Genomic DNA, 122,063 nt, shown 5'->3' with positions numbered 1-122,063 from the left:
GGGATATTTCCTAGATCTCCAGTGTACCAGCCCTTGCCTGTCCATGACCACGAGCCTGCCCACCGTTTATCTGTCCTACAATCTCCGCTGTGTACCGAACCCCTGTCTGTCCATGACCACGAGCCTGCCCACCGTTTATCTGTCCTAAAATCTCCGCTGTGTACCGAACCCCTGTCTGACCATGACCACGAGCCTGCCCACCGTTTATCTGTCCTACAATCTCCGCTGTGTACCGAACCCCTGTCTGACCATGACCACGAGCCTGCCAACCGTCTGTCTGTCCTACAGTCTACACCGCTGTGTACCGAACCCCTGTCTGACCATGACCACGAGCCTGCCCACTGTCTGCCTGTCCTGCAGTCTACAGCGCTGTGTACCGAACCCCTGCCTGCTCTGAGTCTACCCCTTCTTTTTCCCTACACAAGAACCTGTTAATATATTGCCATCCGAGTCTGAATCTGCATTTGCGCCCTGGTAATCTGTGGCATTGCATTGTGTAACATTTTACTGTACAGTAGTAGCCTTTTATTTAAGGTGCACCTGTGTAATGATGATGCTGTTCAATAAATTGGTTGACATGCCACACTCTCAGGTAGATGGATTACCTTGGCCATGGGGAAATGCTCACCAACAGGGATGTAAACACATCTAGGAACAAAATTAGAGAAATAAACCTTTTGCCTGTACAGAAAATGTCTAGGATCTTTTAACTTTATGATCATATTTTTGTACAGTTTAATACCAGAGCCAGCAAGGTGTAGGGGAGAATGGGATGGCTTTCCTGAAAATAAATGTTTTTCACCTGGACCCTTTGAATGTAGCAATATCTTGTTTCTGAACGTCTGATGTAAACCAAAAATGTAAAACCATATTATACATTGTTGAGAATATTAAATGCACATTAGCTCAGCTAAACTGAATAAGTAAAACCTGTTATTCATAGGGAGCAGAGCAGTCTAGTGGTCAAGAGTGTTGGGCCACTAAACAAAAAGATGCTGGTTCTAATCCTGAAGTTGACAAGTTAAAAATCATGTCTTGGCCACTGAGCATGGCTGTTATCCCAAAATGACTCCCATGTTGTTGCTTTAATGTGTTCTTAGCATACATAAAGGGTAAAACAATTGCCACAGATAAATTGTAAGTGACAGACTTTAGAGAATATACCATGGGGCAAAATAAGCCATTGGCCTTGTGAACAGGGCATACTTAAGTTTCAAGGTTTCAAGGTTTATTTGTCAAATGCACTGAACAACACAGTGTCATCCTGCACAATTAAATTATTGTGACATGGCCCCCAACAACTATGTATTGAAAGTTAAGGAGAAAAATATATAAGCAAAAAATAATAATTAAATAAAGCAAAAATATACAGAACACTGTACACTAGCAGCAGTTAAAAGAAAAGAGTACTGTAAACTAGCAGCAATCTGGGTAGTATTGTTGAACATTTAGATATGGCAGGTATAGCAGTAATATACATAACAGTGGCATCAACACTGTACTTGCCTTGAGGTGTATGTGCTTACGCCAGACTAGCAGTGCAGGGATTTCTAGGTTCTAAGAAAAGGGCAAGGCAGGAAGTAAACAGTTTGAGCGATTAACATTTAGGGTAGAAATTGTGGATTAGCTGTGTTTTTGTATTGACAAGCCCATTTAATGAATGAGATTGGTTTGTATTTGAAATCTCCAAAATGGAACTTAGATAAAAACAACTGTCTGGATAATGCTCAAAATTTTAAGTAAGAAAATGCCTTTAAGGCCCAAATCCTCTGCTTTGTACTGCTAGTCTACTTAGTTTTTGACTGAATTAAGTTTTCTATTTCCTTGTGATTATACTTGTAGGTATAGTATTATATAATCTTGAAGTATTTCAAATAAATAATAATAATTTATAATTAATTAATTAATACTTATAATCAAATAATACATAAAATCAAATAATTAATTAAGGGTAATTTTCCTGTAGTAGTATATGGGTTTAATTAAGTTTGTCCATTTTGATTTCAGACTGGCAACTGCCTTAGGCCTCCAAATCACAAAGTCTTCTTCCGGTGACCGATAATACATGCCTATGTGGTGCTGTCTTAACAAGGATAGACAAGCTTTTTATCATCACTGCAAAATGCTTTTAAGGGAGACAAGTGCCTAATAGCTTTTTCTCTACAGTCTCCATTACTAGGGATGCAACCTGAGGCAGGTTGGAGGGCTCCTTATGCCCAGCAGCAGTGTGAGCCGGTTGGTGGAGAGAGAGAGAGAGAGAGACAGAGATCAGGTTAGGAAGAGAGAGGATGGTGGGGAGCAGAGAGGGTTTGGGAGAGTGACAGGTTGATATAAGGCTGAGGAAAGCCAATGAATTTTATCTCTGTTATGAATATGTTCACTGTGCCCTGTGCTTTGCTTGACAGCTAGAGGACCAGATGCAGAGCTTGGGGCAGCAAATCTATACACACACACACACACACACTCGCTCACTGACATACACACAATCACATTCATGTGACACATTTAAAGTCACAAGGACAGAGACATGCATGAATAGACACACACGCACGCATGCACGCACTATGGCAGGTGAAAAGGGACTTTAATCAATGAGGGGTGGAGTCTTCCATAAAGATCTAGATAAGTGTCCGACCACCAACTTGCTCTCATTTCATGTCTCCGTGAGCAAATTTCTTTGGCTTTACGTTGCCGTGAGTGAATCTCTTTGGCTTTACGTCGCCGTGAGGGAATCTCTTTGGCTTTACGCCGCCGTGAGGGAATCTCTTTGGCTTTACGTCGCCGTGAGTGAATCTCTTTGGCTTTACGTCACTGTGAGTGAATCTCTTTGGCTTTACATCGCTGTGAGTGAATCTCTTTGGCTTTACGTCGCTGTGAGTGAATCTCTTTGGCTTTAGTAGATTACATATTTTGGTTGTTCATTGCATACTGCACTTGTTATCTACACAGATTAAAGGTTGGGCTACATAAACATTCACATTCTGTAATTCCTCTAAGAATAACATACCGTTTTCAATTGCTCCTATATTGAGCACTGTAAATTAGAACTTTTGAAATTGTATATTGGAAGAATATCAAGATCTCTTGGAGCCTAGACACTATTCATAGTCAGTAAGGGGAGAGTTTGCATGGCCATGAAGGCCTGGGGGCACCAGTCAAGCCATGTTTGACAGTATATCACTGGATAATCCCCCTCCCCATATGTGGAAACAACCTCCTACAGTTCCTGTTTGTCCTTGGTGCCTTTTGCCTTCAGGTTTGTCTCCAGCAAAAAAAGTCCATGCAGGTGATTGATGGGTGCTTTTTTCAACAGTCAGATCATTGGCAGCCATACATGCCTGTGCCACAACACTTCCTCCACCATGCTTCACAGAAGAAGTGCCATAACACTTCCTCCACCATGCTTCATAGAAGAGGTGCCATAACAATTCCTCCATCATGCTTCATAGAAGAGGTCCATAACACTTCCTCCACCATGCTTCACAGAACAGGTGCCATAACACTTCCTCCACCATGCTTCACAGAAGAGGTGGTATGCTTTGGATCATAAGAAGTTGCTCACATTCTCATTACTCCTACCTTCCCATCTTTCTTTTAAATCACTGAGGGTTTATTGATCTAGCCAAGAAGGGGTTTTTAGTGACCTGGGAAATAATTATTCTGTCATCCACCACACATATCTTTTGTAGTCTGTAAGATTGTGCTCAACTTGAAAATCTGTTTAGGAGATTCAATGAATCCTTGCACATTTTCAATACAGCATTCCAAAATGCACCTTTGCTCAAATATTAACAAAATGCTTTCTCAACACTGCGCTCAAATTACTTTGTAAATAGTAAGGAATCATTGCACTCCAATCCAATTTTCTGATGAGAAGTTACACTGAAAAACACAGAAATGCATATGCAAAACAGGTCATTTAAAAACATGCAAAATGGAAAAAAACACAAAATCAACTCCCAAGGACCAGAACAAGTGCAGCAATATCAGCCAAATCTGGAGTAGGCATGATGTAGAGGTTTATTAAGGCAACCAGATCTACTAACATATACTGCCAAAGTCAGCCACACATGCGCAGAGCCATCCAGGTCTAACTAGATTGGGAACTGGTTTACAAGAGTGAAAAGGAATCTCTGGGGTTTGTGATAATTGCTTATATCCACGGCTAAGTCTTGTGTCAAGGCACTGTACGATGCATCACGCTTAAGTTCTTGGTACAATGAGCATATACCAAACCCACTTGTGCCTTATTCCTTACATATACCGATTTACTATAATGCCACTTAAAGGAGAGAAAGACCAAAGAGAAATTGGGTTATGGTTTGGGTTGGCATTCATGCGTCAGGGCCGGTCCAACCTTGATCTAACGTAATTCATGTTAATGTATGATCTGTTCATATCTGTACACATCTGAGCAAAAAACTACTTTTCTGGGTGTATACATACTTACAGTGAGGAGAACAAGTATTTGATACACTGCCTGATTTTGCAGGTTTTCCCAATTACAAAGCATGTAGAAGTCTGTAATTTTTATCATAGGTACTCTTCAAAGAGTAAAAAAATACGGCCGATAGTAGAACCTTGGATTCAGGAGGAACAGTGTGGTTTTCGTCCGGGCCGTGGAACACTGGACCAGCTCTATACCCTCTATAGGGCGATGGAGGGTTCATGGGAGTTTGCTAAGGGCTGTCAGGTCCCTGTACGACCAAAGCAGGAGCTTGGTCCGCATTGCCGGCAGTAAGTCAGACTTGTTCCCAGTGCATGTTGGACTCCGGCAGGGCTGCCCTTTGTCGCGGGTTCTGTTCGTAATTTTTATGGACCGAATTTCTAGGCGCAGCCAAGGGCAGGAGGGTGTCAGGTTTGGGGACCACACAATTTCGTCTCTGCTCTTTGCGGATGATGTTGTCGTGTTGGCCCCTTCAAGCCAGGACCTTCAGCATGCACTGGGACGGTTTGCAGCTGAGTGTGAAGTGGTGGGGATGAGAATCAGTACCTCCAAATCCAAGGCCATGGTCCTCAGTCGGAAAAGGGTGGCTTGCCCACTTCAGGTTGGTGGAGAGTGCCTGCCTCAAGTGGAGGAGTATCAAAAGTATCTAGGGGTCTTGTTCACGAGTGAGGGAAGGATGGAATGGGAGATTGACAGACGGATCGGTGCAGCTTCTTCAGTAATGCGGTCGGTCTGTCGTGGTGAAGAAAGAGCTGAGCCGCAAGGCGAAGCTCTCGATTTATTGGTCAATCTACGTTCCTACTCTCACCTATGGTCATGAGCTTTGGGTCATGACCGAAAGGACAAGATCCCGGATACAGGAGGCCAAAATGAGCTTTCTCCGCAGGGTGGCTGGGCGATCCCTTAGAGATAGGGTGAGAAGCTCGGTCACCCGGGAGGAGCTCAGAGTAGAGCCGCTGCTCCTCCACAAATCGAGAGGGGTCAGCTGAGGTGGCTTGGGCATCTGTTTCGGATGCCTCCGGAACGCCTTCCTGGGAAGGTGTTCCGGTCCCGTCCCACCGGGAGGAGACCCCGGGGAAGACCTAGGACACGCTGGAGGGACTATGTCTCCCGGCTGGCCTGGGAACACCTCGGTGTCCCCCTGGAAGAACTGGAGGAAGTGTCTGGGGAGAGGGAAGTCTGGGCATCCCTGCTTAGACTGCTGCCCCCTCAACCCGGCCCCGGATAAGCGGAAGATGATGGATGGATGGAGGTACTCTTCAACTGTGAGTGACAGAATCTAAAACAAAAATCCAGAAAATAACATTGTATGATTTTTAAGTAATTAATTTGCATTTTATTGCATGACATAAGTATTTGATACATCAGAAAAGCAGAACTTAATATTTGGTACAGAAACCTTTGTTTGCAATTACAGAGATCATACGTTTCCTGTAGTTCTTGACCAGGTTTGCACACATTGTAGCAGGGACTTTGGCCCACTCCTCCATACAGACCTTCTTCAGATCCTTGAGGTTTCGGGGCTGTCGTTGGGCAATACAGACTTTCAGCTCCCTCCAAAGATTTTCTATCTGGCTAGACCACTCCAGGACCTTGAGATGCTTCTTACGGAGCCACTCCTTAGTTGCCCTGGCTGTGTGTTTCGGGTCGTTGTCATGCTGGAAGACCCAGCCACGACCCATCTTCAAAGATCTTGCGATACATGGCCCCATCCATCCTCCACTCAATACGATGCAGTCGTCCTGTCCCCTTTGCAGAAAAGCATCCCCTAAGAATGATGTTTCCACCTCCATGCTTCACGGTTTGGATGTTGTTCTTGGGGTTGTACTCATCCTTCTTCTTCCTCCAAACACAGTGAGTAAAGATTAGACCAAAAAAGCTCTATTTCTGTCTCATCAGACCACATGACCTTCTCCCATTCCTCCTCTGGATCATCCAGATGGTCATTGGCAAACTTCAGACGGAACATGCGCTGGCTTGAGCAGGGGGACCTTGCGTGCACTGCAGGATTTTAATCCATGGCGGCGTAGTGTGTTACTAATGGTTTTCTTTGAGACTGTGGTCCCAGCTCTCTTCAGGTCATTGACCAGGTCCTGCCGTGTAATTCTGGACTGATCCCTCACCTTCCTCATGAACATTGATGCCCCATGAGGTGAGATCTTGCATGGAGCTCCAGGCTGAGGGAGATTGACCGTCATCTTGAACTTCTTCCATTTTCTAATAATTGCGCCAACAGTTGTTGCCTTCTCACCAAGCTGCTTGCCTATTGTCCTGTAGCCCATCCCAGCCTTGTACAGGTTTACAATTTTATCCCTGATGTCCTTACACAGCTCTCTGGTCTTGGCCATTGTGGAGAGGTTGGAGTCTGTTTGATTGTGTGGACAGGTGTCTTTTATACAGGTAACGAGTTCAAACAGGTGCAGTTAATACAGGTAATGAGTGGAGAACAGGAGGGCTTCTTAAAGAAAAACGAACAGGTCTGCGAGAGATGGAATTCTTACATGTTGGTAGGTGATCAAATACTTATGTCATGCAATAAAATGCAAATACATTTTTAAAAAATCATACAATGTGATTTTCTGGATTTCTGTTTTAAATTCCATCTCTCACAGTTGAAGTGTACCTATGATAAAAAATTACAGACATCTACATGCTTTGTAAGTGGGAAAACCTGCAAAATCAGGCAGTGTATCAAATACTTGTTCTCCCCACTGTATATACAAATGCACCTTTAGCAGCATATATTCTGAATAACCATGAGTAAGAATGTATCTTTAATAAACAGCAATGCAGGTTAGATATTAGCAACTGTGTATTTTGATCCATAGTAATCCCACGTCATTTGTGGTGTATTATTTTATATTTTTTATTATTTATTTCTATTTCATGTTGTGTTTGTTAATGTTTGATAATTTCTCACTACTTGCGCCATAGGGAGTTTGCCTGATACCACCATGTGGCTTAACAAGTGAACTACACACTGACTGGTTACTGCTGTACATTTAGATTTTGGATTTAGCTGTAAATATGCGCTGATCACTGTACATTTCATTGTATTCTGTAACATTAACACTTTAGTATTTTCATTAATAGATAGTGTATGTTCCGGCTCAGTGATATTTTGACCTAGGCTTGTGTTGTCATTCTATATTACTAGCTAATCAGAAAGTTAACCAAGCAAAAATATGAATACCTGTTAATATGATTAGAATTCCTTATGTCGTAATATCATGTTGTTATAAACTATTTGTGGGACAATTGTTTTCACTGACTACACTAGTATTTTACAAAAGTGTTGTTAAACCCATGATAGAAATGTTAAATCTTTATTTTGCTACATCCTTTTACTCTTGGCGACACTGTTGGCGACGTTCAGACATTGCACATGTTAATCACTCACGGCAACGTAAAAGAAATGTTGACAACGTCTAGAACGCCGTCGCTACACTGCAGTGACACCGCCGCGAGCAAGTCTTCACGTGTACACGTCGTCACTATGCCGCCTACATGACATCTCAAAACCCATGTAAAATTGCATAGAGAAACAGACTTTAGGTAGGCGTTCACCAGCTTGGTCATCCATATCAGTAGCTAGCATCACCGTGTATTTGGCAGACTCCACCCCCCATAGTCTATGACAGTTGACTGAACGTGTATACTGACGCGTCGCGTATACGGGTATAGGAACGCTTATACATGGGTGCATACACGTATACAAGTACACACGGTTGCATACGCGGTGGTATGCACGTTAGGTCATTTAAATAGCTTATTAAAGTCCCTTTTCACCTGCCATACACACACACCCACACATTGCCTTAGATACTGAAAATGTGGGTAAAAAAAAATCTAGGAACCTTTTGCATACACACACAAACACGTTTCAGTTTCAGGCAGTTCCTTGCTGCGTCTACTGCCTCCACTCTGGCTGTGAGGTAATTTCAGGCATGGTGATGCTTATAAATCAAATTTTCATAATCTTCTGTATTTTCTATGAATAATTCACAGTTGAAAGAAAACTCCAGTGATGAATCCATACCATTCAGGGACTGAGTATCAGACATGAGATGAGGTCTCTGTATCCATTAATGCATCTCAGAACAAGAATTTCCATACTTCGCTATAACCTTACAGTGGGGAGAACAAGTATTTGATACAATGCCGATTTTACAGGTTTTCCCAATTACAAAGCATGTAAAAGTCTATAATTTTTTATCATAGGTACTCTACAACTGTGAGTGACGGAATCTAAAACAAAAATCCAGAAAATCACATTGTATGATTTTTAAGTAATTAATTTGCATTTCATTGCATGACATAAGTATTTGATACATCAGAAAAGCAGAACTTAATTTTTGGTACAGAAACCTTTGTTTGCAATTACAGAGATCATACGTTTCCTGTAGTTCTTGACCAGGTTTGCACACATTGCAGCAGGGACTTTGGCCCACTCCTCCATACAGACCTTCTTCAGATCCTTCAGGTTTGGAGGAAGAAGGATGAGTACAACCCCAAGAACAACATCCCAACCATGAAACATGGAGGTGTAAATATCAATCTTTGGGGAGGCTTTTCTGCAAAGGGGACAGGACGACTGCACTGTATTGAGGGGAGGATGTATGGGGCCATGTATCGCAAGATCTTGGCCAACAACCTGTTCCCTCAGTAAGAGCATTGAAGATGGGTCGTGGCTGGGTCTTCCAGCATGACAACGACCCGAAACACACAGCCAGGGCAACTAAGGAGTGGCACCATAAGAAGCATCCCAAGGTCCTGGAGTGGCCTAGCCAGTCTCCAGACCTGAACCCAATAGAAAATCTTTGGAGGGAGCTGAAAGTCCATATTGACCAGCGACAGCCCTGAAACCTGAAGGATCTGAGGAAGGTCTGTATGGAGGAGTGGGCCAAAATCCCTGCTGTAGTGTGTGCAAACCTGGTCAAGAACTACAGGAAACGTATGATCTCTGTAATTGCAAACAAAGGTTTCTGTACCAAATATTAAGTTCTGCATTTCTGATGTATCAAATACTTATGACATGCAATAAAATGCCAATGAATTACTTAAAAATCATACAATGTGATTTTCTGGATTTTTGTTTTAGATTCCGTCACTCACAGTTGTAGAGTACCTATGATAAAAAATACAGACTTCTACATGCTTTGTAAGTGGGAAAACCTGCAAAATATGCAGTGTATCAAATACTTTTTCTTCCCACTGTACATGACAGAGAAGCATCAAGCTGAACATGTCTAAGTTCCTCAGAATCCTTTGAATGTAAATGAGATGGATGTTGATATTTGTTTAACATTGAAATTATTATGCTGAGGCTGAACGCCTTCACCTACATAGTTAAGAAGCTAATTGAAACCGATATTTGCGGTCAGTGGTCACAAAAAGCTAACAACTGCAGGGGCCCACACATCAGATTTGAGGTGGAGGGCAAGGCCTGGTCTACATGGGATTCACACAGGAGCAGAGGCGGGCAAGTCAGGTGTTCAACTCTGATAAGAGCCAGGATGAAAATGTAATTAAAAGTACCACCAATGGAGGCTGATAAGACCACGTTTATTTTTTTTATTGTTGCATTGAATCACTTAAAACTTTAGATTTGTTCATGGCTTTACATAATTTAGCAAACACCCTTATCCAGATTGATTTACAAAAGCAATTTCTCACCTTGAAAGTTCTGAAATTCAACCTTTCAGATACTCGTTCCACATTCTGCTTGGCTACCAACCTCCTGACATTATTTATAACATACTTCGTTTTTGGTTAAATTAAACACAGCTAGAAATGTTCACATCCTGCTCTCTATGACTAACTCAACCCAAGTTAATCCCTGCACGGTGTCCTCTTTCTTTGTCATTCAAGCTGCATGCGACCTATTCTACGCCGAGAGCACAACCCTAGCAGCGTGAAATCAAATGTTGACAACTGTTGAGAATTGCAGACCCTGCAGAATGCTGAGGAGGTCAAGGCAACGGTGACCGGACGCAATGTGTCTTAGAAAAGTGCATGGCCTTTATGTAAATGAACCTGCTTTTCATTAGCTCTCCACACGTGTATGGAGGTGCAGAGAGCAGGTGGACAAATTAGGACAGAATGTATCTATTGAGGTACAATAAAACAGTTTACTTTTTTTTTTTTTTTACTGAAACTACATTCTACATCTAACTAAATCTGTACATAGGTTTTGTCTGACATTGGATGCATGTTCTAATATTGACAGTGATCTATCCTTTAAGAAACATGAACGGAACTAGTTAAGAAGCTTAAATGTGAAGTGGAATAATTTTTTCAAAATAAATCTTGTTTCTCCCTGACTAGCAGGAAGTTCATTGTTCAGTCAACATTTTCACCTGTTCTTGATTATGGAGATTCTACATACCAAAGTGGAAGTGACACGACCCTGAGATCCCATTACTCTGTTTTATCATAGTGCCCTTCATTTTTTATATCTGACAGTTCTAATACTCTTGACTGCTTCCTTTACCAGAAAGTTGGCTGGATGTCATTAAAGACACGTAGACTTCTGCACTACTCTCTGTTTACAAAGCCCTCTTCCACAGACGTCCAACTTACTCGTCATCTCTGTTGAAGCTCAGAGTCTCGGATTATAACATCAGGTAACAGGGTTGGTTAACATTACTGACCCCTTTGGTAAACACTGAGCTTGATAGTTCAGCTTTATCATGCTAAGTGCATGTCTATGTATTTTGCACATTTTTCTATGTATTTATATTTATGTGCCATTTGTTTGGTTGTGTTCCCAGGGCACACTTGTGAATGAGACCCAGGTCACAGTGTGTCTCCCTGGTTAAATGAAATGAAATGAAATTCTCTGTACACAAGGAGGGTAGCCAAGAAGATGAGATCCCGATCTATGGCAGCCGAAGCCCTTTCAAACAGACAGATCAGGCGTACAGTGGGGAGAAAAACTATTTGATACACTGACGATTTTGCAGGTCTTCCTACTTACAAACCACGCAGAAGTCTGTACTTTTTTATCATAGGTACTCTTCAACTGTGAGAGACGGAATCTAAAACAAAAATCCAGAAAATCACATTGTATGATTTTTTTATGATTCATTTGCATTTCATTGCATGACATAAGTATTTGATCACCTACCAAGCAGTAAGAATTCCGGCTCTCACAGACCTGTTAGTTTTTCTTTAAGAAGCCCTCCTGTTCTCCACTCATTACCTGTATTAACTGCACCTGTTTGAACTCGTTATAAAAGACACCTGTCCACACATTCAATCAAACAGACTCCAACCTCTCCACAATGGCCAAGACCAGAGTGCTGTGTAGGGACATCAGGGATATAATTGTAGACCTGCACAAGGCTGGGATGGGCTACAGGACAATAGGATTTTTGTTTTAGATTCCACCACTCACAGTTGAAGAGTACATATGATAAAAATGACAGACTTCTACATGCTTTGTAAGTGGTAAAACCTGCAAAATCTGCAGTTTATCAAATACTTGTTCTCCCCACTGTATGTATGTGACGTCGACCATCCATCAGGCATTAGTATGAGGGTTCCCATAACTTCCCATAACCCAGTGTTAAACTAAATTAGACAACATCAATTAGCAAATGTGTTAATTATATTACACAGTTTTTTTTCAGTTCTGACATGTATTTCTGACTTACCATTGAGGTTTCATTAAGAAACAATTTATTTTTTGTATGGGAATTGGAGTATTGCATTTGCTCTGTATAAACAAATGTTGACTGTATTTCCAAACTTTTGACATTCAAAATTCTGAAGTTTGTTTACTATCTGAAATGACTGAGTCATCGCCTTGCAATACTGATGAAGTGGGGAGTTTGGAAATTGGAAGGTTAATGAGATTCTCACAAAGTGTCCGTCTAGCGGTTTGAAGCCAGATTAAATTGACACACTGTGTTGAAAATTAATTGACCTGTGAAATGACTGTGTCCTTCAACAGTCAGGGATTGATGAATATGTGGAAAAATAAAGATGAGAGGAGGATAAAGCAGAAATCGGAAGGCTGGCTAAGAGACCCTTACCAAACAGGATGGTTGGATGTTTAGAGACCCTTACCAAACAGGATGGTTGGATGTTTAGAGACCCTTACCAAACAGGATGGTTGGATGTTTAGAGACCCTGACCAAACAGGATGGTTGGATGTTTAGAGACCCTTACCAAACAGGATGGTTGGATGTTTAGAGACCCTTACCAAACTGGATGGTTGGATGTTTAGAGACCCTTACCAAACAGGATGGTTGGCTGTTTAGAGACCCTTACCAAACAGGATGGTTGGATGTTTAGAGACCCTGACCAAACAGGATGGTTGGCTGTTTAGAGACCCTTACCAAACCAGAAGGTTGGCTGTTTAGAGACCCTGACCAAACAGGATGGTTGGATGTTTAGAGACCCTTACCAAACAGGATAGTTGACTGTTTAGAGACCCTGACCAAACAGGATGGTTGGATGTTTAGATACCCTTACCAAACAGGATAGTTGACTGTTTAGAGACCCTGACCAAACAGGATGGTTGGATGTTTAGAGACCCTTACTAAACAGGATGGTTTAGAGACCCTTACCAAACAGGATGGTTGGATGTTTAGATACCCTTACCAAACAGGATGGTTGGCTGTTTAGAGACCCTTACCAAACAGGATGGTTGGATGTTTAGAGACCCTTACTAAACAGGATGGTTGGATGTTTAGAGACCCTTACCAAACAGGATGGTTGGATGTTTAGAGACCCTTACTAAACAGGATGGTTGGATGTTTAGAGACCCTTACCAAACAGGATGGTTGGATGTTTAGATACCCTTACCAAACAGGATGGTTGGATGTTTAGAGACCCTTACCAAACAGGATGGTTGGATGTTTAGAGACCCTTACCAAACAGGATAGTTGACTGTTTAGAGACCCTTACCAAACAGGATAGTTGACTGTTTAGAGACCCTTACCAAACAGGATGGTTGGATGTTTAGATACCCTTCCCAAACAGGGTAGTTGACTGTTTAGAGACCCTTACTAAACAGGATGGTTGGATGTTTAGAGACCCTTACCAAACTGGATGGTTGGATGTTTAGAGACCCTTACCAAACAGGATGGTTGGATGTTTAGATACCCTTACCAAACAGGATGGTTGGCTGTTTAGAGACCCTTACCAAACCGGATGGTTGGATGTTTAGAGACCCTTACCAAACCGGATGGTTGGATGTTTAGAGACCCTTACCAAACAGGATGGTTGGATGTTTAGATACCCTTCCCAAACAGGATGGTTGGCTGTTTAGAGACCCTTACCAAACCGGATGGTTGGCTGTTTAGAGACCCTTACCAAACCGGATGGTTGGCTGTTTAGAGACCCTTACCAAACCGGATGGTTGGCTGTTTAGAGACCCTTACCAAACAGGATGGTTGGCTGTTTAGATACCCTTACCAAACAGGATGGTTGGATGTTTAGAGACCCTTACCAAACCGGATGGTTGGCTGTTTAGAGACCCTTACCAAACTGGATGGTTGGATGTTTAGAGACCCTTACCAAACCGGATGGTTGGCTGTTTAGAGACCCTTACCAAACCGGATGGTTGGCTGTTTAGAGACCCTTACCAAACCGGATGGTTGGCTGTTTAGATACCCTTACCAAACCGGATGGTTGGCTGTTTAGAGACCCTTACCAAACAGGATGGTTGGTTGTTTAGATACCCTTACCAAACCGGATGGTTGGATGTTTAGAGACCCTTACCAAACCGGATGGTTGGATGTTTAGAGACCCTTACCAAACAGGATGGTTGGATTTTTAGATACCCTTCCCAAACAGGATGGTTGGCTGTTTAGAGACCCTTACCAAACCGGATGGTTGGCTGTTTAGAGACCCTTACCAAACCGGATGGTTGGCTGTTTAGAGACCCTTACCAAACCGGATGGTTGGCTGTTTAGAGACCCTTACCAAACAGGATGGTTGGCTGTTTAGATACCCTTACCAAACAGGATGGTTGGCTGTTTAGAGACCCTTACCAAACCGGATGGTTGGCTGTTTAGAGACCCTTACCAAACTGGATGGTTGGATGTTTAGAGACCCTTACCAAACCGGATGGTTGGCTGTTTAGAGACCCTTACCAAACCGGATGGTTGGCTGTTTAGAGACCCTTACCAAACCGGATGGTTGGCTGTTTAGAGACCCTTACCAAACCGGATGGTTGGCTGTTTAGAGACCCTTACCAAACAGGATGGTTGGCTGTTTAGATACCCTTACCAAACAGGATGGTTGGCTGTTTAGAGACCCTTACCAAACCGGATGGTTGGCTGTTTAGAGACCCTTACCAAACCGGATGGTTGGCTGTTTAGAGACCCTTACCAAACAGGATGGTTGGCTGTTTAGAGACCCTTACCAAACAGGATGGTTGGCTGTTTAGAGACCCTTACCAAACAGGATGATTGGCTGTTTAGAGACCCTTACCAAACCGGATGGTTGGCTGTTTAGAGACCCTTACCAAACAGGATGGTTGGATGTTTAGAGACCCTTACCAAACTGGATGGTTGGATGTTTAGAGACCCTTACCAAACAGGATGTTTGGCTGTTTAGAGACCCTTACCAAACCGGATGGTTGGCTTTTTAGAGACCTTTACCAAACAGGATGGTTGGCTGTTTATAGACCCTTACCAACCAGCACACAGGAGAAAGGTTGCAAGAATACTGAGGGTATAAGAGTGATCTATAGATGGTCTTATGCAGATGGCACAACCCCAAACATTAGTTAATAGGATACTCCATGCTGTAGGCCACTGATATTGCTTAATTTGCACGGCAGAAAATTCAAGCAAATTAGTTAAAAAAGAAATATCCTTATAATCAGTTATTCTAGACTAGGGTCATGAGGACATATACAGTAAGTGAAAACTCCCATAATTGGACAACAAAATGTGAATGACATAGGCGGACATTCACATCTCTCAACCACTGAAACCCTCTAAACAAAAGTGGAGGTTTAGAATTAGACGTGCAGTGTCCTGGAGTTGTTTAATGATTGTCAAGCAATGCTCTTACACTAGGGCAAGATAATACTTACATAATACCAATGACGAGAAACACGTAACTATTGCTCATTGGAACATTATTTTCAATGTGGCCTAGTAGCTCCTTCTGAAAGGATTGCAATACAGCCTAAATGTTATGGTTGAAATGGTTTGCTGCATATGTAGTACTGTCATGGTAGAATGGTTGGTTAAGACTGACAAGAGGTCAATGCATGTTTGAACTTTACATCCCTCTCTCTGTCTCTCTCTCTCTGTGTGTGTCTTTTGCAGTCTTTCTCCACAGTACTCCTTTTTATTCATTTATTCAACCAGATATGCCAAAACATTATTTACCCTGTGGACAACAAGTTGTAGCGACAAGCTACGGGATATTATTCACAGTCAGACAATTGTTATTTGTGCGGTGGAATCCTTTGCCACCACAACTTATTATGCAGATCACCTTTTTCCTCAGTTGGTGGTGACATTGCATAAAGTGAAATGTAGCATGAAAATATAATTAATATGCAAATCAGTCATGACAATGTGTGACATTAGACTCATGCAGTATCGTCTCTGTCACATACCATTATGTGGTTTATTGCAATTCAAATTCCCAGTTGGGATACTACTGTGACTGTGTGCCTCAAATATTCAAAGGGAATAGTATAAACATCACCAGGCTACAAAAACCTGCAGAGTTTAAATTGTAAATAAATATGTTATAACCATTAAAATGGACACCATGCACTTTCCACCAGGCACTGATTAGTTTTGTCAACATTGTCCAAAATAATCCTTCCTCTGAATGATTTACAATAGGTTACAGTTTTCAGCTGATTTTAATATAATAATCATTAAGTACAGTGTTCTAGCTTCAGTGTCACTACAAGTTTAAACCAAAAGGCGCCAATATGAGTGAATAAAAATGAGTGAATAAATGTTATAGGACAGTTCCCTTATTAAAAAATATTCTCTACTTAAATAGATAGATTGGTCCACATTTTAAAGCACATTTTATTTTTTCATATATTCATATTATATTGTGAACAAGAGATTGACAATACAAGACCTGACCCTTCACTGAATCTGCCATTACTCTTCTGAAATTTCCTCACAGCTTTCATGAGTTTTCTTTGTTTGGACGGCGCTGCTCATTGCCAACTGGGTATGCCTGCTTTCTTGAGCAGTTATCAGATGAGGTCATCAAACTGGCTAGTACTAGAGATACCGGCTTATTCAGAGTTATTCAGATAAAACTGCTTTTGACTACTATGCCCCAAAATCCTGTAATGCCTTGTAGAGTAACCTTAATTTTCTTTCTTTGGTGCCTTTAAATGTTTAATGCAAACCTTTTTGTTGGTAACTGTCATTGCTTTTTGCTTTTATTTTAATATTCCAGTAATATAGGGCTCAACTGTAAAACAGATCTGTTTCCCAATTTGACTTCACTGTATATAGTTGAGAAAAGAAAATCAATAGCATTTTTTGTGTGAAGAACTGCCTCTGGAGGCCTTCAGGATTTGCTCTTGTCTCACAAACACAGCTCTAGCTCAGCCTCATCCTCACACTAATGGTTGGCATCAGCTGATGCAAATGACAAATCCAATGATACCAGCCCAAAGTGTGCAGCTTAAACTCAAGCTGTTCCGAAGCGCTGCATCTTCCCAGTATTAAATGCTCAAACTTAATTAGTTCAGAAGTTACAAAAAATTCTATCGTATTTTGATTTCTCTAAATCTCGAATTAATTTAGGGTAAAAAATAAAGGTGTTCCTGTTTAGGTTTTTAGGGGTTGAAAATATTGTTCTGTAAGTGCTTTGGGGATTCAAGAAACATGAAACAAACTGGAGTTTTATGAAGAAATCTTTACATAAAAGCTGAGACATAACCAGAACTAGAGGTAGATGGGCAGTTGTTGTGTATGTCTATATGTATTTCCCCATAACAGAAACCTCGCTCTGGTGAGTCACTGATCTCTCTTCATTTCAGTGGGGCTCTGGCTCTATGCAGCACTCCAGTTCAATAAAGCAAAAGGCTGTGTTGTTGCTATAGTAACATCTGCAAAGAATAAAAGTCAGATGGAGATACAGAGAATATCACGGCAAGTTTCTTTTTTACCCCATATGATTCTTAAATGCAAAATGTATTAATAGGAAATTATATCACCAGCAGTCTATAGCCGTGCAGAGGGCAGAAAAAGACAAGAGAGTGACAAAGAAATGTTGGGGTCAATCTTGCTTGACTAATTTTGTTGTCATAACAATAGGATAGTTTATGAATATAATCCATTGAAATAAACCCAATGCCCAGATCAAAGCACACAGATAGGACTTAAGGAGAGTAGGCAGGTCATTTGTTGTGACAAGAGTTGCAAAACAAATGTAAGCACAAACATGGTGAAAACATTGTTTACTTGAATTGATAGCGTGGGTCAACAAATGTCTGTGGCACTTCATGTACTTTAAGTCTCATGTTTCCAGTTTTCATTTTATGTTTAAACACAGGTTGGCAGAACAGTACAATAACGTTTAACAAAACAATGTACTGTGTGTGTTCATTTAATCTATCTTTTACTAATTCAAAATGCATGCAGAAGGGAAGGAGAGAAAAAAAAATCATGACCAAACACAAAAGCAACTGAAAATAAACCAGAACAGAAGGCACAAGAAGCTGGCCCTAACTAAATATTCACAACTGGTTCAGGTATTTTTTAAAGGCATGCCTGGTTAGAAGAGAAAAAAATAGAATGCATACGATGGCGCATTTGGTCATTGTGTTAGTTCTATCCAAGATCTTTATTATTGATCATGTCTCGACACCTCATGAGGATTCTGCACTGACTGAGCTCCTACATGGAGTGTACTTCGTGATGTGTGTGGTGTGCTGAGGAAAACCATGGCATGCCTTCCAGCTCAATGCTCCATCTTAACAGGGGCAATAATCTGCAGGTGATGGATTCTATGAACAACTCTGCCACTGACATCACAATACAATTATTTTCTACTTCAGCGCTTTTCAATTCACATCAAGAGAAATGTGGATAGTTTTAAAAACGCCAGCAGGTAAATCACACATTATTATAGTCCAAAGATTCTAATTTTCACAGTGAATATTGGAAGTATGACTAAATGTGTTCAGTTTTGTCCCTATTTTTTATTGACTTGTTTCTTGTTTTACTATACACTGCCATGTTGACATATCTTTTTTATTCAGTGTTTATAGTTTTGCGATGATATACCGTATGCCTACTTATATCATACAGCATATCATGATCAACCTAGGAAATGTTCTCTCAGCAAACTGTAAATCAGAGGAGAGAATCTATTCACAAGTAAGTATCTCTTCCATCCAGATGACCTTTAAATTGGGTCAGTTGTACACTGAAGATGAGGTTGCCATGGTCACTAAATCGAATTACGCTGCAAGTACCCATTTGCTTTGTCCTCTCCCATTGTTTTTACTGGTGATGTCCTTAGTTGTCACCTGCCTGCACAATACAAATTCCACCTCAAAACTCCAGCAGTGATGAAGTCACATGGCTCACCACAAGAAACTTTTTATTAAAAAAGCAAAATCAGAGATTCCAAGGTACAGCAGTCACACAGGTTGTGACAGTACGTTTTCTGTATCAGTTTAGCAGTCATAGAAGATGATTTGCAACACAGCAGAAGACAAAATTATCCCAGTTAGAATTGTTATAAGTGATAATATTTACCACCAAAGAATAAGAAATTGTGAGTGTAGTGTCTTCACCATGTCATAAACATAGCAGAGAACCTTGAACTGTGATGAAACTAAGAATAGATAACACTTACTGTAAAATCTAAAAATACAATCCTTACAAAATAAAACATAAAAACAGTGAGCTTCAAAAATCGGCTAAGTTGTAAGTCCTTTGTAAAACCAGTACCCCCCTCTGCGGCTTGATATCTGTTGAGTAGTGGTAGCCCCTGTGAGTGTATGGCAGCTCTGCAGGAAGACAGGGGACTGATGAGAACACAGGGTGTAATTACCCAAACTCTACTATGGGATATCTGTTACACTGATAAGCCCTCTGTTCATCTATCTCTCTTAAAAATCAGTTGGCCTTCAGAAAGTTGGCTTGAGGGCTTGGCATTGCCTGAACTGGTCCTGCCCAGCCCTTTGTGCCTGCACATGTGTGTGTGTGTGTGTGTGTGTGTGTGTTTGTGTCTGTGATAGATGTGGCAGTAATTCCACCCCCTGGACAGGCTTTGCAGGCATTTTACTGAGCTTTAAGAAAGCCCTCAATCACAGTGAGCAGAAACTGGCCACTCATTCCCATTTCATCTCCTCCTAGTCATTCGTCCATTCTTTCTGTCTCTATTTAATGTTTCCACAGCTGAGTAATCTGAAGGCTGATTTCAAGGTCATATCTGCAGGGACCTCAAGATTCATCATATTGCCTGTGAGAAAATAGCAAATATTGAGATTGAGAATCAATTTAGAATAAGAATCTCGAGAGCTCACCCTTATTATGATGTTTATTTGAAGTATTCAGACAATGCCATTAGGTTCAGTAGATTATCAACTCAGGCAATATATAAATGATTTGGAAACAATATAAGTACTCTAAAGCATTTTTCCAACAGCAAAATGTAGGAATAGAGTCAAGCAAAATGAAATAATGTTTCTGGGCCGTCTAAGCTCTAGCTACATTTCAATTACACTGCATACTTAAGTAAAAATCACTGGCAAGTAGTTCCAGTGACAAGGAATCCAAAAATGGTCACACCAGAACGGTGTTCCCTAAACTCGAACAAAATGACCTAAAATACACTTTTTCCTCACTCCTCTCACATGGAATATGTACTTGGAATTCATCATGCACATTTTGTGTGGACACGTCCAGTGATAAGCCTTGTCCGAGGTCTCCACCACCCGAAAACCTCTTCTGTTTGGATTTTAATTGACTGAAATAAAAAAAGACACACCTTGTTTTCTTGCTAGTATTCTTATATTGTTCATTCTACTTGAGCTTTGTGGTTGCCATGGCACTGTGAGATATCCTAGGCAGAGAGCACCTGTACATTTGTAAATAGTTGGTTGTTTTACATATTTATTACCACAATTTTGATTATATTTGTGTATAACTAATGTCTGAACTGAACTAAAGCATCTGTTTGTTTTTACACACGGAAAATTATTTTGGAAGGCTGGCAACATTTAGATTTTATGATGTGTCAGTAGGTCATACAGAACCAGTAGGTTTCTACCATTTCAGTTGTTTTTGATCCAGACAATTTCCAGACGAGGATATGGGTAAGGGATAAGGAGCTCCGAACATTTCTATCTATATTGTGATCCTGCCTACCTGTACCATGAAAACTGCTAATACTGCCTTTCTGAACTACATTTGACAAATGTGAAAGGCCATCAAGTCAAGACCTATCACTAACAGAACTCTACATTTGTTTTGAAAGTACTTATAGATTCACTTTGCAATAAAAAATAAATGTCATTATTATAGCTTGAAAGATTTGAACAAAAAATCTGTGCTATAATCAATTGGTAAAATGGAATACAAAACAGCTCTCAAAAGCACCTCATGGACAATGGATGGACAATCAATATGAAGAAAGTTCACCACTCCCCGAAAGATGCAGTCAGACCAGTTTCTTTCGAACAATCGTAACAATTACATTGATTCCACTTACTCTTGACACGTCTTTTTAAAAGTGATGAATTGCAATAGTGAGTGGAAAAAAACATCTCAAACGTTGCTTCAAACAAAATTTGTACATTTCACGTTGTTCCCTCGTAATTCCTATATTTTTTGAATGCTTTAAAATTATGAATAGGATATATTTATTTTTTGTACGGATTAAAATCCCATAATATTTTAAGGTGAGGGAACCGACCTACTCTGCTTGTCACTCTCACCCTTTACCTCTCATTCTTGCTCTTTTCTCGTCTCTTTCTCTCTCAGACACACCCATACACCCTCACAAACACACCCATACACCCTCACAAACACACACATTGCCTCAGACATGCATGCTCAAACACACTCATACGGACACAAAACCACACATCCTTGCTCACTCTCTTTCATCCAATAGATTCCATAACGATACTAACACCTGCAAGACAGTGTAACGGATTCAGACAGAGGCAATCTTTTTTTTTCCATTTAAAGCAGATTACTACAGGTTTCAGGACTACAGGCTTCAATACACGTTGTGCATAAGTATGACACGCAGGCTGAAGTGATTCTGGCACTGGTAAAGTGCACAGCGAAAGCATGAAAAGTGAAAGCAATGACACCTCATTGTTCATGCACAGTGGCACACATTGGTTCAGCTCATTCACATGCAGGGGCTTATCTGCCTTTGTTGAGACAGCAGCCCACGAGGATTCTCCTGAAATACATTTACCAAGCCTGTGTGAAGGCAGTGATCAACAATTTAGAGGCCATCGATTTTAGGGCTGCAGGGATTGGTTAACTCGTATGTTAGGATTCTTCCGTGGTGGGCAAGCCCAATACACTAAATAGAGGCGGCATAGATCATGAGCATCTCCAGCTACTGAGCCAGATGGGGAAAAAAGGAGCATCAATTATCTACTGGGTGGCATTTTAAGCAAGGTTCGTAAGCCAAAGCTCTATAAACTATTAAGTTGTGAATTTCTACCTTCTGCTTTTCAAACCAATCTGTGATATCCCTTTCTAAACCTTGAGCTAATTCAACCTGTATGTCTTTGGTTCTCTGTTATGATTCTCTTGCTCTCAGCAATGCCTGTGTGAAGGAGGGTTGCTATGCAACAGCCATATAAAAACAGAGATCATGCAGTAATGCTACCTGGCAATCTGATTTAATCAGCACACCCACTAAGCCATAAATCATCATCAGCCACGAATTACAACAATTTAAGACAGCCCTTCTCTAACCCACCTGAGAGACTATTTGAAGTAAGCTCGCTGGCTATGCACAAAGACCTTGGCCTTAGCTGCACACACTCAGGAAAAGTGTGAATTAAAAAAAAAAACACTGAAGGTTGGCTTTGAAGACAGGTTAATCCTAGTTTAGGACAAAATAATCAAGTTTAGTGGAGTTGACAGAGCTATACTAGGCTTAATCTGCGTCCGATAAAACAGCTCTATACGTTTGTTTTAACCAGATCTTAGATTCTGGATTGAATACACAATGTGCTTGGAGGTCGTGTAGAACACAACACTATAGCAACTACATTTATCCCTCTACCCTGACCTGCTAATTCACCAACCTGACTACCATCCCCTGTCTCCTCATTGTGTAACATTGATCATTCCTGATTTCTAGGGAAGGGACCGTACATCTTATCTGAATCCCACAGCTGTGTCCCCATCGCTGGGTGGATTATCTGTCGACGGGAATTTAGTTGGGGGTGTTTAAAATGAGATTTAACATTGATCATTTCCCTGGGCTGAAAGAGTTTGTGTCAGCGCTTGGCAAGGGCAATTCTTCACTGGGCATCTGTCTGTCCCGGCTCAATAGCCCATCAGTCAAGCCTGCCACAGCAGCTAGGTGACAGAGAGATGGCCTGCTGGGAGAGGAGAGACACAGATACAATCTAACTGAAGAGCAAACCACAAATACACTGAGAAATAAAACACAAGAGGAGCCTCTGGACAAGCGAGGAGAATGTCAGTGCTATGAAAACATTCCCTTTGGAACTTCCAGGCGAATCCACAGGAAGAATTCTGACAGGTGTCTATGGTCAATGGAAAAGTGAAAGGGAGAGAGGTTGGAGATTAAGGATGTAATGTATCTATTCTAGAAGGCCTCAGCCCTCAGCCAAGACATACATCCTAGTGTAGGTAAAGCTTGTCTTCAGTCTGATCCAGGTGATATTCTTAAATGTCATTCGGCCTCTCCAGACAGATCTCTTTGCTTTCTACAGTACTCTTAAGGTCATCATAATAATTTGTTTTAAATAGGATGCTTTTATTTAAGCCTGCGGATTGACTGTGTGATTGGGTTTGATTACAGACTAAAGACAGTGACTCTAAGAATACTGTCGATTCATAAGTGACCTTTGGAGTTCTTTAAAGAAACATTTGTACCTTTGGTTATGGTCTATTCACCATAGCACATCTATTTAAATTAAAGACCTTTTGCAAGATATTTGGCTGCAATAAAACATTTATGATTTAAACATTAATTGACATCACCTTTCAAGGTAACCTGTAATCCTTCTGCAGTTAATACCCCGCTCCGTGAAATGCCATTCCTGTTTACCCCACACCAATCCCACAATGGCATTTCACAGAGGGCTAAAAAATATATGAAAGACACACCTCCAAAAAGGCACATATCCAATCATATATTAATTTACAATAGAAATAGGTCATAATGTAACTCCTACCGTTATACAAAGGTTCTGGTATTGACCTTTTTGGTTCCTTGAAGAACAATTTCAGAGGTTTCTCAAAAAAATATGTAATTGAAATGAAAAGGTTCTTTCAGGCTCCTTTACATCTAAGGGTGTATAATAATAAAAGCAATGACCTTTGCCTGAAAGATATATTAATATTGATAAGTTCGGGACACCGGCAGAACAAAGCTTGAATTTTTCACTTCCTATCAAACATAATATGAAATAACGATAATGGGAACTTCTTCCAGGTTCCACATTATTACTGCTTTGTCTGTACTCCCCTCTCACTCGGCTGTAGGGAAGACCAGGGGAAATAATAACCGCTTTTTTCTTTTACTCTGTCGATATCACTCGAACTAGGCCAGTTATTTTTTAATACATGAGAAAGGTACACTTCACTTCTAATTCTTGAGATCATTTACTTTATCAGTTGAAACTGCTAAGAGCATGTAGCAGAATACAAATGCCTGAAAGAATGTCAAGTATGAGAAATGGATAGTATAAAAGATGTAAGAATTTAACTGCAGATCTCTCCAAAATCATATTAGAGAAATGGCTGCAGAGGTCTTTTTGTACATCACAGAGAAATGTTTTATGTTCATGTTTGATTACATTTTGTGTTATTTTGAGAATATATAACATATAACATCCATACATGCCTAATAATCGTATTGAAATGTATATGTTATATACATAACATAACATATACATTTCAATACATCCTTACATGCCTAATAATTTAAAACACTTGTCCATGTGACTAGTTTGTTTAATGCCGGCCAATATTTGTCAAGCTGAATCTATCATATGATGGAGTGACAGTATTACATTCTGCTAAGAATAGTCCACCCCAACCATTTGAGCAACAGATGGGTCAATAACATTTCTGGAAGTCTGGGGAACATGTAGGTCATCACAGTTTCTGAAGTAATTTGTATCTGTTTTGCAGGGTGTTTCTGTTCACAATACCAGTGAAGGTTAACATTTCTTATTATGACTTTCTGTAAGCAGTAACGGTTAACAACCATGTATTTCCTAATACTAAAATCAAATGGAAAAATGATCCAGATATTTTAATTTTAAAACAATTACATTAATAACAATTCACAAATCTAGGACAAAGGATTCCTTTTTAAAGTGAATAGGTAGGACACTTCTCCTTAATATTAATTATTACTTTGATTGTGGCATATTGTTGAAGTACAATTTGTGCATGTGTGTGCGTGTGTGTGTGTGTGAGTGTGTGTGTGTGCCTTTGGTTCTTACACACAACATCCGTGAGATTTTTCCATCCGTTGCTATGGAACAAGCATAATATCAGCTCTTTTAGCCTAAATCAGCTTATTGGCCTTGTCTTGAGAGATGTGTCTCCACCTGCCAGAGTGTTGACACAGATCTCAACCAGCAGAATGATTCCATGCCTTAGTTCTACTGAACCTAAGAGCTTTGTTCCAATCACTTGTGAGAATATATAGATTTTCTTAGCAAACAATTTGCAGGTGTTAGTGTTTGGAAAAGCCTTTTAGGTTAATGCATGATCATTTAATGGGTAATTGCAGCTAATTCATTTAGATTTTACTAATAAGGCTATATATTGCCAGAGTGTGTAATCATTAATCTCCAGGATCAATAGATTGACTAGAAAGCTAAATAACTAAAAAACATTTCACCAAGGTACAATGTCCATTGAAACAGCATGTGTTATTGAACTCAATCATGATTCCACTTTCACCTTTAATATGGAATACAATTTTTATATCTATTTCATACATTTTGACTCATTCAATGTAACTTGTCCAGATAATCACATCATAAGGCCACCTTTGTGATAGCATGATAACCTCATGTGAACACACTTGGACATTTCTGTTGTTCTGTCAGTACCAGTGTCCTGGTAGTTTCACACTCACAAACTCTCCACGTAGCTTTACTAAAAGTGACCATTTTACCACCACTATGGTAAAATGTACATGAAAGACAGATGGACAGCTGACATCCCAAGGTTGCATTTTGACAAAAGGTTGAGTTGACAAACATAAAAACCCAGAGACCCACACAGACTATCCATCTCCATACGTTCCCAACCGGTGGTGTACCTATGGGTCCATGTCAACAGCGTACACATAGAGGTGGCCAACCACCACGTGATATTCTACGGTGTCTGGGATGATTGATGACCTCAGCATGTGACCAAGACCTTCAAAATGCTGGGTAAAAGCCAACAAGCCATCAATCTACAGTTACACATTCCAAAAGCTTCCCACAGCCTACAGGAAGTTGCCAGATATGCTTAGCTTTGTGAGTAATTTCGTGTGGTTCTTCTAAATAACAATTGCAATCATTTGATGCAAATCATACATTTGTCTGTAACCTTTTAGGTCAGAGTGGACAATATGAAAATTATTTAGTGATTTTACACAACGTTTAATTGGATAATGATGCTGACTTAAACTGATTTGCCAAACGATATACAGAGACATATAAAGATGACAATACTTTGAGTTCCATCTCATGGAGGTACAAGCGAAGAGACAGTCCTTCTCTGCAAGCAAGCTTTCTACCACACATGGTTAAGAAGGTGCTTTTGGAGACATCCTGCCCCTGACTCATTATTCTTTCCATCTTCCTGCTTAAGAGCAACCAACATTAGACCGCTCACACAAGACAGCAGCGAAGAAGGTGTAAAAACAGGCATTATGTCCAAAAAAAAATGTAATAAGCAAAAGCTACTGACTACTAAGGAGATCTTAAAAATGACATATTGTATTAACAACAAACATTGCAATGAAGTTGTATATTTATACTGAACAATGTTTATAATGATCATGAATAGGATTTGAAATTCTATTAAAAAAAGATTTAAAGAGTAAATTAATATAGTATGTCAAAGATGATTCGGAAGAATATTTCTTGACCAAAAGTATGTTTGCGCTACTTGAGATGTTGTTGAAATAGAGATGTGATGTATAACGGCCATTTACACTATTTGGTTAAATATTAGAACATTCTGTAATGTGTTCCTCTTACAACAAACCATGTAAGGTGGTATAACAGCAATAACCTCATGGGTAAAACTCATGGTGTTTGTTGGATGAGTAGTAGGACTCAACAACAAAGGGCAAAACCAATTAATCATGGAAGAAAATCTGGAGCAAAATGGAAACCGGCAACATTGAGAGCTCAAAGGGGAATTTATATATAATCATTCATCTAGCCTCCAGGCAACTAACTGTAATGAAGAGAAACTCCATTCTCGGGGTAAATAAGTCATTAAGAGCATGGAATAATCAACCAGCCGGATAACACGTCGGAATATGAATATGACACACAAATGGCAAAATACTCAAATATTAGTTACTGCCCCTTTAAACCGAATAAAAAATACTCTCAGGTAAAGAATATAAGAACATCTAAGTGATGTAAATGAGTGCAAATAAAGTAGAGCGTTTTTCAGATTTAAATAACATCTGAGGTTTTTTTTTTCTTCTTCTTAATCTTTTGTGTGTGGCACTTTAATTTTCCTTGCTAGTAACAAATTTAACTTTATATTTTCTCTTTTGTTTGGTATCAGGGCATTCAGCGTGAAATTAAAGGGAATGCATTGTGAGTCCAAAATAAATGTGCTACACTGATGAGGTTGGAGTTTGTCCAAACCAATGAGACGAAATGCTTTTACTCTTATTTCCCTCATAGGAAAATTATCTGCTGCTTATTATTGTTCAGGATTCATGACTCATTCTCTGGTAAAAAAGGGAATAAGTGCCAAATGGAGCTTACTGGAGGAAATCAGACGTTTGCAGTTGAGTTTTACAATTGACTTTATACACAAATTCACTTTTTATTTTCATATTTGTTTCCCACTTTTATTATTGCAGTGAAACTAAGCCTAAATTCACCAAGTAACCTTGTATTATTATCTGAATTCAACCAAGTATTCTTTGTAAACGGTGAATTCACACATACATCTTCTCCCACCCATCTGAAGTATTACAGACATTTTCTCTTCTTGAAATCTTATAACATTGTACAGTAAAACTCATAAACAAATCTAATATTTTTGCAAACTGCCATAATGCACAATAAACTACAACAACTTTGGTGATGTTTTTATTCTGACATTGATATAGATTTCCCTATAAAAGAGATGTATAGTCTTGGCACATTGCTTGTTAATCACTAGATTTCCAGATGAGCTGTCGCTGTGTAAATGGATGTCATAACCCCCGGGGAAGAAGACTAATATACAACCCCATTAGGCTCTATTTGGCTCACCTGTAAAGTAACCTTGTGATTCATAATCTCTCTATATTAAAATAGGAAAGCCAGGGAATTAATTGAACCACATGGCATGCTACTCCGTTTGTACCGACACAGCTTATAAAGCTCCTCTGTATTCTACTGTTGTAAAGTGTATTATACTATACAGTGGGGAGAACAACGATTTTGCAGGATTTCCTACTTACAAAGCATGTACAGGTCTATAAATCTTATCATAGGTACACTTCAAATGTGAGAGACGGAATCTAATACAAAAATCCAGAAAATCACATTGTATGATTTTTTTTATTATTAATTTGCATTTTATTGCATGACATAAGTATTTGATCACCTACCAACCAGTAAGAATTCCGTCTCTCACAGACCTGTTAGTTTTTCTTTAAGAAGCCCTCCTGTTCTCCACTCATTACCTGTATTAACTGCACCTGTTTGAACTCTGTTACCTGTATACAAGACACCTGTCCACACACTCAATCAAACAGACTCCAATCTCTCCACAATGGCCAAGACCAGAGAGCTGTGTAAGGACATCAGGGATAAAATTGTAGACCTTCACAAGGCTGGGATGGCTACAGGACAATAGGCAAGCAGCTTGGTGAGAAGGCAACAACTGTTGGCGCAATTATTAGAAAATGGGTGAAGTTCAAGATGACGGTCAGTCTCCCTCGGTCTGGGGCTCCATACAAGATCTCACCTCGTGGGGCATTAATGATAATGAGGAAGGTGAGGGATCAGTCCAGAACTACACGGCAGGACCTGGTCAATGACCTGAAGAGAGCTGGGACCACAGTCTCAAAGAAAACCATTAGTAACACTACGCCGTCATGGATTAAAATCCTGCAGCGCACGCAACGTCCCCCTGCTCAAGCCAGTGCATGTCCAGGACCGTCTGAAGTTTGCCAATGACCATCTGGATGATCCAGAGGAGGAATGGGAGAAGGTCATGTGGTCCGATGAGACAAAAACTTAGCTTGTTTGCCGTGTTTGGAGGAAGAAGAAGAGTACCACCCCAAGAACACCATCCCAACCGTGAAGCATGGAGGTGGAAACATCATTCTTTGGGGATGCTTTTCTGCAAAGGGGACAGGATGACTGCACCGTATTGAGGGGAGGATGGATGGGGCCATGTATCGCGAGATCTTGGCCAACAACCTCCTTCCCTCAGTAAGAGCACGGAAGATGGGTCATCCAGCATGCCAACGACCTGAAACACACAGCCAGGGCAACTAAGGAGTGGCTCCGTAAGAAACATCTCAAGGTCCTGGAGTGGCCTAGCCAGTCTCCAGACCTGAACCCAATAGAAAATCTTTGGAGGGAGCTGAAAGTCCGTAATGCCCAGCGACAGCCCCGAAACCTGAAGGATCTAGAGAAGGTCTGTATGGAGGAGTGGGCCAAAATCCCTGCTGCAGTGTGTGCAAACCTGGTCAAGATCTACAGGAAACGTATGATCTCTGTAATTGCAAACAAAGGTTTCTGTACCAAATATTAAGTTCTGCTTTTCTGATACTTATGTCATGCAATAAAATGCAAATTAATTACTTAAAAATCATACAATGTTATTTTCTGGATTTTTGTTTTAGATTTTTTTCACTCACAGTTGAAGAGTACCTATGATAATGCTTTGATAATGCCAGACCTCTATAAAATACTTGATACATGTACTTGCCAGACATGTATCAAATACTTGTTCTCTCCACTGTACATACATCTGGATTATTATACTAAGGAAGTATAGTGAACTGCATACATAGAAATGTGTTTAAGAATTTTCTCTCAATGGTGGACAAACTATTACAATGAAATGTCCTTGCTGGAAAGAGTTAATGTAATAAAGATATTTATTTTTCTAACGCTTTTCTCACAGTTGCTTTACCTATTCCAGAAGCCTTAGGTGGGCAAGTGAATCATTAAGATTAGACTGGGCTAATCTTTTATTCCTTATCAAATGTGGTCAGATGACCAGTTAGTCCTAGAGATTTTGCGGTCTTATTCTGAGTTAGGTAAAACAGGGAGTTCAAATGTTGATAGTTAATGATAGTTTTTACAGTGAACTGTGATTGTGTGTGCATAATATCTCAGTGTTCTGTATATTTTTATTTATGCTGTACTACAGGAACCAGAATGTTTGCAAGCGCTGTTATTCTAAAGCACTACACATGACAGTGTGGCATCACATGAACCATGGCCTGTGCTTCTACAGAGACGTAATGCCTTTGACATGAGAAGATAAGATTTAACAAGATAGTGGTGTGAAGCTGCGGCCTAGTGGTGACCCCCCCAGCTCCATCTGCATATACGGCAAACCGCCAGGGACCCAGGTTCAATGAGCGTCTGAACCCTTCACGTTTGTCTCCACACTACCTCTCTCACTCAGATTCGTACGGTTAAAAAAAGTCTTGCAAAAAACAATTACAAAGAAAATAAATGAATCAATCCATAAAAATAGAATAAGCATTCCAAAAACAATCTAAAGAGGAGAGAAGGTTTGATAACTCAGAAACAGTTGGAAACAGTGTTGAACATTGATAGAGATTGGTGGCGGATGGGGGGAGTTTTCTGCCTTACTACGTAAAGTGATTTGGGCAACATAGCAAAACAAGCACAAGAAATAAGAAGAAGAGCAGTCTTTGCTTGGCGTGGCTACACCTCCATCAATCTACACCTATTAGAACAGCCACCAGCAATTCTTCTCCTATTACCTAGCTCGGCCAAGAGTAGAAACCCTTGTCTATGGGTAATTGCAATGACCAAAGTCGACACTCTCTTGGCTAATGAAACAATACAGGGTTAGTAGACCAGCAAGCAGTATTAGAAATACCCTCACTCAATTCTTCAAGCATGCAGAGACCCTAATGAGACCCAAAGAGATCAATGGCATAAGATGGAAGCAAGGCAGAGGCCATGATACCACTGCACAGCTAAATAAATGGACTGTTTGGCCAGTGTGTGACACCTCTGGCACAAAACCCAATGATATAAGTGAGCTATTGAAGCTGTGACCTCAGGGACAAACCCATTAACACATGACAATGGATGGGGTCATTACTATAGATTCATTATAACAGTCATCAAAGTGTAATTTCTCCCACATCTCTCACTGAGGGGGAGGGAACTACTAGCACCCGTTCAATAGCTGGAATTATCACTCACATATGTGCATAATTGCAATATGGACATCTCTTTTAAAATTGGGAAAAGCATGACAAATAACATGTTCCCATTCTATTTAACTGTTTTAAAATGAAAACCTGTGTATGTCTTTAATACAGCAAAAAGTAAAAGGAAAAATAAGAAGTGTATGTGCAAATACTGCTAGCAAATGTGTTTGTCCTTGCTCTCCAGAGTGGTGCAGCTGTCTGCTGTGGCACTGCCATCCTGTTTCATGGCTTGGTCACAGCATATTGACTGGCTTCCAGTAATGCAAAGGGTATTGTAAATTGCACTCAAACTTACTTGCACTCAAGCAACTCCTTGCAGGTCAGGTGCCTACTAACTTTTTGGGGTAATTATCCGAAGGAACACTTTCCTCAGAGCTTGTTGGTTCTGGGCGACTTCCTGGTGTTTGCGAGCAGTCTGGTAAAGAGGATTGGCTCTGTTCTGAAAGACACGTGTCCTAATCTTTAACTCTCCTGAAACCAATGGGACATTAAATACCACAAGATTTTAGAGACCAGTTCTCTTCCCTGTAGACATCAGCAAGACTACACCACCAAACTGTTAGTTGTTGAAAAGATGCTTTACACTGCTCCCAGATGTTTGTTCATCTACCTAAATCTGGAGGCAATAGATGCAAAAACTGGATCTGCAAATCTTTAAATGTGTACATCAACTGTAAGCATACATTCACCACTCATCCAATCATATCACCCATGGTATGTAAATATATGATAACTAAAGTTTTTAATGCATTCCGTCCCTATATGTTATCTACCATGATATAAAATTCTGAGGACGCATGAATAAATACAATTATTCTGATTCTTCAAGTCCTTTTTAAGTATTGTAACTATAATGTTAACAGGTAATGTTTAGATACAGTATGTACAGTCATAGACAAATACATTGGGATATAGTCATAGGAGTAAACCTGTTTCTTATTTATTAAGACCCAATTATGCAGTTGTATTACTGGAGGTTGAATAATTGGGTTGAAGCACAGTGTTGGACAAATAAATGGGTCTCGATGGATGTCTATTGTCCATGTAAATCCTTTCTGGCTGCACGATTGGCATAAGAAAACAATGAGTGGAGCTGGGGTACATGTGTTACAACTACGCACAATGAGTTAATCTGTTAAATGATTAGTCTACCCTGGTCAGAGATCATAGGAAGATACACCAGAATAACACGACTGGAAAGTGCAGCGAATTGCCGGATATAGGATACTTTTGGTGACTTGTGGAACACAGGCCTAAGGGTAATGCTTAACACAGCTGTACTACATCAGATTTGTACTCCTGAGAATCTTAGCTCTCAGGCATGGGGGAATAATGGCTTATAACTCCAACCATTCAAATGTTAAGAGGCACGTTCACAGGACAACAGTAGAATGCACTCACAACTGGTGTGTTGAGATAACTGGCGGCAGATGGATCAAGACATTAGGAGTGGTGGCCAAGAGCGGACCAACGGTCTAAGCTGCTGCCTCCAGTACACATCTTGCCACTGTCTCAACAGTTAAGCAGAACAATCCTCTGAAGTGTATTTATATATTTTATAAACTTCCTCTTACCCAAAGAGGCGGGTTCTGGTCACTGGTTCTGGTTACCTCTGGGGTGCTGTCACCTCGGTTAATCCCAATTGGCTAATTCTTAGGCCAGAATGGTTACAAAATCCTATGCAATTATAATGCAACTAATCCTTAGAATTGTTGACTGTAAGATTCAAAATATATTTAAGATGTACTGTAGATCTGACAGAGTGAATAAACAGCAGTTAAATTGTTTGCATTATGTCAACAATGTTTCCTCGTCGCACAAAGGTAAACACCAATAGAATTAACAATGTTTATTCAGGGTGATTCGTTGGTAGAAAAAGTTAAAACAAGTACGTAAATGAGACATATTTATCAGTCCAACAGCCTGGCCCTGCCACTTTGTCAACTCTGGAGTGAAAACATGGTTTGAACTGAGTGCAGCCCATAAGAAAATAATGAAAGATCTGGAGATTCAGTATGGAGGAAGATCTAAAGGTTTAAAAACCATTTCAATATGTTCTCCCAACTTACAGGTTGACAATATGTGAATTAATTATTGACAAAATATATTTTTGATTTATATATATGTTGGAAAATGACAATATAGATCATTACCAGTGTGGTCATTAATTTTATATATTATTTTTTGCTCATTTGTATCAATACTGCCAAACATTTTGGAGGTGGCTACAGATCTAATTCTGCATAGATTTTCAGTGGAATAGAGCAGAAATAGAATTTACCTCAACTGTGGTGACAGTAGTCCTAGGCATCTGAGCTATGAAGCAAACTGTGCACCTGCTCCCACACTTTCAAAACAAGGCTGCAAACCTATGTCCTGTAAACGTCCAGAAATGCTATACTTTTTTCAGTTTGAAAGGGATAGCACATCAAAATTGGGCTTGTGGCTAAAAGAGAATTTTTTGGGCTTAAAATGAATAATTTGCAGAACCTAAGTCTGAAAGAACTGAAGTTAACTAATAGGGAAGGGCTTTACAGCCAGCTCTTCAGAAGACTGCAGCTAGATGTTTTTATACTGAAACAATGCATTTTCGATATTCATCCTCCTGAACTGCTTTTCCCACCATTTGAAATACAACTGCCTTTAACATAGCATAAATCCTTCATATTCAACAGTACAACTGTTGTCAAGACATTGTCAGCACTAGAAACCATTTCTATCTTGTCTCGTTCACACAAAATGCTAAGGCAACCCACAAGTTAAAGGGGTGTCATGAAGTTTGAGTCACTCCAAGGCTGCCATCTAGTGGTAATGGAAGATCATAACAAGGTACGCATCCTAAACGATCCCAAATCTCATGTCGTCCGTCCTTCGTCCGTCCGTCGTCGCCGTCCCCGTCCGTCCGTTGTCACCGCCCCCCGTCCCCGTCCGTCCGTCGTCAAAAGGCTACCAAGTGTAAGAAATGTACACTGCAATTACCTGCAAACAACATTAGTGTATCATCATCCAATCAGGCTCCATCTAACTGTATTCACTGGAAAACATTATGGTTACTTTCGATAGCTCCTTAAACAATGTTTCAAATTTTAATTTTGACTGACTTACTGATCTATGAATAATAAAATAGTTACTGTATATTATCCAGCAATTTTTATGTTAGTCAGTATTGATTTACTTTTAAGTTGCCTGCAATATCCAATGCATCCAATAGCTCTAGAAGGAATACTGTCAAATTCACATGTAAATGATTTAAAGAAAATTGGATTGATCTTTACTAAATATTTACATATCTTACAGGAATAATTTGTAAAGAAAATAATGTAACCTAATCTAAAGAAAATAATGTAATAGCGCATTTTAATATTAACTTATCAAAAACACAGAAATACAAGAGAAGTTGATACAAACACTCGCATTCCTTGGGAAATTGACAGGAACCACGCATTATGCCTTTTGCAAAAATAGACTTGGTGAAAGCTTATGTTCACTGTTTGACTATCATTTGTATGGGTGGTCTGTCCTGACTGCGGCAGGTACTCCCTAGGAGGAGCAGGAATGTCAAGGAATGGTTAGATTCCATTAATGTAGCATCTAGGATCTAGAGATATAAACTCCTGAATTCCTTCAGCTAAAATCACATTTACTCCATTTGTTGTATTATATTGTTACATTTTACTAAGACCGGTATTATATAACCAGTGTGACCTTATCAGTGAGGGCGGAAGGACACACCTGGAGAAGTACCAAGACAAAATTGTTAAGATAATTATTCATACCAAGAACGTGTCCATTGTCATTCAAACAAATAACATTTAAAACAAGAAATTAGAAAGTATTTGGTCACAACCTACAAGTATGTTTTTGTGGGATCAGGTGATAAAATGTCAAATATACACAAATCACACAAGATTAGCACAACAATGATTAAAGGGGGGGGGGGATTATGGGAGCCTACTGGATCAGCCTTCTGTCTATCTTAAATATGTTTGCGAACTGAAAAGGAAGATTTTGTAAGTTGCGTATTCTCCATGAAAAGCTTTTGTGTCTTTGGTTTGAGCATTGACATAACCTTTCAGAACCATAGGGACTTGCAATGATATTTTAGCTCAGCCATGGTAATTTCTAAAGCATCTGCGAAGCCTCTCAACACTGAACTGTTGCCAGAGAGGAGAAATGGTACCCCTGTCTTACTTTCATTACACTTCTAAGCACAGTTGAGGCTCTGAAGTCCATCTGAGGTGAGATCCAACCCTCTTTGTGTCCACACTTGTTTCCTACAGAAACCCATCCTTCACTATCATCATTACAATGCCAGCGTTGACTCACTCATGAAAGGAGTGTGGTACAAGGTTTTATTGGACAGGTACCGTCGCAGAATATTCCTGTAGTGCGACAGATATTATAGAATTAGATATTCAATGAGCAAGTTTCAGAGTAATGTTTGAGCAGCTAAGTTATTTTATTTATTTTTTAAATATACGTTTTTTTTACCTCCACTTTTTCCCTTGGGTGTTGGAACCAAATCTGCCACTCATCTAACGCCGAGCCAAGGTCAGGCTGTGAAATCCAGCAATCAGCTCATACATATGTAGTTCCTTAAACATATTGCTGTGACTGGGGAGACCAGAGCACACAACTGCAATGCTGGGAAAGAGATGCCCAAGGCCTTCACTGTACAGCCCAAAGAAAAACCAAACCAGTTCAACTTCATTGGCTGTGATGTCCGTCTTCCCTCAGTGCTCTCCGTGGCAGGGGCCTGTGTCTCACCGTCGGGTGATTCTGTGTCATTATCTGTGACCAAGTCATAAAAGAGATCAGGATTATTCATCTCTCTCTTACCTCTCCCAGGGCTACTTCGATCCCAGCCCCATCAAGGCTTAATCGCTTCCAGCTGTGTCTCGTCGGGGTTGATGAGCCTGTCTGCCAGCCGTTCCCCACAGGCCTTGTCCATGGTCCTGAACCCCCGTCTGAGTTTTGTCTTCAGAGGTGGTCTCCCTGGCAGGCAAAGCCCCACCACAATACTTTCTTTTTTATTTTATTTAGGATGCACACATTACACACCACCAAATCATCAGAAGTGTAACGCCTGTATTTAGCTGTGTTGCAGCTCTCCTCTGGCTGACGAGCGGCGTCTGTTATTTATTCCCAACTCCCCCTGATCAAAAGGTGTTCATGCGGCTTTGCTCTTTTCAGACCACACTCAGGATGAAGATGGTGGGGATTTGGGGGCATGGGGTTACCAAGGAGACACAACAATTGTTTTTCATTAAAGCCACTTACCTAGCCAAAAGACCATGGTCTCGATGTTACTTTTAACGTGCACACCTTTCTGGTCTTCAAAAGGGATGTAGACTGTATCATGTGAAAAATACCAACTCTCTGTTCATAATAACAATAGATGTATTCAACCTGACCATATCATCATCATCTTGAGACCAACATAATCCCTAGAATCATCAAAACACTTCATGAAGTTATTATGAAGCCATGGGTTGTTCAGCAGGACAAATCCTCCTTTGGCTCTGATGTGTTGCCCATGAAGACACAATGTAGATTTGGAGGTCATCAAGTCCAACAGGAACCAACATGGACACTGACAAACTGAAAGTGCCTGCTCCCTGGGTGGAACAGGGCACCAGAGAGCAGGACCATCATCATTTGGGTGGAACAGGGCACCAGAGAGCAGGACCATCATCATTTGGGTGGAACAGGGCACCAGAGAGCAGGACCATCATCATTTGGGGGGAACAGGGCACCAGAGAGCAGGACCATCATCATTTGGGGGGAACAGGGCACCAGAGAGCAGGACCATCATCATTTGGGTGGAACAGGGCACCAGAGAGCAGGACCATCATCATTTGGGGGGAACAGGGCACCAGAGAGCAGGACCATCATCATTTGGGGGGAACAGGGCACCAGAGAGCAGGACCATCATCATTTGGGGGGAACAGGGCACCAGAGAGCAGGACCATCATCATTTGGGGGGAACAGGGCACCAGAGAGCAGGACCATCATCATTTGGGGGGAACAGGGCACCAGAGAGCAGGACCATCATCATTTGGGTGGAACAGGGCACCAGAGAGCAGGACCATCATCATTTGGGTGGAACAGGGCACCAGAGAGCAGGACCATCATCATTTGGGTGGAACAGGGCACCAGAGAGCAGGACCATCATCATTTGGGGGGAACAGGGCACCAGAGAGCAGGACCATCATCATTTGGGGGGAACAGGGCACCAGAGAGCAGGACCATCATCATTTGGGGGGAACAGGGCACCAGAGAGCAGGACCATCATCATTTGGGGGGAACAGGGCACCAGAGAGCAGGACCATCATCATTTGGGGGGAACAGGGCACCAGAGAGCAGGACCATCATCATTTGGGGGGAACAGGGCACCAGAGAGCAGGACCATCATCATTTGGGTGGAACAGGGCACCAGAGAGCAGGACCATCATCATTTGGGTGGAACAGGGCACCAGAGAGCAGGACCATCATCATTTGGGTGGAACAGGGCACCAGAGAGCAGGACCATCATCATTTGGGTGGAACAGGGCACCAGAGAGCAGGACCATCATCATTTGAAAAGGATCTTGACAGCCCACCTACACAGCCAAACACAGAAGAGTTGAGGAATATGACCAGTTGTTGTTGAAGTTCATTAACCGGTAACTATACTACAAACAGGTTAAACAGGTCAATAGAGAAAAAAATATATTAGCAAATAACTGCTGGGTAAACAGTGAAGAATTCACATTAATTGTTAAGACTATGGCCTACCTAGGGCAGTAAATATGAGGCAGTTTTTCTGTACTACCAGATGTCGGGAGCTCAGGCCCAGTGTCCTCTGTGGTTGACATGCTTCAGCCAAAGAGCTGCTCGCGGGAATAAACGATGATGGCATGATGAAGCACACAGTAGTCTCTATTAAAACATTGAATACACTTCCACCAAACCCATTTCCAAAGATGAGAACACACCATAAACGAGAAAACACGTCCATGTTTGAGCGGGAAAGACATGGTAACACTGCGGTGTACAGACCTGTTCCATAACATCTGGCGGCAAATATCACACTCACCTGTTGTCTGCTCATAAAGGCCTCTTAATTCATAACCACCCGGTCTGAACAGTTTCAGGTGCAGAATGAGGCAGTGGTGCACCCTCCACTAACAGCTGCTGATTAGCTCTGGTGATTCAAATATTCCAACCTAATAATATAGGTAATAGCTAAGAGGGCAGAGAACAATAGTTTGGCAGGCTCTGCGGACATGTAGGCATGCAAAGAACATACAGGCTGTTCATCCGTTATACAGATGGTTTATCGCACAGACCTTCAATGTCTCAACTTAACTATTCCTAGCATCATTTGTTGTTTTTAACATTTTTATGGTCTACTCAAAATGTTTTATTTTTTAATAAACTTGATACAAACGTCATGCTTAAAGCCACTTACTGCCTTGGTACAATTTATTACTCTCACTGTTTAAAGGTACCAAAAAAGTTCCTTTTGTAAAATCATTATAAAGCAAAGACCTGGAAAAACATGAAAATGACTGCAGTTAGTTTCCCGACTTCCCCTAAGCACAGTGGCTGAATTGTCAAGAGTAGCCTTACTGTCCCGAAACATTAATAATCAAGCTGCTGTTAGAAAAAAAGGCTAATTGAACATTTCATTAAAACACCTCAATTATACACAATTGAATCCATCCACCAGACATCCTTTTATCATGAACACTTTTTTTTAAAGGCACTTCATGAGCCCTGTAGAATAGAGTAGTGACATGGTTCATGATCAAATAAACATCTCACATTAAAAAAAATCAAAGTTCAGCTGCCATTTCAAGATAAATTGAAAGCAAAGACAGAACAGTGGACATCAAATAACTACTCCTACCACTAATGTGCCTTGTAATTAGCTTATGGAAAGGCTTGGACTTTTCTTTAAAAGGCTTGGATAGGACTCCATCCACAGGTCAGCAAAATACATTAATCTTGGGAATATATATACTGGATTAGCATGAGTAACCAAAAAGCAGAAGAATTGCAAAAATAAAACAAAAAAATTTACACTTTGTGCATTTACAAATTACATTAAGTATTGCATAATTTGAGCGGGGCCTGAACAAGAAACAGCCTTTATACCTTGATCCAAGACTTCCCTTCCCAGTTACTTCTGTACCAAACAAAATGTATTAATCACACTCTATCAAATAAATATAAAAAAATTCTTAGACATATAAACACACTTTCCATAAGGAATGCAAACAATTGTTAAAATGTGGCCACAAAGGAGCTTTTAAATTAGAACAGTGTTGTGAGCTAGTAAAGAGATGCATAAACTTTAAGACATTCAGGGAAACTCAGACAAATTATTGGCAAAACTTGAATGAACCATGATCAACAATATGGACAGGTTTTAAGAGGTAAATTCTTAGATTGGTAACTTGACCAACAAATGGATGTCAACTTCCTCACCCCCACCACATTGGAAATGTAATTTATAAAACAGGTAGGTTGCTTACTAACCTACATATGCTATATACTGTCAACATCATTGGCCAACATACAGTATGACTTCTTAAAATCCACTTGAAACCTTACAATTCCTGTAAAGGTCTGACTGTTCCTGACACCTGAGACCATGGCTAAAATGCCTAATATAAACTCCGTATTAGCTTTAAGTGCTAATATTCCAGCTGATAATCACAAATCCATATCCCAAAAACACACTTGCACAAACCACTTCAAATCTCCATACAAAAAACATTGCATATAAATAAATTAACTAACTGTCTAAAGCTACGCTCTTTTACTAAATGACTTAAGTGCTAGTATTGTCTGCTGTACAATTCTCCACCCCAAACTCAGAACTCCAGTGGGGTCAGGTCCCCAAAGTCACAGTCAAATAATTCACTGATGCCTTCATGGTCCTCCAGACCAAAGTGGTAGTCGTGGCTTTGTGGAGGGGACAGGTTAATGAAGCTGTCCAGTGGGTTTCCAGGACACTCCCCACCCAGGAAGTCAGAGGACAGAGGTGAAAGTTCAAAGTCCGGCAGCACTCCGAGGTTGGGGAATGGGTCACCATCCAGCAATGCATCTGAGAGACAAACGGACACAATTTCACTGACCTGAAGTAAATACCTTTTGAGTAGGAGACAGGAGAACGGATCTCATGGCCAAACCACAGACATTTCTGAACTGCACAGCGTGACTGCGATAGTACTGAGAGTAGCTCACCCGCCTCACGGCATAATGGAAGGGAGGAGGAGTCCTGTTGGGCAGCAGCTGTAGATGATGGCATTTCCTGTGTGGAATTGCACTGTGGTAGTTCTGCAGGCTGGGGTGTTGGCTGATCTGTCGATTTGGATGGGCTGACGCCAGTCTCTGGGCTACAGACACCAGAACTGTTCTCTGGACATAGGAACACGTCGATGGGACCCTGAGTGCTCTTAAGGGAGACCTGATAACCCTGCCGGAAAGACAACAAAGAAATCGTTCGTTTTGAACAGGACACAAATCAAGTCACAATTTCATTGTAAACTATATTAGTGGGGAACACAGTATTTAGTGAAGAAAAGTAATGAGCAAGTGTCCATTGTTCTTTTAATCGCTGACATACCTCGCTGGGCTCTGAAACTTGCATCTGGGTCTCTGCGGGGGCCCTGATTACAATCACCAGCTGGTCAGGAGAGTCAAAGGACCTCCGCAGATCCTGGCACATGACATAACCAAGCTTGACATGATGTTAAAGAAAAAAAACACTGCTGTTACATACATAGAAGAAATACAAAAAGCAAACAGTGAAACAGAGACAAGCAGGACCCAAAGGATATTTTTTGTTCTGAGTATCCTCAGTTAGGAGTTTTAGCTGGAGGTTACACTTTGTAATGAGCTCATCTAGTTTTTCTTCGGCCTCTGTCAACTCAGAGACCTCTTTCTGTAGGTCCTGGTAAAAGGAAACTGACGCACCATCAATGCGGTTCCCCCTGTGACAAATAGAATGACCTTGTAGTCAGGATTGGTGGGAAAAAATGTGTCTCAATATCAATAGCCATCCCGTAAAACCACTGGTGTTAAAGTATTGACACAATACTGTATGGCAAGTGTAAGACCTCTCACTTACAGCCACTGAATGTTGTTCTTTGATTTCTTGGAGATGAGCTGGATACCCTCCAGGACGTTGGTGATGTCATAGATGCGTCTTTTCTGCACTTCGAGAACCTGTGAGGCCCAGTTCAGGTCGACCACCCCGTCAGGAGACTGGGCTAGCAGGTCCAAGAAACGCTTGGTAGTCAGGTTAAGAGAAGTGTCATAGCGAGACTTCTCTGACGAAGGCTTTGGAACTGAGAAAGAAAATTATTATTAAGTATTGACTTCAACCAAAATGATAAAAGTTACAAGTGAATAATCATGTTATTTGAACAGCTCTAGTTTAACTGTGAATAAAACCTCTGGGTGGCGCTGGTGTGGATGTTGGTGCCCTCCCAAGAGAAGGTGGACGGGAGGTACTAACATACTGGTGATCACTGTCTAAGTCCAGCTTCCTCTTCACCTGAAACACAGTGTGTGTATGTATTGGGCAGTGGTAAAACATTTGTATGAACAGAGATAATTCTTCTCACAAACTTTCTTTGTACACCCCATCACATACATTCAACTCATAGCAAGCACCCAGATAGAAAATGTTATACCGGAGGTCGTCCCAGAGTCGGGCGTCGCTGGTCAAGGACCACATCTGGGCCTTGGGGGGTGACAAACCGGAGAGTCTCTCCAATGTTACTGGTGACACCGGAATTGAAGCCCACATTGCTGGGGGTAGAGATTATCACTATCTGGCCCTCTGATAGGTCAATACTCCCAGCATTTAAAATAGTTTCAAAGTCTGCCAATAGATCCTCAGACGTCTGACCTGATATGAGTGTCTCTGACATCTCACACACAAATGGGGTGCTACAGTCCCCTAGACAGTGTTTGCGGGGCAGTATTCAAGTCTTTGTATGGTACTATCAATACCTTCTGATATGCGGCATCTCTTATGTATGTGAATAATAATGCAAACGTACTGGAAGAGTTTGCTTAAAAATACTGAGGTTAAGCATGCTAATATCAACATTAGATTGCTGACTATTAGCTTCAAAAACATAAGCTAACGGAATAAAAAAATGTATGACCAAATATAAGAAGTATACCCTAACAACTGACCAACAATAAAACAACGGTACGGTAAAAACGGTGGTTGAGATTTCTGAAAGTTACAGCCGATAGCTGATTACAGGATAACTAGCTAGACATAATAACACTGATAACACTGGATATTAATCGTTTACAATAGTGCCATAACCGTGTAATAACGCAAATGTTAGCTAACGTTAGCGTGCTAATTCGCTGCCAACCCTTCATAAGGTTACGTTAATCTTTTGTTTTCATCTTTCCAATGACTGCGGCAAGGCCGGACCATATCTAGAAAGTAATTTCCCTGTTACTATTTAGCTAGCTTACGTTAGTTTACTTCAAAATAAGGTTTGTTTGAAACAGTTAATAACGTTAAAAATACTTCATAATTTGTTAACTGTGTGTTGTTAGCAAGTTGACTTAATTGAATATTGTCCCCAATGATACAAGCGTTGCTAGTTAGCAAAATAGCTAGTTCTGCTAGCACAGAACGAGTTGTTTTCGTTTAGGTTAAATAGGATTGGTTACTTGAAAGCAAACCCCAGGTAGCTACAGCGTAGCTACAAAGTATCATAACGTTAGTAACAAGTCAGCGTGCTATACAATTTGCACTCCAACAAAAAGTTGCAGAACACCAACTTTACATTAGAAAAATAATTTGATTCATATTACCCATGAAAATCATTTCAAATGGCATAGTTAATTAGGTAAAGTTAGCATCCTAGCTATTCATCTATCAAACGTTAGCTAGCTAACAGTACTACTGTAACTAGCTAGAGAGCAAACTCAGTTCTTCAACCCCTCGTTTTGGTCAGCACACCCAGGAAGCAATCCGACAAAACAAAATTAATAGCAAATATTCCAGACATAAAATCAACATTGTCGATACACGAATCCGAAAAGTCAATTCAGTAAACACATTGTCTGAAGTCCGTCTAGAAAAGTTAAAACAAGAGACCCCGAATCAACTGTGTTATTGTTGTTATTGTCCCAGCTGATCAGAACAAGGCTTGGGGTTTACGCGCCAAATATTTTGCCGCGAAACTAGCACGTGCGTGAATATCTGGATTTTAATTGGTTGAGCGTATTCACCCCTCAAATGTCAGTATTTTCCAGACTTGTTATTGGCTCTATTCAGTGTCACTTTCTGTGACACCATAGATGCGTTCAGTAGCTTAAACGTTAACTACGCTAGAGAACTATTCATACTGAAAAACAAGTTTCCTCAAAACGTTGAAGACGCCACTTTTCGTTATTATAACTTGGGAACATTATTTGGCTAATTGATAAGAAAATGTATATTCAATCGTGAATGTACATTTAGATTATAAGCATTGGTATACCAATTCATCCAGTGCATTCATTTTCAGATTGATGGGAGCAACACACAACCCAGTAATTTTATGTATATTGTAATCAATTAATTAGCAATCTGGTAAGTGTAATATATACAGGTCCTGGTCATAAAATTAGAATATCATCAAAAAGTTGATTTATTTCAGTAATTCCATTCAAAAAGTGAAACTTGTATAATGTATACATTCATTCCACACAGACTGATATTTTTCAAGTGTTTATTTCTTTTAATTTTGATGATTATAACTGACAACTAATGAAAATCCCAAATTCAGTATCTCAGAAAATTTGAATATTGTGAAAAGGTTCAATATTGAAGACACCTGGTGCCACACTCTAATCAGCTAATATAAAGGCCTTGCAAAGGCCTTTAAATGGTCTCTCAGTCTAGTTCTGTAGGCAACACAATCATGGGGAAGACTGCTGACTTGACAGCTGTCCAAAAGACAACCATTGACACCTTGCACAAGGAGGGCAAGACACAAAAGGTCATAACTAAAGAGGCTGGCTGTTCACACTGTGTCCAAGCACATTAATAGAGAGGCAAAGGGAAGGAAAAGATGTGGTAGAAAAAAGTGTACAAGCAGTAGAGATAACACACCCTGGAGAGGATTGTGAAACAAAACCCATTCAAAAATGTGGGGGAGATTCACAAAGAGTGGACTGCAGCTGGAGTCAGTGTTTCAAGAACCACCACGCACAGACGTATGCAAGACATGGGTTTCAGCTGTCGCATTCCTTGTGTCAAGCCACTCTTGAACAAAACACAGCATCAGAAGCGTCTCGCCTGGGCTAAAGACAAAAAGGATTGGACTGCTGCTGAGTTATGTTCTCTGATGTAACTACATTTTGCATTTCCTTTGGAAATCAAGGTCCCAGAGTCTGGAGGAAGAGAGGAGAGGCACAGAATCCATGTTGCTTGAAGTCCAGTGTAAAGTTTCCACAGTCAGTGATGGTTTGGGGTGCCATGTCATCTGCTGGTGTTGGTCCACTGTGTTTTCTGAGGTCCAAGGTCAACGCAGCCGTCTACCAGGAAGTTTTGGAGCACTTCATGCTTCCTGCTGCTGACCAACTTTATGGAGATTCAGATTTCATTTTTCAACAGGACTTGACACCTGCACACAGTGCCAAAGCTACCAGTACCTGGTTTAAGGACCATGGTATCCCTGTTCTTAATTGGCCAGCAAACTCGCCTGACCTTAACCCTATAGAAAATCTATAGGGTATTGTGAAGAAGATGCGATACGCCAGACCCAACAATGCAGAAGAGCTGAAGGCCACTATCAGAGCAACCTGGGCTCTCATAACACCTGAGCAGTGCCACAGACTGATCGAATCCATGCCACGCCGCATTGCTGCAGTAATTCATGCCAAAGGAGCCCCAACTAAGTATTGAGTGTATTGGTCTAGAGTAATATTCTAATTTTCTGAGATACTGAATTTGGGATTTTCATTAGTTGTCAGTTATAATCATCACAATTAAAATAAATAAACATTTGAAATATATCAGTATGTGTGTAATGAATTAATATAATATACAAGTTTCACTTTGTGAATGGAATTACAGAAATACATTTTTATGATATTCAAATTTTATGACCAGCACCTGTATATAATAGTAATCAGTTTTCGTTTAGTAATAATAATTATCTATTCGTTCGTTTCACAAATAAACGTTTTTAGTTCGTTCGTTGGGATGAATACATCCCCAACTGTTGAGCAGAGGATCCGCCCACCAAACATTATCCGACATGCAGTCGTCTTAATCGAGCGCCTACACACAGAAGGACTACAAGATGGCGCAGGCTATATTTGAAGTTCTGGAAGGTATCGATAGATAGATAATATTCACCCTTTTATATTAGCGGCATAGTAATCAATATGTTGTAGGACGTTTTCTCGAAAGTTTTGGGTTATCTAGGACGTGCAATTATGTAAATGTGACATGAGAAAGCCCAGTGTACAGTAATCATAATGCCAGATTAGTAGCAAATTTAGCTACATCATTTTATTATTAGTACATTCTGATAATCTTGCATAGGTTCATGTTTGTTTGTTACTGCGTTTGTATTAGCATTGAATGTGATTGTCCTTTGCTTGTTTATTCTTTGAAAATGTGTAGTTTTTAGCTTAAGCTAACTAGCTAGCTACCGCAACTGAGAAAATGGCTTGTCGGAAAAGCAGTGGCGCATCAATCCTGTCTCGTAATGTGTTTGTTTCTGTCGCACTTAAAACCATCTTTTTCTCTGGTCTAACTTCTAGATCTGTTCTTGTCTTCCAGGGATGGACAACCAGACAGTCCTGGCTGTCCAGTCTCTGTTAGATGGCCAGGGAGGTGTTTCTGACCCAAACAACCAGAACGTCTCAGTCTCATCCACCATTCAGGCAATGGGTGTGTGCTTCTGTCCACTTTACCTTTATCCTCTTCATCTGATTGCAACTCTTGATGTGTTGATGAAAGAATACTAAGTACTATAGTAGCCCAAATCAAGGGTGTATTCTGTATTTCCAATGGCTGAAACACAGATGGACTGAAAAAAAATTTTTTCTTTTTTTTTTTACACAGATGATGAAGATGTCTTTCTTTGTGGGAAGTGCAAGAAACAGTTTAATTCATTACCGGCATTTATGACCCACAAGAGAGAGCAGTGCCAGTCCAATGCACCCTCCTTGTCTACAGTATCACTTGCATCTAGTAACGCCTACACCCCTGTACCCTCCATTAGCTCTGTACCACACACGCCTGCCAACAGACAGGTTGGTACTGTACCACTGCCCCATTACGTAGGGTTTTAATTGGCAGCTGTTTGTTGTTACTTAATCTCTTCCCACCATGAATCTGGAAATAATTTTATGCACCAGGGAGTAGATGTACAGATGTAGTGTACATAATAGCAATAATTTACTTGCAATGTTAATGCAATAATGCTGTCTTTTTTCCATCACACGTACAGGTATCTGCATACATTACCGTGCCTCCATCTCCTCTTACTCACACACTGGTCCAGGGCAATGTTTTAGTGAGTGATGATGTTCTAATGTCTGCCATCTCCGCTTTCACATCCATTGACCAACCCATGGCAGCCATGCAGCCACCTATTCAGGTACATGGTTTTTAGTCAGTAAAGCCATTCTTAATATGTGTATGTCTTCAGCCTTTATTCACCACTTATATTCCTTTCTTTTAGAGTAATCTGAGTATGCACACAGGTGCATCTTACCTCCAGCACCATCAGCAGTCCTCCCACTCTCTCCCACCTGGACAGTCTCAGACTCTATCCTCCCAGGTGCCATCCAGCATCAGCAATTCAGTGGTCCAGGTCTACAGCACGATGCCCCAAATGTCTGGGAGTGGTAATGCAGAGATTCACACCCTGGGCTTGCAGTCATTCCAATCTGTTCAGGTGAGATTTTAATTAGTCTTTGCAGAGAATGAGAAAGATAAGACATTTCAGTTACACATATTTACGGCAGTGTTTGGGAACCTTCTTGAATAGTTTGGATCAGTAATTAACTAACACTTAGCATATTGTTTATGCCCCAAGGTCCCCAGTCAGTGTGTGGAGAGCCAGTCTTTCAACACTCCTCCAATATACAGCCCTGGGAAGCAAGGCACCAAAACTAAAACTTGCAGCATCACAGCAAACCTAAATGAACTGGGGGATTTTGACAAAATGATAATTCCGAAAAGACCCAGAAATGGCAAGAAAGAGGGAGCAGAGGGTATGTTTTCATTAAAAAAAGTACATTATAGTTAGTCTGATCTTTAGAAATATATATTTTATTGTTCAAATAATTGTTGAAATAATTATAAAAATTCTCGGACACTTTTGCGCAATTGCACAAAAAGTATTTTGGACAAACGTGTCAGACTTGGCTTTCTTTAGCAAACTGACAAACTGGGAGAAACTCGATCTGCAAAGACATTGAGCTTATTAGCTAATTCTACCAACCAATCATTGCCACTGACCCTCCCCACTCTTCTTCCATTGATGTTTTGCAGTTATTCACACTAAACCAGTAACCCTCTGTTTAGGTCAGGACATTGCATTGTCCTGTCCAAATCTTTAAATATGTTGCTTTTCAACTTATCTAATGTATACACCAATGTGTGTTTATTGGATAAATCCAGATGGCCTTTAGGGTTAGTCAAAGTCCAGACCTATGAAAAATTAAGATGTTGTGGCAAGAAACACACACATTTTGAGTTAAAGAAGTTTTACACAGGGGAGTGGGCCAAAATATGACAGATTACAAAAAAGCTTTTTGTTCCAGTCATTGCAGCTAAAAGTGTTATGACCAGTCATTCTGTAAGGAGGCTATTCCTTTTTACAACTTGGGAGGAAGAGGAATGTAATTTTAGCAAATGACTCAAGTCAATAAAAATATCGTTTTATCAAATCACTTAATCTAGTATTACTTTTGGATGATCTGATAATATTCAATAAAAAAAAAAAAGAGAATCCTAAATGGATAAAATCTTTTTTATAGTACTGTTAATGTGCTGTACACAAAAGCCTGGAGGCTTAAGTTATATTAAAATTAAAATAATTGTGTTGTTGCTTTTCAGTGGAACAAATGAAAGGAAAGTCCCAGAAACTAAAGTGCAATTTCTGTGAGAAAGTCTTCTCCAAAAACTTTGATCTCCAGCAACATATCAGAAGGTGAATTAAACAAATCATTTCAGCCCCTTGCAGAATATCCACGTCCATTTTAATGAAGTCCACCCAGGATAAGAAATGATCTGTCATATCTCCACAGTCATACAGGGGAGAAGCCTTTCCAGTGCATTGTGTGTGGCCGGGCCTTTGCCCAGAAGTCTAATGTGAAGAAGCACATGCAGACGCACAAAGTGTGGCCATCGGGCGTGGCCAGCACTGTGTCCAGGCTGCCCATCACAGTCAAAGTGGTCCCGTTGTGTGCGGAGGAGGTGGAACAGGAGGAACAACAACAGCATGATGAGGAAGAGGAGCAGCAGCCAGGTAATCATCTCAATGTTAATTCATTCATATTTCTTTGTAGGCCACAGAGATCCTTTGCGAACAACGCTAAGATATACGAACCAAGGTCCAAAGGCATTTCGGTATATCAATGTATGTTTTATAATAAAGCGCTTAGGTATGTATTGTGAATCTAGATTGTGTGCTGAATGTATGTTCTGAAACATCAGGTGAGCCTGATGAGAGAGACTGTGACTCTCAGACCGATGTAGACAGGCTGGGTGATGTCGAGACCAAGCAGAGCAGCCAGCAGGCCCAGACCAAACAGATCATACTGATTGACAGCTCTTACCAGTGCCAATTCTGTGTCGGCAAGTTCAGCACCTACTTCCAGCTCAAATCTCACATGACCCAGCACAAGGGGGAACAGGTAAGTCCGCTTGGGCAGTGGGAAGGATCTAACCAGAACATTGAAGCACAGGAACAATCAGTTCTATTATTACAATCACTGTTATTTGGCAATCTTATTATTTTTATATTACAGTTTTCTGTCTCTGAACTCTGTCCACAACACTTGTACAAATGTTTCTTCCTGCTGTGTTAAAGGTATATAAGTGTGTGGTGAAGTCCTGCTCCCAGACATTCCAGAAGCTGGAACTGTTCTTGGAGCACATCCGGACACACCAGGAGCAGCTGACCTACCGATGCCACCTGTGTAGCAAGGTGTTCCCCTCGCTGTTTGAGCTTGGGGTGCACCAGTATTCCCACTGCTTCTGTCCCCAGCAAAATCCACGCAAGGAAACGACCTTCTATAGGTCAGCTTCATAGTCTCCACCCTATCTATATATTCATCATAGCCATCTAATCATTCCCAGCGTCCATTCTCTCCACCTTCTGTAACTATTTCTAAGGTTTTTTCTTTAATTGGGAATGTGTTTTCAGTAACTTACTTGATTTAGGGTAAAAAAAAAAAAAAAAAAAAAGAATCAAAATATTTTGAGTCAGACAAAATTTCTAATTTATGGTGTACCAAAATTTAAAGGATGGCTTCAGATAAATGTAAGGGGGGGTAAAAAAAATAACATATCTGATAACTTATAGACTGAGAAAATATCTTCACTAGCAAGTAAGAGTTTTTTTCAGATGTTGAATAAAATTTATGCTAGGGAAACACGCCTACAAAACCCAGTTCACAGCTGTGCAAAGCTGGTGGGAATACAACCTACATGCGTAAGAAGGATGTAAATTACCTACGTCTGAATGTAGCCTTTGGTGTTTTACTTAGTTAGACCTCAGGTTTAGTGGTTTTACCAGTGTTTCTGTCACACTCAGGTGCATGAAATGCCAAAGCCGGTACTCCACGCAAGAGGCCTTGGAGCAACATTTGTTAACAGCTTCACATAACTTCCCCTGTCCACATTGCCAAAAGGTACTCTCTAAAACGTGTTACTCATTTTTTTGTTTTAGGATCTACTTTATTAATACATACAGTCTTAAAGAATGTCTTCTATTTTGTCAGGTGTTTCCTTGTGAGAGGTATTTCCGGCGGCACCTACCCACACATGGCGTTGGGGGGAGGTTCAAATGTCAGATATGTAAGAAGTTCTTCAAAACTGAGCACTACCTCAAACTGCACACTCGTATCCACTCAGGTAAGGCACGTAGAAAGACAAATTAACCAGTTATATAAGCACGTTTCACTTGATTCTCTCGGTTTTGCTTTTGTCAAAACTGTTTTTTTTATATTGCAGGAGAAAAGCCCTACAAATGCTCTGTTTGTGAAGCCATGTTCAACAGGAAAGATAAGGTGAAGAGGCACATGCTCATTCATGAGCCCTTTAAGAAATACAAATGCCCATTCAGGTAAGTGAACCTTCCATTGTCCTAACAAATCATACGTGAGGCCATTTGGAAACACGAGCCACGGAAGAATCCGAAAGAGATGGGGATACATTTGACATCAATATAAAAGAGAGCTGTTTTTTATTGTTGTATTCAAAGCATTCTGTGTGCTTTCAGGACACATGTTGGCTGCACTAAAGAGTTTAACAGACCAGACAAGCTTAAGGCACACATACTATCTCATTCTGGTGAGTGTTTCCTGTCTGTTGTCACATACAGTCAGTATACCAGTCACAGCTGGAAACATAACACACTTTGTTGCAGCTCTTGACATTTATGAAATGGGAATTAAAAACAATTGAGGTGTTGTTTTGTCTGCTGTCCCAAGGTATCAAGCCCTATAAATGTGGGTACTGCCAGAAAGCGTTCAGTAGAAGAGCCCACATGCTTGAGCACCAACGCTCGCACACTGATAACTATCGTTTCCGCTGTTCCACTTGCAAAAAGGGCTTCACCCGACAGAAGTATTACAGAGACCACAAGTGCCCCATGGCAGGGTCCGTGGTGGAAAAGGATGAGACAGAGAAAAGAGTGACGAGGATGAGGCGTGGACACAACGGAGCTGACAGTAAGGGGCCAAAAGGCAGTCAGGAGGAGTCTGAAATGGAATACAGCAGGGAAGAGGTGTATGAAAGGGAGGAAGGAGATGATGATGATGACGCTGATGATGACGAGGATGAAGTTGAGGAGGAGGAGGAGGATGACGATGATGAAGAGGAGGAAAGGATTGAGGACTGTCACATGGTGATATCAATGGAGAGTCATTCTGTGGGAGAAGAGACTGAGCAAGAAGAACATTTTGAAGGCTGCTAAGTGAAACGCTACACCAACATCTATATATTTTTCTCTCCACAAAACATCAGGATTTGAACAACACTTGAACTATCTAACTGATCCGTCTGGTTGCTTTCAGAAACCAGTGGGTAGGTCCAAAGCTAGAACCCACGTGGTTGTAGCCAGTGATAATGCAGCGAGATTTGTTTTGTCACATTAAGGACAATGCTTTAAAAGGTTCTCCTGAGACTACCTCTGCATGTGGAAGGGATTTCAATCTCTTTATATCCCTCCAATTAAGGGGGTTCCTATGTTTTATATTAAAACATTGACACTTTATCCTTTCAGTGATGATTGTTATTCAGGTACCTCATCCATGGCTAGACAACACTGTCATCCATATACTAGCACTTTTTGCTTTGAATTATTTTCCATCTGCCACATGTACTGTAGATTTGTGAATTTTCATTGCTACCTTGAGGTACCAGTTCTATTTTCCGAATATAACACACAGGTAATAGCCAAAATAAGACACCCTAACATTGTTTTTGATAGGGCCAAAACAGCTTTGATGCACCAATTGGATCTTTCAACTGGATGGTCCTCTATGGGAGGGACGTGATGCCATTCTTTCATAAGAAATTCCATAATTTAGTTTTATTGGAGATGGAAAATGCTCTGAAGAAACTTCCAACTGGGTTTAGGTCTGGAGACAAGCATGGCATATAGTGAAAGTGAGCTTCTGTGCAGCCTAACATTCACCAACACTCACAAAGTCAGTGGCTGAATCTAAAATCAACTGCTTTTTCCTCAACCGACAGCTTTCCATTTACCTGTTCACATGCTTCTCCCTGAAAAGGGGAAGGGGCTAATTAGACCCTCCAAGGTGATGACCTCTTAACATGGAAGCACTTAATTTAAATGTTTTACACCTGATCCAAATATGTTGGGATATAAATTCCACACCTGTGTAGAAGCACCTGTTTTCAATATATTGGGTATCCATTTGTTTACTCAAGTGTTTCCCTTATTTTGACAATTGTATTTGAGGTCATATGTATAATACAGGAAAAAAAAAAGCATAATTTTCCTCCAATTAAAATGTACCTGATTGTAACGAAGATGGCCATCATTTTCACTAACACCACAAAAAAAAAGTACTCAAACTTTAAATTAGATTTATTCAACTTAACATAAAATTTACACATTGATAATGTACATTTAAATCAAGAAAGTCTTTTAAAAATGCATTACCATACCTCTTATTACTAAAAGCTTTTTTTATAAAAGAAAATGTATTAACACAATTTACAACAATTTCATGTACAAGCAGAGCATTTAAATTGCTGAAGGATAAATCTGGAGAGAAAAAAATAAAGCTGACTTTATTTGCTATGTAACAAATTATATTTACACACACACACACTTCCCTGGGATGTCCATTCAGTCTACCCAGAAAACTATATATTTAAAAATAAATCCCACAAAATTCCCATGCATTTGCCGCAGCCAGAAAAACATTGCAATTGATATAAAATGGATAAATTACTATGTTAAAAATCTATTAAAAGCTTAAAGGTATAGCTAGTCTCATCAGGCACAGCCTCAGCACAGAATGTGCTAAAATCTCATATCACCCAAAACATTGAGGCAATATTTGACTTACACTTCACACAATCCCTAAACTACAAAAAAAAAAAAAAAAAGAATATATAGAAAATGATCATGTCACAATGCCCTATAAAACTAGGGTCATAGTGGAGCCACACCCATGTACTCATTCCATTACAAATCAAAGGACTAATGTTGTCCCTTGCAATACTTTATTGATTCACAGATAAATGCTAAGAAGCCTTGAACAGAAGAACGGTTATATTTCAAGGAAGTTCAGATCAGTGCACCTGCTATAACTGGCTGTTGCCAGATCAGAGATCACTTTCTTTTACATTTATTAAAAATCTTCCGGAGTCAATGTTAGTTAGACAGAAGTCAGAAGTCGTGGTGGGTCATTTGAAGGATGGAACCAATGCCGCTGATATCTTTGTCCCATATATAATATATTATTGACAGTGCGTTTCCAGCTTTCATGCATGATGTGGGGGACATTCTCAGGTAGGAGCAGTTTTCTCTGGGGAATATCCAGCTCCAGTAGGCTTCCAGTCTTTAACAGCAGATTCTCTCTTCCTTCAACTGCGCGCACACAAGCATGCCGACCTTCAAGAGGCTCCCTGGCTTTAAACACTGTTCAGCAAAGACCAAACTACTGTGTCTATGAACCTGTTGCTAGATTACTCCTGCCCAAATCCCTCAGTCTCTTCAATCGCAAACATCAATTTCTCCTTCAGTTGCTCATAGCTTTTGTAGGGAGGCAGGTCCAGTCGATTGAAGCTAGAAAAATTGAGAAATAGTAGTTGGTTAGTTATCCGTGAAGTGATGCCTTTTCTCCATTCTAATTCCATCTGGCTAAAAAGGATAATTAGCTTGCAGGCACCTGACCCGTCTGAGGAATTGCTAGAGCACAATATGAGTCCCAAACAAGGACACATGCCCACACCACAGACAGTGAAGGGCCAAAATGAGGCACCCCCGACAAATGGAAAGATATTAGGTAAGAGTTACGTTGAACAGTTTAAAAGTCCTAGAAACTCACACTCTCAGCATATCACATGAAGGAATGAGACTGCTTTCTAGAAAAATCTTATTGGGTTCAAATCTAGCTTATGGACTAGCCCAGGGGTCCCGCAGAAGGCGGTGAAATTGGTGGTGGGGGGGGGGGGGGGTAGTTTCACACTCTAGAGCCTTCTTGTGGCTGGTTTGGGTGCCTGTGAACTCAAAGTAGAGCAGAGCGTAATGCGTTCCCTCTGGCATCAGCTGAGCTCCGGAGGACATCGACACATTGGCTGTCCTGAGTCCACTGGTGAGTGATGAGGTAGGGCACAGAGTGAATTCCTACCGTGGACCTCGTACCTTGTACTGGATTAAGTTACTGATTAGTCAGGAACTTCCCTCACCTGGTTGCCCTTCATTGGACCCAAATTGAGAAGAAAAAAACAGCAGACACTAGGACTTCCATGGAATGCATTGAAACCCCTAAGGTAGGGCCTTAATCACAAATTAAGAGAAGTGGGGTAAAAAAAAAAAATGGACATGGACAAGTTAATATTTAGTTGCGCAAAAGATACCGGCCGTTGAAAGTTTCTAAGAAAGCCTCCTGTACTTCTCTAATAATGCTTGGTCACTGACAACAACGAGTCCTCTCCATTTTAACCTCGAAATTCTTCCTTACAGGACTTACCAAGTGTGACTTCTAGGTAGCCAGTTCTCCTTCCCCACCTTCTCGATGCAGAACTTCTGTGGGCCATTACTTCCTATGTAACCAAAAATATAAATCATTAACTACTACCATCTACTAGCAGGTACAACTTATGTATGTTATATATCATTCTTTTGCATCTAGATTGTATTTATTTCCCTGTGAGGGGAAGGAAGAGCCTCAAACATACCCAACAGGTCAGCAAAGCCACCAACAGGAAGGCGACATGTGCCGGTGACAAACTGGAGGAGCCTCATCCGCTTCTCATTGTCCATCTCTTTGATGAGCTGGAAGTCCAGGACAGAACAATATATTCCATTATGTGGTCCATGATATTTAATGTAATGATACTGAAGAAACAGTGAGGTCTAAAAGTATTTAGACACGGACATTGTAACAAGGTATTTACATTCATAAGGTGAGACATTTAGGGTCCAAAAAGTGAATGGACAAATTCACATATGTATTATAGTCAAAGGTTCTGTATTTGTAAATTCCTAGCCTTTTGATGACTACAGCATGTGAGAAACGTGTTGGTTGAATGCGTGGGTTGTTTTGATTGGTCTTCTTATTTTATGCCTAATTACATAAAATTCTAATAACTAATGTTGTATTATTTTTGGGTTGTTAAGTATGATTCTGAACAATTGATGACTACAGCATGTGAGAAACATGTTGGTTGAATGCGTGGGTTGTTTTGATTGGTCTTTTTATTATTTTATGCCTAATTACAAAAAATTCTAATAACTAATGTTGTATTATTTTTGGGTTGTTAAGTATGATTCTGAACAATTCTATATTTATGTAAATGTTACTATAATTACAGATCATTCTTGATGAATAATGAATAATTAGTAAAGTTAGATGCACAAATATCCTCCAGGGACCTGCTAATCGCTCACCATTAAAAGAATAGGGCTGGGTATCATTTCACTAGCGAGTGCTGGAGTACAAAACAAAAATATCAATCCTTTTCAATCTCACTATACTCCCGGTGCATGATCTAAACGGAATAATGCTGAGATGAGGCATCAGCAAAGAGGTGTCCAGTAACACTGACCTGCCAGAACCAGGTGACCTGCTTGCTGGTGCGTGCATAGTGTCTGTAGATGGTGTTCCTCTGCCAGTCGGCAAGGTCAATATCCTGCATCCCACAGAGCATAACCTACAAAGGGTGGACATGTGACAATTGGCTCAATGGAACCCAACAGTAACTTGTTGTTTACAGGGAAAACATTGTAATTACGTCATCTCTAAGACTCATACCTCCAGTTCTTTAGCATCAAAGTACTGCAGATACTGCTGTGGGAGGACCTCGTTGAAGCCCTCAAAGAAGGCCTGGGTCTGCTCCTCCACGCCCCGAGACAGCCTCCACTCTGCTACAAGCCTGGGGAGAAACACAGGCCGTCCAGAAATCAGGGATTGGAGAGATACTAGGAGGGGAAGAGTCCACCAAATCCTGAGGCAGACCTGATATACTCCTCCTTGTTCTCCTCTGTGACCAAGACCTCGCCTCCATCTGCCTTGAGCTCATGAGTTGTGATTTCACCCAGAATCTCCTTGTCCACAGAGAAGTACATCTCCAGTCCACACTCCTCAATGTTGTTCTCCCTGAAGTGCAGAAGAGATAAAAACATGTGACTAGGTGTGCTCATCACAGTAACCAAAACATTCAACAAAAATCAACATCCATTACAACCAAAGTCAATTTCAGTATAGCTTCTTTAGAAAACTCACTTAATCCAAATGAGAGAATTGTAGAATTCTGGATCAATGGACTCTAGATCCTTCAGTGCCAACGGCTTGTTCAGCATGCGCTTGTAGAACGGCAGTGAGAAGCCTGTGTCAATGAATTTCCCGTGGAAAAGAGCCTAGGAAAATAGATCGAGGTTATCATCTAAAACTACACTTGCAAAAACAGTACATTGCAGTAGAAACACTGGAACATCATGTACAGTACCAGTCAAACGTTCACTTGAATGGGTGTGTCCAAACATTTGACAGGTACTGTAGTGATAAAAATGTATAATAATCACCATTGCAATGAAGCGTCCAATGAACTTGAAGTATTTGAGATGGTCTGGGTTTATGTATGAAGCAGGGTTGATCTGCAGGCAGTAGTTGTCCTTCCCAGCATACTCAAACAAACAGTACATGGGGTTCAACACCTCATGGGACAACAGGAAAAACCACTCCCTACGCAAGAACAAAGTCAGTGAAAAAGCCTGCAAAACTCAACTAAATATTTTTCTGGTAGCATTGTGCAGCATTGGGAAACACTCAATGTTCTCCTGAATTCAAGGCCCAATTTGTACCCGATTAAATCGACAGACTAATCGATTATGGACGGTCCCTAATTGCAGCCATAAACGTTACCTTGCGACTCCTCCATAATCAAGGCCTTCTTCACCAGGGAATATGATCCAGAGCCTCCTGCGGAGGTCCTGGGCATTGAAGCTCATTATCTGTAACACGAAGAGTCCAATTATTATAGACAACACGTCAGTGTCGACTTGCGCAATTGGCAGGATGCTCACTCACTTGCTGGAATGAGTCCTCAAACAGGGTTTTGCGGGTGACAGTGATCTTTATGTGCTGAGGCAGTGACAATTGCTGCAAAGGAAAAAGAGGAAGTCAGTGATTTTTAAGTTATTCTTTTGAAAACATGCCAACCAAAATGGTGGGTGTGTTTTCATTGGCCACCACAACAAATCACTAAGGTGACTATGGATCAGTCTCCATCCACACGTATGTCACAGTGGCCTGATTTTGGAGGGGAAAAACAAAGATGAATCTTTTCATTAAAAAAAATACATTTCTTCTTTTTTTAAATCACCTTTCAGCCAGATGGTGTTACAACAAAAATGAACCCCCACCACCCGTTTCACCAGAATTCATGACATTTGTGCCATAGGTCCTTCTCACAACAGTCTTCAGAAATCTATTAGCTCTGCCATGACTGTCACTCCATTATCTGAGCAAGCTGGTAAAGGCAAGGGTCAAAACCCTCATCCTCTGGTAATGAATGACTGATATGCTGGTAAATTGCAGCAACTTGAAATGGCGTCCCTGTTCAGCCCCCTCCCCCGTGCTGGACTACAAACTGAATCAATGTGACTGTTTCTATTTTAGACTGCCTACAGGTCCTGTCTGCCAGTTGTTATTCCGTTTATTGTCCGACAATAGGTGTAGCTCAGGTGCTTCATGTGTGGGATGACATGTTTACTGTTGCTTTGATTAACTGGGTCACCGCACAATGGAATCCACACTGTCATTTTGAACAACAAAACAATGTCAATATTTAACCACTCAGACTCACACGACACCTACCTGGCACCAAAATCTGAAGTACTGGACTTTGGCTTTAAAGTCACGAACGTAAGTAATCTGGGGCCCATTTTCACTATTGGAGAGGAACAACAAGAACATTCAGTCATGCATAATAACCCAGACACTGAATCAGCAAGATTACCTTGCTTTTACTACAGATTATTAATAGAGCCCATAGACCCCACACAGTCAAACAATGGTGTGTGTTCACTAATCTGTGCAGAATGCAGGTGAGCAGACGGAATTATTAGAGAGGGAACATCAATAACCTCACATTCCATAAAACCACCAAACCGGTTACTCCAGTTCGTTGGGGATCAGTGACGAGCAGTACCGGTAATACAAGGAGCAGTCTCATGGAAAGTACACCAAGATTAGCTGTCAGGTGTGGCTCATTGGAATAATCAAACACACAATGACAGTGACAGAGTTTATTCAACCCAGACTACTACCAGCCCAATTAAATGTCACCTTGACGTACAGTGAGGATTTTCCAGTGCGAGGGTCAATGTACGTGGTAGCTCTCCTATTGTGGTCCACAAAGTACGGGATGCCGTCAACAGTGAACCTCATCTCCCAGCCCTCTGGAAGAGGCTTCTCATTGAGCTGCCTAAGGGAGACAAGAGTCTTACAATAATACACCAAGACCAACAGTTTTAAACATCTTCACGCATTTATGAAAACCAAATTACTCGAGATCCGACCTAAAACGTTGTACTTGAAAATGGTTCCTTCTATCACAGTAATCTCCCTCCTCTCCCTTTCTGCTAATATCTGGCTTAAGCTTTTGTTATTAGTCCTGTACACATTCGGATTTGTGTTAAACGCATGAACATTAGCAAACTTTACACTTTCGTTTACGGAGCAGAAAATGTGGTTTGGGGAACATGAAACCATGTTTTTTTTCCTTTATGAAACCAAAAATACTCAAAACAAAAACCAGAAATCGCAGAATACATTTTTGACCACCCACAAGGTTTTGCAATAATATAATCTAGTTTACTGTTTATAATGAGCTATGATACGGTATTAGTGTTACTTTAAATTAGTGACCTCAAACTTGCTTCATAAATTTCACTGTAGGTAAAATTCCACAGGAACAGAATATGTCCAGCAAGAAAAGGTAACAAAATGCTTTCATCAGAAAACAAAACAATTACAAAAAGACAGAACACCACTTGACTGAACATATGGGGGAGACCAAAAATTACAACCTATAGTCTCTGGGGTTGGGTCACCTGAATGTGTTGAGCCCTACTGAAAAATACCATAACCTTTTATAGCACCCAGCTGAAACCCAGAGTCTTGGTTTGAGCCTTGACTATGTTACTAGGTGACAAGTGGCTGGGGTGCAAATTAGCCAGCATTGCCAAAGGAGAGGGGAGGAATCATCAGCTGGGATTTTCTGGTTTCATCGCATTCTATTCCCTTAATAATCAGGCCGCTTAGGAGCCTGCCAAGCTATCAGACTTCTCTGAGTGTGCCCTCATACACACTGACCAACATTCCCAGTTGGATGAGCAATGTGGAAAACAGCGGAATGACTTGGCATTGCTGCCAAGGAGAATGTCTTATTACAATCTTTAACACTCAAATCATTGGGAGTTTTTGCAATGACACTGCCGTACATAAAATTGCATAGGGTAAAACTGAATAAAGGTGAAAAATAGAGTGAAAAGTTATAAATACACAGAAAACACAGGGACTATGAAGAGACAGAATCTCTTATTTATAATTGTAATCATCGGGGCTGCCTGGCGTCCGAGTAGTGAATACAGCCTGTCTAGAAAACAATCAAATACACTGGTTAACACTAATAGCTTGTTTCTCTGTCCTGAAAACCTGTCCAAAGTGAGAATCAGGGGGCGCTACACAAGGACAGTTCTGACCATACAGACCATCCCTCCCGGTTACAAGTAGCAAGGATGACTAAAGAGAAAGAACTGGCACCAAGAAGAAGCAAGAAGTATGCAGCTCTCCAAAGCTGCCAGATTCCTTCAGTCTCTTAGAATAGCGCTTACAGTACTGACAACACGCACCTGTCGTATCGGAGTGTCGTAGAATCAAGTTCTTCTCTCTTGCCTATGAAAGCGCTGACTATTCCAGTAGACTCCGTCACCCATTGCTCTAATTTAAACTGTACCTTTGTGTTTAAGTCAAGCAATACCCTGAAATTATTTTCTTATTGCCATGGTTATCACTTAAAAGGACAGCAGAGCTCCAACTCATGTGACAAACCGGTTACGTGCTCTTATTTACACTGCCTTCGGTGTATTTATATGTACATGTGTTGTTGAAAAACTGAAAGAGACATCAACAACAACAAAAACGACATTGTCACTCACATCGCTGGCTCATTGATCTTACACACCAATCCAGCCTTATTTGACTTCTATGTTTGGTTGTCCCCCAACCATTTACATAAGGCATTGTTTAATGTTTGCATGCTCGGTATTACACCGTTTTATCCAGGGGGTGCATCACAATGTACTGATGTGTGTTTTAGAGGTGTCGATGAAGATCCTAATAAAATAACACACACTAAACTGACCATCCAGTCAAACAAGCTATGCAAATCAATTAAAGCAGCAAACTAAAATCTACTTCTTTCAGTGTTTAGTTACTGTCAGTGTTGTGCTTCTTTCTAAAACCAGGTGGAACATTACAGGGGTGTACCAGATCCTGCAGTTGCTCATTAACAAGTGTTTCACGTATGGAGAGTTTGGAAACAATGGCATGTTGTTTAGGCAGAGTAACTCCTCACCCCTGAGTGCGAGGGTCCTCCCACTGTGTTGTCCGTGTGGTGTGTTGGACAAAGTACACTCTCCCGTTACTGTCGGTTCTTTTTTCTGAGAATGTACATGGGATGAAGCAGAGGAGTTTAGGTGAAAACATGAATTCATTCGAAAGTCTGGAAAAGATCAAATGAACCTCTTCACGTCAGATGTGATCAATGAGCGAGATCTTACCCCATCCATGTGGCAGCGGACCCAGGGGATCAAACTGCTTATTCTCAGGGGCTGCAGCCTGATCCTGGACCTTCAGTACACAAGGGAACACATGAACAAAGATACAAATAAACCACTTCAGATGAGGAAATTGGTTAAGCACACATCTTAAATATCTTGAAATACACAGATCAGCCATAACATTATGACCGCTGACACCTGAAATGAACAACACGTTATCATGGCACCTGTCAGTGGGTGGTATATATTATACAGCAAGGGAACATTCTGTCCACTGTCCAGTTGATGTGTTAGAAGAAGGAAAAATGGGCACGCATAAGGATCTGGGCACCTTTGACAAGGGCCAAATTGTGATGGCCAGACGACTGGGACAGAGAATCTCCAAATTTGCAGCCCTTGTGGGGTGTTCCCGGTCTGCAGTGGTCAGTAGCCTCAGACCAGTCAGGGTGGCCATGCTGACCCGTCCACTGCCGAAAGTGCCTAGAATGGGCATGTGAACATCAGAACGGCGGAGGCGGTGTGATGTTTTGGGCAATGTTCTGCTGGGAAACCTTGGGGCCTGCCATTCGAGTGGATGTTACTTTGACACGTACCACCTACCTAAGCATTGTTGCAGACCATGTGCACCCTTTCATGGCAACGGTATTCCCTGATGGCATTGGCCTCATTCAGCAGGATAATGCGCCCTGCCACGAAGCAAAAATGGTTCAGGAATGGTTTGAGGAACACAAGTTCAAGGGTGATCACTTGGCCTCCAAGTTCCCCAGATCTCAATCCAATCGAGCATTTGTGGGATGTGCTGGACAAACAGGTCCGATCCATGGAGGCCCCACCTCACAACTTAGAGGACTTAAAGGATCTGCTGTCGTCTTGGTGCCAGATACCACAGCACACCTCAGAGGTCTAGTGGAGTCCATGCCTCGGTGGGTCAGGGGTGTTTTGGCAGCAAAAGGGGGACCTACACAATATTAGGCAGGTGGTCATAATGTTATGGCTGATCGGTGTATATGAAGCAATTTAAAGTACTACTCTTAGTACCTTTTATTGTGATAAGACTTCCTGTAATTACCCAGTTTATTTGGTTTCATTACCACTACAAAGTGCAATAGCAGATGGCCCCATTTACTGTTCAGCTTTATTGTTCGTGCACAGGTTAGTGCCAAAACAGAGACGACACTGAAGGCATATCAGTCATGGAAAAGTCAATGACTGCAATACATTTCCCATCACTGTTTTAACAGAAATGACGACATGTGGAATCTATAACAAGTTCCACTGAAGCGGTTCTGGCAGCTCCCAGTGACCCCAGCACCTTTAGATGCCACGTTACCTGCAAAAGGGAGCACTTGGCACGACCGGTCATCAATCTCCCCACTCACCCCAAATATGAAGCGCTGGTTGAACTGCTGCATGGCCCCCTGCAGCTGGCTGCGTTGGTGCTGCCACTGTTCATAGTTCCGTACGGTCTCCATGGTGGGCCGTTGCCAGGTGGTCGTTCTCGTGATGTGGTCCACAAAGTAGACCCTGCCCATGGGATCCACACGTCGCTCCCATCTACATACACGGCAAAGCTTTGGCATTTAGTATCCCCCACTGACAGAGTCCTGTGCGTGCGGGTTAATAAGGGGTGAATGACTATGAAGATGGACTATATGTGAAGGCAGTCACCCAGGAGGTAGAGGCTCAGGCCGCTCCCACGAGGTCCTCTTTTCCACATGATCAACGAAATACAGCCTTCCACTCTGATCCACCCTCTGCTCCCATCTTCAGGGGAACATGTCATTGAAAGTATATTGAAACATTTTATACATTAGTCAGCCTGCTACACAAACAAAGCAATTAAAGTCACAGGGGTAGCCTACAGTAAAAATATAAACATCTGACCCTGGAGCAATATGGTGGAACACAGGACAGTAATAATGCTGTATTGGCAATCAGACAGCCTTTCTGACCACATTTTACTCCCCAATTCTGCAACTGCTAATGAACAGATGCAAAACAACTGGTGGACTATCTAAATATATATGACCAGTAACGACAGTTGGACAGCAATCAGGATAACCATATTCCAAACAACAGCCACCTGGTGTACTGCCCCGATTTTAAGTAACAGAGCATGACCATAAGACAGGCTCGTGGGTTCGACTCCCACAAACGACATGTACGAAAATGAACGCACTCCCTGCTGGAAGTCACTCTGAATAGGTACACGAATGTCAAGTCAATTACGAAATGTCAAACTCTCGAGGGTGAGAGTTTCATTGGTACCAATAACGGACAACAGTTTCTCCTACAAGCCAAGTCTTCATGGAACGCTGGGCCCTTACCCCGGAGGCAGTGGGCCAGCAGAGACAGCAGGGACCCTAGGGAGGCCTAGGGCGGGACTGCCTGCTTGTCTGGCGGCCATCGCTTGGCTCTGGTCATGTGTGGGGGGTGGGGCGTTGGGTTCGGGGACCGGAACAGCAGGTGCAGGCAAACGGACCGGGGTCTCCGTTCTCGGGCCATCGCTTCCTTCAGCGGTTGTGGAGCCATTAGAGAATGCTGCAGGAAGTCGTTGAAGAAGATTGAGACGAAAAAAAGAAAGAAACATTGTGCCGTTCCTGCCATTTCAAAACCTGACAAAAGCAGACAGAGGATATACACAGCATGGAGCTAAATAACGTGCCATTCAAATCCATTTCTGCTGGTTTAACAAGACGCAGTAGAGAAAAGAAAGAACCAAATTAGATAACGGTTGGCCCCATCATATTTATTTTATCTGGCCAGGTGAGAACATTTCCCCTTTCCCATGAAGGTTCCCAAGAGAGATGTTTAACTAGTCATTTATTTCTGTGTGCAGACCAGAGACCCCTCCATCTTTTCGCAACCAGATTTTGTTACAAGTCATTTCCACCTTCGGTTTAGTACACTAGATTACATGAATCATTTATGTTGCACATCCGGTTAAAGGGAGACTGAATGGACCTTTCAAATTCTCTTTGTAGGATCTGGTTGTAGAGAAATATTGTGTTTGTTTTTTGAATTATGACAACCTGTATGCAAATTAGTTTATATTTTCAAATGGGAAATGCTATGAATAAAGATCATACAGTTGTGGACAGATGAATCGACACTAATCTACTTTTTACACAATTCCAAAAATAAAAATATTTTTCGGAAACCTATGGTTTAAAAAAGAAAGTAAAGAAATGTGTGGCCTAGGGTGGTCTAGAGTTCAAAGCCACTGCACATCTCCTGCTGCAGCAGCATGGGTTCAAATCTGGCCCACTGTCCTTTCCCCCACACACCCCTCTTTACCTACAGTATCATAAAGAAAAACTAAAATGCCTGAAAATGTGCTAAGAAAATAAACAAACACATAATATGGGGTAAAAAAAACAACAGGCACCCAGAAACAAATACTTGGTTGTATAGACGTTGACCAAGATAACTGAAAACAAATGCTTCTAGTAGCCATCAATGCACTTACTACAGATCTTTTTTGCCATTAATTAGAAAAAAGATCAGAACTTGGCAGTTTGGAAACATAGCCAGAGTAGACTGTCATTTTGTTAATTTGTGTTACAAATAATTATTCAGCAATTTTCTTGTGTAGCCTAAAATGACAACACGGCCATATAGAAAATGCATTTCTAAAGGCAATTTTTTCCCTGGAAATGTTTATCAAGAATAAACATTAGGCTATTATATCAATGCCATGACAAACGCATGCATCACCTCCATTAACTATAAAAAGGTAAAAATGGCAGTTGGTGAAATGTGCGGCAATCTTATAGGTGGCTACAAAATAAAAACTTATTTTCAATTTAAAAACATTTCGGAAGAAAAGAAAAAATGTAAATGGTGCCAGTATATTAGTGGTTAAAAAAATGTATTGACCATTTATAATTTTGACAACTGCTAAAAGTGGGTTAGATGGGTTAAGAGGTTTATCTCACCTGGAGATGAGGCTGGTCTGCGCGGGGTGGGTGGTGGAGGTCGGGAGGGCCTGGGGGGCCGTAGGGGGTTCCCTCTGGAGCCCCCTGCTGACAGAGCAGGAGACCCAGTGCGAGAGCCTGTGCCGTTTATGGTGACTGCACGACCATTTGGGGAAGCTCTGTGCTCCAAACCATCTACTGAAGGAGAGCTGTCTCTACTCCGCCTGCCAAAATAACAACTTCTTAGTACAGATAAGACGCTGTCAATAAACAAGAGCAGAATCACTACAGAAAAAGGGAACAGTCTTACCTAGGGACAGGCACAGATAGTCCAATATTCGAATATACCAAATCAATTTAGTATTTTTGTCCTTGTGTGTGTATTCAATTTTGCCCCACTTTTTTTTTTTTACATAGCCTATATGTATTTTTTTGGTTGAAATGTATAGACCTGTATATTCTTTTTCTAAATACTATTAAAATTCCAATCTTAAAATATGATGATTTCCCATGCTGTTTTTATAACATGCTCCTTCAAAGTGGTATTAGTGTTATGAGTCCCAGTCAGTCTGAATGACACTAATATATATATACACATATATCTATATCTATATCTATATATTGGATGAAAGTTAACTAATTCAAGGGAAGATGGAATATATTTACTGAATTAATATTACCTATGGAAAATGTATTTGGCCACAAACGCTATGTAAAGTTAGGCTGTGGAATCTAAGGCAGTTCAAAGTGCAGAAAACGATGAGTTAAGCAAAAAGCACATAGCTGGCTAGCTTAGCTAACTAGCTGTATTAGACTCCTCCATCCAATAAACTCAATGTTAAGTGTGGATAAATAGTCTTTTAGTTCTGTAGCCAGGTTTTGCATGTCTACCACACTGCTTCCTCCACATGCGCGCTTGCTCTTTTGTCACACCAACAGCCATTAAGCCAATTTTCATGGGAACTGCACCCACCCCTTTGTGCGTTATGTAGCAGCGCTCATGTTGTATTGGGTGTTTAAAAAAAATACAAATTTAAAAAAAATTTGGTTAACCAAATACTATACTAATAATAACACACTATTCAGAGAGCAAAATCTTGTCCAATGCACATCCCTAGACTTACCTCACACCATGATCCTCATTGTGTTGAGAGTCACCATTTGAAGTACCTGAGATCCAAAACAGAGTTGGGAATTGAATGTAACTAATCGAGCCTGAAGCTTATTATCTGGGCTGGTTGGAAAAAAAAACACAAAACAAATAAATAGAAACAGGCCCAGCATTGCATATAGCATTTCACAAAGCAGACTCACTTTGGCTGTTGGCCTCAGCGGCAGAGGCAAACATCTCTGGGTCAACTTGCATGCCATCCAGACAGACAGACAGGTCCCCTACCACATCTGTCTGGTCTCGATCTGTACTCAACTGCAGCGTCTGCACCACCTCAGAGACTACAGAAGAAAAAAAATAAGCCATGCAACAAAAGCATTGGTTATGTAATAAAAACCATCCTTCCACTCAGCTCCTCGTCTGTAAAAAGCCTGTCTTTAGCACTTTGAATCAGCCTTGTCCACACACTTTGCACCAGGATACAAAGCTTCAGTGGGGACATAAGGCAGAGTAAAGAAATGCTTGTATCCGATACCACACTGGCAAGGTTTCACAGTTGGCAGCCTACAAAATGACACCCTCGTCCAAATGGTGGATAAAACGTAATGGGGAGGAATTTCACTTGTGAGGAAAGCCAAGGGAGTAGGAAACGGCAGAGTTGTGTCAACTGAAATAATGAGCAGAGTCATTAACAGACTCCAAAAACAAAGGAATTATTGTTTACCGCTTCACCAAAATAGGAAACTGATCCACCCTCGGGTTTGACTTGAACGCAGTAAGAAAATTGTCAGAGAACTGAATGAACTCTGAGGAAGATCTCACCTGCCTCTGATCTGTGACATCACACAGCAGAGGGAGGTGGTAGTTGGCTGAGTTATGTAAGAGAGGGAGAGAGAACCAGAGCAGACAGTACAAACCCTCATCACATAGGAAAGCAGGGTATGTGTAATATGATACAAGGGAGGGCACTCACTATTCATGTTGTTGGATTGGAGTGTTTCGCTGACCTCCAGAGTTGCCACGCCTAACAACACGTCCGACTTCAATGTCTGATGACTCCATACCCGGAAGATGAGCTTGCTAAAAGGAGTGACGATTCTATTTACCACATGTAAGAAAAACCATGACAAGAAGACGTTAGTTAATTCAATGTCATTACATCTTATATATCAAACAAGAAATAGCCTAAAGATAGACATTACCATGCGATTAAAAAATAAACAGTGTTAGCATGTAGAAGCAATGTCCATGCATACTAAAACATATTCAAACCCTAAAGGAAGGGATTTACTACACCACAGTATCATTGCTATGAATACACCACACCAAGGCACACTGAAATTGGATGGGGTTGCTAAATTAAGATGGGATGACAAGTGGAGTCCAGAGCTAAATAAAGAAGGGATTGATTGTTTGGAAGTGTTGTCTTGGCACTCCAAAACAAGAGCAGATACTCAATCCAATTTGTATACTCACCGCTTTCTACTTAAAATATGGCGGCTCCCATACTCTTAGGTTGGACTTGTGTGAACACTATTGGCACTCAGGAGCATAATAAATAATGGATTGTAATTTGCTCCAAAAGGAAGTTCTGTGCGATACCATTTGTACAGTGGTGTGCCTCACTAAGGGTGAAACAGCCAAGACAAAACACAGGGAAACAACGAGAAGCAAGCTGTGTCATTGTGTTAGACTGGGAACAAGTTGTGGTTGATAATTGTAGATGGATCTGAAGGTAGATTCAAAAATATGACAGATGCAAAAAATACAAAAAAAACAAGGGAGCTAACAACTAAGAGCTAAAACAAAAGTATACCACACATTCTAAAATAGAAGGGAATTGTTGATGTACAGATATTAGTTTATGTCCCTTGTGCCACTATAGGCATTGAACATGCATAAATTGATAAAGAAAAAACAAAGCAGGATTTAACACTGGTTTAAAATAATAATGTACTCTCTGCTCAGTGTCATGTTCTTGATAAGTTTACATTTCCATAATCCATAAGCAGAGGTAGAAAAGTAAAAGTACTTGGCTGTGTTCATGAGGTAAAACAGAAATGCCCTGCTAAAGGGAGTACTTTAAGGAACACCCCTCACCTGGTGAACATAGCCAAGTACTGGTTATGGGTTTAAGGCCAGGTCTTTTGTAAAAGCACTTTGTGACACCTGCTGATGTAAAAAGGGCTTTATAAATACATTTGAATGATTGATTGATAGCGAACACTGGGGAAGTACTTTTACTACTGTCTATACTTTTCACCCCTATGTCTAGAAGTAGAATCACTACCATACCTCATGTAGAAATGCATCTTAATCTATTGGAAATATAAAGACGCTTAATCAACTAAACTATGGCTCAGCAGATTGGCAAACAATATTTTAAAGAATTATAGCTCAGGAATGTGTGAAAACACAAAGGATGTTGCTTGCCCTCATAAAATAGGGAGGCACTTAACCAGAATCCACAAGTTTGCTGAATCAAATCTGCAAAAACTATTTGTTGTTCTGTCCCTTGGCAAGTCGGACCCTATAAGTCGCTTTTCTTTAGATAGTTGGCTAAATGGCTGAAATTAAATGTCAACTCTGTCAATAACAACAACTTACACAGTGAGCGGCTGCTTCCATTTGGGACTGTGAGTGTTGCTGCATTTCTCGGTCTTCTTGGATTGGCCATCAACTGCAACTTCAACATATGGACTGGGGCCAAACCAGTTCTTCTTGTTCTCTTTCAGTTTTGCTGAAAGCACTAAGATGAGAAAGAAGGAATACAAATGTTAGATCCCTCTTCTCACAAGACCAGATTGTTCCTTACACACATTTTAATTAAATTATCCTGTCCACTCAATTTAGTAGTTTGTAAGCAACTTTTAGAAATAGTTGGGCCCATATTTATTGGATAGAAAATCATGAGGGAAATAACACTGTACGTCCTTTAAACATTGGGCGCTGCTTGGTAGTCTATTCTTTATTTAAACAGCATTATCTTGCATTAGGTCAATAATCTAACAGGACATGCCATTTTCTTGCTAAAGCTGCATTTAGTCAATAGAAAACTAAATAAAACACCTGTACCTGTTTAAATTTTTGTCTCCAATTATTTTCTGGTATAACTCATCCAAGATAAATGTTTATCCCTTTAGTCAATATAAAATGCCCCTTTTAAATATCATAGTGCAAAATCACAAATCCTTGGTATTCAAAAGAGCCATCTGAAATCCTTAGGCAGAGGAATCAGGCCTGGGCAACTGCTAGAATGGGTGACTTCGTATCTGCAATTAATTACTGTAGCAATAAAAATCTTTGGAAGACTCCCTAAGTACATCCCCCTTCACAAAGGTGATAACCCTGCCAACCTAAATAATAAATCAGCCAATTTAAAAACTCTTGCCTAGCTTAAACTGTAGAGTCCCTGGTAAATAAGCAGCTACGACTTCAACAAAATATATAATTTTAAATATCCACCAGTCAGGGTTCAGACCCGGTCATAGCACTATCTCAGCAGCTTCCTTGGTTTTAAATGAGGTGATAAATAGTTTAGATAAGAGGAGACACTGTGCAGCACTTTTTGTTGATCTTTCAAAAGCCTTTGACACAGTTGGTCACGTTGCTCATTTGGAAATGGTCAGCAATGGGCTTTGATCAGGCTACGTGTAACTGGTTTGAAAATTAGTTAGATAACAGATTTCAGTGGGTACTGACATAAGGGGTGAAAAATTATTATTTTATGAACATATCAAAGAGGGGTCCCTCAAGAATTGATTGTTGGCCCAATTTTATTTTCCCTTTCCATAAATTATACTGGTCAATCTTTGAAGGTTGTAACCTGAATATCTATGCCGATGACACAGTGGGGAGAACAAGTATTTGATACACTGACGATTTTGCAGGTTTTCCCACTTACAAAGCATGTAGAAGTCTGTAATTTTTATCATAGGTACTCTTCAACTGAGTGACAGAATCTAAAACAAAAATCCAGAAAATCCCATTGTATGATTTTTGACTAATTAATTTGCATTTTATAAGTATTTCATACATCAGAAAAGCAGGACTTAATATTTGGTACAGAACCCTTTGTTTGCAATTACAGAGATTCCTGTAGTTCTTGACCAGGTTTGCACACACTGCAGCAGGGATTTTGGCCCACTCCTCCATACAGACCTTCCTCAGATCCTTCAGGTTTCGGGGCTGTCGCTGGTCAATACAGACTTTCAGCTCCCTCCAAAGATTTTCTATCAGGTTCAGGTCTGGAGACTGGCTAGGCCACTCCAGGACCTTGAGATGTTTCTTACGGAGCCACTCCTCAGTTGTCCTGGCTGTGTGTTTCAGGTCGTTGGCATGCTGGAAGACCCATCTTCAGTGCTCTTACTGAGGGAAGGAGGTTGTTGGCCAAGATCTAACGATACATGGCCCCATCCATCCTCCCCTCAATACGGTGCAGTCGTCCTCTCCCCTTTGCAGAAAAGCATCCCCAAAGAATGATGTTTCCACCTCCATGCTTCACGGTTGGGATGGTGTTCTTGGGGTCGTACTCATCCTTCTTCTTCCTCCAAACACGGCGAGTGGAGTTTAGACCAAAAGGCTCTATTTTTGTCTCATCAGACCACATGACCTTCTCCCATTCCTCCTCTGGATCATCCAGATGGTCATTGGCAAACTTCAGACGGGCCTGGACATGCGCTGGCTTGAGCAGGGGGACCTTGCGTGCGCTGCAGGATTTTAATCCATGACGGCGTAGTGTGTTACTAATGGTTTTCTTTGATACTGTGGTCCCAGCTCTCTAAAGGTAATTGACCAGGTCCTATCGTGTAGTTCTGGGCTGATCCCCTCACCTTCCTCATGATCATTGATGATCATTCTAATAATTGCACCAACAGTTGTTGTCTTCTCACCAAGCTGCTTGCCTATTGTCCTGTAGCCCATCCCAGCCTTCTGCAGGTCTACAATTTTATCCCTGATGTCCTTACTCCGCTCTCTGGTCTTGGCCATGGTGGAGAGGTTGGAGTCTGTTTGATTGAGTATGGGGACAGGTGTCTTTTATACAGGTAACGGAGTTCAAACAGGTGCAGTTAATACAGATAATGAGTTGAGAACAGGAGGGCTTCTTAAAGAAAAACTAACAGGTCTGTGAGAGACGGAATTCTTACTGGTTGGTAGGTGATCAAATACTTATGTCATGCAATAAAACGCAATTATTTAAAAATCATACAATGTGATTTTCTGGATTTTTGTTTCTCACAGATGAAGTATACCTATGATAAAAATTACAGATCTTTACATGCTTCGTAAGTAGGAAAACCTGCAAATTCGGCAGTGTATCAAATACTTGTTCTCCCCACTGTATACGCTATTGCTCCTATGATTGACCAGGCTCTTTATGGGCTACAATCAGCATATGAAGTCCTGCAGAGATCTCTTTTTGATTTGAAGTTGGTGTTGAATTCAGAAAAAACTAACGTAATTCTCTAAATTTAAAAACATGTCTGTAAATTCGAGTTTGTTTGCTCTCAATGGTGCTCATACTGAATGGGTACCTGCATACAAATACCCGGTCATATGGATAGCAGAAAAAACATGTAAATTAACATTTGAGGAAGAGAATTGTCTTTCAGCATAGAAATAGGTTATGCCTTCGATCATCTAGTAGAAAGACAATTGTTCAGTTGACTTTCATGCTAATTATTGATTATGGTGATATTTATATGAATGCATTACACTTATTACAGGTGATTGTTTCAGCACACATTCTTGTTCTGTGTATTAGAAAATAGGCTGACCCTCTTAAATCACATTGATCAATACATTTAGTTATTTTAGCTTTTAAAGCCCCCCGGCATAAATTACCACCACACCTTCTCTGTTGACATACAAAAGTAAATACTATCAAACACGGCCTCAGGGATGGTTAATTCAAGACAAACCTGCAGAGTTAGATAGAAAAGATTTCAGTTTTTCTGCACAAGACATTAGAAATAAATTCAAGAGACCTTTGGTATCAGCATGATATCCCCTGCTAAATTAAAAGTTAAATAAAATAACAGTGACCTTATTCAAATGAAAGACAAGATGATTCTTGCTGGGTTTTCTATAGTTATTTATTAGGCTGATTAAAATGTTCAAACAAATAGCCTAGCCTTTATTACTATTAGTGCATTACGCTATTTCCTAAAAATAAAAATGTAAATGTTTTGCTTTTCAATTAAAATGCTTAAGAACTTGGGTTATACTTTCTCATAATCATCTTAACTAACATTAGAAACCAATTCCATTTAAATGAGTTTATGATACTGTGGGCTGTGTCTGGTACACTTCTCAAATGTCTTTTAAATTAAGATCTTGCATGTCACATTTTCGAAAGAAACACTGATTCGTACTACTACAAGTATGTTGAACGTGTAGGTTATTTCAAACAGCAAATAATCAATTTGGCATGATGTCTTGCTAGTCGCACAGTGCACTGTGCTGTTGTGTTGTGATAGAGTCCAGTACAAATACAATAAATAATTGTAGTAATGTTGTTCTCATCAACAATGGTTGTGAACAATAATTTTTAGAGGATGGTCATTTACAAGAGCCCAACCTATATTGCTAGCTTTGATTGATCTACAGACCCATAATAAACTAAAGCTGTTATACAATCAACTACAATGATCCAGAGCTGCTTCAACCTAGGTGCTTCTTTACCCACCCAGATTACTGTGGAAATATCAATTTTCTCAAATGGAAAATAATTATTTTACCATTTGGGGAAGATCTGCAACAGCAAAATGGTAAAAGATTCAAACATTGGAGATAGGAATCTCTGTTGACAAAATACAGACTACAGTACAGCAATGTTAAGTTTAAAATAAAAATGTTAAGTATTTTGTGTTAGTGTTTCCAGGCAGCAAGCACACAATAAAATGATGGCATGCCCTAAATTGGTTCTGCAGGGTAAATACTCCTAAACCATTTAGTGATTTGTTTTTTTTGTTGTTCAATAGTTCGTATTTATCCCAACTCCAGCATCCCCGTCAGTACATGCAGGCTAGAGGCACATACTTGGAATGCTATGTCACATTGGATGACCACTAGCAACTTACTGAATCTCTTGAACGTGAAACAAATATAGAAAATGTAACATTATATTGTTTAGTTGCTCAGGTTAAACACCAAACTTAAAAATGAAACAGATCAAGATAAAAGGACCTACCCATTATTTGGAGTTGCGCCTTCATGGGGTAGCCATTCCCAGGGCCTGGCTTAGCAACACTGGAGGCCATGACATAGGGCTGGGCTGGCTACCTGCAACAACAGCAACACCCACCACACTGTCAAATATGGCTGACATTAACTCCTCAAAAGCTGTCTTGTCTTTGACAACCCAATACTAACAGCTTATTAAGCAATCATAAAAATATCTAATTGGTCTAAAGGCAAATGAGTATGCCTAAACCACAGTATAGTACATAGAGGTTTGAGGGTCACGGTTAAACCCTGCAATGGCCCCAAGCACATTCCATACAAAGCAAGTCAAAGCCGTTTCCATCCTCTGTCTAGGCATGTCAAATCTGTTCACTGCATTGCAACAGACGCATTACGATATTATAGAGGGCTTATCTATGTGATGTTATCAAATTGCTATAAAACAAAGACATTCATGGTCAGCATTCTGAAGTAAATGGGCTAGAAAGTTTAGGCTGGTACGTAGCTGGTAAACAGCTTTCTTCGACAGTCGCTATCTAAAACGCCAAGCTAGCTAGATGTAGCACCCAAAGGTAAACAAGAAGCTCTTTCTCTACTGCTCAACTAGCCAAGGACAGGTCTACAAAAATTGTTTGTTTGAATGTTATTGATAATACCAAAGACAGGAATTCCAAACCAAATGTTTTAGCAAGCTAGTTGTTATAGAGTTAGCAAGTGTTGCTATCTAGAGTTGTAAAAACATTATTCCTGCTATTCTGCTCACAGACGCTAGAGGTTGGAACATACTGATTTCGCACTGGAATAAGTATATGGCAATCCCAGAGTAATCAGAAAAACTCAGTGCATATCACTATCCTTTAATTAAAACAGACCTGGGTAGCATAACCGCATGCTGTCATCTAGTCACTAATGAAAACGACATTGTTGGAACCTTAAACAACTCTGAACCGAGACTAGAAACCAGGCAAGATCAGCCGACCCGCAATAGAAAGTGTTGATAGTGGCTGCCCTCTCGAGATTTGAACCTGAGTCGCCCACATGAAAGGGTGTGTCGTTAACCACTACGCCATAGAGTTGTACATTAGCCTCTTGACATTATAATTTTTCAAACGCCAAGTTTTTATATTTTGTTTGACACCATTAATCATTGTGTTAAACTGAGTAATGTTTCTTATCAATGACATTGAAACAATAACTTCTGTATCAATATAGGCGACGATAACATACTTTTCCGTTAAGTGAAAAGAAGAGAGAATCATGTAGCCAGCGATGTGTTTGTCTATCCTGAAGAAATCCTAAGACATAATTCATTTTAGGCTTCCCATAACGTAGCTACTGAAGGTTATAGCCAGCAAAGTTTTTGTCCATTCTGAAGAAATACTCTTTTGCCACTGGACGTATTAACAGCTAATAAGCCATTCGTAAACGACATTGATACAGTACCTATCAATATAGGTGACGATAACTTACTTTTTTGCCAAGTGAAAAGACGAGAGAATCGTGTAGCCAGCGAAGTGTTTGTCCTGAACAAATCCTCAGGCATTATGTGTTTTGACTGTGACTGGAGTCGAGGGTAGTCACAGTCAGTCACGGTGAGTCAGACACATTCGCTCTACTAGGCTGGCTCCACTTATGCAGTCCGGCAAACATTTCAGTCTGTTATTTTACTTATGGCGCTCCAAAAAATATATAATACACTTTATGGATTGGATGATTTTTGCAGGGAGGTAGTCCTTCTCATTAGGAATGTACCTAATTAACCATATCATTCTAACATCTGAGACAACAACAAAAATGTGATAAATATTTAAATCCAGGGTCCAACAATTTTTTATATGTAAAACTAATGAAAAAGGTGCTTCTAACCTTTAAGTTCTGAAAACTAGTGGTACCAATAAAAAAAAAAATTATCTAGTGATACAACCCCAAATACTTGAGGGAAATACAAACTTGCTAAAGTAGCATTATGATTCATGTAGCATGATCTACTTTTCTGTTTTGTGGTTATGTCACTTTGCTTGTGTGGTGCATTATATATGTTGTTTGCCCCACCCCTGTGCAAATGCAAGATTGAGATCTGGACAAATGCTTCACTCGGGGAGTACCCAGAGTTTCTAATTAATTTGTGACAATTCTGCCGCCTATAGGGAAAGGATCTGTGCCATGCATTGTGAGCCAGGCACGCAAATAACATTCACAATCAGTGAATAATTAAATTTCTATGAAAGAATTAGGCATTTCCATAAACAAAAAGTGAATGGTGTAATTTCCCTTTTATTAACTACAGCTTATAGATATTGAAAACATTCTCAACCACAGCGGTTAAGTTTACATTAAAAGTTTCCATCTGTGGACTTATTTACAGATGACTGCTTGACGACAGAGGTCTCAAACTCATGCAGTAAATATGATACAATTGGCGTTACAGGGATTTCAAAAATATATTTTATACTCTACAGACGTTTCATATTAATGCACAATGTATGTATGAGTGATAATTCTCTGGGCAAGTGCGGTGTATATGGGTGCGGTTAATACTCTGGGTTGGATTACACACAAAGCTATAAAATGAATGGCCCAGTTTATACACGGTGCGGGTTATAAACGGGGAATAAAGGTAGTTACGGCTTAAGAGTTGATTAAAGGACGTTGGGAAATTTGGGATGTGTGTCCGCCTACACCAAATGCCTATTCAATATATAAACCTTGTCATGCTTCAAGGCTATCACAAGCCTTGGTGATGGAAACAAACACCTCTAATTATTAGTTGTAGATAGGAGATAACCAGCTGTTACTTAGGCTACCCTTAAGCAGATGTTTTGACCAAATGTTACATGGCAATACTTCATTCAATATTCAAAAATCACCAAAGTTTATAAAAACTGCGTGTACATATGCTTCACCATTTACAAATGACAACACTTTATTCAGGGGCTTTGGAGAATATTCCGACCACTTGCCTTTCTCCACATTTTGTGGTATGGGTAAAATCCATCTACATACAATACCCCATAACTACAAACATGAGCAAATGTATTACAAATTAAAAACTGAAATCTTGTGAATTCAGACCCTTTAACCTGACACTCCAAATTTAGCCCTGTGTCCTTTGATAATCCTTGTGATCTGTCTACAAAATGGAGTCCACTGTGGTAAATTAAACGGGACATGATTTAGAAAGGCACAGTTGTGTCTATAAGGTCCCACACAGTGCATGTCAGAAAAAAAAACAAGCAGGGAAGCCCAAGGAACTTTCAGTAGACCTCTGAGATCATATTGTGTCAAGGCATAGATCTAGGGAAGGTTACAAAAGTGCTAAAGCATTGGAAGTTCCCACAAACACAGTGGGCACTATCATTGAGAAATTGAAGAAATATCTGAAAAGCTTTGAAATTTCAATAGGGTGATCATGTGACCAGACTAAACTTTAAACATTCCCACTCACCCACCCAAAACTCATTTAAATGCCACTATTTGCACGTCACACTACAATCATTGAGTATTGTCATTATTTGACAATTTCCTTTTATTTAATAACAATGCGGTTAGACGCCAAATAAGTGCTAGCCTAACAACATTTTGTTTGCCATTTTGTTTGCGTCCTGCGCATTTGACACCTGCATACAGTTTAGCTGCCTATGAAGACCTGTTTGACAATGAAGAATGGTACTGCAAGTTTAAGCTAACTAGTGACAATGAGAGTTAACTTAAGTAGGTAACAATTACTTAAAAACAAACACTGGAAATTGACGTACAACACTGAAAATCTGCTGTCTGGAAGCTAATATTATAACTAAAAGCTCAATGTTAGCTAGGAACATGCACTACATACTGTTTCGAAAACCGAGATTGTAAGCAATATTATTTCCGGTGTGTTTTTTGGTTACGTGTTAAACGTCAGCTGGCGACTGCACGTCTCAACAAAAGTCAAGAGCACGACTAACGTTATCTACTACTGTCGTCTGTAGCTAGCTAGCAATATTTTTTGGGGCTGCCAGCCTGCAGTACTCTGTAGCTAGCTCGTGTCGTGGCTGGCTAGCCCCACGACAGGGCAATGAAGAGTGCGGCTCAGCGGACAAAATATTGTGGTTAAAGACTTTCTACCTCGGATGTTTCACTTACCCAAATCCAATGCCAGAACAACTTCAAGATGTGACCTTATCGCAACTTTCCCAATGTCTCCTGTCTGTCGGTTCTTCAGCAGATTCACTTCAAGAAACTAACTTCCACCATTTTCGTAATCGTTTCACGTGACCGAAACAAGGTGGGGCACACGTCACAGGACAGCCGCTCGTCACTAGCCCCCCCCAAAAAAAGAATTTACGCCCGCCCACTCTCAAGATTCCGGTTCAGAAAGTAGATGAGCAGTTTCACTCGATTATTCAATTCGCTTCCAAACATTAAACGTTTTCTCTGTATCGCCTCTCTCTCTCTCTCTCTCTCTCTCTCTCTTCTTTAGAAGTATTGTAGGGCCTCTAGGTTACCATCTCTCTCTTCTTGGATAAATAGTTAAATATTTTTTTATTTTTTATAAATTAACACATGGCTATCACTGTCATGCTACAAACAGTAATTTTTGTTATAATCTGTAAAATGTTACATTTAATTATTAAAACACTGGAGACAGGTAGCCTAGCTAGAGGCCCTATCTTATAGCAATACCTAAAAAAAGAGAGAATTCAATTTTTTCAGTCTTTAAGGGATCATAACTAGGTAGCTAGTAATAAGATTAGATTGTAGATTGCATGATTGTACATCCAACTGATGTTCGAAGACAATTTGCAAAGGTTGATAAGAAATGTTCATGACCTGATGCTGTCAGACATTTCTAACTTTGCCAGCATGTTCCTTATAACTCTCCTGTTAGTTGCATGCAGCTGTTATGTTATGTCATTTATTTTGGGATTTTAAAATATAAATTGTAGGTAGCACAGAGGCCCTATCAGATTTACAAAAAATACAGATAATTTTATTATAACACTTCATCTGTTGTGGGAATTGATTAACTTATTATAGGAAATGAATAGATACAATCCATATTCATAACAAACAACGGTTTCACAAAATGATCTAAAACAATATCTTAACTATATATATATATATATATATATATATATATATATATATATATATATATATATATATATATATTGGATTAGTTTTCAGGCACTCTTCCCAAAAGGTAGCATATTAGCATTTGTGTCACAAATACCATCCAAGTCTATATTGCATTTTCCATGCATCTTATCCAGATTGCCCAAACATCGATTGTAAGGCCCTTACAGAAAATGTGAACATAATGCGTGAAGAAAAACCCAACTGTTGAAGGCCAAAGAGCATTCTACAGAAGAGATAAAATATTACAAATGCATAATTTAGAAGTAGATTGCAAAATAATATCCTAAAATTATCCCAAATTGATAAAGCTGTGCTGAATATATTCACAGAAGATCTGAGCCATCACATTATAATAGAAGAGTGTACATCTTCAACAAATGACCTTGTTCAGGATGTACTTTATATTTAAAATACCTCATCATTATGTAAAGGATGAAATCTAGATTCTGTCATATCTTCTTCACCTTCACCCAAGAGCGTGTAACTAACAATATGTAAGTGAAAAACAACTGGATCATTATATATTATTTAAACTATTATTATTTGAATAACAGGTTCACTGTGAATGTATTAATAAACTTTACATGTCTTTGATTATCATGTTCTGGGTATCAACGGTCTTATGGACACCTACAAGTTTCTATAAGAACTGTGTCTTTCATGGTCAAGGTTTACTTCTTTTCAGTACGACTATTATCCAAATACATGGGAAAAGTAGAATCTCTGTTAGATGAAAACGCATCTGCCCAAGAATGCAGGAGCATAAACTGAATGTTTGGATGCTGGAAAGAAGGTCATGGGCCTTGGGTCCCAATGAGTTTGAACTAGGTAAGGGCAGTCCAATATAGCTAAGATTTTTTAACCTGATGGACAACTGTGTTCAAGAGACAATGAATCTGCAAGGCTGCAATTAATTGTACTTGTTTATCATTATTTCAGTAATTTTGTTGTTAAAATATCATACAAGCTGAATACTGAATATACACAACATGTACCACAAAAAAGAAAACCATAGAAATATGAAGCCTAGAGGGCAGCATTACCCTTCAGTAACCATTTAACTACTGAGCATCTATGTGACAGATCCTTTCTGTGGCCATTGCAAATTAATTAATTGGATATTGTTGGATAGTAAAAAATATATTTATTTTTTTTACAAAAGAATCACAATAATAGTAAACACATTTTGCATTTCTTCTCAATATAACTGTTACATTACATGCTTCTTCTCATAAGCCAACCAATACCCTAGAAACAAGACCTACACTAGAATGCAGTAGAAAGATGCTAACTTAACTTTCCATCTTTTAGATGGGAAATGCATGCTAGTAACTTTGGGAAAGAGGGGAAAATGGGAGCTATTGGGATAAAGATTTTTCTATGGTCACAACATTTTTTGATTTGTTAGGAGATAAATTTGTTCTCATTTCAGATTGTGTTAACTCAGAAGTAGATGAAAATTGCAAATGCACACAATATTTTCTATCACGCTCAAAGTGGTCAAACTTCCAGATGTTTGCAAAACGTTGTGGGAAATCTTGTTGATTTAGTTTCATCTATCATTGTAGCTTTTGTTTCTGTGTAATATATGTTGTTATTTTTTTAATTACTTAAATTGCTGAGAAGGGGAGGAAGCTTAATATGTTTTAACTTTTCAAAAAGTAGTTTGTGTAGTGGTGAAAGTGTCTGGTTTGTGTAAATGATGGTTTAAAATCAATAGTGTTGGAATTCTGACCGTTTTTCAACAATGGGACATTTAGAATGTTTTAAGGTGTCTTAAAAGTGTATAGAAGTGGCACTAAAACTTGAATAGTTCTAGACGTAAAATATTGCAGCTACCTGTTAATCTAAACGTTTAAATTTAAATTGCGCATAAATCTTAAATGGTGTGGCAGGAGTAACCTTCCAAATAACTGTGCCAGCTTTTCAAGATGCCCTTTTAATAAAATGTATGCTGAAGATCTCTATACCGTGGAAACTTTTCAAACCGCCCCAGTATGTAGGAGAACTATGCTGTGCCAGCTTTTCAAGCCACCATACTAATAAGTATGTTGAAGAACTGTACAGTGGCAGCTTTATATAGAACTGTACTGTGGCAGATTTACTAATTATTAGCTTACGTCAGAACGCTGGACAAAAAATAAGGCCCTGTTTCCTTGCAAGCCCGAATAATAACCACTTTATGTCTGTTTAAAGAATGGACCAACTGGAAGTCCCGTACATGCGCAAAAGTGTGTTTAAGAAAGCTTGGAGCGCCGGATACGCAACCACCGTTTTTTGAACTGGCTTAAGTCTAGGCTTCAGACAACTGACCTGCATGACTGCCGACAGTCAGTTAAGACTAATTAATTTACTGCCAGTAGCATACTCAAAAGTGACTATACCATATTTCAGAGCATTGCTTCAACATTTTAAACGGCGAATCAATCATGGAAATAATAATTTAGCCTCCACAATCATCAACATTTTATGTTGATAATAAAACCCCAAAGAGACTGATCGGACCGCCCTCACCATCCGCGGATATTAAAGCGTTGGTTTTGTGTAGTCTGGACACTGCCTGAGACAGTTTCACTGGAACATGTGAAGGTGGGAAGATTTGGAAAGTAGTAAAAAAAAAATCATACAAATTCTGGTATGTATTTTACACAATTTCCGAATATGGCCATGTTACATTTAAATGTGTTTCGCTAGATACAAGCATATTTACTGTCTTATTTAAAATAAATAAGTGTTTGTGTATATATGTGTCTAAGAATACCGCCTAGACACCAAATACTGCGAAATAGACCAAATCTAATGAGGACACATGTGGGTATATGGGTACATTTGCGCTGGTATGCAACCCCACTCAATCACGTTGAGTGATAAGCCCTGACCAACTAGTCGCTATAATGCGTTGTTGATTGTTTGTGTGCGTTATACATATCGACGTATATGTTTGGTTATTGTTAATATTGTTATTACGTTTTTGCATGTGGCTTGGTCGTTCGTGATTATCGCTAGTTGGTTTAAAGGAATGGAAGTGTAATTGAAGTATCAATATCCTTATATGTTGAGCATTCATTAATACATACTGCACGTGACGGTTTGGTGTCACTTAAACTTTGAAGAAACATCACCTCAGCGCCAGTTAACGGACACTGTTTCCTGGTCTTTTCTATTTGTGTATTTTGTGTTGCTGGTTTGATGGTGCTGTTCAGGATTCCCAGCACTGCAACGTCTTTGCCCCAGAACATGCTGGCCCTGCCAGGCAGCTGTTAAGCGGTATAAATAGGTGTGCCTGCTACTTTAGTCTAAAACTCTTTCGCTATCATGCCAATACCTTGTGCCTAACTAACCTCTGCTTTTTTTGGAATAGAGGAAGGAAAGGAGGGCAGGGGATAATGTTACATATGGATTATTTTTAGTAATGGTATATAAACTGGCAGCGTCATGCAATATTATGTCTGAAATGGCATTACTATATTGGCAAAGGCATGTGTCAGTATGCTTTTCGATATTCAACGTTTCTTTTTTAAATGTTCATGTTTTTAAGTTGGAGTTCCTAGTCCCATGTCCACTGGCTGAGAACAGTCAAAGGAGTTTGGATAATGTGTGGGGAACTGTGAAACTGTGTGTAAGAGGTTTTTCTAGATGGTCTGTGAACTCTCAGAATGATGGAGTCTTCCATTCTTTCTGGCCATGCCTGTCTCACTCACTCACTCACTCACTCACTCACTCACTCACTCACTCAGTGTGGCATTGCTCCAAGCTTGGAGAGCTATTTTTGGATCCAGCTGTGGGAAAATAAGGATGTTTATAATTATTAACCAATCGACATCTTTTTCGGAATCCCCAATACCAAACATTTCACTCTTGAGATTTATGGAATACTCCACTTTAAGCCTATCCCATGTTACTATTTTCATTGTGTTTAGGTAAGGTACTAGGTCTAAAAACAGAATAGTTTTTTTCTGGATTCATTTAAAGGCAATAAATATTAAAAGTTTAATTATATAATGAATTAACTTGTGTCACCATTTAACATTTTGTGCAGTCATGCCATGAAAAGGCCAAGAGAAGTGTCATGCTCACTGGTCATTGTGTTAAAGTGTTGTTTAAGAGCCTATTTAGACTATGACAGTTTTTAGATGAACAACATTTGTTGGAGATACATTTTTTAATGGTGTATTTAGGTGTAACTCTTAATTGTTGCAATATATTTTATGTGGTACATTTTCCTGACATGTACTCCCTGCTACGTAGGCCAGAAGATGATGTCTCACTCAGTGTATTGAGTGGTGAGCAGTGTCATATGAATTCTGGTCCAGCTCCATGTATAAACAGAATCAGTCAAAAAACAGAAAAGGAACCAGGCAAGCCTAGTTCTGCTGGCCCGCGATTAGAAGGGATGATTGTTGTTGTCCACAGCTGGATTTGATCTGCGGTTTTCTATGTCACAACTGTATTTAATCAGTATGCTATTCAAACAGCGGGTAGTGTTGCACGTGATACATGGGTAGAAATGTGGTGTATAAAAAAACATCTCATATTGGCACCAAAACACCAGTATCATCACTTGTTCGATGGATACCCCATGTTAGTTACCAGGTGAACAACATAGTGTGGGTATGTCTTTCAAGACAGGATGAGTTGGACACAGTGCGCCTTTACACACTAGAGCAGTAAGTAGGGCTGCCACAGCTCTATGCTCATCTACGTTTTAATTAGAAACAATATAACAATCATGCTTATCTTGAAGGCTTATCTGTTTAAAAGAGATCTATCCTGAAGCTGTTCGTTTTTGATGATTATCACAAGAAATTGAGACATTCAGTGCAACGGCATAGGTTTGTATTGTTTTTTTTTTGGGGGGGGGGGGGGGTTGGGGTCAGGGTGAATGGATCCCAGGATTTTCACTCTTATCTGGGGGGGGGGGGGGGGGGGGTTGCACTGGCCTGTGTGTAACATTGGGGGGGCCATGACCCCCCATACGCCCCTACTTCTACACCCCTGATTCAGTGTATAAACTGTTGACAGAGAGAGCAAATAACTGTAAAAAGAGCTGGTAATGTGCAGCAGCTCACAGAGGACCAACAGGGTTAGGGAAGGTTAGGGGAATCTTATGATTGGTCTAAGTGTTAATGCCAAGGAAATTACGGTTATTCAAACGTTAATTCAGTAAACTGATGTCCTTTAAGTGCTGCACAGAGAATTATCTTTATTGCAGCTGTTCCTAAACTGCTTAGCTTCACTAGAAACAGGGATGAAATAAAACAAAGTTGATGTCAATTAGCAACATGTCAATTTCAAACTCGAAGTATTCATTCTACCGATCTATGAAAATATTCAGATGAATAAGGAAATATCTTCCACCCATTTCTGCAGCAATGGATAATTATAAAATGGCAACAAGTGCCTTAACTAAATTTGTTGTTGTTTTATTAGATGCTTCACATACAATAACAAATGATTACATTTGTACATGGCTAAATTGGGTAATTTTTTAAAGATTGTTGAGAATGTTTGTGAAGTTATATTTGATTACAAAGTTATGTTGGTGCATGTCTCCTCTCAATACTTCTGATGAGAAAAATAGACTGAACGCTTGAAATTACGCTGCATCAAGCAAGCCTTGCTATGTAGACGCAGCACTTTTGCTTGCTGTGTAGTATTCCTCAAAAGATGACCGTGAAAACTAAAGGCTGTGTGTTTTTTTACACATATAGATTCCAGTATGAACCAGAGTGGAATTGGATGTGCTTTGGAGGATACGTCTTGCGATATACTTTACCAAGTCTGCTGGGAGTCACAGCAACAAAGCTGTGCCTTAATTAAGAATTGGATATCACAAAATAGGGGAGAAAAAAACAGGTAAAAAAAGACAATTGTGTTATGGTAGTTAAAAATGTGTTGGTCCCAAGTACTGTAGGTACAAACCCGATTCCAAAAAAGTTGGGACATTGTACAATTGTGAATAAAAACAGAATGCAATGATGTGGAAGTTTCAAATTTCAATATTTAATTCAGAATACAACATAGATGACATCAAATGTTTAAACTGAGAAAATGTATCACTTCAAGGGAAAAATAAGTTGATTTTAAATTTCATGGCATCAACACGTCTCAAAAAAGTTGGGACAAGGCCATATTTACCACTGTGTGGGATCCCCTCTTCTTTTAATAACAGACTGCAAACATCTGGGGACTGAGGAGACAAGTTGCTCAAGTTTATGAATAGGAATGTTATCCCAATCTTGTCTAATACAGGCTTCTAGTTGCTGAACTGTCTTAGGTCTTCTTTGTCGCACCTTCCTCTTTATGATGCGCCAAATGTTTTCCATGGGTGAAAGATCTGGACTGCAGGCTGGCCATTTCAGTACCCGGATCCTTCTTCTATGCAGCCATGACATTGTAATTGATGCAGTATGTGGTCTGGCATTGTCATGTTGGAAAATGCAAGGTCTTCCCTGACAGAGATGACGTCTGGATGGGAGCATATGTTGTTCTAGAACTTGAATATAACTGTCAGCATTGATGGTGCCTTTCCAGATGTGTAGGCTGACCATGACACACGCACTCATGCAACCCCATACCATCAGAGATGCAGGCTTCTGAACTGAGCGCTGATAACATCTTGGGTTGTCCTTGTCCTCTTTAGTCCGGATGACATGGCAACCCAGTTTTCCAAAATGAACTTCAAATTTTGATTAGTCTGACCACAGAACACTTTTCCACTTTGCCACAGTCCATTTTAAATGATCCTTGGCCCAGAGAAAACGCATGCGCTTCTTGATCCTGTTTAGATACGGCTTCTTTTTTGACCTATATAGTTTTAGCCAGCAACGGCGAATGGCACGATGGATTGTGTTCACCGACAATGTTTTCTGGAAGTATTCCTGAGCCCATGTTGTGATTTCCATTACCGTATAATTCCTGTATGTGATTCAGTGCCGTCTGAGGGCCCGAAGATCACAGGCATCCAGTATGGTTTTCCGGCCTTGACCCTTACGCACAGAGATTGTTCCAGATTCTCTGAATCTTTGGATGATATAATGCACTGTGGATGATGAAAACTTTGCAAACTCTTTCTGATATTGCTCCACTATTTTTCGCCACAGCATTGGGGGAATTGGTGATCCTCTGCCCATCTTGACTTCTGAGAGACACTGCCACTCTGAGAGGCACTACCCAATCATGTTGCCAATTGACATAATAAGTTGCAAATTGCTCCTACAGCTGTTCCTTATCTGTACATTTAACTTTTCCGGCCTCTTATTGCTACCTGTCCCAACTTTTTTGGAATGTGTAGCTCTCATGAAATCCAAAATGAGCCAATATTTGGCATGACATTACAAAATGTCTCACTTTCAACATTCAATATGTTCTCTATATTCTATTGTGAATTAAATATAAGTTTATGAGATTTGTAAATTATTCCATTCCTTTTTTACTCACAATTTGTACAGTGTCCCAACTTTTTTGGAATCGGGTTTGTAGGTAGGAGCTATTGACTTGACTTAAGCAAGGTCTTTGACATCATAACAAAAATATTCTTAAAATCTGATTTTCTAACAGTCTCGAGATGTTTTGAATCAGATCACAAGGATAGTTAAAGTGTAGTGATCAGTAACATTGGGTCAACAACTTAGAAAAGCAGATTGGGTGTCCCACAATGATCAGTTCTAGGTTCTCTTTTTTCTAAGTCCTCCTTTTTAGTTGATGTACATTTTCTTCCTGGGGTATGTTCAGGGCTAGTAATCCGATGTACAGTGAACACCAACAGTATTTGAACAGTGACACTTTTGTCCTTCAAATTTAAATGGATACAATGTCTATGGGGTAAAGACTTTCAGGATTAATTTGATGGTATCTTCATGTTTTATAAATAAAGTAATTAACTATTTTTTTTGTACATAATCCCTCGATTTGGGTGTGCCGATACTATTTGAACAGATTTGTAATGAGGTAGTCATGTTTAGCTGATTGCGTATCCTTTGCAATGCGATGATCTCACCTGCCATTGTATATCCTCCCTGGTAATGCTCTTCCAGACTATTATGTAGCCATCTTCACTTCACTTCTTGCTTCTTGGTCTTTTTGCCTTCAGTCATACCTGGTGCTTCTAAAGGGCATGCTCAATGGAATCAGATTGAGTAATTGACTTACGTATGGAAAAAAAAATTGTAGTAGCTACAGCAGTGTGTTTGCGGTCATTGTCTTGCTTGCATGATGAAATCCAATGTGTTATCTGAACAGACAAGATGTTACTGTACACACAGGATTAATCCATGAAGACCACTGAGCCAGTTCAAGTGGCTTTCATACAAGACCTTAAACAAAAAAAAAACGCCACCATATATTTCTCGTTAATATTCATCTGTACACAAAACAGACTTTTCACACAACTCTGCCCTCTTGTATTTTATGTATTTTATTTGTACCCCTATTTTCCCAAATTTCATAACATCTGATTATGGCCTTCTCAACGGCAGCTCAACGGCAGGTGTGCAATAGATCTTGAAGACTGAGATATGTTTGTCCTCCCAGCACGTCACCATTCTGATTCCTATTATACTGCTCGCTCAACCAGGGAGTTATCGCTGGTACACGTGTTGAGAATGCATTCCCCTGTGTACATCCACTACTGAGTTCAGAGATTCCCAACCTACCAATAGCTAATCAGTGTTTTTGCACTTTGCAGTCCTCTGTAGTTCAGCTTTTGAGACGTGCTGTGGTCTTCTACCTCCTAGAGTGTTCTTCATCTGTCAGACAGTTTATTTTTGTAAAATATTTTGTATTCATTTTGGTGAGCATTCTTTGGTCATTTACTGTAGAGGTCTTCGATTTCCTTTGGTTATTTGCGTCATGACGGCCTGCTTGACCTTTATTGAAACTGTTTTGTAAACTTATTTTTGGGACTGCCTAAGCGGGGCCCGCCAAGAGTGAATGTCTCTTACTGACTGACTGAGTGAGTGAGTGGCTGACCCCTTGTTAAATAACTTGTGGTTAGAGATGCAGACATGCAACTGATAGGTCCAGCGTTCGAATCTCGTCACAGTCAAAGCAAATTAGGCATTTTGTAGAAAACTGTTCACGGTTGTATTGCAACTATTTCTGGTGGATATTCAAAGCACGCATCCGTGCATGCTTTTTAGGTCAGGATAGACAAAAACTTTGCTGGCCACAACCTTCAGTAGCTACGTTTTAGTAAACTTACAATAAAACTGTTCACGGTTGTATTGCGACTATTTCTGTTGGATTTTTTTAAGTACACATCTGTGCATGATTTTTGGGGTAATATAGGCTAGATCAAAACCACTTGGGCTGTAAAATAGTAGGAGTTTCCATGATTCTTAACCTTTTACTTGACGAAAAAGTCAAAAAGGGGGGGAATCAGCCTTTTCACTTGACGAAAAGGGGGGGAATCAGCCTGTCTCTGTGGTCTAGAACCAGCCCAAAGGGACACCAACCAACCGTAATCACCCTCAGACAGGGCCTACAGACTTCAGTTCCATTGCATGAGCGTTAGGGACGACATGAGTAAGCCCATGACAAGACATGGTTTGTAAATCCACCTTCATAGCCCTAGTCCATATTACACTTAATCATAAACCTACCTGAGGAGATCTTAGTAGACAAGTAAAGGTTGAGACTGAGGCTGCGTTTCTCACATTAATTGGCAGGTCTTCCACAGTATTGGAGCTCTATGGAAGAAAGCCACACCTCCAGCTGTTTGTTTAGAAATTCTAAGTACAGTAGGGAGGCCTGCCATTTTTGCGTACGTGTAGGTATGTATGGCAGGACCAATCCAGAGAGAAAAGTAGGAACAAGAATATACATTAACAGCTCTCTTGTTAATGGAATAAGGATGAAAATAAGAAACATGCCTAATAAGAAACAATTGGTAATACTATCCAGTCAATTTTGTTGACAAAACGTGTTTTTAATTGTAAAAGCTTTTTATTCATGCCTGACATTGAATATAAAGAACTCATTGATTTTCTTTTTTCCAGGAATCAGCCAATGGTGAAGCCAATCAACATCATTATCAAAGGTGAGCAAATCAGATTTTACATATAATATAATTGATACAATAATTTTAACTAGTTACTCTCAGCTTCAGTTTGATAAACATTCAAAGAAATTCAGCAAAACAGTTAAAGCAAGTCGTAACTGTTTTTACTTAATAAGAAATTGTTTGCACTTTGACACTGCACTTATGTTTTTACACAATGTCTTTTTCAAATGTACTTTTGCATGACATAATGTAAATAAATAATAAATAATGTAAATAAATCTAATCACTTTACAATATAAAAATATACAGCACCATCACTTAACTGTTCTTAGGAAGCATAATTTGGCTCGGTCTATACTATTACTATTACTCATGGACTTTGTGTAGATCTGTTTGTGGTGCTCTATGTTCATTTTATTTTAAATTATAAATGTTTATACATAGTACTTTTCTTTGTTGTATGTATATATGTATTGTATTACTTGTTTACTTTTTTGTGTTTCTATGAATATTTTTTGTATTTCTCTGTCGAGGGAAGAGCACTATATTTAGTGTACAATATTCTGGTATAGTTGTCAAAACTTGGTGAACAATATTTTCTTCAAGTTTCTTTAACTTGGGGAGTTATTCAAGTGAAATGTCCTGATGGGAACTAGAAGCTTCAGATAACTGCGATAGCAACTCAATGTGGAATAAATATGGGCTCCATTTTACCCAGTGAATTATTGAGTAAATAATTTTTTTCTGTATCGATTTTCCTTAACTAAATAGGGTTTATCATATTGACGTCAAAGTGCAATATTGATGCAAACAGAGTGTGTGACTTTTCAACATTTGTGATGAATACAATCCCAATCTTGTCCCTTAGTCTTCACTCTTCAGCGCACTGAGAAGAACGGTTAACATTTCTTGGATCAAGCATGGAAAACGCAATACTGGCAATTTGGCTGTATATATCTACTGATGTATTGTGTATTGTAATCTGTACAGTGTTTTTCCTTTGCAAACACTGCTGACTATAGTTTCTGTTTAGTGTGGCTAACCTGTTAGTAGGATGGTTGGTAAATACGACTTGATGAAGGCTAGGCTATTACTACGCTGGTTTATAAATCAGATTATACCTCGTGGCATGTTGTTATACCCTTTAAATAACCGATACTCAAGACTGTTGCCTTGACTGTCTCTGCTTAGGTCATGCTTGCATTGCCCTTGTCCAAGGAACAGATGTTACTGTTGTAATTAAATGTTGGGCCTTTGCGTAGGTCCAACAATGGCCTATTTTTAACCTGTGGCTGTTGAGAGAGGAGAAGGGAAGTGCCAGGACAACAGAGGAAGAGAGAACTCCTTATACTTTGTCCTGCCTGGGATTTGGAGAGGCTGTCTGCAGCCCCTTTGAAATACAAATAAACAGGCCATTTATAATCAGGGAGCAATGACAACTTGACCTACAGTAAGCAAGATAGAGGGGGAATTTGTCAAGGTTAATGTGTGTAGAGGTCTCTAAGGTGAAGTACTACCATCATGTGGCAAAATGCAACAGTTTGCCGCCAAAAAGACATGATAAGAATGTGCCCCTAAACAACCAAAACGGATGGATTGCCCTCAGGGATCGTGAGAATGCAGCTAGGAAATACAAATATTTTTTACATGAAATTATGATTATCATCTTCACTAGTCAAATGGGATACAGTCTGTTTTAACGCGCGGGTGGAAAATTGGTAACGAAAATGTCAACAAAGTTTGTTGGCTCAGAGGAGTTATTGAAAGTTAATAAAAGAAACAGCCTGTAAAGAAAAAGGCCAGGGTTAGTGCTGGCTGATGAATTGAAAGAAATTCTTTCCTGAGATACCTTGTTTTTAAAATCAGACCATAACACAATATTTCTGTTTGTCAAAGACACAGCCAGGTTGGAAAAAGGCCAACAAAATGTATGCTCCTCATCCTGCTGGAGGCAGTAGTCAATATGTTTAAAATGGTAAACCCATACTGTATTGTTCACAAAAGTCAGTGTTTGGAATGGAATGACATTTTCATGAATTTTCTTCTGTGCTAGTAAAGTGCTTCCTGAGTGGTTATCAATTGGTTTTCAAGGGACAGTGTCTAGCTGTAATTAGCCTGCAAAACACTGTAAATAATATAAATGTAAATACAATATTGTAATATCTACCTCTGACACAAGCTTTTTTAGCATGTTAAAATGTTTTCCTTACTTGAATATGCTTGTCTGCGTATTTTGATCAGTTGTGCTCATTGCAGCAATTGGCGGGAGAAGGCAGCTTCTAATTTGTAAAAATTAACGTTAGCTACTAACTCTGCCACTGTTTTTCATTAGGTTAGCAGCATCCCAAACCCTGTTCCCTTTTGTTGAGTCTGGAACTTGTGTGGTTGGCTCAGTTACATCGTTAGCTTGTATGCTACTTTCTTTGTCTGCCAGACTTAACGGTGTACTGTGTAGAATCTTGACTCTATTATTTACAAGACAAAACTTTAAGCTTCTTGACATTCCTGGACCAAGAAGCTAAAAAAAAAAAAAAACTGCTATAAACATTTCTCGCCTGACCAGAAGTTACTGTAAACATGTGAGAGATGATTCTAACAATCCCTCGTTCATCATTGTTGCTAAGGTTGCCTTTCTAGCAAGATGCATTGTAGTATTTCTAATAATAGTTTCGGACGTCCTTGAATGTGAGTACCCCATATCGGAGGTACCTCTGTTACTTAATGAGAGTCTTATATGAGAACGGTAGGACCTCTCTGGGTTAACAGGATGTCTGCTGAAACCTTGTCTGGAAAGAGTCTTTCCAGTGGTGCCTTCGAAGCTTTGGTCTACCTCACTAGCATATAAATCTACAATTTTGTTATTACACATAACCTATAACAATTAATTGGGGTTATTGTGTGTGTATGTATCTGAATCATTAAAATAGTAGAGCTGGGTTTTGTTTCACCAGGGCCCCATATATTTCAATGGATACACCGCCCTCCCAGAGAAAGAAAAACTATTCCCCACCCACAGTTATTACCATATTAATTCTATGTATTGTAGGTTAATAGTTCTGTTTTATTTTATTTGTTTTTTTGGAGGGAAGAGGGGTAGCTTAACTGGGTTGCATGCAACTGTAGGAATACAGTATATTCTTCTGGTCATGAATGCTTATCTTACATATGGTCTATTTAAGAAATGCAGCCCGCTGGTCTACAAAACATTCTATTTGAATTGAAATATTTTCCTGTTAACTGTTAGCATTAACTTTGTTATGTCATAGAATACATTTTTGATTCCTTTATTTTTAACATCAATCCATACACACTACAGCATAATGAAAAAACGAAAAAACATGTTTTTAGAAACTTTATTGAAAGTAAAATTCTGAAATATCTTATGTACATAAGTATTCAGACCCTTTGTCATGACAATCCAAATTAAGCACAGATGCTTCCTGTATCCTTTGATCAGCCTTTAGAGTTCTCTAGAACTTGATTGGAGTCTACCTGTTGCAAATTCAATTGATCGGGCATGATTTAGAAAGGCACACACTTGTCTATATTACATCCCACACTTCACAGTTCGTGTCACAGTAAAAACCAGGTCATAGAGTTCAAGGAGCTCTCTGTTACGTAATTTTAGATTAGATTCAACTTTATTGTCATTGAATAATACAGGGCAGAAAATGTACAAGTATTAAGTATAATGTAAGTTACAAGTGGGCTCTATGGATATGTAATGAAGGCAAATGCAAGTACAGATGGCAATTCTAGATGTGCAATGAAGGCAAATGAAGGTAGCATGTGAAACTGAAATGCAGGGATAGCAGCAATGAGGTTCCTGAGGTGGACATGAACATGTAGCATCTGAAAATGTCCTTATCAGAATTTGCAAAGCAGTGTCAGAGTCTAGTAGTACAAGAAGAGTAGAGCAACAAGGTCCCTGAGAGCCAGCACTAAGCGGTGGGCAGGTGGGTATGGTTAGTGTTGGGTACTGAGTTCAGACATGTTACAGAAGCTGGGAAGAAAGAGAGACAAAGACAAAGACCGAGAGAAATTGAGTCAGAGGGACACAGAAAGACTGATATAATAAAGCAAAGGTCTGACCTGAATGGCTATCTAGGCATAGCTTAATAGGATAAAGCCCACTGGGTCTGCATCATCACACATACAAACACTGGAAAATAATAAACATTACCACCTAAGTATATCAAACAATCCATTCACCATTCATCCAACCTTTTGAATTAAGATTGAGACACAGATAGCAAGACACACACACACACACACACAGAAAAACTCAGAGACAGAGAAATGCACAAACCCTCCTAGACAGAAACTGAGTGTCAATGTGTGATAAACAACAATAAAAAAAAAAATCGTAGAGTTTTTGGCAGTCATTCTGGAGGGAACTGTACATAAAAATTTACACTGAGTGTGCATGTGTCTGTTTGGGTGAGTTTGGGGGCAGAAGCTGTGTCTCTTAGTGTGAGACACTATGTACCATTCATTAATCAGATTCCCCACAGAGAAGATCTATCATTTTCAAAAGCAGGAAGATGTTTTATAACATTTCTAATCTGTAGGTATCAGAAAGTTATTTAAGGGAAGATCATAGGTCTTTCCGTGATATAGGTTTCCCTCAGCAAGTCAAAGGATTTACAAAAGTGCTTTTTCCTATTTTATGCTTTTTATAATCCCAGTGATGATTGAGCCTGGTTGCATGTAAAAGGACTGAGGTATAAATATAGTGATATTCTGGCCTAGCTGGGTTGGAAAATGTACACTGGAATGGTATTGTGGATGTTTAAAACTAAACCTGTTTTCCATAAAATAAACATCCTTATGCTGGTATTTAAAATGGGGATGTTCTCTGACCCTGAGTGGAACAACTATACTGCTGTTGACCTGCTGTTGAGAGTGTACATCCTGTTTTGAGACACTTACATACTGCGCTACATGCTTAGTCACTGGAAAGACAGATAGTGGAATCTTGAACATGTCTCCTCTTAGTATTGACAAGTTGCACATTATTAAAGTGAATTAATTAAAACACAACAAGACTGAGTGAAAGCCAAAGCACAAAATTGAGTAGGAAAGAAAAATACAGGCAAATAAAAATAACCACAGCCAAGTATATCGACTGTGTCTAATCATGCTACATTTCATTTACATTTCTAATCATTAGTACTACACAAACTACTTGTACAAACCAGAGCCTCCCTGATATGAGAAAATAGTAACACAAATATTACATAGCCTTCCAAAATGGGCCACCCCCAATTGAAAATAATGATGTTGTTCCCAGTCGTCATTCCAGTCTAAATAAAGTTCTGCACATTTTTTAATTACTCCAACCCCTATCCAAAGCTAAAACACTCATCATGGAAAATTGAAATTGGTGGGACATCTCTCCTATCGTCATGAACTAAAGAAGCACTTTATCTCTTGGATCAGAGCCATAACTTTCATGCAAAACTTCCTGCAGTCATACTTAACTGTTGATATAAGGCTCCCTGCTACTCCTTCAAATAGGTATTTCATAGTAACTAATAGAGTTCTTTGTACAGTATTCATCTATCTAACCTAATTAATGCTGGGTTGAACTTAATTGAACAAATTAATATAATGGACTCCCGGAAAACGTGTGTAATTCCCATGTTGAATAAGCATGCACACGTATACTTGATGACACATACCCACCTACCCATACTCATGCTCTCTCTCCCTGTCCGTGTCGACAGGTTCTAGCTTGCCTGCACTAGAATTGAGATATGACCAATCTATTGTTCCTAAAAGTCACCCTTAGGGTACATTTTGCTCCCCCAAGTCAGGGGCTTTGCCGCTATTAGTAGCTTTGACCTTAACTATTATTCTCCTCGGGGTCTTGCTTCTAAAAGATAATAATAAAAAGTCAATAAAGAATCTTATCATATAGGTGCCACTTATTTGGAACTCAAAATGATCCAATCTGACTGTCTCCCCATTGGCTCCAATACAATACACTCCTGAAAGTGGCCTATGCAAATTGCAATGACATTGTAATGTGGAACATGGCATTTGAGAATCTCTCATTAGGGCGTGTAGAATCCATATGAAGTGTCATTTCATGGGGTAACATGGATGGTATAGCTAGCAGCACAGTTTAACCCATCCACTCCATTGACACTATATGGATTCTACACACCCTAGTGAGTAATTCTTGAATGCCTATGCTAATACAAACAGTACATATCTCTGATTGTCTCTAATTATACATCAGCTTTTACATTTCAAGTGTATTGTGCATACAGTCCATTCGTGACGTCACTGGAAGCTCTTAACTGAAGAAGTTAGAAAAGGATTCTTTCAGTATGGCCAGTATAGCTTCAGAGTGTTGCAAATAATCAGTAATATGAACCAGAGCCATGAAGAAGTATAGTAAGAAATACAGCTATTGACTCCACCCTGTAATTTATGTGCTTGTGTTTCCTTTCACAACAGTTGACGGATGCTCACTGGCAACTCCCTTATTGAACAATGTGGATGATTCCAGGGCTTTGGCTTCCAGTGCTACTACTGGGCATTGAGGTGAGAGGTGTGTGTGTGTGTGTGTGTGTGTATTTGCACAAATCATAAAACCTGATTTAAGGGTGAGGTTTAGGGTGAAACTTACAGTTGGACATGGTGTTAAAATTGGGATTTTAACACTACCCCTGAGTGGATCGGTGTTAAAGTCACTGCCTCACAGTTAGGTGAGTTGATGTGAGACCAGGGTTCGAATGCAGGCCAGGGTTCCCATGGAGGGTGGCGCACCATCAGGGGCTTGGCTGGGGTTAGGGTTCAAATTTGGTCCCGCTCTGGTGACTCCTTGTGGCAACTTGGTGTGTGCAATTATGGTAGAAGAGTACGTTCAGTCCAGCACGTGAAGACTTAGTTTAGACTTTCTGGGCGAGCTGAACTTCATCAGTTGTGCTTCAGAGAACACGTCTTGACGTTGACCTTGGGAGTTGTGCAATGTGGAGGTCCACGAATTGGATATGATGTATTTTGGGAGAAAAACTTCATGATCCTTGAGTGTTACTTTTGGGTTCAAGCATTACTGGTTAGGTTTAGGATTAGGTATTATAGGTTGGGTAAATGTTAGGCATAAAGCTTAGGTTATTAAAGTTAGGTTTAGGGCTAGGGGGTAGGGAACATGGGTTTCTGGTCTCATGTCAAGCAAAAAAAGTACAACACTCAAAAAGTACAACACAAGTAATATACTTGTGTTTTTATTGCCTCAGGAAAATGTTGGCTACAAGCCCTTCTACAGTGTGCGCACAAGACAATGGCAAAGCAACATGCCAAACACAGGTTATTTCCAGTAATGCCACAAACAAAATAATCCAGCAGAGAGAGCTGAAGAGGACAAATAATATATATTAAAATAAAATATCATGTTTATATACTGTATATACCCAGATCAGCCATGACATTATGACCACCTGCCTAATATTGTGTAGGTCCCCCTTTTAGCCTTTTCAACAGCCCTGACCCATCGAGGCATGGACTCCACTAGACCTCTGAAGGTGTGCGGTGGTATCCGGCACCAAGACATTAGCAGCAGATCCTTTAAATCCTGTAAGTTGTGAGGTGGGGCCTCCATGGATCGGACCTGTTTGTCCAGCACATCCCACAGATGTTCGATTTGATTGAGATCTGGGGAATTTGGAGGCCAAGTCAACACCTTGAACTCATTGTTGTGTTCCTCAAACCATTCCTGAACCATTTTTGCTTTGTGGCAGGGTGCATTATCCTGCTGAAAGAGGCCAATGCCATCAGGGAATACCGTTGCCATGAAAGGGTGCACATGGTCTGCAACAATGCTCAAGTAGTTGGTATGTGTCAAAATAACATCCACATGAATGGCAGGACCCAAGGTATCCCAGCAGAACATTACCCAAAGCATCACACTGCCTCCGCCAGCTTGCCTTCTTCCCATAGTGCAACCTGGTACCTTGTGTTCTCCAGGTAAGTGACACACAAGCACCCGGTCATCCACGTGATGTAAAAGAAAACGTGATTCATCAGACCAGGCCACCTTCTTCCATTACTCCATGGTCCAGTTCTGATGCTTACGTGCCCATTGTAGGCACTTTCGGCAGTGGACAGGGTCAGCATGGGCTCCCCCATATGCAACGAACTGCGATGCACTGTGTTCTGACACCTTTCTGTCAGTACCAGCATTAACTTTTTCAGCAATTTGAGCTACAGTAGCTCGTCTGTTGGATCGGACCAGACGGGACAGCCTTCACTCCCCACGTGCATCAATGAGCCCTGGCCACCCATGACCCTGTCGCCGGTTCACAGTTTTTCCTTCCTACTGACCACTGCAGACCGGGAACACCCCACTAGGGCTGCAGTTTTGGAGATGCTCTGATCCAGTCGTCTAGCCATCACAATTTGGCCCTTGTCAAAGTCGCTCAGATACTTATGCATTTTTCACATCGACTTTGAGGACAGAATGTTTGCTTGCTGCACCCCTGACAGGTGCCATGATGACGAAATCATCAGTGTTATTCACTTCACCCATCAGTGGTCATAATGTTATGGCTGATCAGTGTACATACAGAAAACACAAATATATAGCAAATTAAGTGCCTTCCAGAATTATTGGCACGATAGGTAAATATAAACATAAAATGCTGTAAAAATTATTTTTATTGTTGTTTATCAGCTCTCAAAAACTAAAATGTAACTGATCTTTAATTGAGTGGAAAGTCAACATCAAGAAATAACTGTCTGTCATCTGCTATAATGGCGGTGGCAGACAGGTTTGGGCCTAAAATCTCCTGGTAATTGGTGTCCAAGTGGCCTTGTGTTCCAAGGGCCTTTGGAAGTAAAACAGCCCCACAACATCACATGTACACCACCATACCTCACAGTGTGGATTAAGTTATTTTGTGAATGTCCATGTCTCTTTTTACACCAAAGCTACCTCTGGTATTTGTGGCACCCATGTTTTGTAATAAAATAATTATTTATTGATGACTTTTTTTTCTTTGAACAATTTTCTTTCCATTAAAGTGTCGATTTATGTAATTCTTTGAGTGTGAAATCAAGCTGATTAACAATAATTACAGCCTTTTTTATGGATATTTACTTGGTGGTGCTGATAATTCTGGATTTTCTGTATTTGCTTCCGAATACATAATAACATAAATATGAAAGCACGTGTATGCTGATATGAGGGTGGGTGTTTGTCATATTAGAAACTGAAAAGATATGGTTTATCATATCCAACAGGTGTGCCGCAGTGAAGATGTGACCTTGCCAACATCAGAGGAGGTGCCTAACATGCCTGTTACCCGCACCCAGATCCTGTCAGCTCAGTTTGAATGCTATCTAAAGATAATCCGCGACCCGCCACACAATGAAGATGGTGAGGCTCTAGACACACACGGTCACCTGCTACATGCTGGGTCATGTAGGTAGTCAGCAGCATTTCTGGAGTTTAGTGCTCCTTTAATATTTAGTAGACCCCTTTAGTTTTTCCATATTTTGTTATGTTACAGCATTATTCTACAACCCTGTTTCCAAAAATGCTGGGATACTGTGTAAAATGGAAATAAGAACAAAATGCAAAGTTGTGAAAATGAATTAAACCTTATATTCAATAGAAAATAGTACAAAGAAAACATATCAAATGTTGAAACTGAAAATGTTTATTGTTCCATGAAAAATATATGCCCACTTTGAATTTAATGCCAGCAACACTGTGACAGAAGCAACAAAAGACTGGAGAAGTTGTGTAATACAAAATAAGAACATGCTAGAACATCTCACAACTAATTAGGTTAACTGGCAACGGGTCAGTAACATGATTGAGCATCCCAGAGATTGTCTTTCAAATGTAAAGACGGTGAGGGGTTTACCATTCTGTGAAAGACTGTGCGGGCAAATAGTGCAACAATTTAAGAATAACGTAAAATTGCAAAGAGTTTAGAGATCTCATCATCTACGGTACATAATATAATTAATAGATTCAGAGAAATCTCTGTATGCAAGGGACAAGACCAAAAACCAATATTAGATGGCCATGATCCTCGGGGCCTCAGGCGGCACTACATTAAAAACATGATTCTGCAGTAGAAATTACTGCATGGGCTCAGGAACACTAGTGTAAACCATTGTCTGTGAACACAGTATGTCACTGCATCCACAAATGCAAGTTAAAACTCTACCCTGCAAATAAATGTACCATATAGCACAGTAAAAAGCACATGACAAGATCCTGAAACACTGTTGTGTTCTCTGGGCCTGAGCTTATTTAAGATGGACTGAGGCAAAGTGGAAAACTGTCCTGTGGTCTGACAAATCAAAATTATTTTTGGGCATCATGGACGCCGTGTCCCCCGGGCTAAAAAGGAAAGGGACCATCCGGCTTGTTAACAGGGCACAGTTCAAAAACCAACATCCATGATGGTATGGGGGTGCATTAGTGCAAATGGCATGAGTGACTTGGACATCTGTAAAGGCACCATTAATGCTGAAAAATATATACAGGTTTTGGAGCAACAAATGCTGCCATCCAGACAATGTCTTTTTCAGGGAAGGCCTTGCTTATTTCAGCAGGACAATGCCAAACCACATTTTGCACGTATTACAACAGCATGGCTCTGTAGTAAATGAGTCCAGGTGCTAAACCTGTCACCAACTGAAAACATTTGGCACATTATGAAATGAAAAAATATGACAAAGGAGACCCCGAACTGTTGACCAGCTGATATCCAATATCAAGCAAGAACGGTAGAAGAAAAAGTGTTGTTAAAAGAAAAAGAGATGCAACACAGTAATAAGCATGCCCCGGTCCCAACTTTTTTGAAACATGTTCCTGGCTTCAAATTCAAAATGGCTATATATTTTTTTCCAGAAACAATAATATTTCTCAGTTTCAACATTTGGAAACGGGGTTGTAAAACTGAATAAATCAGTTTTTCCCCTCATCAATCTAGTACCCGGTTTCCAAAAACGTTGGGATGCTGCATAAACCTTCCAGAAGTACAACCATCTCTGCAGCACTGCACCAATCAGGACTTTATGGTAGAGTTGCCAAACAGAAGACGCACAGTAAAAAGCACATGACAACCCGCTTATAGTTTGCCAAAAGGAACATAAACCACTCTCACACCATGACAAAAAATATTTCCTGGTCACTTGAAACCAAGATTGAACTCTTTGATTTGAATGTCAAGGGACACATCTGGAGGAAACCAGACACTGCTCATCACCTGGCCAATACCATCCTTGGCATCATCCATGGTGGTTTCAGAATAATGCTGTGGAAAGATTTTTCAGGAGCAGGGCCTGGGAGACTAGTCCAGATTGAGGGAAAGACTTATCCGGATAGTTTTTTCTTGGTCATTATTGGGTATTGTGTGTAGATTGATAAGGGGAAAAAAACTAATGTAATCAATTTTAGAAGAAGTAGTTACTAAGCTTTAACTGTCATTTTCCCAACTAAAAAAAATTGATATCTTGCCATCGTGGAGGGGCTTTTTAATTAAAGGAGCACTGCTACAAACCAAAAAGGTAGAAAGTTATTTCAGGGATGCACATGAAGTGTCAAATATAATATTATTATTAAATAGAATGACAAAATCGTTTTTTGATGAGAAGTTTTAACTACGACTACAACAGTTGTTGTCTCGGCTGCAGCATGTGTCATTTCAATGAATCTATCTACCTATTGATCTACCTTTGTATCTTTATCTCATCTACCATGAAAATAAAGCTGTGATTTAAAAATATATATATAGTAATATTTAAATACACAGCAAAAAACATTTAAGCAAATGTATTTGAAACCAGGGTGAAGGGAAGTGACTACACCACCCTTAGGTCTGAAGGAAGGGAAGTGGTCTTTGTCCTGACGCTTCCCCATGTTGTTAGAGCTCAGTAAATAATGGTCTTTGAAATAAAATGTTGTGCCCTGCTTCCCTACATGGATCAAACTGGACACATACTTCCTTGTATTGTTCACTGGTCCTATTTTTAAAGTGTGCACATGTAATTTCAGATATCAGTGTTGTATATCGCACCTTTGAAGGGATCATTTAAAAGCAGTTTTTTCTTCATGTTTTGAATTTCTCTGTTGGTTTTTGCATCGCATTTACAGGAAATTATATTATTATCAGTTTGAGTCTGTATTTATCTGTGATATATTAAACAGTTCAGAGTGAATTAATCGCATTAACTTAAACCTTTTCACATGGGAAGCAGTTGCATTACTGCGGTAAAAGACTGTATACAATAGTGTCTCCCCTTATAGGCACATTCTGTAACCGCACGTGGGATGGCTGGATGTGTTGGGATGACTCTGCCCCTGGCACGGCCATGCAGCTCTGCCCTGAGTACTTCCAGGACTTTGACCCTGCAGGTGACACTATCAGACACGCTTGTCATTTACAGTCTCAATTCAACTAACTTGATCTCATCTAACGACACCTTCCCTAGTCCACACGTTTTATGTCCCTTACATCCGTGTCCTCTTTTTCTCCATTCAGAGAAAGTGACCAAAGTGTGCAACTCGGATGGACAGTGGTTTCGTCACCCTGAGAGCAATCGTGTTTGGTCCAATTACACCCTGTGTGAGATGTTCACAAAGGATAAACTGACGGTATGTTCTTAAGCCAACTAACTGTAGTTTACTGATTTGGACACAGGCTAACACATGTTTATTAGAGCATGTTTATTGATTGTTGTCAACATCTTTTATGTTTTGTCTTTCTCTTTCTCATTTGTCCAGGTTGCATTAAGCATGTACTACTTGGCCATTTTGGGACATGGGTTGTCTGTGGTTTCCCTCATTATCACACTCTGCATCTTTTCCTACTTCAAGTGAGTCATGTATTTAACTGTCACTTCTCATTTTTACATTCTCCTATGGAAGGGATTCTGTTTGGGTTGCTCTTCCCTACACCCAGAGTCTTCTACTCTAAACAAAGGTCTCCAATATTTCCTACATTGGGAACTTAAATTCAACACATTCTCTTACTATACCAATGTGGAAATGGAAAGATAGTTAAGAGGACATACAAAAAAGTTATTTAATTGCAGCACACCGATATAACACTTTCTAGACTTTTTCCCGTCTCTGTTCCCATTTTTCTGTTAGGAGTCTGAGCTGCCAGAGGGTCTCCCTCCACAAGAACATGTTCCTGTCATTTATCTTCAACTCCATCTGCACAGTCATCTGGCTCTCTGTTGTAGCCCAGGACCAGGAGCTGGTGGCCAGCAACCCTGTAAGGACTGTACAGCCATACGATGGCATACTACTAGTGACAACCATATGATATGTCCAGTTTGTTCGGTTGAAAACAACACCTGTCCTGAGGGTTCTGCCTGTGATCTGCTCTCTCTCAGATTGGATGCAAGATCCTGACTGTCCTGAACCTATATATGTTTGGCACCAACTACTTCTGGATGCTGTGTGAGGGGATCTACCTGCACACTCTCATCGTGGTGACGGTGTTTGTGGGAGAGCAGCAGCTAGGCTGGTATTATCTCCTCGGTTGGGGTGAGTGATGGACTGTGACGTTGTCATTTTGCCGTGTCCCACTCCACTGTCTGATATTAATTGTTGCTTCACAATCCTATGCACCTAGCACATAATTCAAGGCATCGTCTATGCTTTCATTTCTTTTTACTGTTTCATGTCATATCAGTGAAGGCTTATGGAAGCTCTTGACGTTGTCTTTCTCCCAGGCTTTCCCATCATTCCTGCCATCACTCACGCTGTGGCGCGTGGGCTCTTCTATGATGACAAGTAACGTGTCACAACTTGCTCTGTCTAATGTGGTTTAGTGTAACACATTACTGCCAGACGGTGGCATAGTGCCCCTGTACGCCGCGTTAGGAAATCCTGTAAGACATAGCCATTTGAGTTTGTTTGAATTTTTCCTGTCAGTTTACACGTGTCTCCCTGTCGTCCAGCTGCTGGATCAGTTCAGACACATACCTGCTCTACATCATCCATGGCCCTGTTCATGCTGCCCTGCTGGTGAGTCTGCTTTACAAAGACACTCAAGAATATCTAACTACGAGGGGCTCCCAAGTACAGCGTCCAACACACTACGTCGAAGTGCTTATTTACCGGCATTTCTCAGGGTGGAGGGTGGGATTTTCAGTGGGATTAATTAATTTACTCATCACTATGACTGAGCGTCTGCCGAGCTTACTGAGATCGCTAGTGAAGGGGGTGTGACCTCAAACTAATGGATTCTGCTGCATAACAAATATTATAACCACCGTGGACAGTATGCTAAAACTTCAGTTTCTTTCCATGTCAGTGATCTCTAAACACAATTTATAAATGAATAATATGTAAAAAGGTGTTTGATCGTAATATGTTCACAATATATAAATGATGGATAATCTTTTAATAATATATTACAACACAGTAATAAAGGAGTTATTATCTTAACTTATAAAGTTGTCTATAGTTTATAATGGTTTGACTCTCCATTAATTACCACCACTAATTATTCATTTTGATCCTTATAAACCAATTACTCATTAATGATACATGCAGCTGATAATTTAAAGTGTGCACTATAAGAGACTTAGTAATTTCTTAACATATGGAATGGAAAATTAATTAAACAATATTACCTATTATAATCCATTAATGTATAGTACTAATTGTTATTATAAAAAATAGTGAAAACAATAGTGAAAATTGGAAGTTTGATATTGGTTTTTTTTATTCTTTCAGCGGTTACACTTTATTTTGAGAGTCCAAACTTCCATCTGTAGATGTTCTATAGATAGTATAATACTATCAACAAACATTTCACAAACTATTGGCTGATAAATAAATGCTTGCTAAAGTGAAGGTTAGGGCTAGGTTCAGAATAAGGTTAAGGGTTAAGGTTAGTGATAGAATAAATGTTAGGGTTAGGATATAGGTAAGGGATAGGGTTAGTTGATAGTTAAATTATTACAGATAGTCAGTAGACAATCTGTAGAGTGTCTACAAGCACACTTTTGGGACTCTAAAAATAAAGAGTTACCCTCCCAGCAACTATAAAAGGAGCAATATGATAATTGCTCTTTGAAGCCTAGTGGCTTCAAAGAGCAATTGTCCAAGGTTTAGCTATCCAGAGTTTGCATTGGTCATTGGCTTTTAAATGAGCACCTTTGTGAGAAAAAAGTCTGTTAGCGGTAGGCAACAGATCTAGATGAAAGTTTTTTTAAGAGCATCCTTCTTGTTCTCAAGTGTCAGAGTAACCTGTCTATGGGAAATATCCCATTTGTAATGCATTTGTTTATGTCTTTTTCCCCTGTCTATATCCACAATGGATTTCCTCTTGTAAATTTTTTCAAGGGGGGAAATCATGTAGTTTCAGAAGCACAAAACATGGTAGCCATGTGCACATATTATTATTTTTGTGGTGGTTACAATGCATCACTGATCTAACTTGTTTACAAAATGTCAGCAGGAGCAGGTGACTGGCATATGGATGGACATTTTTAAATGCAATTCTGATTAAACAAAATTTGTTATTGATATGTTCTCACTTCATTGGCAGAATTATTCAAAGTTTATTTCTTTTGTACGTACATTACCAAGAGGGCCAATGATTCCACTGTATTTTTGACTGTTTTATGCTTTTTTTATTGATTGAGAAAGTAGTGTGTTTTGAATTAGCAATAAACCAGAATCCAACTGATGATGCCGTTTTGTTTTTATATTGAGGTGGAGTTTAAAAATGTGACCACGCTCCAAGTTGGCCTTTACTGAACACTATAAATCAGCTTATAAGCTGACAGTATCTCCTTATATTGGTTTATAAGTACATTGGTAGCATGTTTTTTATCATTTAGGAATTGTGACTATTCTATGAACAAACATCTTATTACTTCATAAATCAATTATTTAAGTGTTTGTTAACACATAGTTTACTATTTAGCGATTCATTTTTGACATTTATAAATTATTGATATGATAAATTATTTATACATGGTTTAAAAAGTAAACTTCTTACAAACTGTTTATAAATGGTTTGTCAATGGTATTACCTCTAATCCCCATCATCTGATCCTCTCTTTCTGTCTGCAGGTGAACCTGTTTTTCCTACTCAACATACTGCGTGTTCTGGTCACCAAGCTTCAGGTGACTCACAGTGCTGAGTCCAATGCCTACATGAAGGCTGTCAGAGCCACTCTAATTCTGATCCCCCTACTGGGAGCCCAGTTCATCTTGGTACCATGGAGGCCAGAGGAACGCAAAGCCACAACCATCTATGACTTTATCATGAACATCTTTACACACTTCCAGGTATAGATGGTGTTGTATAAAAATCCAAGCCATTCAAATTAAACAACCAACATCTCTTAAACTGGGGTAGTTTTCACTACAAAATACCTAAATCTGGAGATATATTCGCTCATTTAAAAAAATATATATTATCACAGGGACTCCTGGTCGCAATTATATTCTGCTTTTGCAATGCAGAGGTAAGTGCGAGCATTTCCAAATGTATTAAAAGAATCATATAATAATTTTAGTATTTGTTTGCCAGTATTTACAGAGAATGGTTTAAGCTTTCATTAGTGTTAAGCACGACTCTGTCTGTTTACACAGGTGCAGGGATGCCTTAGGCGGAAATGGGCACAGATCAAGCTGGTGTGGAAATGGACAGATTCCTACTCCCACTACCACACCAACTCCTCTATAACTGAATCTAGTCGCGCTACAGTTAACCTGGAGCTCACTTCTCAAGAGGAAGACACCATCATTAAGCCGGGTGGGAGTGTGTCCTATCAATCTAATTCTCAAAGCAACGGCAAGCACTGCACCAATGGAGAGATGGACACGCCCAGAATCCTTGAGACTACTGACATCTGAGAGCACAGCACCGTCGCTGGCATCATCACATTCTCCTCATTACAGCATGGCCACAGAGAGTAGGTCAGAGCAGAAAAAGGGTCCATGCCCTTCTGTGTCACTGTAAATGTTGGATCACACACATCGTAATAATATACATACGAAGGTGTACAAGATGCACACACAAGCACAATACCACGTCACAAAGAAACTCCACATACACACCACTGATAATGAATGAACAGCTTACAGGGTCCAGCTGAAACCTTGCATACAATTATTTGCGCAACATTTCACTTTAAATTCTCAATGTTACTCGACCTTACGGAACTAATCCAGTGACAAGGAAATTCAGTGAAGAGTGCAATGTCTGGCCAGGTTTGATCTTGGCCAACAATACTGTTTAGTTTCACATGCACCTGTTCCCTAAATACCTTTTGTAGTACCTAAGCACTCATGTATTTATATTTTTTTGCTCACTTTATTTCACTCTGAAACTGTTTATTGTTTCAATTTGGATAAGTCTTTTAATGTCACTTCAATGATGTGGATCTTTATGAATTAATTGTGGGTTGCATAAGCTTTCCCTTTCAGAACCATTAAATGACTGCTTGTTTTGCGTAGTACTGACTGTTGAATGTTAAGTTCTCTGATACAATTCAGATTACTGTCACCCCGAATAATGCGTACAATACAATGAGGAGAAAGGGCAGGTATGTGCTCTGAAACTCTAATGAGAGAACTTATTCTGGGATTAGGGCACGCCCTCTTTCTGACAAGCCAGAAGTATTTTTTTTATCCAGTGTACTTTTATATATGCTTTTTACTAATATTGTTTTTAGTTGCTATATGCAATCTTTGAATAATCTAAGATGATACATGTATTATACCACTGAACTGCGGTTGAGCTACACGGTGTATGCTACACATTCCACTTTAACTTCCAAAGAAATGTTCAACTAAATGAGACTGTTATTTACCTTTCTGTGTAACAACATTAATTTAAATAAAATGTTATGGTTTGTCTTTGATTTCTTTATTTGGACTTAAAGTGACGAAACAGTGCTTTCAAAGGTTTTCTGATCAATTCTCATTTTACTGAATTATTAATGTACATTTGCTACAGTTTGATATTTTAAAGTTGTTAATTGTTAGATTTATATCATGAAATGTCCAAATAGATTATAAACGGTATTGGTTAAAGATGTTATTTGAAATGGAGTACATCCCAAAAAGTTCTTCATTTTTGGCATATTTTTGAATTTGGTCCGGTTGTCATGTAATTTCCAGTGCTAAAGAATTGGGGAAAAGCTCTGGAGAAAAATCAAGTTCATATAGGCTATACAAATGTTGATTCCGAACCAAACTTTGAAGTAGTTACCTAGCATGTCAGGTTATCTGGCTATTCCCTGTATGCCACTAAACTAGGACACATACAACATGTTTGCTCACTCGGTTGAAGCTCAGAGTGGATATGCTATGAAAGTTCTAAACAACACATCACATTACGTTAGCTAGATTGCCAAGCTAGCTAGTTATCTACTAAGCTGCTACACATACGCTGCTCAAAAAAACTTAAGGTAACACCTAAATTATACATCGGGTCTTGATTAACTAAATATATTATAGATCAAAATATTTACTGTACATTGTGTAATTCATTGAGAACAAAATGACATAACGGTTAATGGAAACCAAAATCACCAACCGATTTGAGGGCGGGATTCAAACTCACACCGAAAATCGAAGTAAACAATTAAAATCCCACGCTGTTCCAACTTTTGTGAATTTCATCACGCAACTCATCATGTGTGTAGTGTCCTGCCAACATCTGGGCATGCTCCTGATGAGACAGCGGATGGTATCCTGATGGATCTCCTCCCAAACCTGGATCAGGGCATCGGTGCGCTCCTGGACAGTCTGTGACGCTTCTTGGTGGCTTTGGATGCACCAATACATAACATTCCAGAGGTTCTCAGTTGGATTCAGGTCAGGGGAACGTGAAGGTCATCCAGGTACTGGCTACATAGTGTTTACTTACATTTTTAACACCTCACTGGAGACGTGCTGCATTCCGGCCTGTGTCAAATCCTCCATCATCATCCCAGTCCTCAAGAAAGGATCACAGAACATGACTACAGACCCGTCACCCTGACCTCTGTGGTTATGATGTCATTTGAGTGCTTTGTGCAGTCCCACCTCAAGATCATCAACGAGCCCCTAAAAGATACACTGCATTTTGCCTAAAGAGCCAAAAGGTCTTTGGACAGTACAGTCAAAATGGCTCTGCACTTCATCCTCCAGAAATCTGGACACCCCTGGAACCTACGCTAGAATCCTGTTTGCTGCTGGTGGGCGGCAGGAGGCTATAATGTTATACAGCCAGTGGGCCACCAGCTTTTGCCGCTTTTCTCCGGATCTTAGTTTGCATAAGCTAATTTGCATCCCAGCGGCCCGACCACGGAAGTGCGCTGTGATTTGTTGTATCTGCTTGTGTTGCCGTTTTCTACCCCTTTTATTCTTGTACTGATTATTTGTATTCACTTTATTTTATTGTATTCACGAATTGATGTTTTCCACTGCATGGTACCTGCTCAACTACTCACCTATAGCCTCGACTTTATGCTTCATCGGGGAGAGTTATTCACTGTGTTTAAACACCGCTGTGTCCGTAGATGGCGTTGTAGCGAATGTGAATTGCACGTAAGGCAAGACAACAACCATTTTGAAAGCTAGGAATCCCACGCTGTAGTACCGTGAAGGATCATTTTAGTGACTTTTTTTGTTCAGGAACAACTCTCGTTCAAAAGGTGTAAGGTATAAGCTATATGTTATGAATTGGACAATACAACATGTGGATTATGACATTGTTTTACTACAATTTGATGAACTCCCAAAACAAACGAAGATCAAGATTTATTGGGACATTGGACTGACATTTATTGAAAGCAGAGTCACCTACATAGCTATGGGGAGTTCTGTTCTGCGCTATTATAAATGACTAGCATTAAGTTTTGTTAGGTTACTGTAAGAACGTAATGACTCTGTTTGTATTAAACAAGGACTGTTTGTAATATTCTATTAACATTCAAATTATTTAATTACTTGTAGCTGAACACAAGTTCTAAAAGATTGACGGGAAAACAAGTTATAGAAACTGAGCTTCAAAAAAACAACGTTGGCCTGAGATGAAATACCTATAGTAACCCTTGTGTTCCTTCGTGTCCACATTATGTGGATACTGTTACTCTTGGCAGTAACATTTATATATACTAGCTAAACCTGCACTTGTTACATTGTTCTTGGCTAGCCTGTGTGTGTCTTATGCTGCCGTTTTTTTAAACCTCTTTTCTAAACATTGCTTTCAGGTCATGATGTTTTCTGTAGTTTTGTTCCCGGAGGAGGATGACTGTGTGGCAGTAGTTCCACGCCTGTGGCTCAAATGAGGACTTTTGCTACTGGCCACCAAACAGCATCACCAGCCGGAAGTCTTTCAGCCACTACAAGTTTGCCAGAACTTGTTCACCACCTGGGAGGCTGTCCCTTATAAGTCCATCAAGCATGCAGGTGAATTTGAAAACATAATAACAATTTGAAACTTGGAATGAAAATATGTTTTGCAGGATAAATGCTTACAAAACATTAACTTTTCCTAGATACGTGAAAGACCGGACGTGTGTATCGCCAGAGGAACGAGAATTGTTCCAGTGTGGGCCCCTACCACGTCAAGGACACACATCTACACCACAACACCCTGTGGATTGCAGCCCTGGAGGTATGTGATTTACATGTTGATCTCGTAATTGCGGCAATGTTTACTTGGTTTCACCATATTTACCTGTTCACCAACTTTTATGTTTATTTTTAGGATAGAACAAGCACAGTACTCCAAGGCACCAGAGAGGTACTCCAAGCCACCATGTGGAGGACTGCTACATAGGTAAGTGTGGGTTCATTCACTTAACCCAGATGCTTAACTTTTTATTAAAGCATGTTGCTTCCAATTTTATTTGTACATTTCAATTTATTTTTAGGTTGGGAGAAGTTTTAACTCTGCACCATAAGGTAAGAATTAAAATTTTGGCAGACACTGCAATTTGAGTTCTGATTGTAAAATAACCAGATATTTAGGACTGAATATTTAACTGTCTGTCTTTACTTTCAGAACATTTGGAGAAGATCAAGTGGCTGACTCAAGAGAAGGTCGGGCTGAGGGCACAGCTGGCTCTACAATCAGGTAAAAACAAGACTATTGTTACGCTAGCATCTTTTCTTTATGAAACTGCATTTGTCTGAATGTGTGCCCTTTACTAAAATGCAATACTGTACAGCCTTTGAGAAATTACATGTATATGACAGTTTTATTTATTTCACTATTAAGCTATTGACATTTCATTGTGCTTTTTAGCTTCTGATAAACGTCTGACTGAAGAGAATGTCAAGCTGTGGGCACTGCTGGCTCTACAATCAGGTAAAAACAAGACTATAGTTGCGCTGGCATGTTGTCTTCATGAAACTTTTCATTTGTCTGGAAAGTCATGCAAATCTCAAAATCATGTCAGACCATTTAAGTACAATATCTGATTACTGTATTATGGGAGCCATAAGGAAGAATCCTTCCAACTGATGAGGCTGAAGGATGCCACTGATGAGGCTGTCCAGAACCAGGTCCCCAGCTACCAGAAAGGGGCAGCTGACCGTGCAGGTGGGAGAAGATGTTGCAGCGGTACAAGGGACCTGCCGTGAATGTGAATGACATCTACCAATATTGCTGTTAATCTGGAGTACTCTTTTTTTTTTTAACTGTTGCTATGTACAGTGTTATATATATGATCGCATTATCCTCTTAATATTTTTATAGCTCTGTGTGAATGTTCTTAATTCTGACTGTAGTTGTAGTGTTATGACACCATTCATAAGCTTATTGCACTGATGTATCTATGATATTTAATAACTATCGATTGCTGCTAGGTCACACTACTGCCCTTGTTTATTTTATATAGTATTATGTATATTTTGTACTTTTTCACATTCAGATACTGTAATTTGACTATATCTGTTGCTGGACACGTTTTCATGCACTGCTATATAAAAAATATATATTTCAATTAATTTGCACATGTTTATTTTGTATGCTTGTTGTAGAATGCATGTTTTTTTTATGCATCTTGCACTATTTGAAATACATTTTGATTTTATTCAGTTGATTTCCATTTGTGATATGACCAAAATGATTGTAAAGGATTATTATAAATAAAACCTAATATTGGGGCGTAAGGCATCCTGCTGGGTTTAGTGCATAAAAGCGGCTAGCCGCCGTCGGGCCGCTGGTGAGCTGCTGATCAGGGTATTGTTGGAAGACATTGTAATGAGAGTGGCCCACCAGTGGCCCGACTGCAACGCGTGCTATAAAAAAAAAAACGGCTGCCGCTGAAAGCTAGTGGGCTGCCGGTGGGCCCCTGGTGTGTAGCTTGCTGGGAGGAGGCAGCACATGAGGCAGAGGAAGCACGTGCCCTGTCCCCCTAGTTTTCTTCCTGTACACCACTCTGTCAAGCTCCTGTGGTTTGCGGATGACGCCACCCTCATCTGACTTATTTCTGATGGAGATGAGTCTGTACAGGTGAGAGATTGACCACCTGGTGTGTCCCCCTTCCCCCGCCACCCGCATCACAATGGGTGGCTCCCCAGTCAACTCTGGAGTCCTTTCACTCTCTGGGCACCACCATCCCCCAGGAGCTTAAATGGGATCTGAACATCACCTCTCTTACAAAGAGAGCACAGCAGAGGATGTACTTCCTGCGGCAGCTGAAAAAGTTCAACCTGCCAAAGACTATGACGGTGCATTTCTACACTGCCATCATAGAGTCCATTCTGACATCGTCCATCACCGCCTGACACACAACTGCCCAGGACAGAGAGGGTGATTGGCTGCAATCTGCCATCTCTAAACAACTTAATAAGGGCTGATCACTATCAACCTGCTGATGGACTATTCAGAGCTCTGCCGTCCCCCAGAAGGCTGAGGTTCTATTGGGACCAAAAGCACTAGAACAGTTTCTTTCCTACAGCAGTAGGTCTCATGAACATGCCCCTGGAACTGAGCTGACTATAGCTCGCTCCCCAAATACAGTAAATAATTGGACACTGACACGTTTAGTTATTTTAACTGTTTACGAAAATATATTGAAGGTACAGTTAAATAATGAAAATGGGCTTAAAATCTCTCAGTTTAAATTTGAGGGTATTCACATCCGAATTATCCGGTTTAGGAATTACACCTCTTTAATATGTAACCCCTCTTTTTCAAGGGACCAAAAGTAATTGGACAATTGACTCAAAAGCTGTTTCATGGACAGGTGTGGGCTATTCCTTTATTATTTCTTCATTAAGCAGGTAAAGGGTCTGGAGTTGATTCCAGGTGTGACATTCGCATTTGGAACCTGTTGCTGTGTACCTATTACATGCGGTCAAAGGAGCTCTCAGTGCAAGTGAAACCGGCAATCATTAGGCTGCAAAAAATAAACAATCCATCAGAGAGATAGCAGGGACATAACAAGTGGCCACATCAACAGTTTGGTACATTCTAAGAAAAAATGTACGTACTGGTGAGCTCTGCAACACAAAAAGGCTGATTGTAGGATCCTTTCCATGGTAAAGAAAAACCACTTCACAACAACCAGGTGAAGAACACCCTCCAGGAGGTAGGCATATCAGTATACAAGTCTACCGTAAAGAGAACTTCAAGAGAGCAAATGCAGAGAGTTCACCACAAGGTGCAAACCATTCATAAGAATAGAAAGGCCAGATTAGCCAGCCCAGTTCTGGACAGATGAAACTAAGATCCAGCTGTACCAGAATTATGCGAAGAAGAAAGTATGGAGAAGGCTTGGAACGACTCATGATCCGAAGGATACCACATCATCTGTAAAACACGGTGGAGGCAGTGGGATGGCATGGGCATGCATGGCTTCCAATGGCACTGGGTCACTAGTGTTTACTGATGATGTGACAGAAGACAGAAGCAGACAGATTAATTCTGAATTGTCTGCTTAGATTAAGCCAAATTGAACAAAGTTGATTGGACGGCGCTTCACTTTACAGATGGACAATGACCCAAAACATACTGCGAAAACAACCCAGACATTTTGTAAAGCAAAGTGGAATATTCTGCAATGGCTGAGTCAATCACCTGATCTCAACCTGATCGAGCATGCTTTTCACTTGCTGAAGACAAAACCTAAGGCAGAAAGACCCAAAAACAAACAACAACTGAAGACAACTGCTGTAAAGGCCTGGCAAAGCATCACAAAAGAGCAAACCCAGCATTTGGTGATGTCCATGCGTTCCAGACTTCAAGTAGTCATTGCCTGCAAAGTATTAAAAATTAACATTCTATTTGTCCAATTACATTTAATCTCCTGAAATAAGGGGACTGTGTACAGTATGAACATGGTTGCAATTCCTAAAGTTTCATATCATCTTTTTGTTCAACCCCTTGAATTTAAGCTGAAAATCTGCACTTCAATTGCATCTCAGTTGTTTCATTTCAAATCCATTGTGGTGGTGTCCAGAGCCAAAATTATAAAGATTGTGTCAGTGTCCAAATATTTCCGGACCTAATTGAACACACACAACCCTCAACTGGACAAATCGATAACCCCTCCACACATACACACACAACCCTCAACTGGACAAATCATGCACCTTAAATATTTGTTTGTAATTTATTAATGCTCAGTCTATTGTTTTTATGCTCAGTCCACTGTTCTTTTTTAGTTTTATTTATTTTGTATAAATTGTTGCACCTACCGGACAGAAACTTACTTGGCAACAAAACTATTTCTGATTCTGTGAAGAGAATGGGTCACCAATTGGGAGACACAGCAAACCTTCTTGCAACGTCACATATGGATGTGCCATCCTGGAGGAGCTGGACTACCTGTGCAAACTGAATGGGCTGCAGGTATCGCCTCATGCTGTCAGTAGTGACAGGGACATTAGCAAAATGCAAAACTAGAGAAGAATCATTCAGGAAGGATAAGGAGAGAGCAATTGTCAGTGGCAACCACCTGCAAAACCATTCCCTTTTTTGGCGTTGTCTTGCTGTTGCCTCTCCAGTGTACCTGTTGTCACTTTCATTTGCACCAAAATAGGTGACATTTATTCACAATTGCTTATGCTTCCTAACTGGACATATTGCTATCCCTGAAGGTTAATTTATTTGGTGTTATATTGTGATGATTGTGTGTTTTTTTTTAGCAGTGTATTTTCGTCGAAAATACATTGATTCTGCTATTCCCCTTCTCGACACTAGAGGGCTGAACTGGCACTCAAAATATATTACTGTTTGAGGACATTAGTTTTATTGTATTGGTTTTATGTTGGGACCTTGCTTATTTGGTCCAATAATTCTGGAGGTCACTGTATGTGCTGTTCTAAATGTCATGATTAGATCCGAACTGCGATTGTTAGGTAATGTCCAATCCAGGGTGTTTATTTGTCTTATCTGTTGTTAAATGAGAAACATAGGTAGTCAAAGTGTGTAGAATTGCAGGTAAATGTGTTATCAAATTATTATTTATCTTGTAGGAGGACCCCGCACCTCTTGGTGCCCCAAATAACTGTGTCGTCCATATAAACTCATAACAGTTTCGGTTGGAGGGTGACCAGATCCGAAAATGTGAAAGTCCTGAACTTCGCTCCTTATTCCGCAACTAATGAACAAAGGCCAGCATCCGCCAGCATCAACAAATGAAAAGACAAATAATTAACACTCAAAAATGTTTTCCCTCTCATTTTAGTCAGACATTCCAACCTGTTAATGTTGTTTTTACTGCTTATGGTAAGATATCATAAGGACGTGGTATTATGTCAAACATTTCTCAAAATAGTTGTTCAGATCTGATTTCCACTGCAAGACCAGACAGGTCAACATGTCTTATCAGCTACTCGCGTTTGTCAATTCCTTTGGACTAAGAAAAACAAATGGAAGCTAACTTTTAAACATCTACAAAAGAAAGTATCATTAAATAGCTATATTGCACGGAAAATAATGTTTTACGAATGTGAATCACACGATTGCTTCAAGACGATGCACCCCTCATCTATCTTATAATCGAACGAGACACAATCGAACAAACACCGACAAAGAAAAGCAAACGAGGTCCTACCGAGATTTGAACTCGGATCGCTGGATTCAAAGTCCAGAGTGCTAACCATTACACCATAGGACCGGATGGGTAAACGCCGACTGAATTTAGGACTATATACACACATTACACGGCATTATTCGATCGTTGTGTGTATATATACGTTGCATGATGCGCCATATTTGTACAAATGTATACACGACACAAAGTTCAAATGTACACAAAAACAATTCAGAACGAAAATAATATTGCAGTGCACTGCAAGAAAGTGTCTTGCCAAAGTATTCAGATCCTAAGGGAATTCCGATTCCTAACTATTTCACTGGAAAATAGACATTTGACCGAGCCACTGTAGAACATTCAATTTATTTTTCTTTAGCCACTGTAATGTTGCATTGTCTAGCTAAAAAGGTGAATTTTCTCCTAATCGTAATTTATTTCCCAGACGTAAGCAGGTTCTTCCGCAGTTAGACCCCGTATTTTGCCCCATCCGTTCTACCATCAGTTAATTTTAATAATACGACTAGTCCCTGCTATTGATGAGCATTAGCACGATGACGCCACCACCACACATGCGTTTAGAGATATTGTCTCTTGAGACAAAGACAGTGTTATGTTTGCGACACACCGCGCTTTGGTCCTTTTTGGACAAAAATTGTTAGCTTGCATGCTTTCATGGCATTTTTTAAATAACTGCTTCAATGGCTTCTTTCTTGCCATCCTCCATACAGGCCAGTGTTACGAAGAGCTCTTGATAAGTTTGACACCATTAATTCACTTCCATTCACTGAACTCTGTTTCTTCTTCAAATTGAAGAACAAGTATTTGTACCCTTTTAAGTAGACACCGGTCCTTCTATTATTGAGTGTGTACTCCCCAGGATATCTAAAGACTTGGGATATTATTTTGCACCATTTTCTTATTTTCATTACTTTCTCTTTGACTTCTGCAGAATGCTCTTTCATCTTAATTTACCTTCAGATTTGCCGCCTGACCAATGGTCCTTTAACAGTGATTGAATCATTTTTCATCATTGTTTTGTGCCCCGTAGCTGGTTAGGTCATTGCAAAACAGCATTTAACACAATCAGAATTGCCTTTATTTGCTTAGTATTTGTACACATATCAGGATTTTTTTTAAGGTTAGTTGAGGTCTGAGCTGTGAATAAATGCATCATACCTTTGTCATGTAATTAATAGTTAACACGCTGCAGTCCACACTTGGGATCTACATTGTATGGATCCCAAGTGGGAAATTACAGTTAAGCTGATTTAAGCAGACAGATATTGAACAATTGCAGCCTTGTTATAGGCCCCAGGGCTTTCGTGTCACTTGTTTCAAAATATCTCAGTTGTATCAGCTGTTTTTCTTTTTGGTTTGCTATGTAACTGTAATTATGATTCTGACAGTCTACCAGCAGAGAGCACCAAAGCATTATAGATTTTCTCAATGCATTATGATTGCAATGGCCCACTTGAAATCAGTTTTGAGGGTGTAGAGCTGGGGTACTCACTTTTTACGGTAAGAAACTGCTGGTTTTTCTGTCCACATCATTATTTATTGCACCCACCTAGTGTCCCCAGTTTAAATATGTCCCTGGTTAGAATCTACACTAGAATCACTTTATATTATTCCAGCAGATTTTGTTTACCACCAGAGGCTTAACGGGTACACCGCCTTGACAATCCAGCACCAGTTGGTGTCAAATGTGTTTAAGTTTTACTGTCACGCACCTGTTCACGATCAAGGTCAACCAAATGGAACTAGCTTCTGTAAACATATACCAATACTGTGCCTCTGTCAAATGTCATATCTTTCAGAGACTCTTTATCACAGTGCTTATAACTTCTTGGTCTACACTATCTCATGTGCATTAGATGTGAAGAACTTTATAGAAGGTACTTGTACACTTCTTACTGGAAATGTTGCTAATCTGAATGTACAACCAGTCACTGGAATGCTAGACATGTTAAGCGTGTATTTGTATTCTACTGTAACCTCTTATAGATTAGATTAACCAGAAAAGAACTTCATTGACAGCCAACCCCTTGGAATGTCAGGGATGTCTCCTACAAAGCCAATAGTGAATTTTTTTTGACCAATTAGAGCAGCTCTGAAAAAGATTGAATATGAACGGTCAAAAGACCAATTATTGGGCAAACACACAGGCAATCCAATTCTGAAATTATTTTCCAATCACTGGTCATTTCACAAAATGAGTTCTTTAATCATTGGTTCTTTTTCAGAGAAAAAGACCAATTACTGAAAAAAATATCTGATTTGGACTGCCTTGTTAATCAGACCAGAGCAATTCCAGTTCCTCAATGGACCATAAGGAGATGACGAAGCCTGTTAACAGTCAGCCCTAACTCTCCTTCTCTTGACACACCTTGAAAAAGCAAAAACAATATTTTTGCTGATTGTTTTTTTACAGGGTCCAATTTAAATTTTGTCAAGTAATATCACAAGCACACACAAACTGCTTTATAGACTGAATTCAAGGCTGAGCTTTAGGAATGAATGAGACATATTTGTGTTGCTTGGTCTCAATAGTGCTTTTGTCAAATGTACCATGCCTCTGTGGCCAGCAGGGTGTGAGGATGCATTTATACTATCATCAAGGGTGAATCATCATGGCAGTGTAATACACATATGAGTCCTTTTACACTTCTGTAGGTCTTTTTGCACTGCAACCAAGAAACGAATATAACCAAAAATGGTGTATTCAAAAAACAAAAGTCAGTTTTATGTAACAAAAGTTACATAAACTGACTGCAGCATAGGTATGTGGTAAATTACAAAATTGAGGTGTCAAAGACATCTACAAACAAATAAACGCTTGGCCAGCACTAATATTTTTATTCAAGGTACCTTTATTTCATTTTGCCTGAAACCAGTTCCATGCCAGCCAGGATACCTAAATGAATGTGTTCTATTTATTTTATGTTCCTCTGACAGTGTAGAAGCAGTACCACAAACTGTCCAGCAGATGGAAAAGTGCCAGCCCTTTAACAGCACGTAAAATAATATTTTTGTATCTGGATAAGAAGTATCCTACCCAGGTATTTTCTGACAAAAACAACAACTCAGAAAAGGACAGTTTGAACTTGTAGAGCAAAAAAAGAACATTACAGAGACCTATCCCAAGCACAGCCTAATTTTCTTTAGGAATTACTCAATAGTATCCAGATCAATATAAACTGAAAACAACTAGGGTTCTGGCATCAAGTTCATATTTTATCAGATTCAGATACATTTTTCTGTTTGTTATTGACTTGTTTTCTCATCCTTTTGGGTAAGTTTGCATTTAGTTCTTCACCAAAAGTATGTGGTAAATCATAAGTGTTACATAAGAGATAGATTAGAGGGACAATTTTCTCTTGAGAATCAAGGTGTAGCAAATATAATTGCTATATGGGAGACAAAACTCGAAGGGAAAAGGGAGAACTAACCTGCAGTTTTACATAAGACCCTGGTACTTGGGCACTGCAAATGTTGCCAGTACTTTGGTAGTTCGCAGTCATAAGGAAGCCACATCCAAAGTGCCTCTATGTCCCAAATAGCAGCGACGGACAGAGTTACTCAAACATTTACTCTTCTCGGGCAAGAAGCTAATAGCGTTGCCTAGAGAGTTTCACAAGGTCTGTTTGCTCCTTTTAAAATTGCCATTTAAAATTGAACAAGCCCACATTGCATCACTGGTTTGGCAAAGTGGTTATCTCTCACTACTGCACTGTAAACAACAGGGGTAAAGTAAATAAGAAAGCAAAGTGCCCATTATGTTGGTCTTGTGTACGGTCAGGTTATGATGGAAGCCCGCTGGTTTGCCTTTCCGTCTCATCTTCCCATCGTACTTTTCAAGGGCAGTGTCAGTAGGGTTTGGCATGGAAGTGTGTAATTTTCTAAGTATAACTGTGGCTAAGTGATGGACATGGGTTGCCAGTTTATGTTCGCTTTTTTAAAAATCTGGATCCAAACACACAGGGTCAGATGGACGATTCACAATTCTCCTGAGGCACAACTCTTCATTCCCAGCTACATCAATTCCCTCCCGTTCTCTGTTGAAAGGAAGTCCCTGGAGAAAACAAGACGTGATGCCAGCAACGGTATTGGAAGGAGTACAGTAAGTGACTTCTGAAGGTCTAGAAGGATGACATGTATGCTCATGAGTCAACCCTAAAGAGAATATGGCTTACTCTACCATATAATCTCAACTCCATCAATCAAGGATGTTCAAAGAAGTAACCATATACAATAATAAACATAATGTCCTGCATCTAATTGTGATTCCATCTGTGTGTTCTTGCACCTGAAGCATGAAGCCTGGAAAACGACTGTATTCCCTGCATCTAAGCCACATGACAACCACCCATTCAGAGCATATTCAGTCCCATATTAAAGTCAGGTTAAACTATGGTACAGAGTTTACCAGGGACCCTTTTTCTCATCTGATGCTGTGTTTCAGTAAGTGCAGCTGACTGGGTGATGATAAACCATTCTAATATTTCTGGGTCCAAAGTCTCTCAATACTATATGGGATAAAGTTAAAGACATTTGGTCTACTAAAAATTTATACATGTAGGCCTGCAGAGTATGCTGTGTCCTGTATTGAGAAGAAAAGAAAATACATTAATCTTGTTTGCACAACAGGGTTGCCTGGGCAGATAGGGTAGCCACCCCTTCAAAAAGACAAACACAGACACCCCAATTAGACATATATTTTCCACAAACCTGTTACCATGTGTGACAGAGGCCGAACAATAGTAACAACATTTCCCAGACATGTTGATTAAGGTGACCTGATTAGCGTCTGCATGGTTTGGAGGCATTTCTTTCATCTGCTCGTCATTTTCTTAGTCCTGATGTTTTTCAGTTTGGCTGACACTGTTTAACACTGCTGGCACAGTGCATTCATTGAAATGAGAGATCAACACATGCAACATTGTTTCTTATTTTTAACAGATTTTAAAAGTCTGAGAATTTATTTTCCCTATTTGCTTGCTTTCAGAATGCTAGATGCAATGTAAAATATTAGCAGAATTACATACTGATCATACTGTTCACACATGAAAATTCCAGATACTCTGATGTCTTTTCAGGTACTTTCAATGTACTCTAGAATATTCCATCTCTTGTGCCATTCATAAGCATATGACACTCATATGTATCTATAATATTGTGTAGTTCTACCTATATTGTACATTTTGCCAATCCTACTCCTCCTAAGTTACTGCTAGTTTACTTTGTTATATTATGTATATTATGGTCATACTTGACATGTGTATAATTTTATTGCTATACCATTTGCTGCTAGTTTTTCAGTCCATTACAATTGCTGCTAGTTTTACCGTGTTTATGTATAATAATGTTTATTATTGCTTTTTATTATTAATTTGTAAATTTTTGCTTTATATATTTTTCTTAATTCTAGATGTCAGATGCCATGTCACAACAATTTGACAGCGCCATCAGTGTTTCGTACATTTGACAAATAAACTTGAAACTTGACAATCTTATCCTGCACAATGTTTAATTTGAAAAAAAATCTGAGGTTTGTGGTTCAACAAGCAGGATTTCGCCAGTTTGGGCACATTATTATTTTCAGGCTTTTTCATTAAGCTAGAAGTTTCGCGAAAAAATAGAAGTAAGCATCAAGTTCAGTTTTGCAAGACAAATTATCTACCACATCGAAAAATACGGTACTTCACTATGTGACGATTGCATTCGATCCCTTTTGATGGGTTGCTGACTTAGCTAACTTTATCAAATTTAGAAGACCCTACTAGCTTATGTGACATTGTTGAAATGATTAAATACTGATCGTTAGAGCTGAAAACTCCATAAGTAATTGTAAAATGTAGCTACTATGACTTGCTGAATGTCAATTACTGGCATTACATATAGATTTACAATTTTAAGATAAATGTCATTTCAGCCTGTGTTGAGCAATGTAAATAGTTGTCCTAAAGACACAATGCTATGTGATCGTAACTGAGATTTAAAAAAAGAGATTTAGTATAGAATTCCATTAATATCTTGCAAATCCGTCACTCGTTCGCATTGTTGCCATGTTCACTAGTACCATTCTATAACTTTTGCAGCCGTATTGATGACTGGAAGTTGAACTGAGCTATTGACTTTAAACAGGGGCTAATTGCTTTTTGTTTAAATTACACTATAGGGGCTTGGAATTATGAGAACATGGCTAAAGTATGCTAATATTTAGAAGAAAATAACTATGCCATCATCATCATATTATCAAATGTACTTACAGTGGGGAGAACAATAATTTGATACACTGCCGATTTTTCAGGTTTTCCCACTTACAAAGCATGTAGAGGTCTGTAATTTTTTATCATAGGTACACTTCCAACTGTGTGAGACGGAATCTAAAACATAAATTAGTTGTCTTTAGTTAATAAACTCAGTCATGAATAGCTAGCAATGCTAATGTTAGCTAGTTAAAGTGTTGGTGGACGGCCCTCAATATTAACTAGCAAATTCATGTTATACAAAATCTACAATGAATTTAGGTCTGACAATGAGTCTGAGGATTTCATCCATGTCTTGCTGTTGCCTCTCCAGTTTGTACCAAAACAGGTGACATTTATTCACAATCGCTTATGCTTCCTAACTGGAGAGATTGATAACCCTGAAGTTTAATTGAGTTGGTGTTATACCGATCAGCCATAACATTATGACCACCTGCATAATATTATGTAGGTTCCCCTTTTGCTGCCAAAACAGCCCTGACCCATCAAGGTAGGGACTCCACTAGACCTCTGAAGGTGTGTTGTGGTATCTGGCACCAAGACATTAGCAGCAGATCCTTTAAGTCCTGTAAGTTGCGAGGTGGGGCCTCCATGGATCGGACCTGTTTTTCCAGCACATCCCACAGATGCTCAATTGGATTGAGATCTGGGAAATTTGGAGGCCAGGTCAACACTTTGAACTCATGCAATGGTGTTCCTCAAACCATTCCTGAACCATTTTTGCTTTGTGGCAGGGTGCATTATCCTGCTGAAAGATGCCAATGCCATCAGGGAAAACAGTTGCCATAAAAGGGTGCACATGGTCTGCAACAATGCTTAGGTAGGTGGTACTTGTCAAAGTAACAGTCACATGAATGGCAGGACCAAAGGTTTCCCAGCAGAACTTTGCCCACAGCATCACACTGCCTCCGCCAGCTTGCCTTCTTCCCACAGTGCATCCTGGTGCCATGTGTTCTCCAGGTTAGTGACGCACACGCACCTGGTCATCCACGTGATGTAAAAGAAAATGTGATTCATCAGACCAGGCCACCTTCTTCCATTACTCCATGATCCAGTTCTGATGCTCACGTGCCCATTGTTGGCACTTTCGGCAGTGGACAGGGGGAGTGGCGGAGCATAGCTTTCTCTCCCATGGGTGCGAAACTTAGCCGTGGAGGCCTCCCCTACCACCACCCACCAATCGCAAAAGTCTTGCTTCCTGATTTCCCAACTAAAAGATAGGCAGATAATATAAGTATTTTATACTATTCTCCTGAAAATGTACATACCTTTCACATACCATGATGAACAGAAGCTTGTTATTAGGCAACAACAAAACGTACCTGCTAGCTGCTTTTGAACCTGGATCATAACTGTAATGTATTTTCGCTATAAGCTGCGATGTTGCTCTTGTCATTGTAACATCAAATCTATCCATTTTATTTTGCTTCTGCTTCTCAACAATTTTACTA

At 39.9% G+C, this 122,063-nt stretch overlaps 4 protein-coding genes, 1 long non-coding RNA gene and 1 other non-coding gene across 10 annotated transcripts; 3 read left to right on the top strand and 3 right to left on the bottom strand.

Annotated features, from left to right (window-relative positions):
- Positions 1-38,659: 38,659 nt before the first annotated feature.
- On the bottom strand, positions 38,660-43,451 carry e2f1 (E2F transcription factor 1). The gene is made up of 7 exons (XM_010891463.3): positions 41,956-43,451; positions 41,714-41,816; positions 41,388-41,607; positions 41,098-41,250; positions 40,884-40,998; positions 40,502-40,733; positions 38,660-40,361 (listed from the first exon to the last, which is right to left on the bottom strand). Exons 1-7 carry the CDS (start codon positions 42,193-42,195, stop codon positions 40,129-40,131), a joined length of 1,296 nt encoding a protein of 431 aa, XP_010889765.1. The 5' UTR covers positions 42,196-43,451; the 3' UTR covers positions 38,660-40,128.
- Positions 43,452-45,548: 2,097 nt separating this feature from the next.
- On the top strand, positions 45,549-51,755 carry znf341 (zinc finger protein 341). 2 transcript variants are annotated; one of them, XM_010891464.3, is made up of 15 exons: positions 45,549-45,619; positions 46,074-46,184; positions 46,359-46,549; positions 46,747-46,896; positions 46,981-47,196; positions 47,338-47,515; positions 48,363-48,456; positions 48,554-48,774; positions 48,963-49,162; positions 49,339-49,547; positions 50,065-50,161; positions 50,252-50,384; positions 50,484-50,595; positions 50,752-50,822; positions 50,963-51,755. In XM_010891464.3, the coding sequence occupies exons 1-15, from the start codon at positions 45,589-45,591 to the stop codon at positions 51,445-51,447; spliced, it is 2,499 nt and encodes an 832-aa protein (XP_010889766.2). In that variant the 5' UTR covers positions 45,549-45,588; the 3' UTR covers positions 51,448-51,755. The 2 variants fall into 2 exon arrangements, with proteins under 2 accessions (XP_010889766.2, XP_019907424.2); XM_020051865.2 differs by lacking the exon at positions 45,549-45,619 and adding an exon at positions 45,670-45,726.
- Positions 51,756-52,571: 816 nt separating this feature from the next.
- itchb (itchy E3 ubiquitin protein ligase b) lies at positions 52,572-77,502 on the bottom strand. Its single transcript, XM_010891465.5, has 24 exons — positions 77,356-77,502; positions 73,241-73,332; positions 68,656-68,797; positions 67,022-67,146; positions 66,252-66,389; positions 66,062-66,107; positions 64,959-65,161; positions 63,348-63,561; positions 62,689-62,784; positions 62,400-62,574; positions 61,021-61,090; positions 60,816-60,900; positions 58,533-58,661; positions 58,052-58,124; positions 57,263-57,334; positions 57,098-57,186; positions 56,758-56,917; positions 56,459-56,592; positions 56,192-56,332; positions 55,988-56,108; positions 55,782-55,886; positions 54,912-55,008; positions 54,704-54,776; positions 52,572-53,796 (listed from the first exon to the last, which is right to left on the bottom strand). The coding sequence occupies exons 2-24, from the start codon at positions 73,308-73,310 to the stop codon at positions 53,697-53,699; spliced, it is 2,658 nt and encodes an 885-aa protein (XP_010889767.3). The 5' UTR covers positions 73,311-73,332; positions 77,356-77,502; the 3' UTR covers positions 52,572-53,696.
- Positions 77,503-80,613: 3,111 nt separating this feature from the next.
- Positions 80,614-106,222, top strand: calcrl2 (calcitonin receptor-like 2). Of its 4 annotated transcripts, none has more exons than XM_010891469.4 (14): positions 80,614-80,986; positions 88,350-88,390; positions 94,823-94,909; positions 97,607-97,742; positions 100,632-100,739; positions 100,867-100,979; positions 101,109-101,200; positions 101,478-101,604; positions 101,726-101,879; positions 102,068-102,128; positions 102,296-102,362; positions 104,424-104,642; positions 104,780-104,821; positions 104,949-106,222. In XM_010891469.4, exons 3-14 carry the CDS (start codon positions 94,859-94,861, stop codon positions 105,210-105,212), a joined length of 1,434 nt encoding a protein of 477 aa, XP_010889771.1. In that variant the 5' UTR covers positions 80,614-80,986; positions 88,350-88,390; positions 94,823-94,858; the 3' UTR covers positions 105,213-106,222. The 4 variants fall into 4 exon arrangements, with proteins under 4 accessions (XP_010889771.1, XP_010889769.1, XP_010889772.1 ...); XM_010891467.4 differs by having other exon boundaries at positions 100,617-100,739; XM_010891468.4 differs by lacking the exon at positions 80,614-80,986 and adding an exon at positions 88,112-88,240 and having other exon boundaries at positions 100,617-100,739.
- A 2,368-nt stretch (positions 106,223-108,590) lies between these two features.
- Positions 108,591-109,099, top strand: LOC105022771. Its single transcript, XR_004576635.1, has 3 exons — positions 108,591-108,758; positions 108,848-108,966; positions 109,060-109,099. It is a non-coding gene; the product is annotated as an uncharacterized LOC105022771 (long non-coding RNA).
- A 5,253-nt stretch (positions 109,100-114,352) lies between these two features.
- On the bottom strand, positions 114,353-114,424 carry trnaq-uug. The gene has a single exon. It is a non-coding gene; the product is annotated as a tRNA-Gln (tRNA).
- Between the last annotated feature and the right edge of the window lie 7,639 nt (positions 114,425-122,063).

Source organism: Esox lucius, chromosome 12, assembly GCF_011004845.1.
Source record: "Esox lucius isolate fEsoLuc1 chromosome 12, fEsoLuc1.pri, whole genome shotgun sequence".
Classification (NCBI taxonomy): domain Eukaryota; kingdom Metazoa; phylum Chordata; class Actinopteri; order Esociformes; family Esocidae; genus Esox; species Esox lucius.
The sequence above is the reverse complement of the archived record's forward strand: the minus strand, read 5'-3'. Positions and strand labels throughout refer to the sequence as shown.

Coding starts and splice junctions, on each gene's coding strand:
- e2f1 (XM_010891463.3), bottom strand. CDS start 42,195: ATGTCAGAGACACTCATATCAGGTCAGACGTCTGAGGATCTATTGGCA. Junction 41,608..41,713: donor CACACCAGCGCCACCCAGAG/GTTTTATTCACA, acceptor TTTCTTTCTCAG/TTCCAAAGCCTTCGTCAGAG. Junction 40,734..40,883: donor AAGTTTCAGAGCCCAGCGAG/GTATGTCAGCGA, acceptor TCTTTCCGGCAG/GGTTATCAGGTCTCCCTTAA.
- znf341 (XM_010891464.3), top strand. CDS start 45,589: ATGGCGCAGGCTATATTTGAAGTTCTGGAAG. Junction 47,197..47,337: donor AGTCATTCCAATCTGTTCAG/GTGAGATTTTAA, acceptor TTATGCCCCAAG/GTCCCCAGTCAGTGTGTGGA. Junction 48,775..48,962: donor GGAAGAGGAGCAGCAGCCAG/GTAATCATCTCA, acceptor CTGAAACATCAG/GTGAGCCTGATGAGAGAGAC.
- itchb (XM_010891465.5), bottom strand. CDS start 73,310: ATGGCCTCCAGTGTTGCTAAGCCAGGCCCTGGGAATGGCTACCCCATG. Junction 62,575..62,688: donor CCTGAGCCTCTACCTCCTGG/GTGACTGCCTTC, acceptor CCGTGTATGTAG/ATGGGAGCGACGTGTGGATC. Junction 55,887..55,987: donor TTGATGCTAAAGAACTGGAG/GTATGAGTCTTA, acceptor CACCCTTTGTAG/GTTATGCTCTGTGGGATGCA.
- calcrl2 (XM_010891467.4), top strand. CDS start 94,859: ATGTGGATGATTCCAGGGCTTTGGCTTCCAGTGCTACTACTGGGCATT. Junction 101,605..101,725: donor AGCTGGTGGCCAGCAACCCT/GTAAGGACTGTA, acceptor GCTCTCTCTCAG/ATTGGATGCAAGATCCTGAC. Junction 102,129..102,295: donor GGGCTCTTCTATGATGACAA/GTAACGTGTCAC, acceptor CCTGTCGTCCAG/CTGCTGGATCAGTTCAGACA.